The 144,179-nt window shown below is 37.0% G+C and overlaps 1 protein-coding gene across 1 annotated transcript; it reads left to right on the top strand.

The window, feature by feature from the left end:
• The first annotated feature begins 56,435 nt into the window (after positions 1-56,435).
• Positions 56,436-122,695, top strand: ST18 (ST18 C2H2C-type zinc finger transcription factor). The gene is made up of 20 exons (XM_059477220.1): positions 56,436-56,490; positions 58,455-58,485; positions 74,129-74,319; positions 78,618-79,415; positions 82,297-82,431; positions 84,178-84,268; positions 85,767-85,871; positions 86,908-87,113; positions 90,313-90,524; positions 99,012-99,257; positions 104,892-105,007; positions 108,162-108,224; positions 109,010-109,078; positions 114,227-114,289; positions 114,385-114,465; positions 115,496-115,717; positions 117,726-117,814; positions 119,305-119,408; positions 121,582-121,725; positions 122,555-122,695. The coding sequence occupies exons 1-20, from the start codon at positions 56,436-56,438 to the stop codon at positions 122,693-122,695; spliced, it is 3,162 nt and encodes a 1,053-aa protein (XP_059333203.1).
• The last annotated feature ends 21,484 nt before the right edge of the window (positions 122,696-144,179 follow it).

The raw sequence follows: 144,179 nt of genomic DNA, 5'->3' as shown, positions 1-144,179 counted from the left end.
GCCACTCTGTATGCATGACACTTGATGTAACTTTTCCTGCCATGGTAAAAGATCATATTTGCTGTTCAGTAATAACACCTTTGCACTTTGTGTTTGTGTCTGTGAGCATGACACACCATCTGCCTCAAGACTCCAATTGGGAGTTTTCTTTTCTGCACAGGAGATAATATATAGGTTGAAAATAGCATAATACAGCATATAGCATAGCATGCTGTTCATAGCAGAATTTACTATCAGCCATCTTAGAGAAATTATTTTATTCCTCCCTATTTTTTTTTTTTTAAGGAGAAAATAAATGATATTTCTGGTCCAGCTAACGCAGTGGCCAGGACTGTCGAGCTACATTTCCTCAGTTATGGTGAGCCCAGGTGTTAAACATGGCACATGACACCAGTACGCACCATGCAGCGAGGCAGGGGCATTGTGTGCTGACAGAGAATCAATAATGAAGTGGAAAAGACAATGACACTCTATGGCATTGTCTCTCTTCCTGACAGATCTGTTCAGCCCCAGAAGTATTAATTCAATTGCTTCCGTAGCATCAGATCCTGATTTCATTCAGAAATCAGCACTCATGTGGAGTCTGAGTAGCATCTATCATGCATAAATATATTTCATGCTCCTTTCATTTTAAGTACTTAGTTATACAAATTGCTGTTACTCCTGATGAAGCCACAGTGTGTTCCAGTCTTTTCTTCTCAATGATAACCTTTTCTGTAGCAGAAATTCAATTTTAAGTCAGAGCTACCACCCTTGGCTTGACTCCATACTTGGGTATTTTAGGGAGAATCTAGTGGTAAATTTAGTTAAAAGTTAATTAATTCAGTTTAGACAACAGATCTATGTTACTAGTAGCTATATAGCAACAAAGTAAGTTGCATATGTTCATTCTTCTCTCTACTCTCTCTATTCACTGTAATGACCACTGGAAATGTACAATGCTTTCTACTTTTTGTTCACAAGTACAGTCACACTCAATATTAGTTTACCTCTATGTCCTCGTTTCTCCCAAAATTATGGCACCTATGTACTGAGAAGTCTCAATCAACAAATCAAAAATGGGGAAGATCTGAGTAATATGTTTGTAAAAGACATCTGAAACATATAGGCTGGAAAAGCTTAGACAGTGTCTGCAAACAATATTTTCTTTACAGACATAAACAATATTTTTCTCTATAGATAAATAGACAACTTGATTGTATTCTTTTTTAGCTTGCACAAATTTCACAAATGAATGTTACTTAAATTTTAGATCAAAATACCTAAATTACATTTGATTTTCATTCTTTGAGTTTTCGTTAGTTGTAATGGACATGGCATCCTTTCAGAATATTTTTCTTTTTTCAAATTAAACTTTTCACACAGGTTACTTAATCTTTGGGTGTCTGACGTTTAAGGATCATTCTCTGGATACTTAGGCCTCTATTTTTGTGGGGGTTTGGGCAGAGAAATCAGAATGGTGAATTTAGACTACTTTCATATAATCAGATCTGTTGGCACTTGTGTAATCACTGTGGGCTTCAGCTCTACCATTTGTCCTCATGGTTCAGTTTCTATAGGAGGCCATACCAGAGACAGATAGCATCATTCCCACACTAGGAAGTAAAAAAATACCAGTACTGGATTTGCATTTTAGGATGTGTACTCACACAAATACTTTAAGAAATAATCTGGAATGTAAACACAATTTGTGATAGTGAATCACACAGGGCATTCATAATCTTTACCTGATGTTTTGTTTTACATTTATCTAAATTCTGATGGCCAAAGTTGATGAAAAGGTGTATAAAACCAGCATGCATCTATCAGTACAAAATAAATCTGAAAAATGTTCTTGAATCAAGATCTGCTGAAAAATTCAGGAAGGGAGTGTGAGTTTTAGACAGTCATAGAGACTTTAAACAAAGCTAAAATGACACACTGAGGTTCTGAAGGCAAGTTAAGATCGTGTCTAATTGCTATTTTAATTTTAATTGAGTATATTTACTTTCTGTACTGAATATATATTCTACTCTTGAAAGTGAATATCCACAGAGAGACCTGCTTGGAAATAGTATTTCTATTAAAGTTGTTATGTATTTTTGTCTGAGTGAAACTGCCTTAATAAAGCCTTATTCTATAAGAATTCAGAGATTTTAAAACCTGTAATTCTTCCTCATGCTAAACCAGGAACCTTGCAAGATGTGCCCAAGTAAGATACCAATGAAACAGGATTATGAGAAGTTGATGTTTGCATGATTTTGTGAACATAACTCTATATAATGGAGGAAAACCAGATCATTTTTCAAATTAGTAACTCCTTTTCAAAAAAAATTATTCTGCCTTTATTTTCTTTAAAAAGAGCCTCAAAAAAGCCTGTAGCTTTGATCTACTGATAGGAAAAATTAAGATCACACTGGAGAGAGGAAAGGAGAGAGAAAGGAAGCAGGGAAGAAATGTGAGCTGCTATCATTTTCCTCTTGAACAGGTATTTCTTTTTGCAATCTGTGTTCGTATCTGTGACGTGTAAACTACTGAAAATGTGAAGCCACCTTAGGAGAATGCATGTGCAATCTTGATTTTTGTGTTAGAGAAATGAATATTTCTTACAGCAGTTGAAGGCTGGTTGTGCTGTGTAGAGCCTCATGTTGCTCTGACAAGGCTTCCATGTCAAACTGTGGAAATTATATTGTCCCAAATTTTCTCCAACAAGACATCACAGTAGATTATCTGGCTGCCACCACTCACCAGGCTGCAGCTGTTACCCTGCTCTGCTTGCCTGAACCAGCTCCCTGCATCTCTGCTGAAGTCAGATGGGATGCAGACCATGCTTGAAAGCAGGTTGGATTAGCAATAATAAGGAGGCAGACTGTGAAGCCAGTAAAGAGTCAGACATGACTGGTGGTGCAAATCCAGGCTCACCCAGACTTTTGTTTGCTGCTTTGGTCCAAGGGCTAGTGGGGTTTATCCATCACAGCATTAAAAATAAAAGAGTACATTGATGGTCTTGACCTTAACATTATCCCTTTGATTTAATGTTGACCTCGTAATTTTGCACCAAAAGGATGAGGTACTGCTAAAACATGTCAAGAATTGAGAATGTGGGGAGTACAAACAGGAATGCTGTGGTAATGTGTAGAAGCAGTGTACTGTTGAAGACTCTTTCTACTTCAAAAGGTTTCGTAATTCTGCAGCTGTATACAAATGATCCATTTTGTTAATCTGAATTCCTAGGGTCATTAAAATTTTTTTCTCTCCTCTCCGAAGTAGTTTATTACTTTGAGAGAAAAAAATCAGTTTAAAGCCAGGTAAGGGAGGAAAGACGACAAAAACATAAATTAGAGGAAGAACTTAATTTAAAAAGTGTCAAAAAGGATAGATAGTCTTAGTTCAATAATAAAGCCTGGTTCAAGAGCCTTCTATCTTAAAATAAAGCATTCGAGCACTCTATTACCTGTATACAACCAATCTTTGATTTCCAATCTAAGCCTATTTTTGCTTCTCATGTGATTAGCATACAAATGTAACAAAAAAAAAAAATGTGGCTACTCTGATGACACCTAGGATGGGTTTTTGACTTTCATGTCAGTGTTAGTGAGAGATTCTGTATAATTCTGAAGGTAAGTCTTTAATTAAAACCTCTTGTTTTTCTTGAATCTAAATATCATCACTACTGAGTCAAGTTATGTCTACACTTCCTGGAATATTTCATGCTGTGTCTTGTTCTGATTTATGGAGATGAAGAATGCCAAAGAATTTTTATTTTTTATTTAAGGGATTTGAGCTTTTCTGAGCTACTATACTGTGTTTCTGAATGTGAATACCTATTGAAGTCGCACAAGGAACTGTACTTGGAGAATAGAAATGCCATCCAGAGTTGCATAAGCAACTCTTGCTTTCCCTAGGATTTCATGCTTGCTGGAGTTCTCCTTGATAGGAAATCCCTCAGGATAGTCCTTTTGAGCTACAGTCATTAGGGTACTCTTTTTTCAAGATATTATATGCAAGTATAATCAAAGCAAGATGCCACAAACTTGAGGAGAGTGCTGCACTTTGCATTATTTTCTTATAAATATTTTGCTTCTTCTTATATTATAGACCAAGCCTCAATTTTTCTCCCAAGCCAAATATCAGCAGCAACCTGTACAACCAGTTATCATAACTTCTGTGCCAAGACAAATCTTGGGTGACTCTGTTGGAGCCAGTTGATTTTCTTTGAATATATACTGATTTCCAGTGATGTTACACAGTAAAGTCATCATATTCAGAATAAGAGATGTAACCCCATTTGTAATTCCCCAACTTGGTGTAAAGGGAGCACTAACGAATAAACAAAACCAGTCAGTGCGAATAGTCAGAACTGTGAATTCCTTCCTACTGATCCATGCCATCAGCTTGCTTTTTTAGTGGCACCAATTGTAAGAGGAGATGTGTATAATTACATCTCTGTGGTTTCCTTTGGCTTTTTGCTGAGACTGGGAACAAAGATGCCTGTTATGATGGTGAGATTTGTGAAGTCTGTCATACTTTGTTTCTACTGGCCTAAGATAATAATTATATTTCACGTAGTTCATGCATTGAGATTATTTCTTTCTTAGTGCTGAGAGCAGTGAGGTCTGAGGAGTTTGCAAATAACTCTAATCTTCAAATCTCTTTCTCAAAAAATAAAATCAAACCTAAAATTAAAGTTGTTGGCTATTTGGTTATTTAATTATCTTTATAGCAATAGCTGCATCATTTGCAAACACTCAAATCTGATTAAAATTAAAGATACTGAATTTACTAGCCAAATATTTCAGTGTAATGATCACTGAAATGGCAGTTAGCCAAAATATTTAACAATTTAATTTCTGGTAGTGCATACTGCTTGAGTTCTTTAATATGCACTGTCTCATTAATATTTCATTTGTGATGAGTTTCAGAAGTTCTTTGTAGTTAAGTTGCACCACCATGAAGTTGGTTACTCTGCATTTTTTCTCATAAAGGAAATAGTCTCCTGGGGGATGATAATTGACTGCTTGGGTTGGTCTCTGATGATATTAAAGGTCCTCTTCACAAGTGCCATTTTTATCTGTAAGTTTTGGTCTTCTAAGACAAGCTGAGTGTCCAAAAGGACGTGCACTCTTAAGTTGCTCAGCTGCAGCGAGGTGACAGCTCTCTTGAGGGAATGCTGAAACCCACTCTTCTGAAATACGCCTTTTGGTAGGGAGGCACTTCCTCTCTTTGTCTCTAGACCATCTCAGTAGGAAACATAACTGAGAACGTGATTGCCTTCTACAAATGCCTAGGGTCAGAGTAGCTTGCAAGAGTTCCACCTAAGTTTTATTTAGGTGGCTATATTATTGCTACTGTCTGCCTTTGTTTTGCTTCATCATTTTCTTTGGCACAGTTTTGTTCTTTCTCTTGCTTGACTCCCTCTTATTTACTCAGGTCAGGAAATTTGTTATTTTTCTCTATATTATAGAGAGATTCACTGACATTATAAATGTTCTCAGGAAGAGACAAATAGATGTTAGCAATATAGAAGTCTAAATAATGAATAATGACCTACCTGATTTCTCTCTTCAATCCTCTTTTTTCACTATGTCATACAGTATTTAATTTCTCGCATAACTGCATTTTCAGATATTGTGACTTTTAACACTGTTACTTCCTTCCATTTGTGCTGTGGTGCACTGTGATAATTGTTCTTTTCAGTGTAGACATTTTTTTGCTTTATTTCTTCTTTTTTTGTTTGTTTGTTTATTTGTTTGTTTTTTCATTTCCTAAAATTTTGGTTATGGTGGTAAATGTTACCACTTTCCTGGCAATTTGTTTGAAATGGATGGAAAATACTTGATTTACAGTGTACTTGAGTGATGACAATACTTTTGCTCTGCTCTAATCTTAGTCAGTTTACAGTGAGATTTATGCTTACTCTTTGCAATTGCACTAGTTGTTTTTTGGGGCTGGGAAGATGTGTTTCCCTCCCTGATGGACTTGTAGATGAGTCTCCACTCTGTAAAGTTTAGCTGTGTAAATGATGAAGTTATTCAGAATATTGGGTAACAATGACTGGCAGAGATGTTTGATCCTCTCTATATTGCTTTATTAAAAAAAAAAACAAAAACAAAAACAAAAAAAAACCAAAAAACCAAAACAGTGAAAAAATACACAAAAAAACATAGCAAACCTTCCCTGCAGCACCAGCTCATGGGGCATTAGGAGGTATAGTACCTACCTAGCTGTGTATTTCATGCCTTCTACCCAATCATACCAACCTGCAGAAGTAACTCAGAAATTCCTCTCTCTCCAGTATCTTATAAAACAAGTCCATAAGTCCAATGAACTATGAGAAGACTTGTAAAAGAAATATGGTCTTGGAGGGTACAGATGACATCTGGGTGGCTTTCCCAGGTGCTTTACTAAATTTACGGTTTCAGTAAGCCACATTCCTGGCATCTAGAGGTGCTGCATGGTCAGGCTTCCTGTTGCTCCTATCTTGTAGGAACCTGTGCTGTTTGTGCAAACACCACCTCTTTTTACTGCACAGTAGCTTCAAATTTGTACTAATTCAAAATTAAAAATAAACATGTCCATGTTCTTTGCAATGAAATATTTTAAGGAGAATAAGATCCTACTTTAAGTCTGAATAGTTAAATTTTGTACTGAATGCATAGTTAATTATAGCAATTTCTATATTTGCAGTGAACAAGGAAGTCTGTAAATGTAATAACTCACTGCATGAATACAATACTACCATGAATAGAAGGTAGAACAGAAAAGAGGGTTAATAAGGCAGACATTATAATAAGTATATTTTTATGTGTAAATCAAAAGATCTAAAATGTAAAATATTACCATGCATGAGAATTGGCAGTAGAAACAACAGAGCTTTAATCTAAAGTACACTAATGCAGCTCAAGTATAATCAGGGTTGAATAAATATTCATCACCTGTATTATACTGTACTCTGAAGAGGAAGATACAGAAAAAAGTACAGGCCCCTATTAAAATTCAGTTTTTGGCTTTGCAAGCTTGTTCAAGTCATTAATTTATGTGCAGCTTTATAGCTAAAGGCTCACCGGTGTTGCTGCTCAGAGCATGTGCAGTTCTGTCAAAGTCAAAATGTGTCACTGAAGTGGCCAGTTTTGCATGAATTCTGTTTGAAAAGGGAAGGTGTGGGGGGAAATCCAATTCCATCACAACAAAAAAGGTTAAAACATTAACTTCAAGCTGATTTTTCTTGTTGACATTTGGTATTGTGCCTTAATACAAAATAACACAGTTGCTACTGAATAATCAAAAAATATATTTAGGTTTTGTTGTATTAGCCTTTGCTTTGGTTTGGAAAAGAGCTATGCTTAGAGTCTTAAGTTTGTTTACATATTTTGCAGTCCTTTTCAGATTAAAATAAACATACATCTGACCCTTCAAGGATGAAACTGCACTCTTTCTCAAGTCCTGAGAAACAATTTCTGTTATTTTTAATATTTTACAACAACATTGCCCTTTTCTTAATTCTGGTTTCCTGCTGCGGTAGCAGTATCCTGCTTCTGCTAAGAGCAGATATCTTGTGCTTTTAGAGTTTGCTTTCTGCTCAGGAGCTGAGAACAGAGACAATAAATTGAAGTGGTTTAAAAGAACCAGGTAAAGACCCTTTATAAAATTCACCCGGAACTGTGCCCTGGAAAGTCTTTCTTGTTCACAGTCTGGCTAATAATAATTAGAAACAAAGCTCAGAGAGAAGATTTGAGTTGTGCTCATCTAGGGTGCAGTTACTGACAGCTTTCCAAGCCCCTACCAAGGCTCTACTGAAAGCACATTGCACCTTCCAAGGACTGGTGTTTTCTCATAGATAAAGACGTTGGGAATTTGACATTTCCAGTACACTGAGATTCCTGACGAAAGGGATTTATTCATCACTCTGCAATCCTTAAGTGAACTTGAAGACTGCATTAATCACCAGTTGCAGATGGCTTCCACAGTTTTACAGTTTACTTCCGACCACTTTGGTTTCATGCATTCTAGGCAGATCGTTTTTTAAGGTGAAATGCAACATCAACAACTGCTGAAGTTATTCACATTTAATCATTGATTTCACTCACTGGTGAAAGATCACCTCATAGGAACCCTTGAGGAAGCTGAAGTGAGATGCCTTCTAAGAATATTGTTTCTTTCAAGTATTCCATTCTTCTGAGCCTCAGTTAATTATACACATGTTACTACATTGCCCTAACTCAAAGGTAGCTAATTGTACTTAGTTATTCACTCAACTATGAATAAAGCTTATAGCTTCACCTTTAAGTAGAAGTAATTAGCTCAGAAACAAGTAATTTCCAGCTAAGGAGGTAAAAATCCTGTGAAAATAATTGATGATAGGACTAGGAGAAGAAAACAGGTCATCTAGTTCTTGGTCCTGTACCTAAAATGAGATTATTCTTCCTTCTGTGCTTTGAAATGTCATTCCATTCATCAAGTTAAATATACAGTGGATTAATGATACCAGTGTGTTCTAGCCAAATTATTTCCCTTTTGAGATTCTGTCATTGTAAATGACAATATTATTTCAGTAAGCTTTCATATTCTTTGTAACAATAGCAAAAATTTTGGACAATATTACAGATATTAATCAGATCCTTTTAATGTAGATCTGATTTGCAAATTGTTTGTTTCCTTTCTTCTGTACTAGATGAATATGTTACTGAGGAATAAATGTTTCCATTATTCAATTAGTTGTATAGATAGTCAAATAATGTTTAATTTTGTGACCTATTATCATTTTTCCATCAATTGATACTAAAATACTCACAAGTAATTATTTTCATTATTCAACCAGATTTTTAAATGATCAAATAATATTATTAAGTTAAACTCAATTATTATCAGCAAATGAAGTGTATTAGAGTATTGTTTTTCATTACTTCCTTCAATGCACTTGACTATGCCATGAACCTGGTTTGAGATGTTTCCTGTAAAAGTAAAATCTTTCGTAAACTCACATGTACCACTAATTTAACCTCAGACTGAGGAGTAAACCTGATGGACTGGAAGAGAAGAACTGGAGATCTCACTTCTCCACTGTTGGTAGGGTGGTTGACCACTTCCTTTCAACTGTACTTCTGTCAGTAGTTTAGTATGTGATTTTTTTTCTACCATATGAGGAACCATAGACTACTATTTAAATAAATACAATATTTATATTTTAGTGATTTTAATATTGTTAGTTGAAATTCATTGTTCAGCCTGGAAGCAGATTTGTTTGCAAGTTACAGGCTTCTTTCTTTCTTTCCAAGCCAGTTTTGGATTTTTATACCACCTATTTTTATTTGGTATATTTTAAATTCAGTCTAATATGGTGTTCAAAAACCACTGGTATAAACATGAAGGAATGTTAGTGTAGGCACAAGAACACTGCAGCGTACTTGACAGATGGAAAAAGTTTACAGTGATTGTATCATTGCCCTATGGTGGAGAACAACACTGTTCATGGATTAATGTTCATTTTATTACAGTCATATCTTAGCATCAATCTGTGTGTAGAACCCTGTGTGAAGTTGTTGTGATCTGCGTGCATCAGTAAAGGGTAGTATGTGACATTTAGGACTGTATTTTCAAATGTCGGCTCTTGGCATCTGGAAATCCTCTATCTTATATGTCCAAAATATTTATTTATACATGGAAATATTAGTGATTTCAGAATGCTTTTTTCAGTGAGACAGTGAACCTGAAGTGTTTGAAAATTTCACTAATTTAGATTTACCTAAAATTGAGTTAAATTGAGCCATAGGCTTAAACCAGGTGGACTCAATGAAGCCAGTTCCACAAAATTTCCATTCACAATGGCATTAATGTAATTTTCACCTGCCTGTATGACAGTGCAATCCCCTTGCCATGTAGCTCAGGATGATATCTATGAATTTAATTATTAAATCTGTTAAATATGGGTCTATATAAACCCAGAAAGCAATGCCACAGTTCTGAACAAAGACTTTGGGCCTTATTGGGGCCTATGTTAACAATTATTTCAAAAGAGTTTTGCACGATTTGAGAACCTGCATTGTTTACATGTAAGCAACTTCTGTTTATCACCATTTCAGAGATCTCAGACCTCAGACAACAGAAGTAAAAATGTGGTCCCTGAAAAAAGTCAGGGATAATCTCTACTTTTAGCGTACAGTCAAATGGAGAAATAGTTTTGTCCACACTTGCTCAGTATGACCTCTACATTTTGTGAAATCAGCAATGACATAGGATTGTATTCTTCTAAATTGATATTATTAGAAAAGTCCTCTAACTGTTGAGATTTGAGAGGAATAATTTACCGTCAATATAATTTCCTGTGTCTCCCTTTGTGATGCTCTAATGAAGTTATTATAGTTTGGCCCTTCAGCCTATGACAGATTGAATTTTCCATGACTTGATGATGTGACAAAGTCATTGCTCAAAGGCAAATATACTTTGTAACTGATAAACTAATGCAAATTAATTTATACTTCAAGTAAAGTTTTTTAAAAAGGCATCCAATTTTATTTTCAAGCTCAAATTAAAACCTAAGCACTATCATAATTTAGCAGTCTCAAGAAAGCAATAAGTACTTATTTTGATACAATCTGTTATGGAAAAGAAGTATTACTACAGGATTAGGAAAGTTTCAGAACTTTAATCTTTTATTTTCCATATTGTTCAGCTATGATGATGGCCAATGTCCTTTTAAGAAACTTTAGCTGTATCATAGGCTGATTTAGGACAGAATGGAGAACTGGATGCAAAAGTAATTTTCACTTGTCATGTTCATGCAAAGAATATGTGAATTATTACTCTGAACAACAAAAGCTTTACCCAGATTGTCAATTCACTTATTTCATTGCCTTTAGGCCAGAACTCTGGACAAGGGTTTGGTGCTGTCACATATCCTTTTCCATCTCATTTAAGTGATCTGGCCTCTGTTTTGGGAACACATTTTTATTATGCTGTTAAGCCCAGTGTCCCTCACATGAATATTTCATATCTCTACTAAGTGCTTTCACTGAATATATTAGACCCTGGGTTTTTTGTTAAGGTTTTTTTGTTTTTTTCATGCCTGTTGCCACAAATAAGGTGGTAAGCATGCCCTAAATATACAGGAATAATCCTTTATGTGATGGGAATTTTCAGATGCCAATAATAGCTACTTTGTCAGGTTCTGGATAGACTATTGAAAATGTTTAAACATAATCTATCCGTCATACTACGTAAGCATTTTTCTATTTATATCTGCTTTACCAGTCCACAACAAACATAATGAGCAATGAATGAAGCAGTGGCCAAAAGACACGTTTATGACTCATGCAGATGCCAAGGGACCATCCTAATATGGGCACTTCTTGGCGTTTCTGCTAGCAACAGACCAGAGTGTAACTCTTATTTGACAGTAGTTTTTAAGTTTACAGTCAAAGCCCCCAGACCTTACTCATCTTAATGTAAATTAGTGTTAAAGTTACAGCTGACTTATTCTGCTTAATATGAGAGACATCAAGGACAGGAAACCCTAGCACTTTAAACCAATATTTTGCATCGAAAGCACAGTACAAACAAGAACAAAATTGGTTCTGTACTGTGGTAAAATGACAACATGGAAGAGTGCCCATTTGATACTCTTCAGACAGACCTAAACTAAATTAACACTGGAATTTAGCTTCACCTATTTTCTAAGAAATAAGCTTGGCTGTGGTAATGGCAAAGATTTATAACCTCATTTCAGCCATTCTTGTGATGACCAGAATATTTCCCAACAATGAATCTCCTGGTAGTTTATGCAGATTGCATCTACAGAGCTGAAAATATATGTGCACTTCCCATGAATGATTTTGAGATGAAGATGAAAATAGAGCAAAGAATGAGTTAATAAAAGGACAAGAAGGATACTTTACATGGTGTTAGAGAGCTATGATCTATGTTTTGGGCCTATGTAGAAACTTCCTTGCATGCTATTCTAACCTAAGGTTTAAAAATAATGTCCTAGGGGATTTTCAACCCTTCTATTTCTCCCGCTTGCACACTGGAGTTACGAGCCAAATGTACCAGTGCTCCAGGAGATGTTCTTGGGGCTGTCTGGCTGTGGAGAACCTGACAGATGAACTTTCTATCTTTTTCTATACATAACTTTCTATCCAGTAAAACATTTCTTATTTACTGACCATATTTACGTGCCCTTTTGCTGTGGAAACAGGGCCCCTTTTCATCTTCAGAAGGTGCTGCAGGAGCCACTTCACTAGTTTAAAATGTAGTTTAAAATCATGGTAAAATCATTTTTCCCTGCAAAATGCAAGCTGTACATGCAAGGCTTAGAAGTGATACAATGACCTTACCCACGTGCAGCTCTGAAACAGCCTGTTTCTTGGCTACACAGGAGAAAGCCATGCTAACATTCTGAGTCCTTCTCCATTGGTGTAGAACAGCTTCAGAAGTCAGCTATATTGTAATACTTCTGTCTGACAGATGAAGTGCTTTTCATAAAGTCCACTTTTGCTGATACAAACTGCTTGGTTGATTCCCTGTACTTCCAGGGAGACCAATCTCCTTTATTCCATGTGAAAAACTCCTTCATCAAGAAGTTTACGTGGATCTGTACAGTAGGATGCAACTTTTGTTAGGGAGTCAAGGAAGCAGTGTTATTACCCAGAGAAGAGGAGCCCACATATTTATCACCATGCAAGTTTGGCATTATTGACATCTCTGCTTCAGACTGGAGTCTTGCCACCAGTTTACACTAAAAGCTTGAAGCATGCTGAGTTCAATGGAAGCTTTTTGCATTAAAACCTGAGTGCTGTGTCTCAAGCTCTAGGTGCCAATTTGTTGACTTTTCAGAAATAAACATGTTTAAAACCCTTCTTAAGGATTAGAATAGGCTACACATCACCAAATGAATTTTTTATCTATATGTTTTATTTTATATTTATTTTTAAATAATCTCCATATTAACATCTGATTAGCAGCCGGTTGTTTAAGAGAGCATATCAGGTTATCTGGCTGGAGATAACAAAGCATGTTTTCCATAGAGATTTCCAGACTAGAGGCTACACAGATGTGCCTGAGTTAAAAGGATCTCACTGTGTACTTTGAGAAGTGTAGATGGCTTCTCTATTTAGAGAAAACTCATCTGAAGCATCATAAAATAAAATGTACGGAAAATATAATATTCCATAATTAAGATTTCTAATGAATTGCCTTGTTAATCCATACAGTGTATGCATGTTGCAAAATTTTCCTGGCTTAATTAGTGCACTTGCTGATTATGTTTATTTCCTGATGTACACACTGATTAAGCATTGTCCATACACTGAGGCTTGAAGCGGGATCAGTCTACAAAATAGTACCTAGTCATTTAACTGGAGACTCAGAATGCAAATAGATCAACTTATGTAAAATTAAATTAGTTCTAATAGAACCCATTTTGACTGAGCAGCTGGTGACACATTATAAACAGAATTCTCTTGTTATGTGAAATAAAGGGCTTCTGCTAACAGATGCTTATATACTTTTAAGCCACAAAAAAATATTGTACTATGTTTAAGGTTTAAAGTTAATGAAAGAAGATAATTTCTGAGCTTGTTATGTAACACTTCTGCACCGGATCTCAGCATTCCTACTTGAATACTGTATAAGGTCAGGTAGCCCTTTGCAAGGCTCCATGTAGGAACCTAAAGGTGAGTAACCACTAAATCATAAGTCTCACAGCACATTGAACCTGCTCTATTTAACAAGGAGTGTCTCCCAGCTGATTTTTGAAACACAGTGTTAAGATTTGGTACTGTCCCTTAAATCATAATTATTTTGTTCTTTTAATAGAAATGACTATTTTTTGTTTGACTTTTTTTTTGCAACACAATTTCAGACTTGTTATAACACTCAAACTAGCCATTACAAAGCAGTTGTGTGCCGTTCCTAGTCCACATTTCACAATGAACTGCAATTTTTTCCTAGGAATGTTGTCAGACATCCTGAAATGTGTAAAGTCCCTGTGACAGGATTTTTTCCTGGTGACAGAACGTTTAGTGTTCTGTATGAATGAGTCTGGTATGTTTAAACTCCTGGATGTACTGTTTATTTATGGTAAATTTCACCCTTCAAGAAACAGAACAAAATAACTACAACAGAAATAAGTAATTAAGCAAGTGAGTAAAACATTAAAGGTCTAAATTTGTATTTTATGGGTGTAATATATTTAACTCTGATCATGGATTTAAGATAACATTTTGTGAAGAAGGCATTATACTTACAGACTCCTTGATTTTTGTTCTGTGTTTGACAGTGCTTACCCTAGAAAAATTTCTCTCCTTAACTGACATACAGAAGCAAACAAATTAAGGCATATGGATGCTTTAAAATATTGTAAAATTAGCCATATCTTTAGTAAGTTAATTAGGAAAACAATCAAATGCTTCCTTTTTTCCCATTCATGGCAAATTTGTGATTGCATTTTGGTTTTTAGTCAGTGGCATCTACTAAGTTGAATTAAAAATATTGGTTGATCCCTTCACACTCTGGTAGTTATTCTGACTTTACAAAGTTTTAATTTAATATCAATGTATTCTATGGAGTTAGAGGTCCACAGAATTTATACTCCAGCATTTTAATCAAAATAGATTAAAACAGATCAAAATAGATATGTGGGCTGAACCTAGATGAGTAAAGACAGATGAAAGTCACAGCAATTTAAATATCTACTTCTTACTATCATTTGAAAAAAAGGGGGAAAATTGACTCAAAGGATTGCATTTGTATTCTTATTGCAAGAATTGCATTTATTTTCTTAATGCAATGTTAAACTATGAAGATGTGGATTTTCAGTGGGCAAGAAACTTGTACTACATTTGTTACTTCTTTTTGACAACGTGGAAGATACACTAGCTTCACATTTGAATAAAATCATTTGAATGTACATTTCTTCAATTGCCTATTTTTTGCATTTTGTTTGAAATTTTAAAATATTTAAAACTTTTTTATTTGTCTTAATTTTTTCATTTAAGGGACTTAATTTTTTATCCTTATCATGTGGCTGACTATTTCTGTGGGGAAATGGGAATTCAGTGTGGTACAAACACAGTCAAACCTTGATATTATAATATATGCATAAATTTATGGTTTAGATACATTATAAAAAGTACTGAAGCATTCTACACTTAGAACTGACTTTAAAACAAAATTATAATGTTTTCCATGTATGGTTGGATGCTTTATGACTAGAATTTCCCATGTTTATTCACATGTCTATTCATACATGGACTTGAAGAAGAAAAAAGTCTTACAGATTCTTCAAGACCTGATAATTCTTTTTTTTTTTTTTTTTTGCACTTAAGAGTACCTAAACCAGAAAGGAAGGGGTATTGGGTATTCTTGGATACTCAAAAAGGCATGGTTCCAGTTTTCTCTGCTTGTAATGTAATAAAACCCTTTTCAAGTGTGAAATGCCACACTTTTGTGTTCTGAATAAGACTTTTGAAAAACAATACTGCTGTTTTCATTAATATTTGCAAAGGACAATTTTAACATTAAAGCCTACTCTTTAGAGTATTCTAGGGAAAGAATACACAAAAAATATGTATTATATACTTGGGCAGTAATTTTAGGAGACATTTTGTAAATGTCAAACGTAAATTTTGTCTTTAAATACAGTCCTTTATTCCATCATTTCAATTAATAAATGTGTGTGAGAATTAAATTTTTAAACTAATTTCCTCCATAGTCACTTAGGATTTTAATACTGCAGAAAAGAATTTAAATGCATGAATCTTTTAGCAACCCTCACTGGTACATTATAGTTCTGCTCCAGAGTTTCCCAACTATGCCTTTTTTACAAGTGAAGCTTTTTTGCCTGCTGTCTCCAAAAAGGCAAGAGCATTTCTACCCAGAAATTGTGCTTTTAAGTGTGGTTAGGCCCTTAATCTGCATGCAAAGCTTTTTAAATTGGAAGGATATTCTCACCTGTCATTGTTATGAAAACATTTAAAAGTGTTAGACATAACACAAAATCGAGCTCCATGGCTTTTTGCAGACATAGAAGCAATGGAGCAATAGATATGAATGGACTTAAATCTACACCAAAGTTTTGGAGACCTGACCATATATCGGAATTTATATGCAAATAAATCTTTCCTCTGAGGATGTCCATTTCACCATGTCTCATCCCCTCTGTGTTCCCTTGAAGACACTGAAAAAAACCCACACCAATATGACTTCTGATTATTTGAAAACAATCCCAATTTAAATTTGCATAATCTCATTCTTTTACTTGCTCTTTGTTGTTTGTCAGCAGCCTTTAGTGGTGATAAAACATTCAGATGACTGAAAAACATTTACTGCTGGTCAAACCTTTGTGCAATAGAAGCTGAGGCTAATAATATCATACCTGGGCACTGATTATTATGGTCACAGTTTACATTCCTGACACTGTCTCTGTGGTCTCACCCATTTTATGCCCAGAAAAAAGAAAAACAGCCAGCGTGCATTCCAGACTGAAATTTAAACAGCCAAAAATCATTCTACCGTTAAGCAAGAAGACAATATGAAGCAGGAAAACTAAATCTAAATTTGTTTAAATTGCTGCTTTAGCCTGCATGGCCTTTTTGTATGATTCATACAAATAAAAACAAAACCAAGCCACCCCCAAAAACACCCCAAAAAAGAACACAAAAACCCCAAAAACCACTAACCCCAAAATAATTTGGGATCACAGCTCTGAAAAAGTGCAAAGCTTCATAATTTTCCCTATTTCTAATACATATCAACTGCAAAATGCCAGTGTGCTAGGATCAGAATTAAAACCACATGAAGTGCAATGTCAAACTTTGTGCTCAGAAAAAACTAAGAAAGTTCCCGAGACACAACCTTAATTTAAAGAAGCAAAATTACAAGAAGTCATGCAGAGCAGTATTCTCCTCCCCTCCTTGGAAATGTGCAGCTCTTTATTATGGAAAGGCAGTAGCCCCTCTGTAGTTAGGGTTGCAATCAACTTCCATTATAAAGCCCTATTTTAGCCCCCTGTAACTTTGGCTTGAAAAAATTGGAATACAAATTGCCATATTTTCTCCAAAAGCAAAGAAGAATAGCTGAGGAATTTTTTGTTTATTTAGTGGGGTAGACGAGTGTGATGATTAGGTTTTATTTTAAGCTTTTTTTTTTTTTTTAAATTGAGGACAAATTGTTTAACTGTAAAAAAGTTTAAGCGAGTAAGGAAAAAAATAACACATTTAAATTTTTAGGTTTTTTGGAGTTTTTGTACACTTGCTGCCATATCTGTCCTTATTAGTTGAAATTATTTTCAAATCATTTAGTAGAAAAAAGATTGGCTTTTCTCTAGTAGGAGGGATGGGCCTAATTTTTCTGCTGCTGCTGACAGTAATAATATTTTGCTGGTGACTTGTATGGACATAGGAGTAGGCAATCTGATCAGTATTTTAAAAATCAAGTCGTGTTTGGGAGCGTGGTGTATCTTACAGAGGAGCATAATTCATGTGTTGATCTACCTGGAGTTTTTGAGCAAGTGATTAGTGTCTGGGGCTCTCTGCATATTCGTGGTTGACATTTCCAACACAGAGGGAATGACTGAGCTTTAAATTAAAAGACTGCTTTTAGAAATGCCAGAAGAAAACATATACTTAGTTACTGAGGGCTAGTGACTAATGACACAGTGGTTTACACTAGCCACTCCCAGCATTCAGCCTTATTTATCACGCTTGGCTCATTTCCTAGGATTAGGTCCAGAATAGCCTCTGGCCATGTAGGCTGCTCAACAAAGTGTGTAAGAAAAGAAAGCAAGTCTAGTCCATGGAAACATAGTTCCCCCTTTTTTCAGATGGTTGTTATCCCTTTCTGGATTTAAGCTTTTTAAATACTTCATGATTAAAGACCAGGCATTCTTGTAGATCTCATTGATTCACAGAGGAAAAAAAAAGACAAAAAACCCTCTGATGGCTCCCCTTTACTTTTATGCAAACTGTTTAGAAAAAGTTTATAGTACTATTTGCCTTCTATTAAAATTAGCTCTTCAGTGTTATTTTTTTTTTTTTTTTGCCCTGAAGGTTTAATTAAATTATGCCTAAAATTTACATATATATATTTATAAGTTTATATTAAGTACATATTTGTATATAGATACTGGAAAGCAGAGATTAATTTGCATATGCCTATTTATAGTGGTTTGGACAGCCAAAGTTTGCACACACTGTGTTATAACATTAAGTGTTATAATTGTTTATTGCATTAAAATGGTATTTTAAAATCCTAATGAGGTGCATAAAATGCAAATTTAAATCCAGTTTTGGTCATATACTCAAAATATTGCATACACAGATTTTAGATCCTTTTCATGCAATGTTTAAGATTTCCTTGTTAGATTACTTGTGTCTTGTGGCATGACTTTCTGAATACATTTCAGTAAAGTTATTCAAAGTACAGCAACATTAATGTTATTAGAAAAAACCCCAATAATATAAATTTAGAAATTTTAACAGTGAAATCTGACAAGGTTTTAAAAATACAATAGAATTCTGTGTACTAGGAAGATGGTTCTACTGAAGAAGTCAGATTGGTTTTAGTAGGATATATCTATAAAATAGATCCTAAAAATGTAGAAGCAGAAGGAAAATCCTGTGCCAAAATCCTGGCGAATTAAAGAAGGCAGAGGATGCCAATATTTTCTTTCTTTATATCCACAAAAGATATGTTTAAAAATACTTCTTTCAACTGGCTCCTTTCATCGTGATAATTAATGTTGAGACCCCTTTGAATGTTGGTTCACCGTGTAGAATTTTTACACCCTATGAACACTCAGATCACTGTTTCTACAGTGTCATTGGGGTTTTCTTTGGAGAATAAGGATGTTCTTTGCACAAGCAGAAAGGAGAAAGGAAAATGATGTGCAGGATTTCCCTGGAGGAAGCAGCTGTCAAGGATCAGGTAAGACATTGCTGGCAATAAGTGTTGAAGTTTTGGGTATGTAGCTGAGACAGCAGCAGAAAAATTTGCCTTGGCACTCTCCCAAGGCATGGCTATCAACTACAAAATTCTGAAGAACCACAGCTGGAAGCCAAGGGAAATATGAGGACAGGAACTTAGACTGCAAGACAGATGGGTGTTTACCTGTTGAATTCCCTAATCTGGAAAACTGTGGAATGTGAGCAACAAAAACACAGCAAGCAGACATGCGTGCCTGCAGACAAGTCCAAATCAGAAAAAGAGTGCTTCCCAAAGAGAAATTGGAATGCTCCCAGTTGCCATAGGTAGGCTTTAATAAAATACGCATAATGAAAAATATGAAGTAATTTGAGGGAAAGGCGCAGTTGTCAGAGATCAGGATATTTACACAACTGTGTTGAGCTTTGTACTTCTCAGGACTATTTAGATTAGGTGAGCTTCACGTTAACACTTTCAGGGCTCATTTGCTCTGGCATAAATAATTATATTCCCAGAGTCAGATGCTGCTGATACTCATGATGAAGTTTTTCGAGGTTAACAGTAGAAGTTAAAGGTATCACACCCCTACTTTCTTACAAAATTTATGACAGTGTGTGAAAGGTACAAAGGACACATACAGTCACAAATCCTTAAAATAGGCAGCAAACAGATCAATAATTTAGAAGTCAAAAGTTCTCTAAAATAAGGTTTACATAAATATAATAATTTGGCCTTTTGAGTCAAGACTTAAAATTTACTAATTTATTACAAGATCCAACATTGCGACTCAAAATAATTTTTCCAATTGATCAGCTATGTAAAATGCAAATGAAAATCTGATAGTATCTAGCACAGAAAGTTACTGCAATAGCAATATGATTATTGTTTTATAATTTATGCATTTAATAATACAGTGATTAGGAGAAATATATGTTTGAGAGCTTTTTTTAATTAGCAGCAAGAGCTGAGAAAATTTGTTACTATTTAGCCTTATTATGAGAGTTTTTGAAAGGCTTAATCCATATTTGACATCACCTACACCTAATTTTCAGTGAATATTAAATAACTGCTTTCAGTTATTTATTAAGGCTATATATTAAAGTAAATAAGACTGCAAAAAGACAATTTCCCCCCCAGTTTTAGATCTGCCTGAATTTCATGAAACTGCAACTGTAACCAACAATATTCTAATCTCGCTTTCAGCGAGGTACAATCCCAACCATAAGCCCCATGAAGAATACTTTTTTATATCCTTTGCTTAGAGAGTTTTCCATAGTCCTTTAAGCATTTTAATAGAAAGCCTAAGAGAATTGGGTGCATGCCTGCACTAGGAGACTTCAAGAAAACTCACCTGAAATGTCTGTTTTCAGCATTCTGTGGTATAATTTATTGGCAGGAAAGGAGTACTTCAAAATTTGCTGGCTTTCTCTAGGGCAATGTTGAGCAAACATTTAAGAAAGAAATTGGCTAGAGAGAAGATGAAATCTCTCAGTTATTTCAGTAAATAGAATATTTCGCAGAAAACGTGCTGAAAACCTCTACATTCCTATGAACCAATATATAATTTTAACTGGAGAACTTTTTCCCTGTTAATATTAGTTCAGGTATCTTTTTTCCTTCCTCCTTTCTGTTCCTCTGAATGGAAACTTTGAAGTAATATGTTGTACAAACATAGTTAGTGCATTTTCTAAATGTAATTTCAAAGTTGAATGCTTAATGATTTGTAGTTTTTATGCTATGTATATATCTGCCAGCTTTCCTCAGCATAAGCTGGCTAAAATAACTCACTCCAGGTTGATTTATTATTTTTATTCAACCAGGTGCTTCACGGGTTTGGCAACTTTGGCAACGTTATTGTCTATAATGACTCTGCACTTGGTGCTTGATGATGTCAACCTGTGCAATGAATTTACTGGCACCAGGAGAGAATATTTCATTCCCTTATCTCTTTGTGAAGCAGCACGCTTCATCTCCCATATTGCTTGTTTTTCAATACGTCTCATGTAATCTCTCTGATTTCTTTGATACGTCTCCCTTTCAGGAGTGTTTAGTTATGATTCTGCTGAGCTAATAGCTGCTCACAGAAGTAGAAATACATTTGTTATGTTGAAGTTTCTTTATAATTATTGTCACTTTCTATTTTTTTGTCTCATGGTGTCTCTTAGGCATCTCTGTTTAGTTTGGGAGGAGGTATAAACAAGTTTTTCTCTTTTAAGTAGATCTGGAATATTATTTGGTAAGATGTGGGGATACAGAGAGTACATCTATTTCTGCAGAGTGCATCTATTTCTACATCTATTTCTACATCTATACTGTATATTGCAATGCACATTTGTTTAATTTGTGTTTCTGCAAAAAGCCATCACTCTATTATATTTCACTTTTACCTAAGTAGCAGTTTGAGGGATAATTTAGCTTTTTTTCCCTTTTCCGCATTAATCTTAATTAGTTTTAAACTTGCAAGTTTAAAACCTTCTATCACTTAGAGGATAAAAACAGTATGACTGTTGGAACCTAAAGTTTTGCTAAGTTTTAAGCACTAACATCCTATTAAATGGATGCTAAATACAATCCGATCTGTCAGTTTCCCAATACTTATGGGACTGCAAACCATGCAAAATGCAAAGTTGTGTTAAATCTGAACTTTAATTAGTATTGATTTAATGACAAAAATTCTTTCTTTCTTACTTAGTTGTCTCAGTGGAATGTAACAAATATTTTCAAATCCTTTTTTAGGATGTAGTTTTCAATACCAATGGCATTACCACTTCAATTATATAGATATCATAGAGGGAAAAGTAACCTGTGTGTACAAATGTTACTCATCCTCCCAGTTGCATGTTCCTCCCATGTTCAAGAGGATCAAGAATATCTTTGCTAAGTGAGCTGTATCTTTAAGGTAAATGAGGTGCTTATACTTGACCCTGGAGAAAATAAAGACAGTGACCTAATTGCCAATCCCTATGATCAATTAAGGCCGTGCACAGCAGATCACAAAAAAAAAAAAAAAAATAAAAAAAAAGACTAGAAAAAAGGCTCCATCTGGTTCAGAAGACAGTGGCCAGTCCCATAAATAACACAAGCTGTCAGGAAAGCTTCATTCCTGAAGTACTCTCTGAATTGGCTTTCTGTCCAACTACTGCTCCACTACAAGGAGCTCCAGAGCTTTGCATAGGCTTGGAACAAACCTATCTCTTCATCTCACCTCAGTGCCTCATTCATGAGTTATTTCAAATTAGCAAGGTGGAGAATGAATTGTACACAAATAAAGAACATGGACATATACAATTCTAGAATCCAATTGCACATGTGCACATACATGGACACACACAGACACAAAAAGCCCATGTACACATTAAAAACAAAAAAAAGTCTGGGTTTTCATTTCAGCTGAGCTTTCCTGAGACAGGAATACAAAACCCAACTGCAACATTATGTTTGGAAAATGTAATGGCAAACTCCATACGAAAGTGGGAGGTAAAGATTAACAAAAACTTTACATTATATTTATTTGTTTTTCAAATCATTGTCTTGGGAGCTAATGACATTTGTACTCCAGTAGTACCTATTACTAGGTCTGAAGGTGAGAGTGCTGGGTGATGTACAATTGTAAGGTAAATAAATAAATACATAAATGTTCTGAAAGTTTATGACATTGGTGCACAATACAAATATACCTGTCTTGGTGTTTTTTTTTAGTTGGAAGACAGGTTTCATAAAAAATGGAAATGCTAACAGAGAACATGAGTAGTGTTGAGATGGTGCTGAGCCCTGACACAGCTGGAGAAGATTCCACAGTCCCAGCACTGCCTCTGTAGCTTTCTATCACTCACTTCTGAAAGCATCTGGTATCTCAATTTTCCTTCAGATGCCACTCGGTATCTCCTCTCTGGTGTTAGATTTAGGGCTCAGGGTATGTGGGCTCCTAGGAGAACATTGAAAATTGCTTTCAACAATCTTACCAATTTTGAGGAATCGTCTCATGTAAGGGGTAGCAAGTTTCCTTGACTCAGTTCTGCATTAAATCTCTGACACATGATGGAGCCACTCCTTTCCCAGAATGTTTTATCAGTTTTACTTAAACATCCTGCCCCCTACTGCAGAGGGAGACAAAGGATTCTCCATTTTTATAAGGTCTTCCCTGGGGAACAGAACAAAAGACAAATAGTTTCTTTAAGTATATTTTCTTAGTTAAACATACAGTTTATAGCTGAACTGTATTTCTTAGGAATCAAATGGTTACTCCCACACCCAAAGTATTCAAGTATGTAAAAGTTGTGGCATGAACAGGGTGAAGAGACACTGTGGAGATTTCTCTGTCTTAGGGGTAAAATGGAGCTCGGTATTTCTGCCTGTTAATCTGTTGATGATAAATAGCAAACTGCTGCATTTACTTCTCCTTCCTGGTCTGCATTCAGAAGAGAACACACAGAAAATTCACTTTGAAACATTTTCTTAAAAGTGCATGATCAATCCCTAGGGAGAAATTCACAGCCCGGAGAGAACCTTGTGCTGGGGTTTGATAGTGACAGATAGCAATGGAATACGGTACTCAGTGCTCCGAACTAAGAGACCATTATGTGTGCAACTCACAGTGAGACCATGGCAGAATAAAGCTTCCCCCAGCCCCACCCAGAAGTGTGGCTGCCTTTGTAATTTTAATTGGTCTGTGTTTGTGGAGTGGGGCCTCTATTTACTTATGGCTTGGGGCTTGTGTTTACCAAGCCTGGTGGAGGCCAAGTGTCATATCACTGAAGCTTAGTTCCTGCAAGCTCTCCTGCTATATCTTGAGGCACTTTTCTTTTCAGTATCTGTGCCTGTCTAATTCACGAGCTTCTGTGAAACAAGCACAGGAGGGTACAAGGCCTACAGGGAGGAATTACACCTAATTACTCAAATAATTGCTAGGCTGTTGCCTTCTTAGTCACTGAAAATAATTTCCAGGTCCCTGGCTTTTATAGATAGTCTTCTAGAGGCAGGAGGACACAGCCCCCTTTTTAACTCAGCCCATTCACTCACAAAATCAGAACACTCGAGCCTGCAAAATTAATAAGCACCACTTCCATTACATATATTTTAGGTTGTTGTTGCCGTGGCGATAAAGTCAGGGACATTGAATCTCCTCTGTTGAGCCATTGTTATCATCCCTGGCCATCTGCTGCAGAGGAGTGATATTCCATCTCATTTGCATGATGACTGATATATGGGAGGTTTGGAAGGACATATGCCACAGCAATCATGTGATGAAAATTAAAGTGAAAGTTTTGGGCCCAGAGCCGAAAAAAATCTGTGTATGCGCATGAGGCTGTTGATGTGCAAATGTGAATCATATTGAGAAGGTTTGAATAGGGAGGTGTGACGTAAAGAGGGGACACAAACGCAGGTGCTTATCTCTAGGCAGTCAAAGGCGCTGGATGTCATATCATGGGAACTACCTTTCAAAGACACAGCTTTAGTGCACAGTTCAGCACACAAGGGAGGAGAAACATATAAGTTTTGGAAACAAAAATAAAGTAAGTTTAACAACTTTTTCACACTATGATCCCATTGATGTTTAAGCAACTTGTACTGTTAGTAACTTTCTGTCTTTTTTTTTGTTGTTTGTGCTCTAAGCTTGTGAAAAGCAAAAAATCCTGTCCATTTATTGATGTTAAGATCTTCTTGAGAGATTTGTGTTAAGAAGTTTGAGGGGTTTTAATCCATGTTTAAAATGCTTTCTGCAAACTTTTCTTTTTTTTTTTTTTTTTTTTTAATGACACTAATGCTGTTTCTTCCACAATGTATGCTTGGTCATTATCTTAAATGCTATTTTGGGCCTCAATTAAAAAATAGCTACTTGTAACTGCTTTGAGACAGCTTTCTGAATAAAATGTCATGGTGTAATTGCATTTATACTGCCTCAGTAAAGCCTTTGTTCATATACATTTTACAATTGTGTAAATTTGCAGCTCTAGCTATTTGATTTGAGGAAATGATCACAAGGACTCTTTTTCTCTCATTTTGAAAAGTTACTGAACTTAAATACTGGCTTTTTAAAAAAGAGAGATAAAAAAATGAGGTGGGAGAGGGAGAGTGGGACCAGTGTATTTGTAGGAACTGTTCGATAGATGCAGGTTCATTTGCAGTTCTGTATTACAGACCAGAAAGCTTTCTCAGGATGTTTTAGAACCCTTTAAAATCATGTGTAATGCTTTTGAAATGAAAATTGTTGATCAATATGCTTATTAACTTTACTCAAAGGGGAAAAGAATCTTTCAAAGCATGGCACTTCTGTCCTTTAAATTATTTGGGATTCAGAGAGTGAATTGAGAGCTTCTGATTAAAAAAGCGAATACTGTACTTCAGAATGAATGTATGTGTCAGGAAAATCTTTAGAAAGTTAAATGACAGTAATATCATGTAAGGTTGAAGAATGAAATAGACCTTCTGGGACAACGTTTTGCAGGAGGATAATTTTTATGAAATAGCATTTGATGCTAGAGAAAGTCTGTTTAACACTCTGATCAGCAATAGCTCTCTCTCTCTCTGACTTTCTTTTGTCTTTAACAAAGCACTTAGTTCAGATGTTTGTCTTCCTTCATATGTAAATAGCAAGGCAATTTTGTGCAAGGTGCTGTGAATTTTTCATTTAAGAGATTATAAAAGCACAAATCCCAGATTTTATCCCTAAACTGTAAAACTGTATGGGGTGAACTTTGTTAGTTAAGGATCTTTGTGGGATTCAAAACGACCATTTACTACCTCTTTTGTCAATTAAATTAGTTAAGTTAATTGCGTAGATGTGTCCTCTTTGGTTTGGCTGCGCAGTGGTTTTGTAATTTTTAAAGAAAATTACAGCATCTGTGATGAAAGCTTTTTCTGAGACAATAATATATTTCTGCTCTAAGGTGACTAATTAATAATACAGTTTTCGAATCAGGAATTTCTAAAAATAGGCTTTGCCTCTTAACTTCCCAGTTTGGAGCATTTTATTGTTACTTGTAAATATCATCTTTGTGTTATAGTACTTTCATGCCTGCAGGCTAAGATTACCAGTCTTCCTTTTTTTCCTCCTCCTTCTAAATATTCAATTACTCAATGGTAATTATTATTATGTGGCCTTCTTGGCTTACTGCATTATTAGATTAATATAGATTTCTTGTGCCAAATTAGCGGAAATCACTGTTATATACAACAACGGATCACTTTTTTTTTAAAGTTTTATTTACTTTGTTGAATAACAGGAAGACTTTTACATCATGATGTTTCATTCTTAAGACTTTTAATATAATATACCTTTGAAAGCTGAGCGGGAGAGGGTGCCTTTTTGTTTTGCTTTTTCTCTTGTAGGTTTCTAATAGAAATTTTGGCTAAATTATAACTTAAATTTTTTCAGAGATGTATGAATAGGGATCTTTGTGAACGAAATTGTAGTTCAAGCCCCCTGATCTCTGATTCTCGTGACAGAGGTGTTTAGCAGAAGTGAGAAAACTGAAAACGAAAGAAGAGGAGCTGTCCAGGGTACTGCAGCTGACTAGTATTTCCTGCTACTGCATCGAAAAACATCTTTACTGAAGTGTTTACAAAACTGCCACCATTTGTTACTTTTTATTTTCCCACTCAGAAATAGAAAAAAACCACCCACCTTACAATGAAGTCAACTATAAAAACGATGCACATGAAAAACTTAAATCAGGAGCACGTCATCTTTCTGTGAATAGCAAATACACACTCACATCACAGTAACTTTCAAAAATTGCTTAGTAAGATTAAATTTCTATGCAAAGTTTTTTGTCAAAGTTACAGACAATAAACTTTACCAGTCTAAATTAATCTATGAGTACAACACAAATGGTTTCTATGGTAGTGCTGTAATGTAAACAAAACAAAGGAAAAAAAAAAAGCAGATCCCAATCTTGCATTACTTGATTGCTTTTGAAATGAATTCTTGTCCTTATGTGACCTGAAATGTGTGGTTATAAAGCTATAGAAATCCAAACGATCATATTTGTTTGATATGAAATGAAAAAAAATAGTTAAATTGAAAGTTTAACATCATGAAATTCAAAATCCCAAGCGGTATATAAACATTAAAAGAAACTTTGGACTGCTAATCCTAGGAAATGAGTTTTATGGATTGAATTCAACAAGGCTTCAGAAATGGTTCCATCTGCTGCCTAGCAGCTGGTGAAAGGATAAATTTAATTCATTAATTCATTTGGAAAAAAGGATCCAAATAGTAAAGAGTTCATTGCTCATAATGCACGTAGGTGAAAATCAAAACTGAAATTAGGTCCAGTTGATCATCTTTGATAGTGAGAAAGATTTTCTTTGTAATTGTTATAATTATCTTGATCAGTCAGTTGACAGTATATTGACTGTTAACAGTTAATGGGTATTTTTATGTCTTAAAAAGTTGAGAATAGTTCTCAACTCTCTCGTCTTCCAGAAGGAACATCCCTACTTGGACAGTTACAGATTTTGTATGTTCTAAAAGTTAGGTTGTTTCAGTGAAATAATATTGGTGTCTTTCTATGAATATTTGCAGATTGTCTCTTATTAAGTCAATTTAAGAATCCAAAATAGGGGACCACTGAAATTGGAAAATAGACTTATGCGTAGTTAAATCACTGTAATAGTCCAAACCCAGAACATCAAATGCAGAGTTTATTACTTTACTTTTCTATTAGAGTCACAAGTTTTCTATTAAAGTCACAAGCTTAATATTTTTTTTCTTGTCTTCATGTCTGAGTTTCATGTTAAGTGCTACAAACATAGAGTATGAGTGAAAAATTTAAGTTAACAACTGAGAAAGGGTGATATTTAAAAATTCAGCATTTTAAAGGCAAAATTAATTGGACAAATGCTTAAATAATAAATTGACATTCAAGTTCTTGTTATAAAGTTTTCCAAATTACCACAATCTCCAGATAAAGATTTTTTGAAGTGGTTGCCTCTAATTTAATCTAAATCTCAAGCAGTGAGTGCCAAGTTAGCTAAGGCTTTCGAACAGTAAGATGGTCAAGTGGAAAAATCTCTTATAACAGGCACACAGGTGAACCTGTGCCTCATTACATGTGGGGAATACAGAGAACTGATGAACCTGTTATCCTGAAACCAGCTAAATATCTTCCAATGCCTATTTTCAATGTTTCTGCTTGAGATGGTGATTTCATGAATGATATTTGGCTTTTCCCATTTCCTCTGTAGCCCATAGCTCACTGTGGTGGGTTTGTTGGATTTACTATAAAGGTTCTGTTCGCACCCTGTGGGTTGGGTTAAGAATTAGGATTTATGCATTTACTTCTACTGTTGCTTTGTTTATACAGCTTTGGTTTAGTTTTGATCCCTTTTTTTTTGCCTTTGAGGCTCTTCCACAGTGTCAGCTGCTGACTGATAGTAGGAGAACGGCCTCGTGGTGTGAATGAAAGGGACCTAGCGGTTGGTAAACAGAGATAAGGAATAAATAGAGCACAGGCAAAAGGAGATAGTTCTGTGGGAGCCCAGATTGCCGCCAGTCTGTTCAAGTGAGATGCAGTGCCTGTCCTTTTCCCAGATTAAATTAGTGTGCAAAATCTCCAGTGACCTCCTCCCCTTCTCCCCATACTCTTTAGCCAAGCTGAACAGCCTCTGCTGTAAAGTATTCATTTTATCCAGGGACAAGTTGGACAATAGAACTCTCCCTGTTACTTATGGACAGCTGTCGTGATTCATGGGGCTTTTCAGCATTTCATTTTTCATAAGAGTTAAAAGGGTTTTACCTTGTAACTGAAGAGAGGTTAGAAATGCAAAGATGCCAGCCCTGAGGTTGCCTGTAGTAAGGAAGTTAATAAATAAATATCACACACACACACAAACACATCCCCTCCCCAATGTGTGAAAGGCTGTGGTTTTTTGTTAGTGCTGCTCTTCTTATTTAAAGGGGTTTAATTGTGATAACATGATTACACTGAAGCATGAACTGCATGGAGAAATTAACAAGCAGAAACACAGCGATATGGAGGGCCCCCAAGGTTCCCTAAATTAAAGGTGACCAATGCAAACCTAGTGAGTGCCCTTTTCCCTTCTTTGCCCTTGCTTTTGCCTACAACTCCTATCAGTTTATTACCTGCAAATAACTCCCAGGAAAGAGTAAACACTCATGAGATACCTCTGTGGTCCCGTATTTTTTTTTTTTTTTTGTGATTTACTGCAAATATATTCAGCATTTTGACTGATTAAATAGACCTTCGGCAACCTTGAGGGTCACTGTGTAGAGTATGTACATAGAAAATGCATCAGCCCATTGTACCCTGGCAGCTAATGAGATTGGTCGTTAAGTAAATGACACAAAGCCTACAAAAAAAGCTTAGCAGCTCACTAGAGTATCACAGAGTGTCCCTGCACACCACACAACGACACAAACAGTGGACTAACCTAGCCCACCCCTGCTTTATTCTACATCACTGCTTCCCTGATGTCAGCGTGAGAGGCAGAACAAAGGCTAAAAGGCACACGGTAAGTCAGTCTGACAATTATGCCCTAGGGAGAAAGTAGAGCAAATCTTAGCCTAACCATGGGGTTGAAAGTCCGTTTCTAGACAAGTAGGTCATAATGAAGGGATTTTTTTTTCCCCCGTCACTTCATGAAGGGGAGAAAAAATGTCTCTGGAATCATGGTTGGGTTTGTTTCTTGTTTGTTTGCTTCCTTTTCTCTCTGTCTGATTTGTCAGTTTACAAAAGTTTCTGGGATTCCGAAAGTAATGTGAAACAGTATGTTTTGTGAACTGGATATTTCAATTATAATCTAATGAATTAAATATTACTTGGAGGAACTGCCACACAGTAATCATTGCCTGGGATGTACATTGCATCTGATGAACTTTACAGATAGAAAGTTTCTTTTTACTTCTCTGTAAAAATCTGCTGAAGATGTGTTACATATATATATATATGAATGCAAATTTCAATCCACTAGACAGCTACTTACACTCCTAAATCCCTGGTACAGTTTTTACAAGTATGCAGATGTAAATGAAGTTGCTACTATAATTTTGGAATTTTTAGAAAAGATTTTTACATGATGTCTTTCTCTATGTTGTTTTTTACACGAGCTGAAATTAGAGCTGAAGATTCCTTTTTAACAGTTGCACAGTCATTACTTATTTTCCTTGCACAACAGCAAAATATTCAGCTGATATCTTATAATAGCAGGTGCCTGCCTGTGTAACCAATGATAAAATCTTTTCTGGTAGTGTTTCAGTGTAGTACCTCAGGACCCTTTATTTTGCTGAAAAATGGCAACAGGAAGTTGCTGGAAAGTCTTGTTTGCATTACTAAAATGTTTCTGTCTGCTTTGCACTTTGGAGGCTCAGGGGATGTTAGCTTCAAAACAACATGATCTTATTGCAAGATGCCTGTGTGCATTAAGTAATGCTTCTTCTCTCTTCCCTACAAAACCACTGCAAACCATGTGTTTTAAGAAGTATTTATCAAATACAGACAGTTAAAGAAGTGGCGTTTAGATACCAGTCTGCATTACAATTGATCTTTTGTTGGGTTTTAGGGGTTTAGTTCTTTGTTTTGCTTGTTTTGGTTTTATTTTTTTTTTTAATTGTTTTGCTTTGCTTTGCTTTGGGGGACTTATATAATTTAGGAAAAAAGCTTGTCAATATACGTGCATTTAGACATATCAGGATAACCTGCTCACTTAATTAAAACTCTTCACAGGTCGCAGAAGTCAGTTCGTTATGATATGTCGCTTACCCAGGAACATCCTTTTTACTTCATGGGCAATAGAATTATCACCATAGCTTACAGACACTAAAATAAGGTGTGAGATTATAACAGAAACATTTGATGATACCTTGTAAAGGGGAATGAGCATATGAATATATGCGTGCATACTTATTAAAAAAGTTCACATATGCAAAAAACTATATTCACCTATATATTAGGTATATCTGCAGTTATATCTGCTTTTGTGTTTCCCAGTAATTCCAGCTTAGAAAATATAATGAGAAAGTAACCAAACTGAAGTAAATTTGTGTATCCCATTTTACTTTCCATATTTTTAAAAGTTGTGTACATCTCAGCAATGCTTTCCCGGTGTTACCTTAGCAAATATGAGAATTCAGGCATCAGAAAGCAAGCTTTCTAAGTCCTATAATTCAAACCTAGATAAACAGAGATTTAGCAAGCTTCAGTCTTGCAACAGTTTTGCTTTAAAATATGCTAACTGATATTGTTTCAGTTTATTTTAACAGAAAATATTCCAAGATATTTGATGTTCAAGTGCAGCCCCACAGTTTTTAAAAATTAGCATATCCCTGTGACACAGTCATGTATCCTTTTTACATACCTACACCAACAAGAGTAAAGAGTATTTCATATTTCAGCATTCACCTTATTAATAAGTTCAGCTATTTATACTGTTAAAAGTAAAGAAGGGTTTTATAGGAGTAATGCACTTGCAGCAGCGTTACAGAAATCATACTGCTGTAATCAGACAGTTGCACTCTGTAATCCGACAGGTTGAGCCTCAGTAAGTTTCAGTAGTTTCTCACAGCTTCATTTTTTTCCCTCATTTTTGTCATTTCTTTACTACACCTAAGAAAAAAGACAAAGAAAACTTGATTTGTGATTATTAATGTCATTCATCTGATCTGCCTGATAAAACTATAAAACACTCCAGATTTTTAGAAACCACTTTTCACTCGACTTTTTGGACATTACAATCCAGCATGAGGCCTCTACCTTTATCTTAGCACGCAGTTCCAGAGTGTGAGCTGTGCATGTGGATCTGAAAAACTTCATGGTACTATGCAGTTGATTTGAACAATTCTAATTCAGTTTTTTTGCATGTTTATAGTTTTTCAAGACAGTAATCTCAAAATATGTGATATTACTGACAAGCATCTCCAAAGTCACTGACAATCCTCATAAAGGCCTGATGCTGTCGCTCCAAAATAAAATACAGAAGATAACATGCAGAATAAACTTTATATTCTACTGTATCCACAAATATATAGAGAGAATCTAGACCAAAGTCTTTTTCTGAACGGATTGATTTTGGAAGCGTACATAAATACCTGGGTTCGGGTCACTTTATTGTTATTATGCGCATAGTTGTGGATTATTAAAAACTACATAAGCAAAGTCAGTGTTTCTGGATTTTAATTATCTTGAAGTACTTAAGATTACAGATGCTGTTCAATTAATAATAAAAAAAATTTTCCTCCTAAATTTTTTTAGTACTTACATCAAATTTCTTTGGAGTAGAGGAGAGTTGCTCTCTTTTATGTTTATGGAAGACTTTTGATGATACTAGCCACTCTTGCCTTTCTAAAGAACAGATTTTCGATTCAAGAAAAGGTGATAACCCAACAGCAAAAGTTACTTTTGAATGAAAAGGATTTGCCTTCTTGGGTAGGTGAACACTCACAAAAACATTCATACACGTGAATGATTCCACTGAGGTGAGGTCCATGGCTCACTTTAATACAGTAAAGCAGGTGTGAAAGCTGCATTTTGAAGATGAGGGTTTTATTGATTTGCTTAAGAGATTCAAATAACATTTGCTACCACATATTTCAGGTTTGGTTTCATACTTGAGCTTTTCCCTTCACTAAGAAACATTGGTGAAAAAGAGCTAGATTTTTATTTAAAGGCATGTATCTGAACTCTGCTCTGTAGGGTTTTAAATTTGAAAATATGCATTAGAACTCTTCCAAAACATTGGTTCAAATGAGGACCGGAGTTCCCAATTTCTTCTAAATAGTGGTCTTCTTTTTCCAGTGGTAGAGTCACTAGGTCAGTTCCCTAAATCTCAAGAGAAATTTTGGCACTTTCGCTGCCCTTCCTGCCCCCAAGTTGAAGCACATGTACAGCATCTGGATTGGCACAGAAAAGTAGTGATGGCTCCAAAGGCACTGTTATGGACTATCAGGTCAATAATCCTTATGTTAAGAAGGATTTACATGGTACAGAGTAATGGCACTGTCATTTCTGAAGTAAAAACCACTTTTTAATGAGCGTGAAAATATTGTTTAGCGCTCTTCGCATCAGAGATACATCGGGAGCTAAAAAGACAAACATATATAACTTCCTGAAATTAAAGCTCTCATTTTAATATTTGAATCAAATAAATGTTAAAATACTGTAGGTAGACAGTTACAGTGTACCAAATAGGGACGTTTTTGAAAATGTATTTATTGCTCTCAAATTTTTTCTTCCTTACTATATTAGAAGAATTAAAGGATGTGCATATCATGTCTTAAAATAGAATTTTTATGGGGCAGTCCAGAAATAAATTTGGCTTAGGGTTTTGTTTAAATTTTTCTACTGTGTGATTTTCTCCTCCTTAAGGCAGAGGTTTGACACAGTCTAGCATACATGATCTTGTTACAAAAGTAAGTTTGAAAGTAAAGTTGGCGGCCATAGAAAACCACAGTAGCGATTTTTTTTCCTATTAAAATGTTTTCTTCTCTCTGATTGAAAAAAATATTTAATTGAAAAAGAAAACCCAACCAAACCACACACACACACAAAACATCTTTCTTAAATAACCCACATTTAGGGAAAAAGTATTTTCCTTACTGATAATGTGGTTAACTCAGATTCCATAAGAGGCATGGAAAGTCACCAAATCCTAAACAGAAAGAATGAGCACTGCAACAAAAATGGAGAGAATGAGTGCATATGACATTTTCATTGCATCTCTAACATTTTATAAAATTAAAGACCATTTTGAAGTATGTGTCTGATGGGAATCATCCTATATATAAGCATTCAACATTTAGTGAACAGAGTGCAACTGAGCACATAAATCACACTAAATAGCATTGACACTTGGTCAAAAGAAACATATATTTATTGCTCAAGTGTATGTCCAAGCTAATCTATGGAGAACCTTGCCATTATTTTTGTGATAAACAGTGCTGTCTACAAAAAGGGTTAAAGAAAATGCATTCTGTTGCATCTGCTTACTAAATCCCTTACTTTAGTAGAAATTCAAATTTTGTAAAGATTATTCGTTTTATTGATGCATATAATTATAATCACAAGCCATCTGCTGATTTGGCAGGCATGGTTAAAATTCTCTAACTCTCATAACCTTTCAAGTACAGTGCCCTTGGGACTCTATTTCACTTTTATATTTTGGAAAACATGTAGGGACAAACAAGAGAGGTCATCTGCCGAAAGTCAGACCTGTAAAACATTAAAAGAATAAAGATCATGTTGACTGCTCTTGTTTTAATAGGGAAAAAAAAGTATTTTCTATTTTGCTTCTCACTTCAGGAAGGATTATACTGGTTTTCATCACACACTTTGGGAATTTGAATTTTTTTCTAGGGATTAAAGCTCTCTCCTAGCACCTCTGGGATCTGGGTTCCAAGTTTAAACTAAAAGAACAAATATTGTTCAGTTTGGTTGCCACAGGTGAATTAAATGTATTTAACCTTGGCCTTAATTTTTCTTTTTTATACAATTCTCATTGCATTTCCATTTGAAATGTTTTAACAAACATTATTCCAATTTTTTTTTTTTTTTAATTTGTTTACTGAGTTTCACAGAGAGGCTCCTATCATGTATTTAGCTTTTTCCTGTGAAGCTCAAAAGAGCATTTTGATTTAGAGGGCTACATCCAATAAGGCATAACATGAATGGCTAACATTCTTTGCCATAGCCCTTTAGAAAAAAATGACTTTATTTATATTAGCATACCACTGACTGGTGGTTAGCCTCAGTTCCAAATGGTTGGGCTTTTGGTCTGTGAGAAGTTTTTTTGGGTCCACCACCATGTGTAGCCAAACTATTTTGTGCTTGACTGTTCTTTCTTTTTAAAAAAATCTTTATAGATGCCATTGTGGTAAATGTGGTGTTACTCTGCTGCTTCTAGCAGAAAACAACCACAAGGGGAAAAAAACCCCAACCTCTAAGGTGCTCTCTCTGTCAAAAATAAAAGAAAATATCCCATGTAAACTAGCTGCAGTATATTCACAATGCTGTGATTTAGGAGAGTGTTTTTGAGGGAAAATACAGGAAGATGGAAAAGCTATCTGCAGAATGGGATAGTCCAGTGACTTCCTGATATTAGCGGAAGGCAAAGGCAGTAACCCTTCACAGAGTTCTCTTGGCTCATTCTGTATTGATGTGTATCTTGCAGGGACAAAAGATGCAACTCTCACTTGTGTTTAATTAGTGTATCTGAAGGCCTGTATGCAACATGCACGCTGCTTTACTCCTTTTGGAGGTTTGATTCTCACCCCACACCCTCATTATGAGAAGCAGGAGGGAAATGCACATGTTTAAAAGTGTCTTCACAGCTGAAACTAGGGAAACAGGCCGAGAGTAGCTCTGGTTTATTTCACAACCAATTAAGTATGACATCTGTTGAAACTCAGGAAATAAGTCTCCCTTCCCCCGTTCATATACTTAAGCTGCCAGACTTTTGTTTAGATATGATGAATTTCACCAACAAGGGTTTTTCCTTTGGGGTAAATACATTAAATAATAATAATAATAATAATAATAATAATAATAATAATAATAATAATAATAATAATAATAATAATAATAATGATGATGATGATGATGATGATGATGATGTAAAATTTTTCTTAATTTTATTTTTTACACTGCATTTCACTGAGTGCATATGACTTAGATCTGTTTGACACTCACAAATCAAGCAAAGAATTGTGTTAATAATTCTTTACCTAAACACTCACATTACATAAAAAAAGGGCATATTTGTGGTAAGCAATGATAATGACATTTTAATTTTCGAAAATCTGGTTCTTAGGTTCTTATTAACTCCCAAAGGCCAGCAAAAATCGTGAGAAAGAATTTGGGTTTCAATTTATTTGCTTACATGGTTGAAAATTTGACTCAGAACTGAAGACACCAAATAAACCAGGGCAGGTGGAATCATGTATGGCTAAAACAAAGCAATACAAAAGAATTAAATGCAAATCCACTGTCACTGGTAAGATCAGGTTTCTCTGGTGTACAGCAGTTTATAGTAAAAGAAACATAGATAAGTTCTATTAGCAACTTTCATTCATATGAGACCCTTTCCATTTATCAGACATTAATCCATGTGATTAATTTACTTTAATTCCTTCCTAAAATATTGTCCAATGCAAACACTAAAAGGATGGTGTTTCAGTCCATACAAACTCTTAGAGTTCTGTTTCTCTCTGTTCTGCTTAGAGCTTGATTGTCTTCTTTCTGCTATATCTAGATAAGAAATATTTACCATATCATGCTGACCTTCTCCTTTGCCTCTTGGCCCTGGGTTCTCCTGTGTCTCTGACACCACACTGCTCACATCAAAGCTATGGCTAACTCTCCTTTTCCGTAAGTTTCACCATCTACCAGTGCTCCCTTTTATCTGCTCATCAGCTTCATGCTGTTTGCCAGTTCTTTCCTACAAGAACTGGCACTGCCTTCCTTCCTGGAGGATGCTTTCCCATCTATTTCTCTTGCCTTCCCAGCCCTACTTCACAACACAGCTCACATGGCATACGTGCTATTTCAGCTTTAAGATGCTGCTCAGTGATGGCCATAGGTTCCTTGGTTAGGAATCACCATTTGGTGAAATGCCAGCGTGCACAGTGGAAGTGGCTAGACCTGAGCCAGTCATCCAGATTCCCTTTAGAGTCAGAGGAAAGAGACATTTCTTGTGTGCAATTCATCTCACCCTGAAGGGTATGAAATGAGTAAGATGCATCACACGTCTACACAGGCTCAGAGATGCCTGCAGGTTGCCTACAGGCTACCCAGAGACCATGGGCATCCAGCAGTTACTGCCTCAGAAATACATGTTTGCCTTTCAGGCACGTAAAGTTATGAAGATGAATCCTGTCTTTCCCATCCAGCCTACAAATTGGACTGGATTTCTTCTTGAATTGTCTCTACACAGAAATATTTCTCAAATATTCATACAAGACAGTGATATGGATAATATGATACACGGTAGATCAAAAGTCTCCTCTTGCTCCTCTCCTCACATGACATTGGTGAAAATCTTTGTCTACTTAGCTATTGCAGGAGAGCAGAATAACAGAAGTGAGTACTGCTGTGCAGCTCAGAGGACTAAATTTTGCGTCTGAAATGTAATTTTTACAAAAGGGAAGGTTTCAGTTCCTTGTTTTCTTCTATGAAGCCATTATAGTTCCTTTTTAAAAAAGTTTATTTTCTCAAAACTACTTAAAAAATAAAGAGAATCAAACTGTGAAGATTTATCAATATCCATTAATTCAAAAATACTTTGAATTTGTTGTATTTTTTAAACACTGCTGATAGGAGCATTTTCAGACATTTTCTTTTTCCTGTTAGTCACCACTTAGCATCCAGAGATACTTTTAGGGGTGGTTTTTCTGTCTCCTCAGGCTTTCAAGACTCTGTTTCCTGAGCTTCAAAGTAATAGAAAGATTGATTTGATTATGGTTTTGCACTGTTTCAGTGGGTGATTATAAGGATTCAGTATTCCCCATGCTTTCATAAAAACTATAAACAAGCCTTCAGATTAAAATTTCAGATGCTGTGCATACTTTGCATAGATTTCAACTATTTTCTCTCATTTTTCAAGAGATTTGATGACACAAGTTTAGATTTTTTACAGAATTATTTATCATCCCATGATTTTAACACGTAGGCGTGTGATTTTTAAAAAAATCATCTTTTAAATTCCTAGGGACAGCTTCTCAAAGTTCCTTCAGATCAAGGCAAAGTTGTTAAATTCTCCAAGTGAGCAGTTCAAGATTCCTTCAGGCTTCAAAGTCACATGCAACTCCCCAGATCAGTGCTAACCTTTATGTAGAGGATGGTCCCTATGGGAAGTGCATGTATTTGGCCATGCACTTCCCTAATCCATGCCCCACAAGGCACAGGTGGGTCTTGGAAGCAGGGAGCAGTATCTAAATCTCTGATGCTGTTTTGCCTTTTCAGACTCTTTCCCCAAGGGTAGGATAGGCACAGGAGTAAATTCTGCTGGAAGATAATGCTCAGCTTGATCTTATTTTGAAATGATGAATTTTACAAAGGGTGAGTGACTCTGCACCTCCAGTAGCACCTCCTCAGACTCAAAGTCAATGAAAATCATGCACAAGATTTTGGGCATTTATTGTGGTATAAATTGGCAGCAGTTCAATAAACATAAACCTTTATGTTATAACATTTCTTCTGAAAACTTAAACATAACATTCTCAGACTTTTCTTCCCAAAAATCAAAAATTTAGCGTCTATCATCAGAAATTGTCTTCTTACATATCCCTAAGTCATTCTGAAGAGTATGAGAGAATAAACAGCTTTAGCCCTGAATGCTTTGGGGCCAGTGTTATTTATAGCAACAACATTAGCAAGACCAGTTATTTTTATTGTTATTAATGTGACTTACATGCTACTCTATTGTGATCATGGGAAATAGTACTGGGATATTGAGGAAGTGCAAGCTGCTTTCAGTCAATGATTGCCAGCCTACAAACAGCAAGGTCAGCATTGCAGAAACCCTCCAGGTCACAAGGCTTACTTCCCTGTTTATTTGGGGCTTGGTGTCCATTTGTTAGGTGCATGATGATCCCTGTCTCTTACATTTACATGATACTTTAGGAGTAAAAAAGTAAAGTTTGTGAGAAGAAACTGTAGGGAAGACACCATGGCTTTTGGCATAATTTTTTCCCTTCTTCCTGAATTTCCTGCAGAGATCCCCACAATAGGAATATCATCAGCTCAACAGACTCTTTAGGGAAGTTCCTTCTAGCATCCCAGTTCCTTCAGTGTACAGCATCAAGCCAGCTTCTAGCGGGGAGATATTGAGCCTGGGTACTGACAGAATCCAAGCTAAGCAGACCAGATCTCAGAAAGGTGAAACTCATTCCAAAGGTGAAGCTTTTTTATTCACCAAGTGGAAAGGATTTTTTCCCTATTTCCTGCCCATGGATGAAGGAGATATAAAGTTCTTGAGAACTCAGGAAACCTAAGAAAATCCAGTAGCATGAGAAGACTTTGACTGTATGGAGAATAGTCATGCTATCCCTGGGAATTTATTTTTTTGTTTCATGAACAGTGAGTGAGATACGGTGGGTTGGAAGAAGGAATATGGTCAGAGGAAGAATCTGAGACAAAAAGAGCTTTACATAACAGTTTTCCCAGGTCTGACCTGAGTGATAAGGGGTTTCTGTGAATCATTAAACCCAATTAATGTACCTTCAGGAAATTCACTTTCACTTAATCCAAAATCAAGCAGGAGAATTGCTTCTAATGGTGCAATAAATAAATATCTGCTTTTTAAAAAAGCATAACCACACAGCTCACATTTTCTCCCTGCTCAGAGTTGTTTGAGCTGTCAATACAACTTGCACAACCTAGGATGCCTGACAGAAAGAAGTGGTTTCCTACAATAATGCTCTAAGTGCACTACCCATTTCCTAGATGACCACTGAAGTGATCCCTTGGAATGCCATGGTGCTTTGCTTTTGTGTTCTCAAAAGGAAATTTATCATATTTTGAGCTGTCAGTCCTTCAAGGTTTATCTGGAGCTGTAAGCATAAATTTCTTCTTCCCTCTTCATATTAAGATTTCTATGTTCCTGCCACAAATTTGTCGATTTCCATTATCTCATGTGACAGCTAGCAAGGAATTCAGCCTCAAATAATAACTTCACGAACAGGCCTGTTGCAGATGAAACTGCATCTAGCTGAGCTCACTCTCACATGGCATGTACTCACATGACATGTGTGTGTATGTTGTCCCTTTGGTGTCTGGTGAAAATTTGCTTTCTCTGCTCACATCTGCTGATCTTACACTGAGGAAATCTCCCCAGATCAGGGTAACCTCCACAAAGATATTTTCAGCATAAAATCATTTTATAAAGACAGCACCAGTTTAGAGTCCTGCCCTCAGTTATACGAAAAACATTTTCTGAAGGTTGACACATACAGGGCGTGAATTTTGGAAGAGCTGTCACTATGCCTGTCTTTGGCCATAGTCTTTGTAGCCTCTCACAAGAAAGCTGAAATAACCAGCAGTGAGATCTACTCTTGATCTTATATGATGATAAAAAATACATCATCTTCAACTTAGCTGGAAATTATGTGTTCTATTTACTTGCTACAGAATTACCTGTTGGAATTACATACAAAACATGAACAGTTTACTGAAAGTCTTAAATCATTGTCTCATTTAAATTTGCGACATAATACAAACTCTTTCCCTAACTGCATTAATTCTTGTGCTATTATCACTTATACTACTCAAACCAATATTTTACAAAGAAGTTTTCTAGTTCCTAGATCAGCAAGCTATAAATAAACTTCCTCACTCAACAATCAGGTAAGATAAGCTAGATGGCTACAAGGATCTAATCTTCCTGATACAAACTGTTATGCAATATTGCAAAAAAACCCCCTTTCATTAGCTTTTCTATCCTTTGATTCCTACTCCTGCTGATGCATTTAGTAATGTGGAGAACGTGGTGTTTGCCCAAAAAGCAATGTTGTTTCCATGAAAAAAAATAGGATTGGAAGGAGTTTTAAGTATTTCTTTTTTTAAAATTGATTTGCAAATTCTTTGCACAACAAACCTCGCCAATATGTAAACAGGGCTCTAGCTACTGTGTTTGTCCACAGCTAGAGCTACAGATGAACACAGTGTAGTTGTGTGATGACAGGAACAGCTGACTCATTAGTAGAGAGCAGTGAAAGGTAATTAACCCTGGGAAAAGTACAGCTGCCATGCGAGCTGTTCCTTTCTGTAGGATCTGATTAGAAATTAGTGTTAAACCACTGATTCTTTAAAAAAATGTCATTGATAATTCACTTTCTCTCTCAGGTGTAGCCCCTGAAAGGGGCCTAGGATAGAACCAGTGTACAAAAGGTCTTCTATCTAAAAAGGCCTTTTCTGAAAGAAGTGCCCACCTGTTTGGCTGCTTCTGGACTTTTCTTAACCATGAATACTGTCCCAGCTTTCAATGTTTTGAGGACAGCCTCCAAGTACACAGGCAGTGCAGAGAATGCACTGTCAAAATGATTTAAGGCTGTTGGTTGCCATAATGGAGTCTTTAGTGAGGCTAGTTATTTAAAAGTCACAGCTACAACTTCTTGTGTCAGGACACAGCTCTGATGCAAAATGATCAGACCGCTTCAAAAGAAAGCAAAAATCTGTCTCCTGAATAGGTAAGCACAGCATATGAAAATAAAAAGAGAAGAAAAGGATTATGCCCTGAGCACAAAAAACACTCCTCAGCCCATCCCTTCTCCTGCACATACTTTGCTGTTTGAGGTACCAACTCAAGACACAGAGCCCATGATTTAACCAGACCCCAAACAACAAACCAGACTATTACACACAGACACCTGATTAAGGCCTACTTATCAAGAATGAAATAATTATCACCTAAAATAACAAAATTTCATTTAGTGTGCTCTTGTAATTTCCAAACTGCTGTTTATTATTTACAGCTGTCACATGCAAAATAGTTTTGATCACCTCACTTTGTCAGACCTGACCAGGAGTGTGTTTGCAAACCTGTGTGATTGACACTGAGTGTGTGTGAGAGCTTTCACATGCAGGCCGCTTCTACTATTGAGGTCCACCAGAGTGTCCTGGTTCTTTTCAGTGCAGCCAGGCTTACACTAGGCAATCTGAGCTTTAAGTGACAAAGTTTGTAAGACATCTCTCCACAGGATGATTTTTTCATCTTGCCGTAGTCCAGTTTGTTACAATAGAATTATTACTATTATTTTTCCAATATAAAATAGTACTACAATTAGTACTGATACATATTGGTACTAGAAATAGTACTGATATATTCTTCTAGAGTCATTAATACTGTTTAGTGGTACCACAAGTAACTTTTTTACTACACATCTGAGGTTCACATTGAAACAAACTTTCCTCTTTCAAATTCTTTTAAATTAAACACAGCTCTTGTTGTGTGCAATATTTGAATTTAATGTTGCCAAAAACATGTAAATAAATTTAAATACCCAGAAATATATATATTTATAATCACACACACATATATATTCATTTTCACTCATAAATAAATATGCATATACACACACAACTTATTGACATTTTCAGCAATGAGAGCAAAAATATTCAAAGGAAAATATTAAAGATATTTTCTCTGAGAATGTTTCTCTATACAGGAAAACAAACAGATTTTTATGATAAGGGTCTGATGTGTAAAGATTACAGTTATATCCAGATTGCCTAAGATATTTGGAGAGAAGAGAAAGGAAATGTGTTTTAAATTATTTTGCTGTTCACCATATGTTTTTTTTAGTAGCCATCCTTCTCACTGTTGTCCTTTTATATTTCTTTTTGCTTGTTTGTTTGTTTTGGGGTTTTTTGGTTTTTTTGTTTTATTGGAGGGTTTTTGGGGTTTTTTGGGTTTTTTGGGGTTTTTTTGGTTTTTTTTTTTTTTGGTTTTGTTTTTTTTTTGGTTTGGTTTGGTTTGGTTTTTTGTTTGTTTTTTTGTTTGTTTTGTTTTTTGTAAAAAAGCCTGTAGTGAAAAAGGAAACATTTCAAGTTGAGTTTCAGAGGAAGTTAAATGAGCTACTGCTGAACTGATGAATCTATGATGATGAAAATAATATTTGCTACATTAAAGTGTGTTTAGAAATGCACAAAAGCACTTTACAGCACTCTATGTTGTTATCCTCATTTAGCTGAAAGGTGAAAAGACTTGCTGAGGGGCACAGAACAGATCAGTGGCAGAGGCAGGAAGAGAATTCTAGAATCCTTTTCTCAGTTATTTGCTCAATCATGGTGCTTTCTATTTATGCCTACGACAGAAGACAGGTGTCATTTTAGGAAATAATCTTTGTCTCACTTTAGAATCATAAAAGGCTCTGAAAAGAGAATTTGAACCACCACTCCTGGTGACGCAGACCTCTTATCATGTTTGAATAAACTGAAAATGCTTTTCCTTGCTTGATTTACCTGATGCAAACATATGATGAGCAAAACTTTTTGCTTAAGAAGTCTGTCCCAAGGAACATTTGACACGCACATTTTTGTATCTGACAAGTATTAGTCATTTTTTACTTTGATTTGCAAGGTGGTATTTTTATTCTCGGACCTTTTTTCCCTGTGCTCTTCAACGTGTTCCTAAGATCGTCAGGGCAATGCAATAGTGTAAGAAAGCCCCCATTATCTTTAGCAGTTAGGGTCATTACAAGTCTTTTAAATGGTGGCAGACTGTACTTCACATGGCACTCTTGAAGTTAATGAACATATGTGATTTGCATGTTGAGGGAAGGCACACTTCTTCCCTTTGTGTGACTTTCCCTTTCCTGGGACATGCTTGTCATGCTTAATGAGGAGAACTTGCTCAGAAAGGGCAAGATGAGTGCAGAGGATAGCAGAGTGGTAGTTTATATTTTTTAGTAAAAGTAGATTGCATTTTTAGGTTCATTGTTCCTTTTGATGCCTTGTCAGAAAATGTCAAGTCAGCTATTTAGCAATGGTTTTGTCCACAATTATTATGTCCTAATTCCGACTATTACAATATTTCTAAAAATATATGGCTGGAACAGTCAAAAATCACAGGGAATGAATAGAGGAACTTAGATGATGCCTGTGTTTGAGAAGTGACCACCTTTTCTGAACCTAACCAGCTTCAGAACTTCTACAGAGATCCTGTGCAACCATAACAGCACCCCATAAAACCTATCAATTCCTAACCCATCAATTCCTAACTAACTGGAAAAATCAGGTACAATAGAAAGACTGCCCTTGAAACCCATCAATTCCTAACTAGCTGGAAGAATCAGGTTCAGTAGAAAGACTGTAGCAGTGGCAGCTAAACAGCAGGCAAACAGTGCAGCAAACATCAGAACCGGACCAGGATCTTCCTGCCACGGAAGAGGGCAGTAACAGAGTAATTAAACCCACACAGTTTCGCTGATCTTGGTTCTGCTGATCTGTGTGCTCAGGCATCTCCTGCTGGCCTCAATCCTGCACCTACTGGGCAGCTCTTCCATGAGCAGAGCGTGGCCATCTCTTGCTGGAGGCGGCGGCGTCCTCCCACGCAGCGCCTCACTACAGAGATGAATCCACAGGGAAAGTCATCCTGGCTGGAAAAAAGTAAACATGTTTTAGAAGAAAACAAACCCTGTGTTCCAGAGTCAACGACGCATACTCTTTGAACTTTCTTTTAAAATTACTCTGAAATCATAAGGTTGTTATGGAGTGGTTTTACTCAAAATAATGCATATCATTGTAACACAAGCCTTGAAGTTAAGTGGCTACTTTAATGAAACATAGTTGCCATAGTTACTGTCGGCGAGCAGAGAATAACTTTTAGTTCTTTTGAAGCTATAAATTAGTTTAAGAGGAAAAGGAATAAACAAGCATGCAAAAGTTTATTATTCAGTGTTTCATGCCCGATCAACTCTTAGAAAGGAAAATTCTCCCTAGACTAGGTTATTAACTTTTTCTAGTTGAAATCTATAATTGCCCATCAACAAACACAAAATTACTTTTCAACTCTCCACTATGTCTGTTTTCATGTTTTCCTCCATTTTTTTTTCTCCTGAAGAAACAGTTTTTCAAAGTTCTGCTTGCAGAATTTTGTTAATAACAATCATTTTACAGCATCTAAATTGCTATAAAAATAATGTTCTAAAGGCAATAATGTATTGCTTAACACAACACATGAAACCTATGGTCTAGCTCTATTATTCATTATGAACACTGTCTTAAAGCTGATGAGAGGGAAATGAGAATTTATCATGGTGAAGATGTCTTCTAGGACCAGCTCCATTGTTTTTCAGTTTAGCATTGAGATGTGCTCTCTCCCTGAAGTGTTAATGGAGGTCACTGCTGTTGCTCTCCTTTACTGTGTCGAAGCAAAAGAGTTCCTACATAGTTGACTATTGAGAAACAAAATGATGTTCTTTCCAGTATATCACCTTCAGCTTATGAGCCTCTAGAGCAGTCGTGATTAACAGGACTTTTACAAAGTTTCTGTGTAGTTACAAGGACAGCTTCAATCTTCTGTCATTTTTTTGCATTAGCTATGATTATGCTTTTACCACCAAAATGCATTTATTCTAAAGGTAACAATACCGACTCAGAGAATAGCTTATGTTTCATCTATATTTATCAGCACTCACTGTACATTTGTGTCTTCATTACCAGGAAATATTAAGGGACATTGTGCCATCTATTCCTGTTTACAGTTTATTATGCAGAGATAGGAAACACTTAGCATGTAAAATGAATGTAGAAATTATTCCTGGATAGAAACACGGACATTTCCCACTCGTTGGCTCTTTCTCCTCCATCACCGGATCAGAGTGTAATTGTCAGTAATCAGGCCTGCTTGCTGCTGATAAAACCACTCTGAATGCTAGCAGCCTTCTTTGTGTGATGACTCAATTATTCCAGAAGTGCCTCATCAAATCTGCCCCATCAGCTGGGCTAATAAATAAGGAGAAGAAACTGGCCCCCCAAAGCAAATTATAAATCCATTTGCATTAACCATTTCGCTGGTCCATGATCTAGGCAGAAATAAGCATGGCAGATTGCGTTAAGCTTATTTGAATATGTTTATAATGTTTACAGCTTGCAACCTTTTTTTTTTTTCACAAGGTGTTGGAATTATCGGTCATGAATAGCATCTAAATGCAGTTATGTTAATTACAGCAAAGCCTCCGGCATCTTTGAGAGATAGTTTGTTGCTTAAATCAGGTGAAAGTTAAACTCCTCTGCTTGGTGAAATATGATCTTGGCTTTGGAGTTGCTGCCCTGTTTAAAAGAGAGGATAAGTGGAAGTGAAGTTTTTTAGAGGTACTAGAAGGGCAACTGCCTGGGCTACCAGCCTGTCTCACACTGCTAACGTGACCTTCTGTTCATATCAGGGTAGAACAAAATAAGAAAAAGTTTAGCATTAAAGTTGAGAAAGAAAATGCGATTGTTGAAACAGCAATAATCCTGCTTCCTGTGTACTTTGTACTAAATGAAACAAGGGCAAAGACAAGTACTCTGCCCCAAGGAAACTCCTTTCTGAAGCTCAAATCATACACAAAAAAAGAAAATCCTTCCAAGTAGAAGGATATTTCTTGCAGGGAGTGTGTAGGTGTTGAAATTCAGTTACTCATGAGCTGAACATTTTACATGTACTTCAGGATCTCCCCGAGGCTTGTGCAGAACTTAATGTGTAAAGTCACAGACTTCAGACTGTGCAGGATAAAGATCTTACTGAAGTCCACAGTTATCTTTATTTATTTGCAATGGTATCTTTCTTTCACATGTTATTTTCTCAAATACTAAATACACCGCATTATTTTGCTTTGGGGAAGAGAATTCACTGTCACTGTAGAACCACAAGAAGTGTTCAGGGATCATAATGGTGAGCACATTGGATTTTGTTTCTTAGATATTACTTTTATTCTGAGTTAACAAATCACAAACTGAAGCCATGATTTATTCCCACATTTGCAGTATATCAACCAGAGATGTGGTAAATGAGAGAAAATCAAATTAACCTGTTGGAAATGGAATATATTATGCTTTAAAAAGCTTTTGCGATCTTTCACAAATATAGTGCAGCTTTGAGTACTGAAATTCTGATAGAGAAAACAACTTGGGACTTCCGATGAGATAATTTTTTGGTTGTACAATATGTCTTTTCTCATTTTAAAATCCCCAGGAGCTCTGGTAATCTGACCTGAATGAGTGGACTTTTACCCACAGACGATGGGTTAATCAAAATAGCTGTTTGAAGGGATTTGTCACCAACATCTGATGTAGAGGATCAGGACCTAAACTGTCATTGACATCAGTATCCTGGTATGACTCATGGATCTCAGTAGGATGGCACTTCAGAGTCAGTACAAAATCATGTAGCATTGGAAATGGCTATAAACCAAGGAATGAATTGCAAAGGCTCCAGGTGACTTCACTGAACAATTACAGTGACAAATCAAGCAACTCATATATTCCATCTTTGTGGGTTTATAAAGTTTATTATTCTAGTTGAATTGAGATGGTGGTTGAAAAGGATGGAAGCTTTCTTTATATCCAAGTAGCTTTCACCTTCTAGAATAAAAAATACTGTTCAGACACAGTTGAAGTGTAAGCATAATTTACTGCCTGTAAATTGTTTTGAATTCTTGATTAAAAAAGAGAAATAAGTTAATGCAACTAGGAATAGATTGGGCCAAATGAAGATACATGTGGACCCTAGGGGACTAACCCTCCCAAGGAGCCTTGATTGACAAATAAATAAGTTAGCTCTGCCTCATTTCTATCAACAATGGTCTTATCATCAAAGCCACCAACAATCTGGTTAGATGTACTTTGTAGGCTCTTGTGTCTGAGATCTTATTTTCTCCAGTTGGTATTGTAGATTTTTGTACTTGCAATACCTCACGATTTGGCCCATGATCAATTTCATAACTCATAAAACTTCCTAAACAGATTCAGTATAAGGCCTTGATATTCCTGCAAAATCAGCACCAAGCCTTTTTTTGCTACCTCAACTATCAGGTCCCAATGCTTATATCTGAAATATAACTTACTTCTTGGAGTGAGGACAGGGGTGACACACAGTTTATGTTACATTAAGGGCATGTCACATCCCATGACACAGCATAATCCTGCAGACCCTGTTTGTAGCATGACAGATGCATGGCATTGTACTAGAGTTTTTATGAGACACCCAATCTTCAAATGTGGGTACTCACCCACGAATCAGCTGAATGGCAGCCAGCACCCAGTAATGTGAAAAGAATCAAACCCAGCACATTTAAACTTACTAACCACTAGCAGCTTCTGCTGTGTTTAAACACAGCAGAGGGTGCAGGTTTTCGTGTTTTGCCAGAATTGCCTGCAGTTCTTCAGTACAATTTTAAAACCTGCCCCCCAGACTCATCTCAGTCCAAACTCCTTTTCTTATAAGGAGGACTTTCAATACACTAGCTTATTATGTAAAGCTAAATGTGGAAAGTTTAGTGTGTTTTTCCTTGTCCTTTGTGCACTTTTCCAAGTGGATCTCAGCTGTGCTTTCTTAACTCTCAGTCCCTTAGGATGAGAGAGACAGCAGATGGGGTTAGGGCAGAGGGCTGATGCTGCTGACAGCAAACGGCCTGGTTGTTGAGTGGAAGCTGTGAGCGTCAGGAAGCTCCTTGTCCCCAGAGAACCAACTAACCACTGAAGAAAGTTGAAAATGAGCCCTTTGAGAAACGCTATTAAAAGTAGTAAAAAATTGCAATTGTGCAGATGATGTGCTGCTGTGTGGTTATTCGGATGCTAATGAGTTTGACATCTGGGAACTCAAAGGGTTTGCAGCTACTCCCTTATGTGATTTAGTTCTTTAGTGGCAATCTTTGAGAAAATAAAGGAAAAAATATATTGTTAATAAATACTTAAGTTGCTAGAATTTTTAGACAAAAATCTGTTAAGTTTAAATCTTTAGAAAGCTTTTCTCACCATTGTAGTTATTCTCAGAGGTCTTTTGTTTTATGTTAGTGTGTTTTAAACAAAGAGGAAGAGGAAGGTAGAAGGCTTTGAGACTTCTTTTGTGGTTTTGGTTTTTTATTATGAATGTTGAAACAGAATAGCAGGAAAATAGGGCTTTGAGGATAAACATCATCTCTTTCTAGTAAAATGCAGTTTAAAAAAAAGCTTTAAAAATCCTGTTGGTATTGGGATGGTTTGCTCTGGGTTTTCTCCCATCTTAATCATCTTACACCTGTTGCCTGTTTCATTATTTGATGAAAGTGTACTGATTATAATTAAAAGTACTTGATGGGATAAAACAAGCATCCTATCTATTGGAACACAAGCAGAAATTAGTCACTCAAGAAACTCCAGCTTCCCTGTTTAGAACGAGCCTTTGCAAGTTCAGAAAAGTAACATTCAAAATTTTGTTGAAAATTACATCACCAGATATCATTAAGAGAACAGTTAAAGTTCTGAAACTTTATTTGCAAACTTTGTTCTAATTGGAATATCTTCAATGAATAGATCTATTTTAAAAAATACACTGGATGATATGTGAAACAGACCTCCGAAGTTGCAACTGATAACAAAATTTTAATGTTTTGGTCACTACTGCTAGGAACAACCTCTAAATAAACCTTGCCCTGAGTAACTGCTCATTGTCAGATTCTTCCAGGTTGCAGGTATCTAGAACTTTAAGTGTTAGGAGGATATTTCTGAAAACAAGGATCTCAGTGTTGTACACTCAGATGTGAACTTCTGCAGCTCTACTTCCCTCGCTGTCACTGTTGATTTAGCATAAAGTCCCCCGCAGAAAGGAATAAAAACTGAGCATGGAGAAATGTCAAGGATTTCCTTAATTTGGCTTAAACTGAGAACATTCTCAGCTTGCCAAACTTTAAATTTTAATATTTGAAGTCAGAAAAAATAGAACGGAGGGGTTTTCTTCTGCTTTTAAAATGTTTCAGAATGCTTCTCACTTATTTTGCATCATGAACAGAGCCATCCCACTCAGTCAAAGGGGTTCTGATGCAATTAAAATACTTGGCTAAGGATTTCTACATATAGAAACGGTAGATTTTTGTCCACACAAGACGAAAAACTTTTTCTTAGAGCAGGTTTATTTCATAAGTGATCAAGAGAGCATTAATGATGTAAAGAAACTACTTTAAGAAAAGAAAAAAACCCATACTCATTACGCCTTTTAGAAGCACCATTGATGCCTCTAAACCCTATCTTTGTAAAACCGCTGAAGAAAATATTGCACCTGGATTATTTACCCATTTGATTTAAAGAGTGTCTTGTTTCATCTATGTTTTATTTAGCATAGCTGGGTTTTTTTTTTGTTTTGTTGTTTTTGTTTCTGTTTCTTTGTCTGTTTTTTCCAGAGAATGAATTTGAGGATTATCTGTTAAATCAGGCAAGGCACCTTGGGCTGTGTGACAAATTTGGTCCTTTGGAATCTGCACGTATTTTCACCTGGAAACACACAAAGGTGGGATGATTTATTTAAAAAAATTAATTTGAGTAGAATATGGCTCTATATTAGTAGTAGAATACTATGTGGTTTCATGTGTCGTACCTCATGCACTAGGATTACTTTTCTTGCATAATATTTGCTGTTTTAAGAAAGTCTTCAACAGTCAGGTACAGCAGTACTAAACAGTAGAAGAGTTGAGAAATTTTGTAAATGCATAGAAATTCTAGTTGTTAAATTTGTGAACTACACTTTTTTAGCCGTACATACTGTCAGTAACACAAGTATCTTTGAATCTATATGACTCCAGGAATGAGAATATATTTCACAATGCACTGCTTAAATTTAAAATTATTGGTTCATAACTTATTGGTGATTTTTATATATATAAGGTTTATTGGTTTGGGACTTTTTTAACTATATAGCAGTTGGGTGGGCTAAAACTTCAGTGTATTTAAAAAGACCTCAAAGCATCAAAGCTTTTATTTTTTACTGACTCTTTCTTCTAAAAAGTTATGTTTAATGTATACTAGCACAGGAAATAGTGACAACACCTTGAACAACAGAAAAAATATTAGTCTGGGAAGAAAAGCCTCCAAAAAAGTAGCCTGGGCTGAGCTGCATTTCAGCTTAGTATATAATTTTTATATAATTTTTCTCTGAATTTAAAAACTGGCAGTTGCCCCTCAATTTTATGAGGCTGTGACTCTGCCCCCTAAAGCCTTGGTAAAAAAGACTAATAGAAATACTTGGCACATGTTGGTTACCTAAGGGAATAATAGAACTATTTGCTGTAGTTGTTTGGCAAAAGGACATAAACATATGGCTTTGGTTTATATTCAGCACTGCCAGTTGTGCAAAGTTGCATGGATGAAGTATACAACAGCAGTGACAACTCAGAAATCAGAAGTGAGAATCAAAATAAATCATCCTCATTACAAAGCTATTCAAGCTTGCCTCTGATCTAAGGCTTATTTTGTCTCTGCATATTTTCAAGTAGTGAATTCAATATAAAAAAAAATCTACTTCTCACAAACGGATACACCATTCAATCACAGTATAAAATGCCAAATTGTTGATGATTTATATGTGTTATAAACATGCTCTAAAGTTTGCATTTAGTAAATGTACTTATTTTAATTCTCAAGAAATTCATTGAGCTGAACCAATTATTTCCATGTCATTCAACTTTTTCCTAGAGAAATCAGGCACAGCTTTGAGCAAGCTAAGGCAAAATTTTCAAAAATAAAGATGGGATGACTCCTTGGTTAAGAATAGTCAAAATCACCAAAAAAAGGCATAATTTTAGTGATAGTCTTTAGGAATATATTTCTAAATATTTTTTGTTTCTGGTCATCAACATATTTAAAAACAAAAAAAAAGAAAGAAAAAAAAAGAAGAGCAAGAAACTTTAACCATATTGCAAACAATGTTCTTAAAAAAGAATTGCATTTGGATTCTGGATTATTTTTACAGCCAGAAATGAAAATACATAACTTTTTCTAGAAGCTGTTATTTTTGTTCTCTGCATTTCTTTTTCTCACTATACTTCTCACTGTCAGTGTGAGATTAGTAGTTGATATTAAAAATGTTATCATAGACTAAGAGAAAGATTTAGTCAGCACACATAGACATACAGACAAATAATGATCTGCTCTTCTTGGCAGGCTATAGGAAATCTTGCTGTCAGATTTATTTATTTTTGTTTTTCTCTATGACTTTATTCTCTTTTTATGTGGTAAAATCTTACCTGAGTTAGTGAAAAGAAATATCAAAATATGAGTATCAAAATCACTGAAAATCTTGCTCAGAGGGTTTTATTGTATGGAAAATTATTTACTCTAGGGACAAGTACACAGAGTGTCCTGTCACCTTGGGACACAGTATAGCACAGTCCTGTTCATTGTCCTTAGCAGAATCTGACTTCATCTTTGAAGTTTGTGGCTTGTGTTGGAGAATGGATTGAAAATGGATTTGTGTGCTTTAAAAATCAGTGAGGTTTTGTCTTCTGACTAAGCTTGTGACAGATATAGCTCTTGTCTCAATACTAACTTCGGCAATTCACAAATTAAAAAGAGTAGAGAAAAGTGATTCTTTTTCCAGACATCTCAAAATCAGGTAAAGTTTGTCCTAGTGAAATGATTCACTGAATTTAATTTTGAAAATCAGGTATAACTTCAAGTCAGAAAGTCACAGTGCAACCATAAAGCTTATACTCCTTATCTCTAGATGAACTGGGGATTTCTATTTCTCTAACTAGTTATGCAAAAGGAAACGGACTGACACTCCAGCAGGGTGAAACCCACTCCAGGAAAGCCATGCTTGTGTGAAGACTACAATGGAAATTACAAACTGCACAGCTCTTACACGAGCTCTTTCCAGGAGATGCATTTCACTTTTACCTATGTCAGCAGCACTGGCTTCCCTAAGCCATAGTTTATTTCACAGTAATGTGCTGTAAAACTATCCTACCCAGATAGTAGTGTCAATTCAGTTTCTGAAATTCAAAATAAAAAATGTGCAAATAAACTGAAATAGTTGCTACTATTATTATTGTCATTATTATAATTTATTGCACATGCCCTATTTTCAGCTGTTAGTCATGTTCTTGGATACTATTATAACATCAGTACATGCACATGTGCACAGACAGACTCCAGGCACACAAAAAGCCAAACTCAGAGCCAAATCCTGATTCTCTCACCCAGGGAAGTATTTCCAGGTGCTGCTCTTGAGTCTGTTAACTGCAGTGGGATGATACAAACAAAAGAAGTGCCATTTGGTTCCTGCAGCCAGGAACTCTGAAATAGTTTGCTCAGAAAGTATGATTGCTGCTATTGCACCAGTAAATTAATCCAGAGAAACATGAATATCCTGTAGCAGTTAAAAAGTAAATTTTTACAGTTTCAGCCAAGCAGAATTTGGGGTACTGTCAGTGACTCCAGTCAGTTCTCTGTGATCCAGTTGTTGACTTACACTTACGTCTCAATCAACATTGAAGGAAAAGTGGAAGAAAGATCAGAATGAAATTCACAGAGTCAGGCAAAGGGCATTCATTGACCTCTGGGGATTTGTTGGAACATGTTTTCAGAAAATAATTCAACATCAATATCTTCAGTAAATTTTGAGATCACAGAAATGGGATGTAACTGAAGCAGAAAGTATTTATTTCTTAGCCTACTTGCTTAATGATTTGGGACTGCAGAGCTGCTGCACCTCTGTCCTTGTGTTTCTGACTGTGTATTTCCCACTAATTCCTTCAGAGTCCATTAGCTAGCTTCAACTAATTTTGAAAAGAAAATGTTTAGAAGAGTTTAAAATCCATCAAATGAGTGAATCTAGATATAAAACACAAAGATTAAGTGGACTTAGTTCCACTATTCACTCACCATTATTTTTATAAAGCTTGCCCTTAAAAATTATGGGACTATGACCTCCAATAAAATTTTCCTGGCACACATTGCATTCTCCCCATGGTCCTGATGGCTAAAAAAAAAATTAGCAGTGAGATTTTGTGTGAGGATTTTGTGCAGACATGACCATTCTGTTTACCCCTTATGGATTCTTGACTCAAGACAACACATGTAGTGTGAGGGAGGGTGACCATCCCCCAGCCTTGACAGCATGAAGCACCTTCCAGAATCCATCCAACCTTTACAGTCACAACAGTAATGATACATGTCTCAAATTAACACCTTCATAACAAATACCTCTAAAAATGTTGGCTAGAATTTCTCAGAATTTAATCCTAATTTAATTCCATGGTTGATTTGAAAGTTTGAATGCTTCTTGCTCCTTTGATGTAATTTCATGTAAAATTATCACTATGTAGATGAAAAACAGAAGTGAGACATTTCATTCACTTTGTATCAGTATCAGGCAGTCTCTAAAAGGACTACCAAAATCCAAAGATAAGACATTTAAATTTTGAGCAAGACAAGGGTTTTTATTTGCTGACACATTTTATAGATTTCAGTTTTATTCAGTTACTTTTGTATTTCAAGTTAATGCATAGTGCTATTTTGTAAGTTAAGGTATCTTTTGTGCGATACAGACATGATGATTATTTTGATATGTATATGCACCAGGCTAAACTGTCTTATAAATTATAGGTTTGAGTTGATAAAAAGATATCTCATAGTGTGAAACTTTTTCAAGGAAAGAAAATCTATGGAAAAATCACCCGCATTGATTTTGTCATTGGTTTTCAATCTTTGTGCAGTTTTTAAATATTCATCACAATGCAAGCTGCTGTTTAGACCAAAGTAACTGCTGTTCAGTAGAAGCAGTGGGCACTTTTTGTTTCATAATTAAAAGAGCAGCACTGTGATTGGTGTGGTATTTATTATGAAATGATGACAAAGGACTACCAGTGGTTTTAATAGTTTTAGCTTACAGGAGCTGTTGTTAATTTTGTCTGTAGAGTTGCAGGTGAAATAATGCACAGTGGATAAATAGTCTATATTGGTTTAACTGAACATAATATATAGTGTGTTCTGGAGTTGTTTGTCTCAATAGACTATAGTAATCAAAAGTAATGAACCTATTATGTGCAGGACCTTGGAGAGCATAGAATGGCAGTAAAAGTGTGGCACATAAAAGGTTTATTAAAGGAAATTAAAGTCCATCATTGCCACACCTGCTCCCCTATTATAAGTCTATGGCAGGTCAGTGCCTTCAATCACAACTCAGCATCAGAGAACAGAGCCATGTTTCCCATTACCATTGCAGTCACATTGCAAAAACTCGTTCTCCAGCTTTTAAGGATAGTAACAAGTAAAGGCTGCCATCAGCCCCACTACATAAACAGAAGCTCTTCATGTTTTTCCCTGCTAATAATCAATATCAGATGTAAATTTAAACAGACAAAAGGTATAATTGTCTGGCTTTGATGTGCATTTCCATCAGTTTATATTTTCATTTCAGACATCATTAACCTGTGTTCTAGAATTAAACTTCTTCAAGTCCATGACTACCCTTTTCAAATGTTTGTGTTCTCTCTTTCAAATTGCTATTTTGATTCCAATATCTGCTTATAATGTTCAAGCATATATAAAAACAAATAAACCCCAGGAAATTAGAGAAATGCTTTTTATCCCCTAGAAAGGCTGACTTTACTCTTTATTTCTCAGGTCAATTTTGTAATATTCTGCAATGTTCTTTCAGATAAGACCTTTGAAACATCTCAGTAATCTGAGTCATATTGAGCTAAAAATAAAGCAAACTCAGATCTTCAGACTCTATATATGGAAAGAGGCACAAACAGGACTCCTTGCATCATTCCACAGTTCAGTGCAGTTCAGCAGATTCTCAGAAAGAAAAAGTGAAATAATTGACAGGATCTTCTGTTGACATCAGTATTTATCTTGTGACATTTTTCAGGGAGAGATGCCTGGCAACTTCTGGTCTCCATATCTACCTATCACCCAACACAGTTTCATAAGTCAGAGACTGATGTCTGCAAACTGATCTGCAGAAGCCCATGAGAGTTGCTTTGTTTAAAATATACTTATCATCACCATTTTACAAACAGGGAAACTGAAATTCAAGTAAACACAGATAGCAAGCTTCCTTCAGAGACTGCAGAAAAATTCCATAGTTCCCAAAATTTTGCTGAGAAAAAATTCCTGGTGATAGAGTCTTTCTTATGTATAAAGAGTTACTTTTAGAAAGGAGTTTGCCTCCCTGGACATGGTCAAAATTGCACTGTTGTACAATCTGCTATATGTCACTGCAGTTCTCCACACCACAACATGAAATCTTAATCCCTTTGAATTTCAGGGGTTTGCAATAAAATCCCTGGATTGAAAGCCTACCCCTATAATTATGTGTCTGGGCCACATCCAAGACCAGAAGGTGCATATTTCCAGTTTGGGTTTAGATGTAGCCAAAAGTGTAGTGAGAACAGCTGATCTTGAAAGGATTCTCTTATTTCAGTTAGAAAACTTATGATATCAGCTGACTTCTGGGGGACACTGGGGTTTTTGATTGTTTGCGTTTGGTTTTATTTAATATAAAATACAAATATGGACACTAGATTCTCCCAAAAAAATCTATAAATCTGTAACTCACTGTCTCTTCAAGCAAAACGTCTTAAAGAAGTAGTTGATTAAGTGTTGAAGAATTTCAAAGCTGTTTATGTGTCGTTATGCATTGGCAAGCAAGAAGGTTTCATGCCTTAAGGACGAAGTAGTCAGAAATGCAGGCTCCAACATAGCTATGGAGCTATGCCTCAGTTAGAATGAAAATGCAGAGTTCCTGCAGTCATGGCAGCTTTCTGGGACCTTTTGTTTCAGGAGGTGGATGCTGAAAGCAGCACTCATGCAGCATTACTCTTTCTAACCTTATGCCTTCAGCTAACACCTGTAGACCTCATCATTAAACCTTACAGAGTCACTCATAACTATCACTTTATTAAACAAATCTGCATCATTATAGGTATCTCCTAGGTATTTACTAGATATTCACAGATGGCTTTTTATCTCTTTGACAAGATTAATAAGGCATGATTATTCTTTTTTTTCCTATTACTGTCTGGCCTTTGGAAATCTGAAAAAAAATGTATTGGAGTGTTGTTTTTTTTTTTCCCTTTTTTTCCTCTATGGCAAAAGGTATGAATTAAAGACCTTGTGTTAATATTGCAGATGGATGCAGATGGGGAAAATAAAAAGCTGCGCACACGCTCCAAAGGAACCAAGGGTGAGTTAGCAAGCACACGCCACGACCCCGTGCCCAGAACACCATGAAATATCATAGTTCTTGTGCACAGCCCTTAATGTGCACTGAGAGACTCTGGAGCTTCCTTACGGCTGCTTTTTTTAATCAGGGCAGGACACAAACTGCTGGCATTAAGAGGCACAATGTTATTAGCTATGGTATAAAGAAAAGCCAAAAAAATCTACTGATGCTATTTTCTTTGAGTTATTTTTCAAAGACAATAAAGGCTACACTTTTTATTATCCAAAACAAGCAAACAAAACCACCACCACCAACAACAACCAAAAAAACCCCAAAAACCCAAAGAAAACCCACAAAACCAAAAATCCCCCAAATTATTTTCCACAGTGAGTTGAGTTGACAACATTGAATGGATGCTTTAAAAAATTGTGTATCAAAACTTTTTCTCTGCCATCTGAATGTTTTTTCTGTCTATTGCCATTAATTATCTATAAAATAGCTGTGTAAATGGTTCAGAGGTATATTTTCTTCAATCAAAAGCTGCAGGTGTATGTGGGAGAAGAAATCTTGTGGGTTTTTTGAAGCGTTGGTGCTCATGTTTCATTTGCAAAGTTATGACATAGTTGTATTTCCCAGATATTACTCTCTTTTTGTAAGGAACAGATGGAAATGCAGTACAGAGAGATAAACAGGCCCTTAATGATCTCAACATCTGGAAAACCTGACTGACTAGCAGTACAGCCCTTCCAGGAAAATAACTTTTTATTTTAATTCATAACAGTTTTTGTGACTCTTGATAACAAGTGAAAAATGGATATACTTAAAAATAAATGTCAAAGTTTGCCTACCCTGTGAACATTTTTGCTTATGACTATTTTCAGAGGCACAAAGCACCCATCCTTCACTCTAATTTTAATGAGAATTGTTGACTCTAAATATTGTCAAAACGGACTACTTCTATTTGTTGTCCCAACTCACTAATTTGAATTGTTAATATTGTGTCTTTAGGTTCAAGTTATGGTCAGAATGAAAGATTAGAGTGGTTTGGCATTAATTCTCTATTTTCAAATGATCAAAGGGGCAAAAAGTGCTAAACTTCACTCAGGAAAAGAGAGGAAAAACGTTGAAGTACTGCAGACTGCATATAAGGGAATAAATTCAGACAAACCTTTCTAAAAACCATTATCATTGTCATATCAAAACTTTGATGCAACCCTCACTTGTGATCTATGAAATTAATATAAAATTCATATATATTTGAAAAGTACCAAACAGAGACCTTGGAAAGTCTCTGATTAGGGAAGTTATTCACACCCCAGCATTAGGGCATGTATTCTCTGTTGGTCAGGACTGTGAGTTAATAGAGTTTGGCTGGCGGAGCAAACTTCAGTTGTAGTTAACAGGGGTTTCATACCCTTTCACTCAAAAGGCTAATAACACAATTTTAAAACTTATGGGATTTTTTCTCCATGTTTTTATGTGCATGTGCATACACTCTTACAGCAATTAATATATCAAGAACATTTTCCCCAGAAGTGGAAACAACAAAAATTGCCTCTGCCCTATGAGTAATCCTTAGAGACACCTGTTGGCCTTGTCAATATGCTGTATACTCCTGTGTGGGCAGGAATTTGTAAACACCAGCCTTTGCAATCCCCAAACTGATTTTAAATTATGGAAATTAGAGAATTTGCATTCTATTTTCAGGAAAAACAAGGGTCTTTGCTTTACTTTTATTTCCATTATTTTCATTATTGTTCCACTGAACATCATACTCCAGGTTTCATGCATCCTAAAATAACTGAGACAATTACACCTTCATTCAGCATTTGTCACTAGTAGCTACAATCCTGTGGTTAGCATGAAATAACCACCTGTGTTTTGATAGCCACTCCTCTGTCATTACACATAGGCAGGTGCAAGGCCGCCGAAAGAACAAATCTGGAAGTGTAAACTAATTAATTCTTTCCTGCTTTTATTAACAGTTCAAGTGGACTCCATAGCTCAAGAGCTCAGGTAAGAACTTACATATTTTATTTTTACAGTTTTATTTTCTTATGATATTGACAATTTTATACCACTGCTACTGCCATAAAATAAAGAATCAAGCAAATGCATTTTGTAAAGCTGTAGCATAGATCTGAAAAACAATAATTTATGCAGATTCACTTTTTAGATATACAAAAAACTACAGCAAAATGTTAGCAATAATTATGCAAGCATAATCAAACGTAATGTGAAGTGGCCAGGATTCTGGTATGTTGTCTTTATTTTCAGCCTGTGTCAGGGCACAAAACAGAATAATTTCTGGTGAATCTTCAGCTCTTCAGTCTTCTTTTTCCTGTCATATATGTTACAGCATTTCAATATCTGAACATTCTAAGAGATATTAATATATTTTACTAGATGGCTTTTATAAAACTGGTCTGGATACCCTGTAAATTCTAAACGCAGTAATGGCTCATTCTTCCTTAAGTATTTGTTGAGATTTCATAATTTATGGAACCAGCAGGGAGTATTTCTCAAGCTTGCACAAAGAATGTCAACCCACTCAAAAACACAAACTACAGCAGGATATTTCAGATTGCAAATGTCTAGTAAATTTCAACATAACTACTTTAATTTACCTATGCATGCACCCAATCCTAATAACTGATCCAAAAGCTTAGATTAAACTCTGGAAAGACTGGCAGATGATTCTGTACCAGTTCTTCAAGAAAGAAAACATTTAGAGGTACCTACAAATTCCTAGAGTTATTAATCAGAATTAGAATTCACTACAGCTTCAGTGTAAATACTGAAAAAAAAATCTTTGGAGTTTTTTGTAAATTAACTTATATTCCCTACACTCACTTTTCATCACGTTACTGAGATGCTTGCTTAATCACAGCAGGCATCCAAAATATGTGCTTGTGGGTTCATCCGTCTTGGGAACAGAAACATCATTGTGTGATTTATTTAACCAACCAAAAGTGCCCAATCTCTTAAAATAGGACATGAAATATTTTCAGCAAGTTATTTGCAGTGAAGACATACAATATTTTAAGGTTTTGTTTTATAATAAAACTGAGGAAATTATAAGCTTCTTCTAGTTACTCCATGAACAGAAGTGTAGGCTAACTTTTTGGATAAATTATTCATGGTGAGTCACTCATTCAGCTCTGCTGTGAATCTCATTTTTTTGTATGGCTTCAGTTTCCTGAGATTTAGTGCTTCTCCTTTTTTCCTCTGTGCATCGCTAATTTATGCACCAGAAGGATGCATTAATCCGAAGAGGCAGCCATCCAAAAAAAGGGATGGTCCATGTGTTCCTAAGAGAAAAATGTTTGAAAAATAGAGGATGTGCAAGTTTCTGCAACATCAGGGAAGCTGTGATTTATGTATTATCAATTGCTATCGTTTTTCCCAAGCAACTTTATTTCACTCTGTGAAACACTTTCTGTCTTAGGAACTACTGTGCAGCAGATCTCTCTGTCAGAGATGTGGACCTCCTCCATAAGGAAACAGGCATTGGTTTAAAACAGTGAGCTAAACAGCACAGAAAAGCATTATCCAGCCCTTAACTTGGTATTTATAATTTCTCCTGTACCAAATTCCATGTTGGGTATCTCCACAGTCAAGTGACTGGCACACAAGTCAGGTGATCAACTTTTATGGATCTACTTGTCCATGAAAAGGTAGAGGGAGAGAGGCAGGGACTGCTCTTTGGAAATGCAGCCATTGGACTGCATCCCTGTTAGTCATACCCACGTTATTGTGAGAAAACCATTGAACATTCCTCAAGAATTAAAGACTGAAATAGTCTGTTGTGTTCCCTGGATACAGATATTGGAACTTTTCTGACCAAGGTTCTAAATGCTGTGTTGGCTGAGAAATTTAAATCCACGCTTAATTAATTTCCCTTTTTCCCCTGGCTTATCCTATCTGACAAAGCACTTTTGCACTCCTTATTGAGTTTCTGTTATGAAGTGCCTTGGGATACTTCTGCATGAAAGACACTACATAAGCTTACATGCTCATTTTGTATTATTATTAATTTCATAACATTGATTGGTTCTAGAGCATTTGTTAGCCTTTTCTTATTCTGTAACTTGTGTTTCACAAAAGTAGAGAATAAAATAAATGAAAAGCAAAACAAAGAGTTTCAACCACCAATTAGATTCAATAAAGCATGAAAATTTCTCTCTTCTAAATTTCATGCATTGAAATCTTACTTAATAGAATTCAATGCCAAAAAGTCTCTTGATTTAAAGAAAGCAAAGGTTTCACTAAGAAAACTGGCTAATGTTGCTGTTATCATTCATCTTCTCCTGAAAGATAAGACCACCTTTCTGCATAAAGTTATTTATTTTTAGAAAGATATTATCATAAGAGACAAGCTGGGTTTTAGAATTTTTTTTCCTTAGTAAAATAACTAAAATTTCTCCTGCACTGCACTGAATTTTCAGAGAACAGACTTTTCTTCTAGATATACACAATGATCTATGTATCAAACTTACATTTATTTCATATAACTATATGCCCTAAGGAATCCCTTAGTAAAACTTTCAGTAAAATAGAAAGAATTTTCTTTACACATGAACACTATAATATTTCTGTGTTACTAGTTCAAATTTATTAGGGTTATTTTGACAGTATCTACTGTATGTGCTGTAGTGTTGAAGCATAGTACACTAAACTTAGTAAGTCTTTCAAAACAGATCTGTCACTCCTTGAAGTCCTGATCATTTTTATGTTAACGACACGATTTAATTTTTTTATTTAGGAATGTACTGCTGTGGTGTTTTCACTGGTAGCTAAGCTACCTTAAAAAAAGATGAATCTTTTTAACACAAGCTAAACATAGCAAACAACAATGTGTGGTAGAAGTGAGTGTTGAAGCTGGGAGATCTCTGTTCCATACATTCAAGTTTGAATCTGACACATTTTGGGCATAGAAGCTCTGTTGTATCCATCTTCTGTGAGAAGCAGAATGAAGAGGTCTTCTCTTAGACAGTTTTGTCATGGACCACTGGAAGGACCAGGACCTTCAGCTGTGTTCAGGATTGGAATGGAAACCAAAGTAAAGTGAGGAATATTGGAGTGATGTATTCTCATTACTGTGTTTTATTTAACAGATGGGATACAGTACAATGAACCATCTGTAGGTTATGGAGTGGCATCTGGGTCAGGCCAAGGAAGAGGAAATTGGATTGATCCAAGCACAGAATTGCAAAAGAATAGATGGGTTTGGCTAAATCCATATCTGAATAGAAGGGGTACCTTTTCTGAGTTACATACAGGTGAAACCAAGTGGTTTGGGCTTCTGTCGCTGATGATTAATGTAGAGTCCACAAAGGTGCTTCAAATCATGGAGAAGAGCATTGGTGTTTGGTGGGAATAGTTACACTTCCCCTTACTTTCTGCACTGTTGCATGTCTTCCTCAAAAGTAAGGAAAATTACTTTTTTTATCTGGAGCTCTTGTTCCAGGGGTGGTGAGACACTTCAGATACTCAGAGGAGTTGAACTGTTCATTGTGAATGTACGGAGTTATGAGTATCTTGAATACTTTAGCAGAGACAGTACTAACAGAGCAGAGCTATCTGGATGTCTCCTTGTTAGAAGTAGTAACTGGACAATTCACCCTTTTGTGGCTGCCTGTTGATTAGGAGGGGGAGAAACTAGCGAAACAACCCTGCAAGCAATGGAACTGAAGTATCTCGGAAAGTCTGTGTTACTAAAATATATTCCTGTAATGAAGATGTACATTAATATACTGTTGTATATGACAACATGCTAAAAACCACTTAACTAACTGGTAGTTTTTCCTTATTCTAAATTGCCAAATGCTTTCCTGATTTCCTTTAAGAATGATTAAATTGAACATATTCAATTATAACTGAGCTCTGTTTCAACCAGTAATAAAATGAAGGTAGAGATTTTGGTAGATAGAAGAGAGTTTGCCGGTCAGGAAATGCTCATGGCATGAAAGAAAAGGCCTGTTCATGCCTAGCTGCATTTAGAAAGGACTGATTGGCAACTCTTTTTCTGAACTTTATAAAGTAAGCAAATTTTTTAAGAAGTATTTGTGAAAAAAAAGCAGTAGTATGGCAGATGACTCGAGAAAGAGGTGAAAGAGGTACTCAGATGATGGAAGAACTGAGCACATGAAGAAAAATCACATAAAAAGGCTCCAAGGTAAGAGCCTTAGTAAGAACTGAGATTATGGTTGATTTGTGTAGCTATCACCTTCACAATGGTGTTATCCCACAGCATTGCTTAGAAATGAGACAGAGACTGAGAAATCTGTTTGTTCCTAGCTGGCATCTGGAAAACCTGTCGGGTTTGTCCTTTGGGCTTGGCTTCTGTTTCCACAGGAGTTGGTCAGAGACTGATTTTCTGGAAACTGTTGTGGAAAAGCACGTTTGACATAATCCTGAATAAGCACATTTGGAACAGAAACTGAGGTGGACTCTTGCATTTCCTGGTGTCTCATCTGTCTCCACTGGCAGAAAGTGTGGGACCCTTGCAGTCCTTAATGTGCTTTGCTGAAACAAATTGTAAGTCTGAATTCAAACAGACTTGGTATTAAATGTTAAATGAAGATGGTCAGTAGTTATAGCTACTGCCAGACATGTCTGAGCTTCACAGAAAGTCTTTTATTTGCAATTGAAGATTGGACGTTGACAGCATACACTTTCAGCCCTCCTCCCCAGTGCTCCCCATGATGGTAACTGGCTGGGGCAGAGCTGTGCCACCTTGGCATTAAGGTATTTCTCCATGATATTTTGGATTAAGCATTCCACTTGAGTCAAAATTCTGTATCATGCTGTGTCTATTGATAACTGATCTTCAGTAAAACAATGGGCATTAACCTTAAGAGTAGCTATTCCCAAGATCTGTTAACAGAATGAGTTAGAGTATCTCCTGCTTGCTCTTTAGCTTGGAAAAGGAGCTTCCTTCCAGCCCTAGCCATTGCAGAAATTGAAATGATTATCAGGTGCTGAAAATATTAACCTCTGTCTCTTACCGCATGATTTCTGGTACAAGCAAGTCTGTCATGTTATTATGAATCATGCTTACTTAAATTCCCATTAAATCTTGTTCATTTACTATTCTACTATTCTTTTCTGACAACATTGTTAGGTTCCTTAGGAACTTTATCTGATGTGCTAGACCTTACTCTCCTAAAAGAATCTGTTGAAATCTATGTTTTACACTAAACAAAGATGGTTTTGTAGTTGATGTTTGATAGAAAACATTGAACAGTCAAACATAAACATTGAACAATCACTATGTGGTGCCATTTACTGCCAGGCAAAGGTAAGTATATGGTCACAGTATATTGTCACAGTCATAGTAGTGACAAAAATAGTGTTAGAACTCACCTATCCTTATTATATCCTGTATGTCAATATAGTAATCATAACTAAAAAAAAATAATCAAGCATTAATGAAAATTGTAATGGCAATCAAGTTTATAGTCCATCATGTCTAAGTTCCTTCCTTGTTTCCTTCTTCACCTCCCAGCTGCCCTCTAATTAGCCATCAAACTGTGAAATTTACAGAGCTGTCATCCCTCGTCTCCCTTCACTCAGCCTCTCCACCTTGTTTCTTTTCCTCCTTTCCTTTTCCTAGAGTTTGAATGAGTTGATGGACCCCAGGCTTTTGGCTTTTTTACAGCACCAGATGCTTTCATAGTTCAGAACCAAGTTATTCTTTCAGTACTGTTAAACCAGTAACCAAGACAACAATTAACAGCAAGAAAAACACAGAAAGAAAGTCAAAATTCAAACATCTCTAAGTTTTCTTCTTTCAATAGTCATGTGACTGGTTTAAGGCCTACATAAAATGTTTGCAACTTGTGTACAGAGAAGACGAGATTTTTTTTTTTTCACTCATATTAAAATGTCACTTTGAATGTAAAGTAATAAGGTAATAAGAACCACTGTTCTGTTTCAGTAAATGGTAACATGGTTCTGGGTGACCACAAGTAATGACTTTTAAGATATTGCAGGTAACATTGGGGTTTACAGTTCTTTGACTTAAATAATGAGTGAACTGTTCTGAATAACCACTAAGATGGTTGAAATAAGAACTCTGTCTCATAATTCTTTTGAGAAAACTGTGGTTGGAGCTGTTAATTATGCTTAATAGTTTACTTAATTCCCATGCATGTTCAGACCTTTTGATCTGTGTACTGTGATCTCTACCTTTTCTTCCTGGATTTATTTAGAACTTTTAGAGACAGCATTTCATGTTCAGATTTCTATTTTACCTTGCTTTAGTTGATATTTTATGTACATTTGTTTATAGGTGACTTTTATAGCTCTGTTTAACAACAACTGCATTAGATGTATTTCTAGCATATTATAGGCCTCTTTTGATGTCTACTATGCTATTTCTAGCCAAAATTCACAATCTCAGTGTCTCTTTTCACTATTATATTTGATTGTGGTTTTACATTTTTTACTTAAAGCCTCCATTTAACATTAAAAAGGGTAATTATAATTTAGTTTCAATTTATGTTTTTCTGTAAGAGGTTTTTTGTAATATATGTCAAATCCACATCATTTTATTGTGGCTGCTAGATTGAGATAGTTATTTTCAGGTTTTTCTACCTGAGAGCTAGTTGTATCTTAGAATACTCCCTGCCTTGGAGTAAAATTTTTGTGCTATTTAATATATTACACAAGTCCTTGTCTTCCCCATCACAACTTCTGTGCTTATCAGCACATAGTAAATGTTATCCTCCTAAACCTACACAGAAATTTAGGGTTGCATATGCCTTCATGCCTTCTGCTGCCTGACAGAATGCATCAGAACATTACAGCCCCAAATGTTCATTTCCTCTTATGGCAGATCTTTTCCCTGTAGATGACCACAAGCGACACAGAGATGGAAATGCCAGCCCATAACTTCTGCCTCATATATATTAATCATGAGTTAAATATTATGGCTAGCTGAATTGCTGCCTATGACTGATGTCAAGGGTTGATTCAGCCAAGCAAAAGTGAGCAGAAACAGACTGTGTACAGCCTGGAGATAGCAAGGAAAGGGAAAGAATGCAGCCATGGGACCTCCTGCTACATTAAAGGGAGATCCTGGCTGCTGACAACGAGTTGCTTATAGTCCCATTCTCTGTTGGCAAAAAAAAAAAAAAAAAACAAAACCACAAAGCTGATTTTTACTTTTTTTTTAACCAGCCTGGAGTTACCAATATGCTTTTTATTTAAGCATTTACTGGTGCTAGCAGGCTGACCACTCGTGTGCAAGGCTTGCTGGATGCAAAGGTTGTGTGGATGATCTGTAGATTTGCCTAGAAACTTAATCCATTCTAAGCCAAATTCTTGGCCCGGGTCCCACTGGAATTTATTGACCTACTGAACCTGGACAGATTGAGTGAGTAAATGAAAAAGAGGCTAGGGAGGCTGGATTTGGCCCAGATCTTGGGCATTCATTCATATTACTGAGTTTAAGAACTTCTTGAGCTCCACAAAATAATAACTAAATTTTCTCTAAACTGGCTCTTACTAAAAAGAACTTACCTGTGAGAAAAGGGTCCAGCCATACAACTTGAACCATGCTGAGTTCTTGATTTATGGAATGAAGAAGTTATCCATTTCCTTGACATGGTATTTCAAATTGAGGTTTTATATACAATATTTTTCATAAGACCTGAATATTCTTAAGATCCTACAAGCTTATTAAATAAAAACAAGAAAATAATAGAAGTTAAATCCTTGCTGTCTTTCTCCGAGTTGCCTTTCCTTTCTGGAGAATCCTGACAAAATAATAAAATAAGCAAAATAAAAAAAATATTTATTTGAAAAGATAAATAAAAAGCCATTTCATTAACATCTTGCAGCCTGGAATTTTTGTCCACAGAGGCAGGAGCTTGAGGCATGGGTGAATTTCACCATAACTGCACGTCGTTTTCCTCTGTTACTGCTGACTTACCGTTGTTCCACTGTTTTTACATGTGTCTTTGCATTTGCTCAATCATTTCACAGTCCAGTTGTTCTTTTTGGTCGGGTGGCCTGTAACATTCAGTTTACTGCCTGAAACATCTCCAAGCTCAGTACATAATGACTCAACACCATTACCCATTTCTCCCCAGCCTCTTCTTATGGGGTCTAATAAATCCTCTTTTACCAACAAGGCTATGACAGTTCCTTTGCTTTCCTTATATGTCTTTTTAAAATAAAATACATCTTTTAATATCTTGCTCTGGCCAGCTTTCAGTTATGATATCATATTTTCTCCACATTATTATCTGTCCAGTTCTGCTCCCTTTTTTCTAGCTAAACCTTCCATTTGTGTATATAGAAGACATTTAATACCCCCAAGTTACTGATCTTTTTTTCTCTATATTAGTGCTCATAAATAAAAATTTCCCTTTTATCTTTTCCCCATCTATATCTCACATCCATTCCTTTCATCTTGGTCCAGCCCTGGACTGAACTTTTCACAACTCTGGCATTTTAGAAAAAAGAGCATTGCATAAAACTTCCATGTAGAAGGTTCTTTAACCCTGGAATGGTTATTACAGGGCACAGAACAGCCTCTGTCCTTTTCACAGATACAACTTGTAAGCCAAGTGTGTGAGCTACAAAGGGATGACATGAATTTTTTTGTGTGTTTTGTATGCTGTTTAAAAATTATAATCAGTCAGATTCATTTTAGTTACCATTGGAGTAAGTCCTCCAAGTTCTAAGTTCCATTGCAGCCCATTCTCTTTGTCCAAATGAAGAGCAATTTTTTCCAATGAATTTTATTGGTTTATGTTCTTACCATTTTAATGCTTTAAAATGTTGATGGAAGAAAATGGTTTTTTACCTTATGAATTCTTTCACAAATGTATCTTTGAGGAGTTTCCAGCCGGAAAACTTTTCCAGATTTTTCTCATCTCCTAGTCTGAATCAGTAAAATACAATACACTCAGTCATGGACTCCAAATGTTATAAATTATTGAAATAATCCTGTGGCTCGGTTAATTGTATAAAATAGAAGAAGCCAATAATGCCAATAACTCTGTCTCCAGATGAATGTTTGAGGCAAATATGTGTTTAAATTCTTGTCAGTGATGAGAACTCAGTGGTACTTTCCAGGACTGGCCTTCAAAATTTATCTGTAAATCTCATATTAGAGTTAACAAATGTACTTCTTCAATATTTTCACCTATGTCCATAACTTTTTATTTGCATGTTTGGATAATTTTAGCAATTGTAAAAATTATTAAAAATAGCTAGAAAGAAAACTGTTGTTTTCCGATTTAACTTGGTCTTGGACTGCTGATTAATTTTAGCTCAAACTTTGATGGCAATTTTCTCAGCTGCCAAAGTCTTACTTCTTGAAGTTCTTCAGGTAGTCAATGTGTGGCTACCAATAGTTTGCAAATCAAACAGTTTTTTCAGGCGTTCCATCACCAGACAGTTGACAAATCTTACTTTAACTTATTTTAAGTAGGTAGGTTGGTGATTTATTTTATCCTTTGCTCCATCATATTCCACTTATTCAGGGATGAATTCATGGACTTACAAAACCTCTGTAAGCATAGTTTCATATCGTGTTGAGTAGAAAGATGTTTGGAAGTGCAAAATTCATTGCAGGATGGAACATCAGAACGCAGTGCAGTAGAAATCCTAACATAATGAATTAACACTTTTATTAATCCATGCAGCAGACAAAAGAGGAGGTACTGAAAGACAAATCCTTCTGAGATTGAGAGCTGAGGGGTAGACAAATGGATTGAAGTCATTACAGCCTTTTCTTAACTGGCATTCTCACTAATGAAAAGCATCACATCAAGAACCTTTCTTAAAAAAATATAAAAGGAATGGGTGAAGAAATCCTTCCTTATTACACAAGTAGTTTTCTTTATATGCTTTGAGAGAATTTTCTTCATTTTAAATCCACCAAATATATGGATTTTATAGTGGGATAAAGTAAGCAGAATAGGTTTAGATATAATTCTTTCCAGGTGTCTATAAACCTTGTAAATTTAGTGTTCATGATCCAAAGTGATGCATTTTTTTTTTCTTTCTTTTACAAAACATTCAAATATATAATTTTAAACATATATATTTTTATGTGTATATATATGTGTGTGTGCGTGTGTGTGTGCGTGTGTAATCCATGACCAATCTATGTGTTTTAAAGTCTTTCGTATCTAGTTTTCTGAAGCTAGGGTTGGTTTTGTATACAGTTAGATTGTGTGAATTCTTTTATATTCAGTAAGAGATTTCATGGCATTGAAAACACCACCCTAGGCCTTGGCTTTGGAAAAATTCTTGCAGACCCGACTGGTGCAGTGGATTATCAGACTTTGCATGGAGACTCTGACTTCTTGAAACTGCTAATACCATCTTTCTATCTGTTATCCTGTGTAGAGAAACCGATCTGACAACACTTTCAGTGAGCTACAAGATTTACATACACTCTTCACAAACAATGAGAGTTAATTAAGAAAGTGGAATATAAATCTGTTTTAACCTGAAGACAAACCACTGAGTCATAGTAACACTCCCCCTTCCTTCCCAACATCTGTTGTCCATCTGAAGTTACTGTAATTAGCAACACCTGTTTTGGTTTCCCATTGCAGTGATGAGACTACAGCACTCTTTTCTGAACTCTGACTTTGCAGCTCCTTTCATGAACCTCTGTCATTGATGGTTGATGTAAATTATATCAGCAACGTAATTTGAACTGACGTGCGATCCATCCTAGGAGCAAATAATCTCCTTTTTGTATCCAGTGCTAGTAAATTCTCCTAATCATCATCAGTTCATCAAAGTTATTCTGTGATTTTAGGTGATCAGATATTTTCACTGCTGTAGCCTTATGCTAAAAAATTAGATAGAATCCAGTTAATCTGTGGTTTAGAGAAAAAACTGATACAAAAGAGAGACTAAGATGGGGAGATGATCAAAATTTATCTTCATTAGGTACTTCTGATTCTTAAACTTCTTAGAAGAAAGCCCAACTACGACAGACACTTGGTATGCTACTGCTTCATTTTGAGGGGCAAGTGTCCCTGAATTTTCAAATACCAACTCTTTTTTCCTGTAAGGAAAATGTAGTTTTTGACTACATTGTCTTAGGGCATCTGAAAGTTTCATAAAAAAAACTTAATTAAGGTCTAAAGCATCTGGCAATATCTTTAACCACAATATGATTAAGGAGTAGTTAGACTTACCTTCTCTGTGACAATACTAGTGTGAAGTTAAATGCTTCTGCATATCAGAAGATGCTGTCTCCATTCTAATTCAGTAATTAGGCAAACAGTCAAAACCCAATTCATGTCATGAATTTAAAATTATTTTCTCCACAACTAAAAAGTTCCACTAAGTTCTTGCACAAACTCACATAAGGTATGGGATCCTTACATAGTAGTAGAAAATAAATACAAGTGCCTTGATATTCAAAAGCATTTATTTTCTCTCTTGAATCTAAGAAGTGTACATGAGATGTGGTGTATTCTGGTCTCATTATTTTACACGGCATGCATTACAGGCATTATTAAACACCAGTTTTCAGGCTGAATGTATCTCTAGTTTTACCAACTATGGCAATTCTTTGCTCTGTTTTCATGCTTTGCCAATCTGCAGGCTACTGTGAATAAGAAAAATGTCCTCAGAGGTCTGGAAGTCTTGCCAGCAGATTAACTACAACAAATCCTTCCTGGCTATAAAGTGGTTAAAGGTCAGGTTGAAGGCTTGACAAACACATCACTTAGATGAACCAATTACAAAAAACCAAAAAAAGAAAAAAAACCAAAAGAACAAACAAAAAAAAACCAAAAAAACAGAAAGCCTCCAAACAAACAAAAAAATCAAGAAAACAAGCAAACTAAAAAAAAAAAAAAAAAACAAAAAACCAACAACAAAAAAAAAAACACGAAAAAACAAACAACAAAAAACTAAACCAAAGTTTTTAAGAAAACTTTTATGTGTTTAGGACTGCTTAAAACATCTCTCCTTCTTCTGAGACATTTCATTGTGGTGGGGATCCAATGGGCCGTACTGACTGTGTCTGCAATATGTGATCTGAAAAGAAATAAAGAGAATGGTCCATTAAATTCCCCGAAAATATATTTAGCTATGAAATATCTATGAGGATTTATCTTGGAACTTTTTTCAGTATATCCAGCCAGGTCCTAAATGTAATAGATTTTAAACTCTTGGCTCACACTATGATAATTGACACAAGACAGGTTTGGTAACTGAATCATTGATTTAAAAAAGATGTATTAAAAACCTTGCTCATTCTAGATAATAGAGTCATGATTTTTTACCCATAAAATTTAAGCACAGTTAAACTGGGAAAAAAACCTCAACTATATATTGGCTTTGGGCTCATAAAAAAAGAGCTTCTCCTGTTTTATGAGCCTTGGATTACCAAATAACCTTGACAGCTGAATCAGTGTTCCATGACAACAAGCAGGCCATTGATAAATAGCAACAAAACTATTAGATGTTGAATTTAAGAGATGAGTAATAGAGAAGCTAAATTATAGGTTTACCACTTGACAAAGTACAGCTTGACAAATCAGTGATAACCTACATGTGAGTTTATGTATGAATGTATACAAGGAAAATGGAGAAATAGAAACTTTTAAAGACAAAGGTGAAATCAGCATGAAATGAATTTTACAAAGGCATAAATATGTTCTTTTCATAGTACACGAACTCCTGTTTTCCATTATCAAATCCCTAGTAAATCATGTGAACTTGAAAAAGCTGCCACTTTTGATTTTTTTCCAGTTTTATTTAAATTTTTCATTTTCAGCACTGTAAGATAGAAAAGGGGAGGAATTTCTGATATGTGATAGAAATTTAAACTGGTTCCTGCAAACTAATAGATTCCAATTAAAACTCAAAAACCAGCAGTTTAAGGGAACATCAGCAAAAGCAAGAGCTGAAAATTCTCTTCCTGGACAATGGAGAGCAATTTGAATTTCCTACGAAATAAGGGACAACTATGTCTGTGAACTTCCTGAAATCAGAATGGTGTCAGGAATGATTTTACTAAAAGTTGAATCTCCTGTATTTTGAAAAAAATTATGGGACCTATGGAGAAAATCTGGATGAGTGACAGCTCATGTACAGAAAAACATATAATAAGGACAAGTTAACGCATCATATTTCATAGAGGAGAAATTTTCCAACATGACCAAGGTGCTCCCAGAAGATCTGTGGGCCTCCTGTCCCAGCTTTGATGCAGCAGCTTTTGATTTACTGCTGTGAACTGTGGTGGTTCTGTCAGGTGGGATTCCTGTGCTCTCCCTTCCAGAGCAGATCTGCAGGTGGCAGGGGCAGCAGTACCCCCACCCTGCTCTGTGCCATGGTCTGCTGACATCTGGGTTTGATTCTCTTTTCCAGCTGTGGTGAAAAACCAACACGTTGAGTAAGTGTTATGCCAGTCCCCAGTGTGGGATATGCAATATTATATTACTAGAAAAAGACTCTACTCGGTGAGCAAGAGTACAGCAATGAATTTACCATATTGCCATGTTTTTCCTTAACTTTAGGTTAGTCAAATCTTGAAAATATCCAGACAAATTACAGGATTAAGGCTGAAGAAATAGATGAAGTCCTGTGACCTGTGTTCACAGGAAGGCATATTACATGATCCAATTGAATATCCTGCTCCAAAAAGAATCTATTAATTATTCTGGTGTAAGCACCTGCTGTAGTTTTGTCAAAGGGGAATTAAACACTGGAAATTCATCATATCCTAAACACTTTCACAGTAGCTACTGGAGGTTAACTTGACAAATAAGTGAGAGACGTCAAAAGCAAACCTAGTGAAGGTTTTGGTTGACAAAAACAATTGTGTATTAAGAGATTTCAAACTTTTGTCATTTATTCAATTTTCCTGGAACAACAAAAGTGGTATGAAATGCCATTCACAAATATGAACTAAGTAACTGTATTTCCTTAGAAACAAGTTATGCATATTTTTTGACACTGCATCCACCTATCTGTTATATGGGCATTATTTCCATAGGTACACTGATATTACTGTGATTCTGATCTCTATTATGACATTCAAGTTATCCTCTCTTCATAAATAGAGAAATAACACAGAAACCATGTTTTATTCAACTACAGCATATGCTTACCATCCCATATTCCTGGATTCCAGATGCCCATAGCATTTTAGTCTCCAGAAGATCAAGAATATCCAGTGTTTGAGATGTATATGATGATTTAACATTCCCCCTAAAATGCAGATCTTTGTATTTACATGTCCTTTATGTTTGCAATGAGGGATTGCCAAAATGGTGCTTAGCCAAAACCAGGGGTTTTTTTGTTTTGTTTTGTTTTTATAACAAAAAGCTCAAGTTAGTCCTATGCTTTCATCCAAAACAATCAGAACCTGGGCCAATTTAGTGCACATAAGGTACTTTGGAAGGATGAATTTATGCTGTTGAGCTTGTAAAATGTGTAACCAATAGGAGTTCTCTTCATACATGGCTTTTTCTTGCAAATCTTGCAGCTAAGTCAGTGAGCCAACTGCAAAATCCATCACCTGAGGGCATCGTGCAGATTTGTAATGCACCCTGGGGGTACCTGAGGTGGAGAAACCATTGAGTGGATTACACAGATCCATATATGCAGCTTTTTCATCTCTGACAGATATAATATGAGCAGTATTATTCATACTACAAAAAATTCCTTAGTATACTGTGTGAAAGAGAAAAATAAAATCATGTCAAATCACTTACATGAAAAATTATTAAGAAAAGAGTGCTGAAGATTCCAGCCTCTTCAGGGAAGTGTCTTATGTTGTACCATCTACATGTCGCTGAGTTTTGCACAGTGACAAAGGTTAGGCGAAATAACTCCAGAACCAAGTGAATATTCAGATCAATATATGGGGCTATTAGAAGTTGAAAAAAGTATATTAAACCTGCTAAAGATCTTCCTCTCTAAATTCCTGCCATTCTTCCTCCTGTCAGTCATCTGAAAGTTAGGCATCTGAACTGGGTAAGACCTTTCCCAGGGTACAGCTCCCCCTTTTCTCACATAGAAATAGCTTCAAGTGAAATGAATAGCCCTTTGCAGGAGCCTTTTTTTATTGTCTTTTCAGAGAACTGAGTAGAGCTGAAACCAGGTTTTTATGGCTGGAGTAAATTAAATGAAACCAGTGCTCAGGGCTAATATGGAAAGACAGAACTGTGTTGCACAACATTATCAATGTATAGTGTGTTTCTCACAGGTTTTCTGCTGTTGAACTCCACGTGTGTAATTGGATGTTCATACTGATGTAAAGGTTAAGGACCAAAGGCTCAGGGTAACTGGTGGTATAATTTTCCCTATAGCTGTTTTTCCTGGATTATCAACACAGGCTACGATTTTGTTTATCTTTTCCTTAAGGCTGTTAGGTTATGGATTTTTTTTTTGGTTTTGTCATACTCTTCATTCTCCTTCTCCCAAAAAGATTTTGGCACCAGTGAAAAGAAACAACACTTGCCTGTGGCCTGGACTTTCAGTACCTGAGCTAAAATTAAATATCTGCTAGACATAATTTGCTGAAACTGCAAGTGATTTCCCATTTTGTCAATCTTCACTTTTATACTTTGAATTAAACTATAGGATGGTGCTATTTTTAAAACAGATTGCTCCTCACTTCTCCCATTTTTTCTCTGTCCCTGGCAATTGATCGTTGCAGTGCCTACAAATGCTCCATGGCTAAGAAGAGAAAAGCTGAAGATCAGATATCAGGTGTTCCTGTCAACAAAAGGAAGTCCCTGTTAATGAAACCCCGCCACTACAGCCCCAGCTTGGAATGCAAAGAAGAAAATGAAGACAGGACAGAGTTACAGGAAGATATCAGTGTCCTCGAAAGCAGCTCAACACCAGGTAGTTGCTTGAACTCCACTTGAACTTGAATTCCACAGGAAGGGAGATTAAAACCCTGTATTTTGAAACAGGATGCAAGACATGTTTGACTTCTAAGAGAGTTGGAATGGTGCCTTTCTGTCCAGGTTTAATCATCATACTTCCATTTATTTGTACAATAAGTTCTCCTGGGGTCTAGTAAATGCCATGCAGGTCATCCAGAGACAACTACTGCAGCAGGCTGGATAGTGAGCAGCATCTGCTTCTCCAGCACCTCTGTGAAAGAACAAGCTTAAGACCACCACCATCCCACACACTTCTGAAGAGCAGATTTTCACTGGAATATATAGAGCTCTGAGGAGGGAAAAATGATGCTTAGCAAAACATTGTTGACTTTAACATTTAGCAAAGCAATTTCATGCGTGTGACTGCTGTGTGTGTTCTGTTTAACATGATTATTAGACTCAGCACTTTTATACCTGTTATTCCAACACTGGTAAGCCAAACACATCCAACATTTTATAGCAACTTCTACAATGTGTATGCTGGAAAATATGGACAAGGATGAGGGGGCAGAAAGATATAGCCATAGTATGTTTTGATTACTATTCCTTTCTAATATTTTATATATTTGTATTCACATTGAACAAAAAGTCTGAAACCAAATAGTTTTTTTCACATAATTGTCTAAGAATTCCTGCCAAAATAGTTAATCAGACAAGTTAATGAGACAAGCAAGTAGATATCAGGAATATACTGGCAGTCACCTCCACACAGCAAATGTTAAAATAAAAGGAATGCGATCTGGCACTGGGAAATTGATAATCATAGATAATATGTAAACTGAATGAACTTAAATGTCACTCAGTTTCTGGTTGCTATCAAAATTAAAAGATAATTTATTTTCCACTCAGTTTCTTCTTATCAAATGTTTTTGAAGGGCAGGGTGGTAGATTATATAATCTAGGATCCCTTTACAGCAAAAGATTGGACCTAGATGGTATTTTAAGGTCCCTTCCAGACTGGGCTGTGCTATTACTTTATCATGAACTGAGATCAGTTATTTGTGTATTTATCCACTCTAAATTGAAATCCCTTAAAACAAAACAAGCCCTACGAATTTTATAGATATGATTACTATAAAACACACAGAAGAGGAAGAAGAATGTCTTTCACATTAAAGAGTCAATTCCAGATTCTACTAAAACCAGTGGATGTCTTTGCAGCACTTCTATAACAGCAACGTTTTCAGTCATCTGTCACTTGTAAATCTCCTAGGAGGAGATTCTTCCAAAGGGCTGCATCCCATTGCTGTGAAAGCCTAGAAGGTAGCTCCATCTTCAAACAGAACATTAATTAGCAAGGTGATACACAATGCCTCTGTCTTTTGAGTGACATTTTTAAGAAAAAATAATCAAGGAAAAAATCCCATACCTCTCAGTGCCTGTTCAGGCTGAAGGGAGTGTTTCTAGCTCCTAACATCAGAAGCGAATCTGTTGGAGTAAGAGTTCCTGTTCATGTCTTGGGGTTTTGTTATTTTTGTTTTGACTTTTTTTTTTTAGATATTTGGATTTTAGCTAAATTTTTTGTGTTGATTCAGCCTGGTTCCTGACCATCCAGAGTTGCACTCAGTAGAATCTTTTTTCTTCCCCTTTTTCTGTTCTCTGTACATCTTGAAGAATTTGATGAAGGGGAATTGCTATGATGGGTGTAAAGGTAGACTCTGTGGCACAAACCTAAGTTATTTAACTTTTTTAGGTTAAGTTATCTAACTTTTTTTAAAAAAGGGCAATTGTTGGACCAAATCCATTGATAAAAAAGTAGGGAAACCACGACCTTCAGTCAAAACAAAAAAATCCCACTTGATTTCGAAAATATTTCTTTGATACCAACATAATATATTCCAACCTGCTTGTTCAGTGATAATACAACCTACATCTTTTGCATAATTTTTACCAGCTACCAAAAAAATTTCAGTGAAAGCATACATTTGGTCTGGGTATGTAGGTACTTGGGATTTCTTAGTGTAGTATTGCTCCCTTTATTATGAACTCAGGATTCTTTTCAGTTGATCAGTTAATGATTCAGTTCATGGATTGATGCAACTGTAAACTAAGCTGAGTTTTGATTATTTGAAAAGTAAATTTACAGCCTGTGGATGTAAAAAGCAGAGCTGGGACAGCTGAACCATTAAGACTGATTCAACAACAAATTTTTAAAGATTGCTTTAAAAATCACTGATTATTTAAGGAACAAAAATTTTTTTATCATGAACTTATATTATTTTTCATCTTTCTCACATAAAAACAACTAAAAAATCCTTTTACCATTGAACATTTTGTCTGATTTGTTTTCTTTTGATGGGCAGGAGATTTCTTTTAAGATAGATCTTGTTCCTTTTTGAAATTACCCACTGATGGGATTCTGTTATTTTCCAAATGGCAGAAGAGCAAATAATGGAAACCCATTTGACTAAAGTTATTCATAGAGCCAAATCACCATTCTTACTTGCTGAGATGTGAAAAGATGGCACACTTTGTTCAGAATACTGCAATGTGTGTGGTACTAGACCAGCTGCTAAAAAGTTACATGAAGGTTTGCAGACACTTCTTTAAATACAACTTTATGCACACAGTGCAAAAGGCCACCCCTCCCTGCATGAGTGCAATTTTCTGAAGAAGAATAAGAATTAATCAATATTTTCTTTTAACATATAACAAACAGTTGAACCAAACAATTATGTAAACTGGAAATGACCCAAAATGCTAACAGTTTGGCAGCAGTAAAGTGAAATGCATTGTGGTGCACATGTGCATTTTTGTCCCCCTTTTCCCCTCCACAATAATCTGCACTTAATAGGAATATTTTAAACTATGTAGCTAAGCAACAGAGGTAATTGTTGCTTTCTAGAGCTTTTGTTAGGCACTCTAACACAGCCCAAATATGCATAATTAGGTATAATGTCTATAAATCATTATTGTACACATGTGGGTAGTTAAGTGGATTGAGAGAATAGTTCAATGAATTGGACATATTCACTGAAAATGCTTTTTATTTGTTTTCTGTAGTTCATAATACTTTAAAATTATCATAACCCTTTACACTTTCTCTTAATAGCTCACTGTGTTATTGAGAGAAACTTAATTTGCATTTTAGGCTATGCTTAATTTATTATTTAAACCTGGAGTTCTGATTCAGGAAAGGACAGACACATCTTATGAAATAGTGTATGCTGGTTTATTCATCCTCCTTTCTAGGAAGTAAAATGTTAAATTTTTCAGTTTATGTTGAATAGATCCCAACAAAAGAATGTACCCTATAATCAGCATTATTGAAGGGGCTAGTGTTGTGACTAAATTCTTCCCTTCATCCAAAAATGCTTTTAGTTACTATGGCAATATTTACTTGATCCTGGCAAAACCAGTGTTGATTTTAGAGAGATAATTACCAGAAAGGAAGATGATGGAGATGTATTTTTGAGTGTCCTTGTCAGAGGAAATGTTTATAAAAAATTAAATGAGATACAAAAGGCATATTGTCTTCCACACTGACAACCTCTCCTACATGCTGCCTTTATTACCTGCTGGCTGCTGCTTTTCATCTGAAGAAAGATGTTTATAAAGACAGGATGCATTTCAGTAGTGTCTTTAACAAGTCCTTTATGAGTCTGTACATAACAACCACTTCTGTTTGCCTGTGCATGACCTGATCTATCACTTAGTGTGGCAATTTCAATGGTGACCAGGAGCTTGCCCTTTGTGAAGTATTGAGGATTTTTCCATCAAGGTCTTTCATGGGATCCGGGGTGACGGGGAAAGTAATTAGGGTTTATTTTGAGAAAATATTTGGAAATCTTAGATGAAATAAAAGTGAAAATAGATCAGAGGAATTTTAAAATGTGCTTGTGTGCATATATATCTATCTATATATATAGATATATATATATATATGCACGCAGGTTATATAGATTATATGTACATATGTAATATCAACATATTGAGCATTATATTTACATACATATATATGTCTCTGTGTGTGTGTGTGCATGTGTTCTAAGAAAATATCAGTGAGAAATGGGGATATAATTTTTTCTCCTATAGTCCTGGAACATTATATAAAGTATATATTATTTTAGAAGGGTTTTTCATCCTGCTACAATTAGTCATTTCAAACAGATCCTTGGTGTAAATTTGATCATTTCAGAGTACCTTTCTGAGTAATGAAACAGCAATTGGTAAGTCAATGTCTCCACATCACTTCTACAAGATACAAAAAATATTTATTCTTACATATTTCTCTTACCTATTTTTCTCATACAGAGGAGAGTACTACAAAATCATCTGAGGAAACCCCTCATTTGGGTGGGCAAGAAAATTCCAGTCAAAGAAAAGACAACTACTCCAGCTATCAAGATGCCGTGGCCAAATCTTTGATGAACATGGGAAAAGTAGCAAAAGATGCACCCAGTCAAGCAGTGGCAGAAAATCTAAATGATAGTGGCATTCAATCATTGAAAACAGAAAGTGATGATGCTGATGAATGTTACCTGATTAGCTCAGCTGAAGGAAAGGAAAAGACTGCTATCTCTGACCCAAAATACTGTTCATCTGAGGAAAATGAAAGTAACTCTGAAATTATGGACAATGAGTGGGATAGCTCTTCAAATTTCTCGGAAGAAACTAGTGTAAAGCCCCATGTAACTCAGAAATATATCGTAGAGTGTAATCAACCCAGCATCCTGGAAGTCCCGGAAATTAAGAAGGAAGAGGTCGAATATGGTCCTTGTGAAACACTCTGCGACTCAGAAACAGAGCTAAGAGCACCCCAGGAGCCTCACTCTGATCCTTTCGAGAAGAGAATCCAGAATCTCTTCCCTGAAAGTGAAGAAGACGACAACGAGTGCCTGTCGGAAACCACAGACGTGTCAGTTGAGCTGGACAAAACAAAAGGGAACTTGAGTTTGCTAGAGCAAGCAATCGCTCTGCAGGCAGAGCAAGGGCATGTGTTCCACAGCACCTACAAGGAACTGGATAGGTTTCTTCTGGAGCATCTAGCAGGGGAAAGGAGACAAACCAAAGTTATTGACATTGGTGGGAGACAGATATTTAGCAGCAAACGTAAGGAAGTATTTTTGGCTCTTCTTGCTGGCTTAAGCATTTGTCCCGTGACTGATAGAGGATTCTGAGCTGGGTTTTATAGCAACAGTAAAGAATCTGGAATTTAGCTGGTAATTTTGTTAATTATGTACCTTCACACTAGTGCCTCACGTCTAACCAGGTTAAACGCTAGGTACTTGGCTTCCTGCCAAACTGCTATGTGAAATCATCAGTAATGGGCACTAAAAGGCCTGTGTAGCTGGCACTGACATTCCTCCTCCTCCTTTTCCTCCTCCTCTGCTTCCTCCTCTGTAGGATGCTAATACAAACCTCCAAAGTTTCAGCAGCCGAAAGACAAGGCATTAAAACAGTACCCAAGGGCAAGTTTAGGGTGAAAAATTGGCCTCTCCCAAAGATATCAACTGATTCCTAAGCCATGTGTTTTCTGAGTTCAGTCTACTTCATTAGCATCAAGTATAGTATAGTATAGTCAAGAATAAGTATAGTATTATAATACTATACTAGTACTATAATACTATAGTATAGTATTATATACTATATTATAGTATTACTAATACTATACTAAGTATAGTATTAGTATATTGGTATCAATCAATATTACATCAATCAACATTACATTTTTCTATATCTAGCAATTTTGAGCCAGGAAAACACAAGCCATGCTCTTCTGCCTCATTTGCCATCAGCAGAAACACCAATAAATTCCAAAATCTTTATTGTTTCTGAGGGTTTGTGATATCCTACAAACCCGTAGGAACATAATTCAATATCTCTTAATCAGGCTTTCAGAAGTGGAGACTTAAAAGATTTGGGTTTGATTTATAAACTGGGCTGTCTTGTATGAAACTCCTCAATTGAGGATAATTACAGAACATCGAGAGATGTCATTTTATAAGCACACTCCCTTCTGTAGTAAGTAACAATACATTCATCTGTCCTTTGACTTTTCCTTTTGGCCTTGCAAACATCCCGAGGTCACCCTAGCACTGATGTTATTTCTGCTTTTGATGAACGATTTACTTTGGTATTTCTAATGTAACTTTAGAGTAGTCCCTGTGGACATAATAAATAAATATTATAGTAATTTACTTATCTGAAGCATTTAGTGTGAAAGAGAACTGACAGGCATTTTTAGGAGCTGCAACTATAAAATATTTCCTGCAGTATTAAGGAAGAAAATGCAGACATCTCATTTTTGTGTCTCAAACACTGTTTTCATTAGCATGTCTTAAGCTGTCCTTGCATGTACTACATGAACCTTTATTTGCTCAGATGACTTTGGCTTATGCAGGAACTTTATAAATATCTTTTCCTGCCCTGAGAGCAACTGTATTGGCCAGGTTCACATTGGTGTCAATGTGACTTTCTCACAGCACACATAGGAAAGAGCAGCGATGTAGGAATGGCAGAATCTATCCCTTGCTGATTTACCTCATATTATAATTAGCTGTGGTTTCCAGGTGAGTTCAGAGGTAATACCCATGGAGAAACATACCAGGCTTTGTTCGGGTTGTATAAACACCATGATTGTAGGTAATGTTGTATCGGGCTCATAATTTTGCCACTTTATATAATTAACTGGGTTTTATTTCTAAAAAATCTACCATCAAATCCATCAGCTCTTAATTTTCACTCTTGGATGCTAGATCAGAAAAAAATCTATTCATCATAAACCTTTCCAATTACCGGAGAAAACACTAAATCATATTTCTGCGTCCCTCTTTATTTTCTGTTCACTATTGCAGCACTTTCCATTTGCAGTGATTCTAAAAAGCATGTGGTCTCCTGACGATGCTGACTCTATTTGCTTTCCTCCCCATTTATTTATTTTATTTTTTTTAATCTAAAAACTTGCCAGTAAGTTTAACCCTCAGCTGTCCCTGGTGATTCTGTCCCTAAGCATATCCTACCTCATAGTCCAGAAAAAATTAGTTTGAAAGAGGCAGCTCCCTGTGTTGGCTGCAGCTGTTTTCTCCCCCAGCACCAAATGCTGTTGGCAGCCAATCACAGATGGAGCTAAAACCATCCTCAGCAATTTATGCGGCCACTTCCTCCAGATTTCTCACAAGAGAATTCCTGGACCAGAAATCATTCCTTTCTCGCCCAGACTTTTGATCCTGCATTGGAAATCAAATAAAGGTTTTCTGACCAGTGCTTCTTGCACTATTCTAGGTGCTTGAAACAGAATTTGGGAGGCTGTTACAGAGTGGTAGCAGTGGGGCTGGGCTGAGACCTCGCCTTTGAAAGGGTATCGGCTGCTCCATGTTTTCAGCGTCTTTGTGGGCTGCTCCACAAAGCAGCACTGCCATGTGTACCAGAGGGAGCTGCTTGCCTTGCCTCTCAAATGTAAAGGGGCATGTATTCAGTTTCCTAACAAAGAACCTACAGCCTAGAGATCTGTGATATTTAAGGAATGGCTTCTGGTTGAAATGCTTTTTGTTTGTTTGTTTATTTGTTTCACACCTCAGCTTTTATTTGGTTGTCCCAGCTTCCTGGAGTCTGACATTAACAAAGCAAAAGATTGTTTCTCCTTTTTTTATTTATTCCTTTATAGATCTTACTGTTGGCTCATGCTGCCAGTTTTCTGGCTTATTGGATTGTGGCTTCTGTCCTGTTTGAGGCTCTGAATGGAATAAATGATACTGCAATCCTAAAGCTATATAATTTAGCACATAAATGGCATAATGGGAGAGGGAAATAATTGCTTAAGGGACACTATGAAAACCTGAAGTGATCTTTCAGTGGCATACATCCCTGTTAAAACTTTGGACAGGAATTAAATCTGAAGTATAAAATAGAGAATATCATTCAGGTAGGATCACTCAGCTGAGCACAGACAGGGCCTAAACCCAAACAAAATCTTTATCTGATTTCTCTGCAGATTCACCCAGGCCTGAAAAGAGAGAAACCAAATGCCCCATCCCAGGATGTGATGGCACAGGGCACGTAACTGGGCTGTACCCTCACCACCGCAGTCTCTCAGGCTGTCCACATAAAGTTAGAGTGCCACTAGAAAGTGAGTATCACTACCCCGCAGCCCAGAAGAACGACTGGATCTGTCTCAGTATTGTGGGTAGTATGTGCTTATGCTGGAGAAGAATCCCCTTTTTTCAGCATGAGATAGCAGGATGAGGCTGGGAAAGAAGCCATCACCCCGTCTTTGCCCTCTATCTCACAGCACAGCCCTGCTTCCCACACTTGTGCAGCTCAAGTGCTCCTTACAGTAGCATTATCCTTACAAACAGCAGCAGGCTCCTTAGGTAGCCTGGGAAGAACAAGATCAGACAGCCTGTTCCCAAGCTGCCAGCAGACCTGCATGCTGCAGTCCCATGAATCTTCAAGTTGCTCTCTCACACCTTTGCTAAGGCACAGACATCTCCTGCTTGCTCCGGAGCCGAGGCCTCGTTTGCCGCAGCCGCACACGGAGGCTGCTGGCTCTCACTGCCAACAGATGAGAGGCCTGGGCATGCTTATGCAGAGATGTTTTTAGCATCCCCCTTGCTGCTGAGCTCCAAAAGGTTATTTCCATCAGTACATCCCAGTGCTGGTCCACAGCAGGTCCCTGTCTAGTGACAGTATCACACTAACCCTTTCATGCCCAGTCTAGCCTGAATTTCCCCGCTTATTTCTGACTGTGCTGCTCTGATAACATTGGCTTGTGTGTGTGTGTGTGTGTGTGTGTGTGTGTGTGTGTTTGTGTGTGTGTAATCCTGCAACATGATGCAATGAAATGCTGCATAATAAGCCAAAAACTTAATGTGAAACTATCCACTTAAACAACCTAGTTAGTCAGATTGTTCTTTGTGGTGATATGCATAACAACAAATTAAAAGGATATTTGCACTTTACCAAAATCCTCTTCCTAACTGTAGCTCTCCCCTTTTTTAAATCTGGTACTAAACTCTATTCATGGAAACATCTGCTGAATTAAGCAGGCTGCATTTGGAAGTCCTTAGCAACATTAACTTCCTAAAAACTTAAAATTAACAAGTCCTTGTTAATTATCATACTTCCAATTAGATGTGCTCTGTCCTAATGGGGGAAAAAAAAGAGAAGAAGTTAGAATTTGGTTCCTGGCAGAACAAACCTGTGGAATGAACAGTCAGCTTTTGTGAAATACTGTAAGATGTTTTATGTTTAACATAGACATATCTGTCAGTTTTAGCAAAGGTCATCCACATCCAAGGACATTAGAAATATACAGGCAAGAGTTTGTAATCGCTGCTAAGAGTGTAAGCCGATGCTTGGAACTATTACTGATTGGTCCAAGGCAGTTCCAGCACAGCCCAGATGAGCAGAAGGTGTAATGTTCAAAGGGAGATACTCTAAATATCTGATAAAATGAATAAACAGCCTTCCTGTACTGGAGAGATTTCCTTTCCTGGGACAGAAAGGGACTGCAGCTCCATGGAATATGGACTGTGTGGCCCAGGGCTCCTCTGTCACCTGCCTTTTCCAGTGTTAGTGGTGTATAAAGGGATTCATGATTCAACACCTTTGCTGACTTCCACTTGTGTTCTTTTGAAGTCGGTATAAAGAATTTTGTGCATGTGGGAAGCCTCACCACAGCAATATAAGCTGGTTTATGCTGGAGGCACCATATTCACTGCATTGTAGGTCCTTTGCTTCCCCTATTCTTTTGTGATAAAAATGTGAAAGAATTGAGAATCTGAGTTCAAAGAGGATATGTTCATTTTTTTAAAGATATGTATTTTTTATTGATGCCTTTTATTATCAACTTTTTTTTTTTATTTCTGTTTAGTTCTTGCCATGCATGAAAATGTTTTAAAGTGTCCCACCCCAGGATGCACTGGAAGAGGACATGTCAACAGCAATCGCAACACACACCGAAGGTAGAGCAGAAAAATTCCTGTCCACTTAAAACGTAACGCGTACTCGGGAGTAAATTGATAGGCACATCTTGGAAATAGATGCTATGTACTACACTGAAAAGTGTCTATGAACTGCAAGGGCAGCCTGTATTATTTATAACCAAATAATTGTGTTTAATTCCTTTACATAAAAAATGGCTGCAGCACAGAGGATGGCAAATTCCACTAGTATTTTCATAGATGAGATTTAAAGCTACAATTTCATCACGGTCCTCACATTGAAAAATAATCATGTACAAGGAGAAGGAATGAAAAAATACATTACTATTGCTACAGCTGCAAAACCCAATGGAAACCAAAACCCATTTATTTTGCACCACTACATGCTAGCCATTGACAGGAACTTCCAATCAGGGCACATTCCCGTTTAGCAAACCAGAAAATTTTAAGTGAACTATTTTGAAATCTGTTTAAAAACTCCACTTATTATTACCCTCAGGAATACAATCTTCCTGCCTGGAACACTCCTGTCTGTTTAACATGCTGCCTGCAGGAGAGAAAGTAAAATTGAGAAAAGACTTCCAGACAGGCAGCTGGGGAATCACAGCTGGACTGCAGGTGAGGCAGAGATCCACTCTCTGTCTCCAGCAAGCCACTGCTGTCAGCACAGCTCTTGTCAGTACTGCTTTCTGCTGGAAGCAGTATATTCCATCATACTGCTGAAATTGGGAAAATATAATGTCAGTCTTAAAATCAAACTTGTGACATAAGAATTTCAAAACCAACTCTCTTTGTTGATCTGAATTTCTGTGAGATTTTGGGGCTTTTTGTTTATTGATTCATTTGTTACTGCACCAAAATTAAAATTTATCATACCCTTTTAATACAAAAATTAGTAAGTCTTTACCAGACATATGAATAGCTTTTCTATAAAAATATATAAGGAACAAGCAGATATTTTTCCTTTGTTTTCCCTGTTTTAAATCCCTAGTCATCTTTGAAGCACATCAGCTGTATCATGAGCAACCCATGAATAGGATAAGAAAACATGTTCTAATCTAATAAAACAAACAGGAAAATATAAGCTAGCACAACTCAAAATTATAAAATGTGTTCTTTGGTAACAGTCTCTCATATATCCCTGGGTTTTTTTCCCAAATTCACTTTCCTTTTAATCAGCAGGAGGCTTATATGCATGGTTTAGCTGATAAAGTAAATGTCATTTGTCAAAAAATTTACTAGTGACTTGCCAGACACAAAACATCAAAGCTGAACTGTGGAAAACTCCTACATGATTCAGTTTCCAGATATATCACCTAAAATACACAGATTTCACAGTTTTGCATTAAGGATTGAAAAACAGATGAATCTGGGCAATAGCAACAGCAGTTCCCTTAAGTGCACAGACTATCAAAGTCACTGGTTTCCACAGAAAAACAGCACAGATCTCCTCTGCACAATAATTAATTTCAATGTTTTTTTCTTGTTGTCTCTGTTCTTCACCTTTGCTTTTCAACAGCCTTTCTGGTTGTCCAATTGCTGCAGCTGAAAAGCTGGCAATGTCCCAAGAAAAGAACCAGCTCGAGTCTCCAAAAGCTGGGCAGTGCCATGATCAGACTCACAGGTAGGACCCCTCACAAACCAGTTTCTCCCAACAAACAAACTCTTATCTATGCACAAACTCTGTTGACTGGTCCTCAGATCTTTCACCCACTTCAGCTTCAGTGGTTACCCAGTTTTCCAAAATGAGGATCTGCAAAACCATCTGATTCTCAAAACAAACCACCATTTTTCTGTTGGTTCGTGTGCATGAGGCTGACATTAAAGACGAGAGGTGTATCTTTGGATAAGCAACCAAATATATCCTATTAAATCTTACTTCCAAACAAGTAACCTGATCAGAACAATTAATAGAATTTCTTTATTTTTAGTTTATTGGTTTAATTACTTTAATTTATATTTTATACAATGACATCAAAAAGGAGAAACACTTTTTAGTGCAATTGTATTTTGTCTGAGTTATATGGACCCTACAGACACGCATAATTTGCACATCATTGGCACCATGACCGTTACAACCTATTATATTCAGGTCTATTTGGGGACACTTTAATTTGTGGATTATTGACATGATCAGCTCTAACGGTTCCTTCAGAGCCATTACAGAATATTATGTCCATGTGTCTGCCAACTGCACATGCCTTAACTCTACATATGAAAAGTCCTAAGGAAATTACTAAAGACAAGTAGTTACTGAACATTAACTAAATGGAATAACACACCATAAATCATTCGTTCTTCCCAAACAGCACAAGCAATTATTTCAGGTCATCTTATATTATATTTATACCATACTCATTCACAGTAAAGTGAGAACAATACTGATCCAAAAAAACTAAAAGCTAGGAAAAAAATCCAGACAAATTTTCAGAACTAAAGGAAATGGCAATCTAGCGGTGAGTAACTTCCTTGTAAGTAGCCCAAACTGCTATTAAAGAATACTGCATTTTTTAATGTCCCCATCTTTTAGTTTGTGAATTTTTGCATGTGACAATAGCACACTTTTGGATTGTGAGATGTAATCATATCCTATTTTTCAAGACAATGTTATTTAAAGACATTCTCATCTTTCTCCTTCATTCTTTTTCTCTTCTCTGCAGGACAAATTTAACAAAGCAGTCTGAGCTATCTCAGTTCAGTTACAGAGCTTCACAGTCAGTCACTTCCTCCAGAGGCACCCCGGGGAAAGAACAGGAGAAGTTTGGGAAAGTCCCATTTGATTACGCCAGTTTTGATGCACAAGTCTTTGGCAAACGCACAACAGCACCTGTGACACAAGGTCGAAAAACACCTCAGTTTCTTGAATGTAAGCTCAAAATTCAATTTTCTATTGAAGAAGGGGCAAAATGTCAATGATTTCTTTTTCCTTTTTGATTGTTCTGCTTTCAAACTTCTAGAATTCTAAAAAGGTCTGTGGAAACCATCTTTAATCATGTGTGTCTAGAACGTTAGACAGAATCACTAAATTGTGAAAGACAGAATTTTGAAACACTAAATATCGTCACTACAATGTTTACTTTTTTAATGTTTCTTTTAAAAGCAGTTATCAGTGGAAAAGAGGAGTAAAAGGAATGTTCTATATATTACCTGTTACCTTCTTCCTTGATTAAATTGAGGTATCATTATGGGATGGAAGACAAGTCCCATGGAACCTGTCTGCACAAGGTGTAATGAACTGTAATACAGAGAAATCCAAGTTAAGTTTTAAAGATACTGCAGGTACCATTTAGGTGAATCTACACTGGTATTATTTCTCCTAATGAGCATGAGCCCCAGCTACATTAATTGTGGGCCTGGGGTAAATTTGGCTTGGTACGTCATATTTCTGTACTAAATCATACATATAGTGCAGTCATATTCAATGCGTCAAATTGTTATCAAGATTCCTCTTCTTGCATCATTTACAGATTTTCTGAGGCACTACTCTGTAAAAATGAGATACCACAGTGCAAACACTGAAAGTTTATTGCAGATGCTCTTCAGAATCTGCATGGGAAACACTGGCAAGGTTCTGCCATTGAATTGACCATTATAAAATATTCTTTAGTTTAAATAAACAAATAATTCTGTTCCCATGAGGGAAATGGAAAACAAATGTTTCATTCCACCAAGACTGGGTTCAGAAGAAACAGAACCAGAACAATGTGAAAAAAAAGACTTTTTAATTGGCTTTTCTTTTGTTAATGACCAAAAGGAAAATAAAGTAGGAAAACAAATTTTGTCCCACTTACTCCAACAAAGAAAACCATTCATAGCAAGGTGAACAGAAAAGCAAAAAAATTTGTTAACGAATAAATTTATATATAAGTTTATTATAATATAATATGCATGTAATACTACAAAATGTTATATATGTTTTATATATTTATAAAATTTTGTGTATTTCTATATTTATTTGTGTACATGTCTGAGTACACAAAAACACACATATATGTTTGTAGGTATCTGGGTTTTGTGTGTATATATACAAATACTCTATTTAAAATTGCAAATGAAAAGTAGATATTTATCTGACCTGAAAAATAGGCTTACTTAAATGAAAGCAAATATATGCATTGCCAGCTTCTTGGGTGGCAGATTTTCCAATTTTGTTTGTAAAATTGAATATTCCCTATTAGCTGTCTCTTTTGCACAGATGTATGTCTATTTCACAGGTTCATTTCAAGGAAAAAATGATTGAAATGTTTTTATACAAATGCAAATACATATACATGAAATTTATGTATGAAGTATATCAGAACTGAAGTTTACAGCCTGTTGTTCTTGCAAAGATTGCAATGTGCAGCTATTATTTTAATGGAAAGGTGAAAGTAAAAGAGCTGGTGACTGATTTAACTCTTCAGGTATACAAAAGTTGGCAATAAGAAGCTGATTATGCAGTGATGGGTTCAGAGTCCTGTGTAAATATGCAGCCAGACAAAAGCCCATCATTAGCCCTCTGTGGATTCTGCATTTGTAAACTTGTTTGTTGGTTTGATTATTTTTAACAAAACATACACCCTTTAAAGCCTTGGGTGATTTTTATGTTGGTTGGTTGATTGGTTCTTTTTTTGGTTTTTTTAGGATAGGTAATGAAAAAATGCACTTTCTGATCTTTAAACACAATGTAAATTTCATTGTAGTAAGTGTTAAAAATGTAGACTGTCTTGTTTGTGCTACAGCGCTGTGCTTACAGCAGGGTAGATAAATCCTTTTTAATTTTCACTAGAGAAAGGGAGGACTGAATCATGAGGCTTTCATGTATTGCTCTACTGAGATGCCTCTAGTGCTTAGAGAAATGGAATATAGTATTCAGCTCCAGTCAAAGCACATAAACCAGCATTTCTTTCAGAGCATCCCAAGTTTGAGGGAAGATGAGTTCTCTTCTGCCTTAGCATTAGAAAGCACTCAGCCAAAGCTCTACATCCAAAGACATCCAGAGCCTTGGGGCTCAGATCTTCAGGGAATGAGCAGATGGCCATATGCAGAAATGTTCTTGATGTATCTGGGTGTAGGCTGAGAAATTGGATTTTGCTGAGTTTATCTTTGTAGGACACTGTGAGGGCTGCAGACAAAAGAAGTGATTATTGCTTCTTTAGAACTGAAACCATGGTGCTGTGTTCTCCCTGCAACAGTTTATGCCATTTCAAGCTCCAAAATCCAGAAGAGAGAGCAGAGTTCTCTCTAACTGTTTTAGAGTAAATGCTGCTGATGAATAAGAAAACAAGGAACCACACACACCACTTTTGTTTGTGAAAGTGCTTTTCTGTTCACCTGTTAGTACTTAATTTTCAACTGACTTCCCTGTGCCTAATAAATCTGTGTATTATTGCAAATATAGCCAACAAAAGACTGTAAACAAAGATCATATGTATGTTCAAATTATTTTTATTGATTAAAGGGTAGACTTAAATTTGTAAATATTTCCACAAAACACTTAGCACTGAATGTTCCTTACAAGTAATGTTTTTATCTGATTTTTCTGCTTCATTCAAGAGCCTGGTTTTGTTCTCCTTAGCCACATAAACAAAGCTATTTAGGTAACTGACTTATTCATCTAAGTAGAGTAAGCAGTATTGTTTTTGCTAAAACTGGAGAAGTCACTTTTGATTTTTTTTTTTTTTGCACATTAGAGGTCCAAGAGGAAACCTTTATAAGAGTACATTTACAATTGCATTTTTCCATTGGGGTGGTCAAATCACGGTGGATACCACACTAATGCTTGCTCAGTCTTTCCTTTGACATCATTGTTTTTAATGCTTGAGTTAAGGATAAGTAAAATATGAGTAAAAAATCTCAGAAAGGTTTGTTGACAGATGTGTATTTCTCGAGGAAAAATTAAATTATTGTGTTTCTGAAGCCATTTTTACTGCAAACCCTTACTGGCAATAGCAAATTGATTGTTTTAAAATGTAGTCTTGGAATATATATTTTTTTTTATGTATGAAATTGTAGTCTGCGAAGCGAAACTATTTAACGGGAAAAATTTCATACATGCAATTGCTAATCAAATCTCTCTTCAACAGCAAAGCATTTTTCAAATCCAGTGAAATTTTCTAATCGGCTGCCTAGTGCTAGCGCCCACACACAGAGCCCTTGCCATGCCAACTCTTATAGCTACGGTCAATGTAGTGAAGACACCCACATAGCAGCAGCTGCTGCTATCCTGAACCTTTCCACCCGCTGCAGGGAAGCAGCAGAGATCCTCTCCAACAAACCACAGAGTCTGTCTGCCAAGGTAGGGTAGTCCAAGAACCTGGAGGGTGTGCTAGCTACTGAACTGTGCGAATAAACTGTCTTTCATGTTAGTGACTGCATTAAATCCCCCAAAAGGAGGCTTCTGTTTGCATGCTCTTTTGAAGAGAGGCAGAGAGAGAAAAAAAAAAAAAAAAATCAGTAACGCAGTGACCAGTTCTGATAAAACTAAATAAATAGCAGGAATTATGTTGTTAATTCTTTTCATAATTGAGCACTAATTACAAGGGGGGAGTTTTCTGGGAGGAAAAAAGAAAAAGGTTATTTGAAATCCAACAACAATCTGTGGCAGATAATGAGTAAGATCTGTTTTAAGAGGGAATTTTTCTCCCTCTGAAACCTGCCATTAGTGATCATTTTGGAGACTGACTTAAAAAAATATAAAGATCATATGATTAATCAAGGAGATATTTGCTAGCAATGGAACAGAACTACCTATGGAGTGTGTTGTGTTTGGAGCCCCTAACAGTTTGGCAAGATGGAGAGGGGGGAATAACAACTGACTTTGGTAACATTCCCCTTTCTGCTGGCAAGAGTGGAGAATCAGGCCCACTGCGTTTGGAGATAGATAATTTGGGCAAGTCTGTCATAATGGAAAGATGCCTAATTTTGTAGATGTTTGTGTGGCTTTCGTGTTTTGTTTTCTGCTCTGCATTTCCTCACAGATCTTTATGATTTACAAATGGTGCTGTGTGAGCTGTGAGCCTTATTTTCTGTGTCATTACATAGTATTATAATGCTGATGAAAATAGACGAGATTTTCTTCTGACGACAGTGGTGTGGGAGCACTGTTGTTTATTATTTACATTGAAGTCACACATGTTCCACTGCAATGAAACTTTTGAAAGCTCTTTGTAGATAATAGGGAGTCATTACAAGAACTTAAGGAGAAGTCACTGGGGAATGAAAAGAGGTGCATTTGTCAAAACACAGCATAGCAGGTGTTCTTCAAAAGACAGATGATCTGTTTTTCTGCAAGTCAGTGTCACTCCGCCTTATTCCTCTGTTATCTGAGCCTCACAAGGCTCATTCTGGCCAGGTGTGTCTTCCACAGCTGTTGAGCTACATTTTGGTTGAGGGTTTATTCACCACTGCTAGGAGGTTAGCTATTATTTTTTGAGTGGAACCATTAATTTTGCCACCAGCATAACACCTTGTCAGGTATTCTGAGCCTTGTGCCTTTGCAGAGTGGTATCTCCTACTTTGCTGCTTTTGTTTTCTACTTGTGTGTGAAGTTTTGGACATTAAAATCAACATTGGGAGCTGCCACAGGGTAAACTTTTTTAGAGTGGTCACAGGTATTCCCTGTAACTCATTATCTGTTCCAAAGATTCTGTAGAACCTCTCCTAATGACAAATCCATCCTTGATATCTGCTGCAAAAAACCTTTATCAGTCTTTAATAGAGACTTCTTCTAGTAGGGAAATGGAAACTGATGCCAATGGTTAGATTAAATTGCTGCAGCAGCCTTTGGCTGACCTCAGCAATAGACCTTTCTTGCCAGAGAAGAGCAGTAAAGGGACCAGGCATAACCCAAAGATTTTCTCCTATGTACCTGCTTCACAGTTGCCAAATCATGGGGAAGGATTGAATGGAAGTGAACATAACAGTAATGACACAGAGGGGCACTTGGGGCACATAGCTGACTCCTTTTTCACAGCCAGGAATCCAGCCTGAAAGAAAATCACCTGCCTACCTTGCTATCTGCCTGCCTCCACTTTTGCCAGACTTTCTGGAGGGCATACTGCTACAAAACATCTGACAGAAGAATCAGAATTAGCTTCTGGCCAAAATACAGACAAGTAAGCCCCAAACAGATTTGGTGTCCAAAAGCATACAAAACGGATTTTTATTTGGTTTTGGATATTTATTACCTTGATCGCACAGGATTCAAACCAAAAATTTGTGAATTAAGTTGCCAGACTCTCGTCAATGAAGGCACTTTCTAATTTTAAAATATGAAACAATAAAATACTATTTATCAGTGTTTCTGAATTGTTTTGTGGCTGGTGGTGGCCACAAATGTAAATGTTTAATTGCTAGAATATCTTAAAAATTTTTAGATTATTAAAAAACCCTCTTGAGACTTTATATGTATTTGATCTCAAATAACGCAACACATTACTACAGAGTCAAATATTTCCTTTTTCTACTCAACAGCACACACATTCAACACATTTGAAAATAACTGTGTGGAGCGGCTGTGTTCAGAGCCCCACAGTATCAAGTGTCTCAGCCCTGCCCCTTGAAACACCCTTTTATTCCTTTTTCTAAGAAAACCTGATTAGCATCGTCAATACTTCAGCAGATCAAAGCTCCTGACTTGTAAAGGTGTTTGAGCATCAGGAGCCTCGCAGCAATCCAGTCCTTGGTTCCTTACAGATGGGAGGCTGTGTGGTGGTAGTACAAGGATATGTGAGACTGCAGAGGAATTCTCAGTCTTGCTGGAAATATTTTGCCAGTAGCACAATTGTCAGAGATGTAAAAATATTGTGCTTCTAAGTTTTAAAAGCAGAAGGTAAAGTTCAAACATTTCAAGTAAGTGGCGTTTTCTTGTATTTTCTCAAGGCATGCATATGTTGCCTTGCTTAAACAAGTGGGGAAAACAACAAAATGCTTTTTAGCACAAGTGTGTTCCCAAGTATCTCTTTTTCTTTTTTTCTCTTAAATTTTATTTATTGACCCCCAAAGCATTGTCCCTCTCCTAGAAAGTGAGATGGTTTACCCTGGTTATTCACTCCTTTCCTGTATATGCAGGTAACATTTAAATGAAAAAGTAAATGTATCTTTTAACATAGTTCCAAATTTCAATAATTTGATGGACATTCAAATATGTCCAATATTCAAATGGATATTCAAATATTCTCTACATATCAGTTCAAAAGGGAGAGTCCAAGACAACAGAAGAGAAAGAGTAGCAAGAATAGAGAAGTCACATTTCACATTAACAGTACCACTAGCGAGAAAAACTTCCAAAGAGACATTATGTTCAAGGTGATTTGACAAATATCCCACGTTTAAAAAGTATTAATTTAAAAAATAAGCCATTAAAATAATACATTTATTCTGAAATGAGCAGTAAAATTAATCTTAAACTTTATCTATGAATCATGTGTCAGTTGCATACAAAATAGTAAGATCATCAGATACTTTGATGATATAGTTTTCAAAATAATTAATGCAACATTAATGTTGCACTGTCTGAGCCATACAGCCTGGGACTGCAGTAAACTTTTCCCCTGAATACAATCCCAACCAGGCAATTCCCATGCAGTCAGTACCCCAAGGCAGTCTCCTGGTTGCTCTTGATTTGCAGTTGGTGTAGCTTCATTCAGCTCCCACAGAAGTCAGCAGAAGGGTTCCCCTAGGAGGCTTAGCCTGCAGTTTCTAGCTCTGTGCAAGAATCCACATCATCATAACTTCCAGGGATCTCCCCTGTTTACAGCCCTCGCCACACATGTCTCAGTGAGGTAGCTGCAGGCAATAGTTTATCTGTATCCTCATCACTACTGCTTGCCAAACATTTTGTTGACTGTTTTGGTGTTTTTCCCACCTGTTTAGACAAAATGGCATATGCACACTATGCCTTTAAATAAAACAAGAACAAAAAATGCAAAAATAAAATCACACTTGCTAAAAATGTTTAAAGTTTAAATTCTATTTTTTGAACAAAATTGTGTTATCTCTCCATTCTTGGATACTGATGACAGTGAAAATTGCATCAATTATTTAAAAACTGTAGTTAGCACTCAGCATGTTTGTCAGGCAGTACTTTACTCCAAATACCTTAAAGCCTAAATACAGGATGAAAAATCATCCAAGAGCATCACTAGGTACCATCCTGTAATACTGCTGTGCATATTGCTCTCTAAGTACCTTCTTGGCTAGCTTTTTTTTAATTTGTGAACTGCTTGGGGCCTAAATTGTGACTCCATTTTTGTCTCAGATGTTGTTGGGCTATTACAAGCTTTCTCATTTTGACCCAAATTAATATTTTAATTTTCTGCAGAAGCACTCAGTTGCTTAAGTTTAGGTGTGAAAAATGAAGGACCTGGTCCATGTGTTTTTGTTGGCTGGGAATAGGAAAGATTGAACCATTTTGGATGGACCTGTATTAAGAATATTATTCAGACACGTGGCAAGATAGGAGTCTCATTTACTCCCAGTACCAGAACTTAAGAGCTCTTTTGAGCTTTCCAAATCAGACTGAACTGCTGGAGGAATGCAAATCATTGATCATGTTGTTCCTTTGGACTTGCTTAGCATTAAGTTCCATGACTGATACCAACCAAAGAAAACATGAATTTTCTTATATGTCATGGCACAATGTCCCTTATGTCACAGGCTTGAAATAAGATAATAAGATACATGCAGACACAATAATTTACTCTTTCTGATCCAGCTGAGATAAAGCTTAACTTGTAATCATTACTGGAGACTTTGGAGAGTATTAAATGTTATGAGTGATCAGATGGTCCAAAAGCATATGAAAAAATGGAGGAGAAATTTGACACAAAAAAATAGCATCCTTTATTGTCCTAGCTGTTGTAATCCAGTTCTAAGTACAGGACTTAATTAAGTACTAGAAAATATTCCCTAATATTTATGTCATAAGATAAGGCTGAAAGAAAGATTGACTTTATTGTAGAAAGCAGTTGGGGAGTATAGAGACCAATTTTTTGTTTTGGTTTTCATATTTATATAAGTCTTCATTTTTGGTAATAAATTACTGTTTGTACCTTATTTTTTTCACTGAATAGCTACTAGAATAAAGAAAATGTGCTCCCATCATTTTTCTTTAATTATTTTTTCTTGAATCCTTTTACCAGCTGCTTGTAAAATGTGAGGTGGGGGGATTAGACTGTCACTTATGAGGTACTAGGTAAGAAGTAACCTGAATTTAATTACTGTGTGTCTCCTATCATGCTCTTTGATTTTTCCTCGTTGTTTCAGTGGATATTTTCCTGGTTTACACCAGTGTAAATATAAATGTGAGTAAGATCAAAATCAGGCTGCAAAGACTTACACAGCTTAAAACAAACATAAGTTAGGAAGCTAAAAAATACATTCTCATCTTTGTTTTGCTTACAGTTTTAAGGAATAATCAGAACAGTTTACATTGTTTTAGTAGCTGTATTTTAAATATGTCATGATAAATGGATAAATATAGGCCTGTTCACACATGCACTAGAGTCAACAGTAATAAGATCTTGCCTTCACTGAGGAGAACACGGCCTTTACAAGCTTGAGCTAAGCATAGTAAGTGCCATCTTCTGTCAGCATGTCAGAGCACTGCTCTAACATTTTTTCCCATTTGCCATTTTTGCCTTTTTAGTTACATTTAAAAATTGATGTAAAAATAAATGTGGAAAAGCAAGCAAAGGAGACATATTGAGAGGAGGGTGGGATCAGAGTAGGAATGTAAACTGGAGCAATAACTCTGACTTTTTTCCCTCTTTTTGCTCTGTCATTTGGAGTTTGCTAGGAAGGCACCAAAGCAATAGCTCTTTTATACCATTCTGAGTAAAAAGCCATGCTGAGAACCTGTGATCAGTTCTGCAGTGGGCAAAGGGGATGTTTTTCCCATGTCTTTATTTAATTGTTGCGTGCATCTGTGAGCTCACTTAAACTCCATCTGCACACTACTTCACAAACACACTTTGGCTACCCAGCCTTTCCTGATTGGAATTAGGTACGTGTTGGAGAACACAACTTCTACATGAATTTCAGGCAAGTGTTGAGAAAGCTTTAAATATCCATGATAGTAAATGTTCTGCTTATCAGTCAGAGCTCCTTGTGGAGGCTATTGGTATCTGTTTCTCAGAGAGAATGATTTTCTGATATTATTCTATGTCAAGTTGCATTAAGAAGGAAACCTTGATTGTTTTTGGTCCTTCTTGCTGCTGCTGTTGCCTTCTGAGTAGCAGATATTTTTTCAGTAGAGAGAATCTGCACTATTTATGGGTTTTGCACTATAAAACTACTGCAGCCCAGTCACATGGCTTCCTTTCCTAAGCCATCTGTCACAGAGGTCTGGAATTTTATGTGAATGTTGGTTGTGCAGACTTAACCCAAGATTTTTTATTATGAAAAATGTCAGCAACTACAATATTTAGCATTTTACTTTACATTGGTCATTAAACTTGATTACTGTAGCTCTGTTTCATTGCTATAGTTACATAGCAACTACAAAGCCAAAAAACACTGGGGCGATCATGGCAGAGCTGTATTGTCAGATCCTGGAGTGTGTGCTTGGCACTGATATAGTTAATATCTTGGATTTTTGTAACTAAGGTTTATTAATGCTGGTATAAAAATGTATTTGATATTATACAGATGGCATAAGATGTTGTGGTTACTAAGTTATTATCCAGGATAAGCTGCACTGTCAAATTCAGGGCTTAAAACTATCACAGGAGATTAAACTATTTACTAAAAAGGGGCAGAAAGATATAACAAAAGCGTCTTAGTATGAACATATTAGAAGTGTATTTACTTCCCATAAATATAATAAAACATCTCTCTCTTTAAGCTGTGTGATTGAAAATGTGAACTTGGCTGTGTGGGAGAAGCAAACATAAGAGGTGCCTGAGTTTCTGAACCAGGGACAAGCAGATGGCTTGCTGGTGCTTCAGCCTAGGTGGGCATCTGCATGGATGCAAAAGGGAGCCATGCTGGCTGAGTGAAGAGAGGTTGACAGGCCTTAAATTGTCTTCTAGCACCAGTATTTTCCTTCTGATTCAGAAGATTTAATCAATCACATTTTACCTTTGAATTATTCGTTGGCACTGGCAGTGGTAGAAGGCCAGGCTGCACTAAGGAAGCTCCACCCTCAGTCCACCCAGCGTGGCCGTGCCACACTTTCAGCAGAGGGGAAGAGCTCCCTGTTTCACCACAACTCTAAAGATCCTCAGGCAAGGACAGGTTTGACTGCCCTATCTTTGGCAATTCGATGGTTGACGAATCATCATGCCCCAGCAATATTTAATGGTCAGAAGAAGAAAGGGGCTCCTCCCGCCAATGTCTTTCTGAGGAAGAGGTCTAAGAAAGACAGACAAACTTGCACCCTGGGCGTGCCTGACTCTTTTCTATTTACAACACAACATCTGGGTGATTCATTTACACCGTGAGTTTCCTATTACTCAAGGTAGGAAATCTAGGTTTATACAGCTGTCTCCTACAGTTACACAGCATTGCACACATCTACCCCAAATTCCCAAGTGTCATCCAAGCTTTGTGGTGACTCAAATTAAAAACAGTAGTGATCACAATGAGCAGTGTTAATTACAGTATTCTATTCGTAGATCTCTGACATGACTATTTATCTCCATAGTCTTTGAATGCTTTCCACATTATTCAGGAAAACACTGAACTAGACTACAAACTAGTCCTCCAGAAGCCACATTTCATCTTTTTCCCTAGGTGCCTTCAGCAAATGTTGGCAACAGCAAGGACTAGTCTTATATTCATCCCTATATAGAAGATATGTCAATATGCAGCAAGCATATTAAGCATGAGAGCAAATTTTTGTTGCTTACATTAGAAAACTGCACTTTCAGCAGCTTTTTACCATTGCAAGAAGAGGAGTTTATCCTCTTTTTTCTGTGATCAAATGGTGTAAGGCAGATCAATGACATTTCCTTCCTTTGTTCTTGTACACCCAAGCAGCATTTGCCCCTTTTTGTGAGCAGGAGAGCTTCTCCCAGACTGGAAATAGAGGTTGGGTCTCTCCCCAGACTGCACACACACCTCTGCAATTAGAGGCTGCTCTTTGCTGTACTCCCCAGGAAACAAAGGGTTTGTTAACTCAGGCAGAATATCTCCATTAGGGAGAACCTCCCCAAAATCCTCCTGTACCTCCCCATCTATTGGTCTCAGTGCAGACCTGTGCCTTAGTGGCCTAGTCAAATTCTGATAAAGGCAGTAGAGCATTTCAAGTGATGTAGAAAACCCAGTGAAAATTTCTCCTACTGTGCTACTTTTAGATGTATTTCTTTCCCCCTCCTTCTCCCCCACCATGATACAGATGTTGTAATGCTTCCAGGGTGTGGGGGGAAGGGAGAATATGTAATAGTAATGCTGTTGATGACCTAAACAATGCATTAATGCTTTTAACTGTGAATTGGGGTCATAGTTCTCTGTAAGAGTGAAAAGATCAAGAAGATTTAAAGCTAAACTTTTTTTAAATAAAACTAGATTTAGGGTGTATAGGTTATGGTTTAGTGGCATCTTATTTAAATTCTACTTACTATGTTTAAGCTGAGATGCAGGGATACCATTACTGAAGCTACCCTTAAGTCTGCCTAAGAGTTGGACATTAACTGACATAAATCGAAAAGCTGGGTTTAGATTCAGATAAATTTAAATAAGAGCGTGCATTTATATTTATCCTTTAAAAGCACCACATGGTTATTCTACAGCCTTACCACGTCCACATCTAAACATGTCTCTATTTCCTGTTGCATGTCAGGGAGCTGAGATAGAAGTGGATGAAAATGGCACACTGGATTTGAGCATGAAAAAGAATCGAAGCCAAGACAAAGTTATGCCTCTCACTTCTTCCAGCACAGCACTTCCCACTCCCACCTCTTCTCCTTTCAAAGCAAGTAGCATCCTGGTAAATGCAGCCTTCTACCAGGCACTTTGTGAACAGGAAGGCTGGGATACACCAATCAACTACAGCAAGACCCATGGCAGGAAAGAAGAAGAAAAAGAGGTATTTTTTCAATTTCTGAGTGACTTTCTCCCTTGCATGAGAGACCATATGATAGTCTTTAGGACCATGTAGTACATTTTAAAGGGAATCAATTTCCACAGGTAGAGGCTTGTGAGCACTGATCTGGTTTTAATGGTCTCTTGGATGGGATATAAAAAAACAAACCCACTACTCACTTTGGAAAATCTTGCTTTCAGAGCCTACTTGCTAATGTCTGTAAGTCTCTAAGGTAAGGGAAACAAAGATTACCATCATTAGAGGCTGCTTTTTAAATTTTGTTCCTAATGGCTCAGTCTTGTAACACAAACACCCAAATGGACTAGCAATCACCAGGGGAAAATGGAAAAACAAAACAAAAACAACCCCAACAAATTAAATCAAACCAAGAGAGTTTTTTCATGCTGAAACAAAAGACAATTTTTCCATACCAACTCTTTAGACTTCTAGATAACTTGATATCTAAGCATTTAAACTCAGACTTAAAATCTTGTCTGTAACATTATTTTACTGGAAAACTTTTTATTTTACATCCTGCAATAAATTTCTGCCACTGAGTGTCAGATCTCCAACTTGCAACTTATGTGATCAGTCTACTAGAGTGTTACTTCCAAATCAATAATTGTCCTAATTTTGGTTTTGTTTCTGTTTTGCTCTTTCATATCTGTTTATCCTGTCTTGAAAACAAGGCAGCATAGTCTACTATGGCCTTTCTCTCTTATTCTTCTACTTTGCTAGCAAGTTCGATTTAATATCTTTTTTTTCATAAGCCTGACTTTCAGGATATGGGTTGCTTTCAGTTTTCTTAAATCAGGAAGGGATCACCAGCTCTATAAAAGGCTGATTAGATAAAAGCCTATGCTACAGCTTTCAGAAAGAAACTAAAAGATGTCCTAGTTGGAAGGTTTTATACTACTTGCTCCTTGTTTGATTTTACATATCTAGTAATAGAATTTGATCATTATATTAATATGACATTATCTTTTGTCCAAAAATCAAATCTGACACTTCAAGAAAACATAGATGGGGTAAAGCTATTTATAATTGAGGTTGGGGGATCAAGGCATCCAGTTCAAAAACCACCTGGAATTTGAAGATAATTCATTTCAATAAGGGAAACAATCTACCAGCGCTGGGTAGAAGGTTGCAACGTGTCCACTGAAAAAGCTTGCATTTCTTGGAGGCTGGGTTGTCTTGAGCCCTTTGCAGTCTCTTTGGGGCTAGTGATGGTCTCTATCTCACCAATGACAGAACAATCCGTGTCTCAGGGTTTTGGAGAGCGTCTGAAGCAGGAGGCTGAGGGCCCAGGCCCTTTCCCATTCATTCATGCTGCAGGATGAGCAGGCACATCCAGCTTTGAGAGGACTGCCCTGCTGCTGGGACCAAGGGGTGCCACAGACTTGGCAGGGGACCTGTCATGTCACTCCTCCTCCCTGCTGCCATCGCAGCTCAGCAAAAGAGCCAAGACAGGAGCACCTCCGCGCCCCCCAGTCCATGCCTGACTTTCACAAGGCGAGGATGGGTGTCTGGATGTTTCCCTGTCTCTTTCCAGCACAGGGAATTGGAGGCAACTAAACTGCCCAACAGGACATATTGGTCCAATGCACTCAGGCACTGGTGCCCCTTGCACTTGCTGCTTTGACACTGTGCATTTTGTCCCTAATTGAAGATCTGGCCCCAGATCTCTGCTGTGAGATTTTGGTGTCCCAGGGAGCCTTGATACATCCAGCGATAACAGGGCCAGAGGCTTGGTTTTCAAAATCAAAGACTGGCAGTTATCCTTATGCAAAGAAAATGACTGATTATATCTCTTTCTAATTCATTGTTATCTGGTTCATATGCACAACAGTTGCTTAATTTTGGTGGTAATTTCCAGAAAATATTGTCTCTCTCTCTCTCAGCAAAATAGCCTGTCCAGATGCCCCCTTAAAAAAAAAAAAAAAAAATCCGAATTTGGAAAAAGCTCAAAATCTCTCCAAAAGGAAAGCGCTGAGAAATAACTAGAGCTGTCAGTTAGTTCAACTGTCAGTTCTCCAAAGATTTCAGGGCTTAAAAATGTTAAAAGTGCCAGATGCTATTATCTGTTATTCATGTTACCATTATGTTCTGGTCTTTGCTGAAATCAATATAAACTTCCATCTGTACATTAATGGAGTATCATTGCTTGCTTTCTTTCAGTAGTGTGCATGCATGAATACACACATGCTCTTTGCAGGAAATAGTAGTGCTTGGACCAATTGGGATGGTTCTGATTTTTCTTTTAGTCTGAAATTCTTTAGATTTTAATAGCATTTAACTATAAATCCATTCAAATTGAAAAGGAAAAATTATACATACAGTTGGGCTTGAGTAGCTGTGACGATCATCACCCAACATATCAGAAAGAGAGAAGTGCTAAAGGTGCTTTCCCAAAGGATTATCTCTCCCTCTAACGATAAATAGCTGGAGAAGCACACAAGCCAAGACATGATGCTCTGCTTTTAGTCTTAAGTGCAGTGGATCAAAAAGTATTTGTTCTTTATTTCTGACCTTCTGTGTTTCAGACAGATGCAACACCATTTGGGCCACATGTAGTGATGTAATGTTCTAGAAAGGCAGAGTTTCGGTATTCCTTTGCCTGCATTTCCAGTGCACTGTCCTGATTTTCAGCTTCTACACATATGAAGATTTTATGTTGCTTGAATAACACCAAGTATCCCTCAAGGAACTAAGAAAATTACTAAAGGTGACTAAAAAGTCACTCATTTAAATGTCTATATATATCTTCCTTACTCCTGGGAAATATACTAGGAGAAAAACGGTATAAAATTGTTGTTGTTTCTGTATGTATGTGTGTGAATAGCTTTAGTTTAAAAAAATTAGAAATCTTAATAGCTCAATTCAGGAAATTCACTATTAAGATTTTGAAAAAACCCTAACTATTTAAAGATAGAAAACTAAAATACTGCAATTCTAAACCCTCTATATCAGTTATACTGGCGGATATAGGTGTATTCCTGTCAGGCTTCACCATGAAGTCTTGTTTTTATTAAATGACTCAGTGAAATGAAGCTGTGAACTGCAATACTGTAGTGTTTTGTCAAGCCTTGCACATAGATAATTCTCCATCAGTCTGCTCTGTGCAGCAGGTATCAGACAGTGACATGATGAAAAACACACACACACTCACACACAAAGTTTCTGGTCCATCACCAGCGAAAGATCAGAATATCTGTCATTATAAACAAAGAACCCAAGTTACACATATGAAAATATGAACATAGCCTGCAACACAAACAGTTAGGGCAATTCTGGTGTGCTGCAGGTGAATCCTGAGGTACATGACCCAGATCAGGATCACAGTGGAATGCTAGCAGGTCCTTTTCTGCACCCCTTAATCCAGGCTGCTCTCAGAAGAAGTGGAAGTGGCTGATGTATGGCTAGTTTAGAAACATGGATCCAGGCAAGGCATGCTTTAAATTTTTAGAAACACACATCAGTTCAGTGATGCAGATGTAGCCTGGCAGAGTTACTTGTTAGACAGGAAACTGATGAACCACTCTTCTTTAACCTCCATTAAATTAACTGGAAACCATTTTATCTGTGTTTTTTGAAGTTATTTTGACATCTGATTACTTCTAGCTGGCAACAGGGTATTGGCATTTTTGGTTGTTTCCTTGGGGAACTTTCAGTTTTACAGTAACTCGTACCAGTGACGATCCCTGATTGCACTTATGTGTTTGTAAGAAAGGTAGGTCAGAACTTGTGGATAGAAGTAGTCAGGAATTCAAATACCCATGGCAAAATCACCCCTATGTGCCACTGCCAAAATTACTCCTATATGCCACTGGGAACAAGATTTAACCCAACTCTGGAAAATATCTTTGATGTTTCTTGGGTCTTGAACAAAGCTGACATCCATTTTTCCACTTTTGCATTTTAGCATTTTAGTTTCCATGTCTGGAAGACTTACAATCATTTATTATTGCTGCACTAACATCAAGACCTTCTGTAGTCGCTAACTTTCTCTGTTGCTCCTTATCTGAAGTTCTCCTTTAGAATTATAACTCCTCAAGCCTGAAATATATGAGGATTTTTCTATTTATTTAAAATAATTACTCATTAATTACTGTGAGTGTTTAGTAGAGCTGAATATAGGTATTTTTGCTTTCTATATTTGTATCAGATTAGATTATTCTCAAACAAATTAACCCCAAAAATGTGGTTGAAAAAATCAGTAGTAATTGATACAGCAATAACATGGCATCATTTCTATACGTATGTGAAGTGTGAGTTAGAGTAGGCAGTAGGTAGCCAGCAGCTGAACGCAGAAGAATGTCATATTGAGGATCCAGCCTCCAAACAGGCAAAGATGAGCTGCCAGAATTGAGGACCATATGGAAGCTTTATCAGAAGAAACACCCCTGCAGAGCTTACAAGACCCAGGAGGCAGAAACTCCATTTTCAGTCCAGATTCCACTCAGCCCTGCGCTCTGTGTTAACAGCTCTGCACACAAGCCTGCTCCTCTGTCCTGGCACATTTGTCAGCTGCACAAGCCCAGAGCATCCATGGCACCAGCACTGTGGGTTTAGCAGAGGCTGGGACCTTCCCCTCTCAGCCATGGGCAGCAGTTTCTGCTCCTACAGATGGTAATCTCTGGGAAACACCTGAGTATTGGAATGGAATCACAAAACCAACGTGAAGTCCAAGAAGGGATTCATAGAGGTCTGATAAATGATGCTATAAACTTTGGAGAATTCTTGAATGATAAAATAGCTACTGAGCATCCCTCCAGAAAGGGATAATTATCTTTTATAAAGACAATAATAATTGAAAGCATTAAGTCTCAAAACAGTAGAAACCAAATTATTTTGAAATCATAAAAGAAGATTTTTCAGAAAACAGAAATTCCATTTCCTACCAGGATTCCAGCTTTCCAAAATGCCTTCCCAATGGAGCGAATGCTCATGATTCATACTATCCACCAAACAGCATGGTAGCAGTGATGATTTTGATTTACAAATTGTACAAATCAAGAACTACCCTTAGCAGCCTGCTATTAAGAAAGCTTCAAAGTTGTTTTGTTCTTTATGGTTTTTATTTTAACAAGAATCTGCTCTTTCAATAAGATAAAAGGACATTCCATTCCACAGATCTAAACAGCTTTGCATTAGCATTTGCTTATGTAAATAACACTTTTTAAAATTTCTTATTGCAGTTTTGTAATTTATGGTGCAATGGTCACCACTTTAACCGTGTTCAAAAGTCAGCAATGTACTTACACAGCAAATAAAAAGAATATAACTGCCAAAGTCTAGTTTTGCTCCACCAACAACCACTTCTCTTTTCTCTGCGTACATTTCTTTGGCCTTTATCACTGTCTTATTAAACAAACAAAAATTTCTCCTGTATAGTCTCCTTAAACTAGCATCTGCTTTCAGAAATATTTACACAACAGTCTTAAATATCTGCCTGTAAGAGCCTGAAACTATGATATACTAAAGTTTCTTAATTTCTCTCCATCATATCTTTTTAATACTTTTTTTTCTACTTTTCAAGAGGTTGTCTTCTTGCCATGGCAAATTAAATTGTTTCTGGAATGTGTGGGAGGACTTGAAGAGAGAAACCTTTTGTTACATTCTCATTTAATATTTCAGAAAGATCCAGTGAGCTCTCCAGAAAACATGGAGGAAAAGAAGTACCCAGGAGATGTCTCCATACCCAGTCCTAAACCCAAGCTCCACTCAAGAGATCTCAAAAAGGAACTCATCACGTGAGTCACAAAAAATGCTGCATTTTCCTTTGCTCTGGTAAACACTGGGTGTGCTGCTGTTCTGACTTCTGTTTTGAAGTAGATTTGCAGGAGCTGAGCAGGGAGAGTTGCACAATTCCCTGCCAGTAGTTAGTTCCACACTGTGGATATGCATACATGAGGTTTGGAGCTGCAACAAGCCAGAGTGTGCCTGGGGGTCTGGACAGATTAATGACTAATTTATACTGGGTGCCACTCCTTATTCCTCAGATAGATAGGTAACAAGTGGGCACTTGCACTTAACTTCTTCTACAAAACACACCATTTCATAACATGCTACAGATTGCCTCTGCTAATGCTTATATAATTAAATAAGCTTTGATTGAACAATCGTCATTATAGACCCATTGCTTAGAACTTGTGTGGAGGCAGTTAGGATTTCTCAGAGAGAAAACATGCAGAGTTCAAAAAAAGACAACATACAATACAGAATGGGTCTTTCCAACCTGTCGGAAACAGGTTTAAGTCCTTAATCTGCTTCCTTCCAAGCAGAATAAGTTCTTCAGTCCTGCTGAAAATGCAGCGGCTGTAGAAATTCACACCCTGGGACTATAGGCTGATATTTTCTTTTCCCAGTTAGTCTGTGTTAAGTTCCAAATCTTTACTATCTAGAATGAAAAATAAATTCTATTAAATCTGTCTGTGTAAAATAGCCTGCTTCTGTTTAGAATTTTTCACTAAAATTGTCCCAAGCAGCTCATAATTCAAGTCACTCTTTAAAAATCACATCTAGGCTCTTCACAAAATCCCTTTGGGTTCACATCAATATCATTTTGATATTAACATAGAGTTTTCACTGCAATAGTCAATCAGGACTCAGCAATCATTTATGGCACTTTTATTTTTATCCCAAAGCAGACCAGGTCTCTGTGAACAAGTGTGGTTGTGATGATAGCCCACAACTGCAGGCTCACCCATGAATGAACAAGTCACATCACGCCAGCTTGTGTCCTGCTCTCCAGACTCGTGGCACTGAAGCTGTTAGAGCTGCCTCTGTCCCTAGAATTTACATTTCCCTGGGGCAAGCTGCTGTGAAGAGCCATTCTTTCCCCCATGTCATGCAGTCTGCATGTTGTCTACTCACCACATTATATCTGCAGTCATAGTTCATGACCTAAATTGCTACAGGTCAGGTTGTCTTGCCTCTTCTTCTAAAACAAATGCATACAAAAATCACTGAGTTTATTTGCTGAAGGCTAATGGCTTTTCTTTTGTAGTATTTATTCCTTTGTGATACTGACCTGTTTTGAGATACCTGTAATATACTTTTCTACTCTCCTAAATAATAACATCGAAGTATTTACTAGAGCAATGATGAACTTACAGAGGTTCAAAAAGTATCTAAAAGCAGGTATCTAAAATGTAATTGTGCCAAAAATTAAATAAAGAATAGTTTTAATTTATCAGAAGAATCCATAAGAAATATAGAGATCAGACTACATTCCTATGATCCCACTGAGCTCAGATATTTTACTGAAAAATTCAGTACAGTTGGCTCCATCATGAGGAAGCTTTTAAAATGACATAAGCACTTGCAGAGAAAAATTTTGAATGTGGTTAGCACAGTTGGAGCAAACTACTGTATGAATCTCACCATCTAGTATGTGCTTTCTATTTTTCCATGTAAATTCTGTTGGCCATAACAGCATGGCTCAGTTTGAAATGGGCTGTGAAAATGAGGCTGATATCTTCCTAAGGCTTTTTTACAGATTTGAAAAACTTCCTAGCATTCTGCCAGCTCAGAGAAAATAGCCAGGTGAGCATCTCAGGCACCCTTTTTTCATTAGCATGGAGCACTAGCTAACAGTTTTTGTGCAGCATCTGCTTGCCCTTTCTATCCATATTTCCAGTGAAAGAAAAACAGTTCTTTATAAGGCAACTCTCCAGGGTTGGTTAGAGTGTTTCAAAGTACTGTACAAAGGTGTATTTAATTTGCCCCCCCATCCATGCACAAGTTGCATTTCTTGGTATCTTTCCTCTTTTGCAGAGGACTGTATCCCAGCTTGACTTCAGTGTTACAGCTGAAGAATGGCTGAGGAAAAAGAGAAACTATATCTTCTCCAGCATGCCTCCATCTCTTTATTTAAATGAGTATATTTGTTCTGTTAAATGTGCACCTGGTTCCAGCCAGGACAGGGTTAAACTTGGCAGTAGCCAGGAGGTGAGGTGGCTGAGGGTTATTCCATAACCTCACCCAGGGAGAAGGTTTTCCTCCCAGTCACGTTTACTTGGCAAAGGCAGGGGGTGGGTAATATGTTCTGAGCAATCATTTGCCTATCTTGTGCACTTTCTTATGGATATTTTTGCTGTTACCATTCATTTTGTTATCTCGTTGCTGTTTCCAGTGATTTGTTCTTATTTCGAGATGTGGCTTTCACCTTTTGTGCCTCCAATTCTACTCTCCAACCTGCCGCGGGGGAAGGAGGAAGGGAGGGGGAGCAAGCAGCCTATGGTTTACAGAGTCTTGGTGGGAACATTAATTTAAAGAGTACCATTCCCAAACCAAAACAACCTTTGTATCACTTCATAGCTCATCTGAGAAACAGCTTGAGAAAGTTTTGTTCTCTTTCAGAAATTCAGATGTGTAATATTGACGTGCTTTCTCTTCTGCAAGTAATCCAAACATCTTTCTCACTTGCATCAGTAAATAAATATTGATATGTTTCTAAATAAGGTGTCTTATTTTAGTCAGAAGTGAAAGAAATTATTTTAAATATTACTGTTCTCAGGCGTCCAGTATGTTATACTTGAGGTCAGATCAGAAACTTCAGCTCCAGCATTTATGAACTGCTGTGAAAATTTTGTGCCAATAATAAAATAGTTTTTTTAAGAACTCACTTTATAAGCAAAATACCTATGCAAAGGTAACTCTATGCAGATAAAATAAGGGTTTGAATTATTTGCATTGTAGAAATAGGAAAAATTCTTTTCCTCTGTTTGTCAAGTAATAATTAAAAACTAGAATGAGGTTTTTCTAGATTACTGCAGTGTCGTGACAGTGTGTGATGATGAACGTGACTGCCCTAAGGATCATTACATAATTCACTGCAGAGTATGGTGAGCTGTGTGGTGTATTTTATATACCCTCACTTCTCATTCCTTCTTCTCTGCACAGCTGTCCAACCCCAGGATGTGATGGTAGCGGTCACGTAACAGGAAACTATGCCTCACACCGCAGGTAAGAAACAACAGGAAGCCTGAAACAGGAAATAGAGCTACTTGTAGCTCTTGTCATCTTTGAACCCCTTTGCACTAACCATGGATAAGTATTCAAAAACAATTTGCAGAAAATAATCCACAGAGAAACGTGGCTTTTTTCCTGATTTTGTTATATTTGTGAAGGTGTGGACTTAATACACTGAGGCAGTTAAGCAGCATATGCTTATTACTGTAGCTGCATTTCTCAGCTGAGACCTGCAGAAGTCATTTAGTGAAGTTTGCATTTCCCTGAGTATACAAGCAGTCTCTATACAGATGCTGTTGCGTCTGATTATAAATGAGGTTTCTGCATACCTTTTTATGAACGGCTTTGAAATTCATAATCTGCTATTATAACCTGAGGGCAGTAGATACTTTTTTCAAAATAACCTACTGCCAACCTAGGTGTTGAAACAACAATTTCCTACATTTCCATTGGGAGCAGAATGGAAATGTTTTCTGCCTTCTACCAGCCACGTGGACTAGATCCTTTAGCTGTCCTTCATATAGGAAACATAAAGGATAGATTCTGTGTACCACTGTCCCCTCATAGCAAAGCTTTACAGGAGCTAGAAACCTTTGTCCCAAACTACATACTTTTTTAGTTAAGAACCGCAGCCTTATGTTTGTCCTTTTTGCCGAGAATAAATATTTGAGAGTATAATTGTAACCAATATAAATCATAAATTGTCTGGATGTTGGTGTTTTAGATAAAAATAAATGCTTTTGTTTAGTAAAATATTTCACATCAGGTTTTCTTTTCAGTGTTTCTGGGTGCCCATTAGCTGACAAGACATTAAAATCCCTTATGGCTGCTAACTCTCAGGAGCTCAAGTAAGTATTGACAATAGCACAAATGTTATTGTTCTTTATCTTCCACAAACATGTTCCCTGTGTTATTGAAGTTGTAAATTTGAATTGCTCTGAGCAGTATCTCTGAAACTTTTCCCTGAAAAGTGTAGTGAATTGGTTTGAAAGCTTTTGAGTGAAATAAAGTTTACTTTTCTCCATTTGTCTTTCTTTTTGCTCGTACCCCTTCATTGCCATTAATTAATCAGGGCCTGGGGGGACAAAAATTGTGAACACTAGGAAAGATGCAGTTTTCTCAGTGTTTCTGAATCAGAAAGGAATAGAAAATATCTAATATGTCAGATGGATCTGTCAACTGATTCAGATAGAATTAATTGGAATTATTTAGTAAGAAATAAATGTAGTTAGAATAAATCTAAAAATGAGACCAGAATACCTGCAAATCCTTTTTTATTTGTCACTACCCTATACTATGAGTTTAATGCCACTGAAGCAGGCATCAAGTCATATTTTATGCTGGCATAATTCTCACCATGAAATGTCACTTACAAAAGGACTGTGCAGGCTTTGCTATATAGACAGATGTATAGGGACATATGAATATTTCAAAAATCTGTAGTCAAGAGAGGCACTGGCAACCAGTCATCTAGTTATTGAATTGGCTTTGTCAATAAGGATGTGGGGAAAAGGGAAGGATAATTAGAGTTCTTTCATAGCTTTCCCTCTGCAACTTGTAAATTGGATCCCATAATAGATGGCTTGGAAAAATTCATGAATGCATATAAAAAGGGGAGAACCCCGTGACTGTCCTTTCTGTCCTTTAGGTTCATCCCTAGTCCAGATAGAAGAAAATAAAGTCTGATCATGGCACTATTTTCCTTTTCTAATAATATTAATAGCAGAAGTGGCTACATTTAGGCTTGGAGCAGTGTTTGGCTTCCCCAGATCCAATGTTAGTGGTTTCATTCCCTAGCCTTACAACTTCAGTTATAATTGAAATGCTGAACTGATGGTATGAAGTTGAATGTACAGGAGATGCAGCAAAATAGCAAAGAAAGAACATTTATACAGGCAGCTGTCCAAAGCAGTTCACAAAGCCAGTAGGTAAACTGGCACTCTGGCACAATGCTGCATTTTTTGACATTTCTGATCCCAAAAGGTATAAAATTTGGGTTTAGTTTGTTTTAGAAGAGCAGAACGGTTAGCAAGGAACGGGCTTGCAGAAATGCTGACAAATTCGAAGTCATTTGCTGAGTCATATATATTTGTCCCTGCTTTTATTGGCTTTCTGCCATACAAAGACACTCACACAAATATTTTGAATAGTTGCTCCTCATGCATCACCCCCCCGCCCCATTCATGTGTGAATAAGTAAATTTGCATACCAATATGGTTATTTTTCCACTAAAGCTTCTAGAGTTTTGGTCATGCCATAAGGAAAGAGGAGCAACAGCATATGACTTAAATGACAAACTGCACACTGTACGCCATGTATAATAAGTGAGTTGTGAAAGACAAAGTCAAAGTTCATGGACATTTCACAGACAGAAATATGTTGCATAACGCAGTTAGCATTTAATTTCAATTAACTAGAAAAAGAGCAAAAATCAAAATCTGTTCACAGACAATTTGCAAAAGGAAAAAAGGCTAAATAAAATTACTTTTCACAAATGTACCACCTTAATTTAGGTTCTTGCAAACATAGTTCAGGTGATATTTTGAACAAAACTTTGCTTCTCTCTAAATTAAATCTTTTTCCAAAATGCTGCAATCATTCTTGTTCTGGTATAGCGACAGCAATAGTTAATTGTAGCATTGCTATGTGAGCAGAGGGCATAAATGCTCATAGAATCAGGCCAGGAAAGTACCCTCATGTAGTTAGGCATGAATATGAAAAAGCTGTGTATTTTTTTCCAAATGTTATTCATGTTTAATTTGCCAGAATCAAGATAAGATTTTGGCTTTAATTATGAAACTCTATGCCAGCAAAGATACAAGGCTTCCATGTGATCCACAGTTTGGAAATAAGGAAGGTCTGCTCAGAAAGTGGGCCTGTGACTCAGATTCAAGAAAATTTCTATATGAGGATTCTTGCTGCTCAGAACAATCTGAGGTGGTCAATTTAAAACATAAGTTTGATGATGACTCAAATTTTAAAGCTAAAAGGGATAATTGGGGCTGATATCCTATTTAACCAAAGAGCTTGCTTATCAAGCCTTAAATAATTTTAAATATGTACTTTAGAGAGGTATTTACTTACAATTCAGAAGCTTTTAGGAATAGGTGGTCAGTCCTACCCTTATACTCATTTTTGCAGTGGTTAAATGTCAAGTTTTACGAGAGATTTGAGCAGTTTTTCTACATGGGTCCCACATAAAACATTGATACTGATTTATACTGAGTTATAATGCCTTCCATAGGTAGTATAACAATTTCAGAAAATGGTTTTCTCAGCTGACCTCCATTGGTTTGCCTTGACTACAATTCATATCCAACACCTCTGATCAAAAGCATTTCAGCTTTTGAGGGAGAAAATGTACCAGAAATGCTCCTAAACCTGCAGCTCAGCATTTAAATTTTACTTGTAATTGTAGTTCATCTTCCTAAAGATAAAGCAATCCTCTTGGAGAAAGGGACAAAACAGAAGGTACTCAATGCCCATTTGCAAGTATTTATATGTGAAATCACAGAGATTTATTTTTGAATAACAAATTTGGAAGAATTGTGAAAGAACTTGTAACCTACACCCACCTGAGGGTTGACATCTTTTAATTTGATGTCCTGAGACCTCTGGCCCTTTGATGTAAATCTTATTTTCTTGGCTCTGCACAGGAATTGATTATAGAGGATGACTCCCTAAAACTGGGGCACCAGTCCAAACACCACTTAAAAGCTGATGAAATTCCTCAGCATTACTGATTGAAAGGAAATAGGTTTTTGGTGTATTTTGTGTTATGGAATTTCACAATCCGTACAAAGATATAACCAATATTTAGAAAACCCAATCCAGTTGTCAAGATTAGGAGTCTTGCTAATGAAGCTTTTTACTTGTTTGTCAGTAGCCTACCTGAAATATCCTTTTACAGTTTAATTAGTCCTGACAATATCTCACCCTGAAATCTTCAGTGACCTCAGAATAGCTTGGACTCCAATCCAGTTGGAAATCTGTCTGCTGTCAGAAGTGGTAACTACAGATGGGGTGATATAAAATTTAGTTCAGTATCCTTTATAAGTACATTCACAACTCCCAGACTTTCAGATCTGAATGTCTCACACAAAAAGATTTTCTTGAATTAAAGTCCACCTCCAGTCTATGCAGGGAGCCCTTCCATCTGTGATCATCTGATAAAACAAGTAGCCAAAATTAATTTCCTTAGTTTTTGGCAGGTGTTCTGGATTTACTTGTGAGCATTCACACTCTCCAGACATCTGCCCTTGCTGCCTGCTCCACATGACGTTGTGCCCAGTCCTCGTCCCACACTTTAACAGGTCAACATTTAGTTCTACACAGTCAAGCATGTCCTGGCACTCTGCAAACCCCCACCTTAACTTTTGCTGTCAGTGTGAGGCAATTCATTCCACCAAAAATATAGTTCACTAAGTGTCATCATGAAATGTTTTGATATTATATTTAAAAAAATTCACCCCTTTCTTCATTTGAAATAATGCGGAATTTTGCTTGAATAAATGCATAAATTTGCTCATGTCCAAAAGAAGTCAGATTTTTGACAAATTAATTGTTCACAGAAAATTAGTTTTAAATATTCTGTGAAGAGATGCACCTGCACACCCAGATGTACTATTACCATTATATTTGTAGGTGTTTTCCCTGGCAGCCTACCAATGACAAGATGAAATCACGAATCTCTTTAACTCAGGAAAGATTCAGTAACAACTGGGACCCTTAAGAGCATATTGAAGCCTACAACTGCCCTTAATGGTTCAGTACAACATTATTTGGCACAACTCCTTATGTAATTCTGATACTCTGTAAAAATAATAGCACTTCAAAGTCCCTTAGGGTTGCTTAGTATAAGAACTTTGTGTTGTATAATACAGGAACATAGAAAAGGCTGGCATAACTTCTAAGGCAAATGTTTTTTGGTTCTGCTTTGTTTGCTGAGGTACATTAATCTTCTCTGAAAAAAACCTCAAGCCAAACCACTCCACAAATAAAAACAGCCCTAAATTAAAAAAAAAAAAAAAAAAAAAAAAAAAGAAAAAAGAAAAATTAAAGAAAAAATAAAAAAATAAAACCTCTGTACTTCTGAGATGGAAGGTGTTACCAGTGAGGTCCCACTCCAAACCCCACAGGAGTCAGTGGAAAGACCTACTGACCCAAGCTGGCTTTTGGGGCATAGCAAGCAGGAAGCCCACCCTGCCAGAGTGCTGGCAAAAGCACAGTAACCAGCAGGCTTTTTCCTTTTTTCATTGTATGGATGTTTCAGTATTAAAAATTCATACTTGAAAAGGCTTGTTTGTCTCACATACACAGAGCAACCCCTTAACTATGAGAAATAAGCATAATCCAATTGCTCAGCTGAGCACCCAACTGAATCTCAAGCAAAAAAGAGATGGTGCTGTGGTATGCTTACAGTGCTAGAATACACAAATTATTAAATTTAAATTCTGGCTACTGTCTATTGATGGCCAAAAGTAAAACTGCTTCTCTGCTTTCATTTCCCTTTCTGTAAATACTGGCAAAGTGCTTATTTATATCTCTACCTGAAAACATCATACCAATAATAAACAAACACATAAGAGCAAATTTACCGATAGATCTATATCAAGCTGCTTTTTTCTTCTCTTTGTAATGTTGATTCTGTACAAGGAAAAATGTTTGATGCAAACATTGATATAAACTAAGTAAATCAACACATCATATACAATATATTTCATATTCCGTATAAAAACTCTGCTACTTAAAAAACCCCCACAAAACAAACAAAGAAACAAAAAAAAACAAAAAAAAAAAAACAAAAAAAAAAAAAAAACACCAAAAAAGGGAGTATGCTTATTTAAGGAAAAACACCAAACCAGCGAGAGGTAGGTTTAGTTATTCAGCAAAAGCTCTGCTGTTCTTTCTTCCACTCTAGACAAAATATAGATTGTACACATTATTTGCTCTGTATCTTTGTGACCATATTTTGTAATTCCTGTATTATTCCATAGGTGCCCAACACCTGGCTGTGACGGCTCTGGCCACGTGACAGGGAACTATGCATCCCACAGAAGGTAACAACCATCCCATCACATGGGGCTGCAGTGCTCAGGGCTCTCGGCTGGCAGCAGCAGAAAGAGGTGGCTCTTACTCTGTGTGCTTCTTTCAGCTTGTCTGGCTGCCCTCGTGCCAGGAAAGGAGGTATCAAAGTCACTCCTACCAAGGAAGAAAAAGAAGACCCTGAACTTAAGTGAGTACAGAAGCAGGGGTGGAGGGGGGAAATGGCCTGGGAGAGTTCAGGACTTGAGGAACCATAGGGAGATGCCCCAGTTAATCTCAACACTGCGAGAATAGTGCCCAGAGCTGGAACCAAACCAAGTATTTCTGCTTCTTGTGGAGTTGGTGGAGTCCATCACCTAGGAGACTGAACAGTGAGGAAGGATTTCTATATCTGCTTGTATTGCTCCAATCAATTTAAAAAGTGCTATGCCAATGGGTTGAAAAATTTGGCAAAATGAAGGAAAATTATTACTGACTGAGGTGAAACATGTCAGCTAATTAAATCAGAGTGACACCTTAAAAATATCTTCCAGAGAACTTAAATATCTGTAAGTCTCAAGTCTTTTCTATATCTATGAATGAAAATTTCAGTTAAAGTGAAAACTGGAAACTCTGTAGAGATTCACTACATTCCTGGCTTGAATGCATATTCCATTAAAATTTGTAAATGATAACTGCCAGAACATAAAAGTGAAGACTTCATTGTATGGAGAGTTGTTTTAATACTTGCTAATGATATGTGTGAAACTGCATAACACTGACAGAGCAGCACAAAAACTTCCCTCTCCTGTCTTTGCAAATATTTGGATGGATTTCCGTGCATGTCTTCCAGTTACAGGAACCCACCCTCTTCTTCATACCAAAAACCAAGAAAGAAATGAGACAATGTTGACTTTCCATACACTTGAAGAAGTGCGATTTATTGCCCATGATAGAATTTCAATTTTCTTTTCCAGTAAAATATTATCTAAACAAACGTCTTATTTTCTTAGTCTCTACAGCTCTATTTTAAATTTCCTTATTTTAGTATGAGCTGAACCCCCACAACCCAGCTTGACAATAGTTGGATGCTCTGGTACAGTGTGCCAACAGGGACCAAGTCTTACTCCATTAAAGCAAAGCAGCAAAGGCAGCTGGAATGATTTTCTCGGGATTTTTTGAGAATGTTTTTGCCTGCTCTCTGCAGTGCAAATGAGTGTTCTTTTGCTGTGTTTCTGTAGATGCCCAGTGATAGGCTGTGATGGCCAAGGTCACATATCAGGTAAATACACTTCCCATCGCACTGCTTCTGGTTGTCCTTTGGCTGCCAAGAGACAGAAGGAGAGTCCTGTCAATGGGTCTTCGCTATCCTGGAAACTGAACAAACAGGAGCTGCCACACTGTCCTTTGCCAGGCTGCAACGGGCTGGGTCATGTTAATAATGTTTTTGTCACCCACAGAAGGTATAACTTTGTGTTTTCTCTTTTCACTTTTCCTTAACATTCCACTCTGAATTGGCAACATGTGAGTTTAGAGTCAGAATAAATTGTGCTAAAGTCTTTTGAGTAATAACATTGCAGGTAAAGTAATACAAAACAGAATTAATTTGAGAGACTTAAATTTTATGTCTTTTTCTATGTTCCCATTGAAGCATGACTTTCCAAGGTGTTCAGATTGGTACAGTGTCTATGCACTTTAAAATTAAGTAGAGTTCTTTCCTAGGGAAATACGGAGTTGTATGTCTGCATATCTTCCAAAGAAAAGAGAAATATCACCAGAAAATGTCACCAGAAAAGCTTTAGCCAAGAGTCACTCATTTCATCTTTCTACCAGTGGAAAAGTTATACTTATAAACTTTGTATTTAAGCAGCTTAAGTTACACAAAGAAGAAACAATAAGCATGCAGCTCTTATGTGGATTAAAAAAGTTTAAAGTTATAACAATCTTACAAAGAAAATTATCCTTGCAGAGAAGTCACACATAAAACTAGCAACAAACACCATCTATCACTGTGAAAAATAATAATCTGACTATATTGAATAGAAAATAATTAAAGATTCTGATTGGCAAGCTTGGTTTTCTGTCTTTAATAGTAATTAAGTCTACATTCTCTGTCTCCTTAGCTTTCTTCTTAACACTTTGAGCCAACTTCTCCAAAACAAGAAATGCCCATGGTCATTTGAATAAATTCAGTCAGAGTCCAGTGTTATCCTAATTTTATTTCCTACATCCCATCTAAAAGTCTTTTCATTAGGACACTACTGCAAATTGTGGGTCATTAAGCAAGTAGCAAAAACTGTATTTTAGCTGGTAGCAATTCATAGTACAGATGATTCCTATCCTACATGAGACTGGGTCACTCCCAAGATCACATTAGTTAAAATGATGTAGCAGATATAACTTTGTTTTATATCCTTTCCTAGGATGTTAGAAACCTAACAAGTAACTCATGGCTTTCAAACAATCTCCCAGTTAGATATCTGCTCTGGGCAGAGATAATAAGCAAAAATTTAGAACTGAAGAACTAGCATCTTTCTGTATAGCTTTTATCCAAGCTAATGAAAGCTTAGGTTTTACTGCTTTGTTGTTTTTGGGTGTTTTTTTCCTATGTGGAAATGCCATGTCTGTTAGGATTCTCTTTTTGTAAAAATTTTTACATGCACATACACACACACGTCAACCACTTTTCTGTGGAACAAAGTTTTCCCTCTCTCCTTACTCAGATACACCTAAAAACAAATCCTGCTGCCAGTTCTTCGGCATATGGATATTTCTTCTTTGTTATTTATAAAGATAGTATTAAGACAGTGCAATTCCTCTTAGCCCTTTAGTGGGCTATAAAAATTGCCTCAGATAATTACCAGCTGATGAAATTGTAAGCTTTGAAATAGCAAAATGTAATTTAATGTGAACAGTGGTTAAAAAGCCAACTGACTATATAATGGAACCATTCAAAAAAGCTATTACAGCCTATAGGGTATATCTAGAGTTATTATTGTATTGATCATTATTATGTATCAACAAAGTGATACAATAATTGGGCACTGTGGATATCATCCCATTAACTAATTTTTTTTAGGATAGTAAACTTGCCATTTTAAATACCACACTCTCCTCTCCTTTGGAGCACAATCTCTTGATAAAAACAGCTTATAAGTGTTTGAATTTAACGAATTCTGTAAATGCATCTTCATATAGCTTAACAGTAGCTGCTACTGCAATTTTGTTTATTTTGAAATATGCTTAAGAGTTGTTTACTCATAGATTGAGATTTCTGTGCCAATTTTCAAGCTGGAATATACAGCTAAATGACTCTTTATGAGTTATGTCATTCCCCGAAGCCATGCTATAATGGAGATACTGATGCGACCTTAGGTACAGAGGTCTGTCCAAGTGCATGATAATATTGCCTGAAAGGATTGTTGCCATTTTCAAGTGGGTGCTAATGTTTTTTTTTGCTATCTGTTTCAGCCTGTCTGGTTGTCCTCTGAATGCACAAACCATAAAAAAGGGCAAAATTTCGGAAGAATTAATGACTATCAAGCTTAAAGCAAGTGGCGGTAAGGAGATCTGTAAAAAATGATGACATTTATTTAGATAGAAGGGCCCTGACTCCCATTTATACTTGTGCCCCTATATGCCATTCTGGCATTAATTCTCAGTACTTTGTCTCTAGCAATAAAAAATCGTGACTAACAAAAAATATTTGCATGAGAGATTATAAAATTATTCTCATTTACATCTTGATAACTGAACATTGAGGATATGCTCTTGTTCCAGAGCATTTTTTTTATTAGGGTATCCTTTCAATATTGTTTTAATTAATAAACAATTAGTTACAGATCAGGAGGACTTAGCTATCTGAATAAGGTAGGAAGGGAGAAATATCGTCAGCAGAAATGGACTCATCTCTCTAACTTCATTCCTACATGGTTTAGTATCTATGCAGTGCTTGTGCAATTTAGCTAACCTAAGTGCAAAGCAATAATTACCAAAGAGTTGCAGGGGAAAATGTGTGGGAGTCTCCCTTCTTATACTATGTGCTTTAGCAAGTTGGGCATTGAGCCAGGATTCAGGAAATTTAGTCTTTAGCCTCCAACTGCTGAGGAAAACGGTTGCATTACTGCTTACACATTTCCCATGCTGGCTCCCCAGTACACTCGGTTCTAGGCTTTAAAGCAGTAACAACAGTGGCACAAATCTCCAGGCAGAGCTGGGCTCAGAATGATACTAAGCAGAAACAGGAACATGCATTTGCCAGCAGCTGCTACAGCTCAGTATATTTCAGGATAAGTCTTTCATTAAAGAACTGAAGCTCTTTTACTTTGCTATCTAACTTGTTGGGATGAAAAAGCCTGGCTTCTTAGGGTTTTGTTTTGTTTTGTTTTGTTTTGCTTTTTTTTTTTTTTTCCTGTAATACTTGTTAGCTTTCTGAAAATTTCACCCTTTCCTGTTATTTAAACTTCACTATTTATCAGATATAACTAAGGCTGTGCTTATGGAAGTTTTCTGCACAGGAGCTTGCCCCCACAGAGATTCTTGCAAAATCAGAAACAGGTACAGACGAGTGAACAATTACAATACTAAAGAAGATGTTGCCCTGCTGTATTTTCTGAAAAAGAAGGGTTGCTGTTGCATTCCTTTAAAAAAAAAAAAAAAGGCAAAACAAAAAAAAACACAAACCAAAACAAACAACAAAACCCCCACACCCAAGCACCATAAAAATCTCCTCACATTTATGATAAACTTTCCTCTTTCTGGGCAATTTTTCCGTTCTGTACCCTTCAGCTTGTACTTGCATGATGCAATGAAAAAAGAAAGTGCGAAAAAATTAGGACTAAGATAGTCCCATCTATGCTTCAGCTCATATAAATGTTTAACAGGAAGGAAAGAATTTTGATAGTAAAATCAAAGAAAATATAAGGATCAATCATTTTTTGAAAATCTTATTTTCCTAGGGTTAAGTACCAGGTAATACAGCTGGTTACTTATACATCCATTGTCCTGTGGACACTTTAAATCTGATGTTGTTATTTTCAACTATTTACAGGTATTGAGAGTGATGAAGAAATAAGACACTTGGATGAAGAAATAAAAGAACTGAATGAATCCAATCTTAAAATTGAAGCTGACATGATGAAACTTCAAACTCAGGTATGCCATAAATGTGAAACCTTTTCCTATGCTATGTTTAAGCACGATAAATAAATTAAATGCTATGTAAATGTTATGTTTAAAAATAGCTAGTCTCCTCTGCACTTCTTTTTTCAAGCTCTTGTTTGCTGTTTTTTGTAAATGAGCAGCAGATATTGTCCTAAAGATCTGCTGAATGACAAATTCAGGACAGTTTGTAGCTAATCTTAGCTAGCAGACATGAAACATACTTACCAAACAAAACATCCATTTTCCTTTGTTGACCAAACATCTGCTTACCAAACCAGGGAGGTCCTATGACTTGAGTTTTCAGGGATGATAATTACTCTTACAAACCCACTCCAAGTCTTAATGAGTACCAAAGAAAATTTTCCTAGTTTAGCTCACCCACTGCCAATTATTCAAATACTTTGAATTTTGCCTCCAGGCAACCGCTGGTAAGGAATGTATACCTTTTGCTAGCTTGTGTAGAAGAGGATTTTGATGGAAGTTATGCAAAAGAGTCATTCTCTTTCATTATTTTCTGTACTGGAGAGATTAAGTTGGTTTTAATATGCTGATAGTGGTTCTATGGAGTGAGCTGTGTAGCATCATCCCTTCAGACTCTCATGTACACCTGGAAGTTAACCTGGGCAGATTGGGTAAAAGCATGAGCAGAAGCTTCAGAATTTTCAGAATAAGAGTGAAATAAAAATAAATTTGTGAACTGGATATAGATCTAAACCAAACTGAGTGTAACCATACCCCCCCCCTCTATTTGCACCACATTTGAATGAGCAGCCTTGTCTCCTGCTGTTTTTTCAGCAACCGCTGCGTGTATGGTCTAAACAAGGTAGAAGCCTGTGCCACCTGTGCTGGATCTAAACAATCTGGCTGCACACCACAGCAGCTGTGGGGATATCCAGCCCAAACTGCACTGCAGGGGGGCTGTGCTCACTGTCTCAGGACACTTGGTTCTCTCCGGTGGTCACTGAGCCATTTACATGGAGATAGCCCTGTTTGTGCAGTCAGGTTTCTTCTCCCTAGACTTTCTCCCTGGTGAAGGCAGCTTGACCAGCAAAGCCTGAACTGAACTACAGCAGAAGCCATAAATCTCCTACCTCCTTTTACTCCACACCAGCCAGGTGTTAGACTGCTACGAGCACCCTGCAGAGGAGGGGTTGAAGCGGACGACAGGCACACAAAAAGGGGTTTCTCACACTGGGGAGTTTTGCTGTGTGGCTGTGCCTGAGCAAAGGAAGTAAAGTGGCCACAAGCAGGAAGCAATTAATTAGTGCAAAGAAGCGCATACTAATAAAGAAGGGTGGGCATGACAATTGTGGGTGTGACTGCACTGGTCAGTGCCCTGTGGAGCTGTGGTGGGGCGCAGGGATGGCAGCCCTTGGTTCTGCCCTGCTGAGCTGTCTGCTCTTGGGACAAGGAGCAGGGCAGGAGGGAACCAGACCCTGCCATTGCTGGTTTTGTTTTTTCAGCACTGCTTTTGACATCTAAGCTTTCAGACCTGAGCTCTCACTTCAAAAATATACCATTTTTTCCCTACCTTGGCTGCTTTTTCCTGCTCTTTCCAAAACCCTCCTCTCCATTCTGTTAGTCAGAGACCATCTTTGCAATACAGTGCTCAGTCTCTCAGTTTCCTTTCCACTCTATTTTTTTCTCATTGTTCCCAGCACCAGGCCTGTTGCTAATCCCAGCCAGCCCAGAGCTCACCCAGGAGCAGGGCAGGAAAGCAGCACAACAGCTAATACCCAATACCCGTGCCCTTGCTATTGTGGCTGAGCAGCAGGGATGCTGTAAGAGCAGGACAGCAATGAAAACATCAACCTCCTTTCTCCTTCCTCCACCAGCCCTGAGGCCACACTTCATCTCTGCTCCATACTGACCCTCCTCTGCAAGCTCAATTCCTTCCTCCCCCTCTGGGGCACTCTCTAGTGCCTTGCTGCCACAAGGTTTCTCCATGAACCAGCAGCAAAGTCCCTCATTTCAGAGCAAATACAACCTCTTCTTTGCTCTGAATGCTCTGTGGAGAAGTTATGTCCTAAACGAAGCATAGCTGAGTTTCAGATTCATCATGGCCTCTCTCATAACCACCCAGCTGATATTTTGGGTTCAAACTGCAGTAACAATGCTGACAAGGGTTTGTCTGTCTGTGTTTGTGCCTGCCTGTCTCTTTTAGATCACATCTATGGAGAGCAATTTGAAAACAATAGAAGAGGAGAACAAACTCATAGAGCAGAACAACGAGAGCCTGTTGAAGGAGTTAGCTGGCTTAAGCCAAGCCCTTATCTCCAGTCTCGCTGACATTCAGCTGCCACAGATGGTAAGCCCACAGCCAGCAGGTTAACACCTTCTTTTGAGACTGCCTTGCCAGCATTCAAAGCAGATGAGCAAGCTCAGGGACTGGCAGGAGCACTGGAGCTGCATTAGCAGAGAGCACTTTTAGGCTGATTTGCTTTGCAGAGATGCAGGATCATGAAGTCTGTGTGGCCGTAGGTGCAGTTCCTTTCAGGATTGAGCCAGTCCTGGTATCTCTGCCCTGTACCTCACCATGCAAGGCAGGCTTTTCCCTCAAACCTCCCTGTCTGAATACCCACCCTGCACAAAGAGTGAAAACTTCACTCTCATGAGTGCCCTCATTTACTCTGCTCCCAGATCAAAACCTGTTTCATAGAGATAATTCTTCTGGAGAAAACCAAGCTCCATATTCTCAAGAATTTCACATCTGACTTTCAAACAAAGGCCAAATCCACAGAGGTGCTCGTGTTTCCAGTCCCCTTTCCAAATGTCAAGAATGCCACTGGAAGATTAAAAAAGGACAGTTAGGGAGAATATCAGTCACAATCCCAGAGATGACAAAATGACAAATAAGCCACAAAAAAAAAAGAAAAAAAAAAAAAAAAGAAAAAAAAAAAAAAAGAAAAAGGTTACACTAACCATAATATCTCCAACTCCTTTTCTTGCTTGGAGTCCCCCAGGATGTGCAACTCCTGTAATTTCCACAACCCTTCCATTAATTTGGATGGCTGCCCTGTTCAGGACTTCTCCCCAGTTGCCATATCGCTCCTTTGGCGTGCTTTGGGGTTGGGTGTTTGGGTTTTTCAGCCTTAATTTTACCTCCTACAATTATAATCTGTTTTGTCTCCATTTAGGGGCCAATCAGTGAGCAGAATTTCGAAGCATATGTAAATACACTCACAGACATGTACAGCAATCTGGAACGGGACTATTCCCCCGAATGCAAAGCTCTGCTGGAAAGTATCAAACAGGCAGTGAAGGGCATCCATGTGTAGGATGTGAAAGCTGCTGGGCAACAGAAATTACTTAACAGCAGTAAACTCCAGATGGATCTGTTAGGAGTTCATGTACTGCTAAGGGGTGTAGGTTGCCATGCTGCATTTACAATTGCAACATTGCACTAATTTTTTCCCAGCTGACATAAAAAAAGAATAAAACCACAACAGACTATTTGTATTAACAGCAATGCACTCTGTTAGTATATTGTATTTATTTCAGTACAATTTCTTTTTTTTTCTTCTTTTGCACTCAGTTTTTGTAAAGTGAATGTAAAAAGTGTGTGCGACTATTTTTTATATTTTTTATTTATTTCTAATCAAAGAGTTGGTTTTTTTATCTTTTAACAGCATTTTTGCGGCCTGCCATATTTTTACAAATGTGTTTATTAATTTATTTTCCAATGGGATTTTAAATAGACTGAAAGCTATACTGTAAATTAAATAACTTGCTGGGTTTGTACAGGAAGAAAAAAAAAACCTATGAAAGTAACAAATGACTGAACCGTGGTTCTAGTTTTATTTTCCTCACATCCTGCTTTTTTATAATGGCTTTGTATCAGAAATGGGTTTGCAGTAACATGAGATGTGAAGATGCATGGAATGAGAAGATAAATAGTGCCCACTAGTGGGGAACTTGGGCTCTTAAAAGCACAGTATGCTGGAAAACAGTGTGTTAAAGAATATGTTAGCAATAATGAAATATAGCAATCAGCAAAGCACTTGACTTGGCTGTGTGATTTAGCCTATGAGAATGATTATTTAAAATGTTTCAAGAGAACTTCAGATTTATTTTACCACTGCAGCTTTTGTTCAGAGTTAGCTCATGGAGGGAAATGACAATTATCTCTAAACAAGAAGGGTAATTAGGTAGGTACTGGTACTTTTTTAGTATGAGACGTTGAGGTTTTAAGCAAGTGACCAGTATTGCAATGGATTTGGATTGAAAAAACGCAAACACATCCCAAGCTAAAGGCTTTGTACATAATGAGTCGAACACATCTCCCCTGAAATGGCATTTAATACTGGTTTGAAGGTAATGGCAGCTGAGAAGGCAGCGGTCTGTCTGGAGGGCAACAACACCCCTCTGGCACCACGGTGGTCGCTTGTCCCTCTGAATGACCGGTAGCAACACCGTGACTGGTTTCTCCCATCCTTCTTCACTGAGACTAGGCTGATACTGAGTTTGTCACCAGTCTTCTGGTAGGGTCCCAAGTGCTACAGAGCAGACAGACAGGCGGAGGTGTGGACAGACGAGCACTTGCGCAGAGGTATCCGGTTAGCCTGGGTGTGGAACTTCTGAATCCGTCAGAAACTAGCGGTTGCTATAACAGAGGCAATGTCTATTTCAGGGATTGTAAGTAATTAAGCATTGTTTCAGAAGTTTTTTTTATATTTATTTTTTTTAAGAAAAAGGTATAAACAACCAGCTAAACTGCCTTTTTTGTATGCACACACACCTCATGTGCATATGTGCCTCAGTGTAAATGTATACATGGATCTAGCGTGTGTTTAATTTTTCCGTGCTATAATGAAAGTGTTTATTTTTATTAGCCGCATTTATATTTAGATTGAATATGATGGCATTCACAGGCTTGACATATACAATTATATTATTACTGTTCCTGCACAAAAGTACTATTCAGAAGTGATTCAACTCTCATGCACTGTGGTCACTGTTCTGCATTAGGTGGGGCTTGCTTTTTGTTGGGGGGTTGATTCAACTCTCCGATCTTAGTTTAGACAGGGGAAAATGTGTGTTCTTAGGAGCTGTGTTTATTTTTAAATTGATTTTTCAAAAGCTACCATATGTGCTGTCTAATATAAATAGGAGAACACCAAACAAAAATTTGCTATTAAAGGTATTGTTCTTGCTAAAAACTCAAAAAGCAAACATTTGTTATACATGTTAAATGCATACAAAATGAGTTCACTCATTACAAAGACTAAAGTTTAATTTACTAAATATTTTAACAAATTTGTTATATATTTTATTTAAGTAAAAAAAATTCTCTTACTGACCTATGTATTTATTATTATGATTTACTATGGCTTCAGGTTAATTTATCTGTGTTTGGTTGTTTGCTGAGGATGTTCTGTGAAGTATGTTTGTATTTATTTGCCTCCCTCGTACTTGATGTGTTTTGTAATGTGCACTGTTTTTTTTTTTTCTTTCTGTTTTTCTTTTTTTTTGTGTTTAAATGCATTGATGAGCTATACTGTAAATTAGACCTTTTGTAAAGAGCAATGATGTATGCATTTTTTAATTTGGAGTAGTTTGTATACTGTTTCTTCATACAATTAATATTTCTTACATCAAAACAACAAAATTGTGTTCTGTGCTGTACATTTGGTGTATGGTAGGAAATAAAATTGATAATGAAATATTGCAGCAAGTTTGTTGGGTTTTTTAGCCTCTAGATGCTGACTTATATTACACTTTATTAACTTCACCTGGCACTATACGATGTGTCATATGTTTCACTTGCTTTGTGTACAAAATGTGTCACCCTCATAAGTAAATTTCTGATATAAATAATTTAATTAATGTTTTACTTTGTCAATTTGAAATAAGGACGAGAAAAATAGAACCGCTTAAGAGGTGCCTTTCTCTTCTGAAGGGAAAAAAAGATTGGAGATGATAATCACTGCATTATTTAATGCATTCTTTTCTTGGCAGTTGTAGACTTCATTTATACTGATAAAGTACAGGATTTGTGCTGACCTTTAACAGCTGCTAAATGATGTTTAAACATAAAAGCCATTGTAAAGTTTCCAGCAATTTGGAACCGCCCACTGTTCCAGTGCAATTTTCTGCTGAGAATTGCAGTGCTCAGACATAGCAGAAATAAAAATCTGCTGGTTTTAGAAAGACAATATTTCCATCTAATGGACTTTCTTTTTGCACTGCTTGTTGTAGAGAATGTAGGAAACAGTTTTATTTAGGATGCGTGCTAATGGCTTCAGGAGCATTTCTTGTCTCAGATTCCAACTTTCCACATATAGAGAATGATTTTCATTTGGAAAATAAGTCGCATTTAAATGCCATAAAGCAGCTGATAATTATTTATTTGAATAGACATCTTCAGATAAACCAAAATGGACTGACACATAAAAAATTACAGGAATGCATTTAGCTAGAAGGGAATTTAAAAATTTGTATCACATGAATCTGGGATGCTCACAAATCTTGCCAGGTTTGAAGCTGTAGAGTCAGCGAAGTGCTGGAATGAAGACAGACCGGTCCTGGGAAGCTCTGCTCCAGTGGAGTTCAGAGTTTGCTTTGTTCTAGGACACTTATCCAAGGGCACCATGAACAGGTTCTTTTTATTAAGCCAGTTATTTGTTATTTATGTCATATGACAATTAATATTAAATAGTATTTTAATGGTTCTTAAAATTTACTATTAAACTTCTGCTGTGGATCTTCATATCATGAGACACTAGTGGGACACTCTCTCCTCACACATCACAGACGAAGCAGAAAACAGGTCTGTCCTAGCAATATGCCTTAAGGCTAAACAGATAAAGACCGAGGCCAATATTTTCATTTTGTCTGGCTGCCTAAATTCAAATCACAAATTTAGAAAGCCTTATTGTCAGACAGACAACTCTTCTCATGTAACTTTCAAAGTTCTATAATAAATACGATTATCTGCTGTTTATAAGATTCGGGAAAGGCAGTGCTATGAGGATGTTGGACTCTACATAGACCTAAGAAAACTATGCTTAATCTCAAATATTTCCAATGATCTGAGACAAGGATTGTGAGCAGAAAACCACTTTTCCTAGTGGTTTTGGATAGGAATATGATATCCACAGTTGTGATGAAATAATTATTATTATCTAAAGACTATCTACATTCATCTTTAAACAACTTGCTCTGATAATTCTTTGGTGTTGAAATTACGGCCTTTTTCCATTAGAAAAATAAAAAGGAATAAATACTTAAGCTATACTCACTATTAAACTAATATAAGCTGGGGGGTTGGGGGGTACCCCAAAACAACCAAACCCATTGTGCTTGAACAATGTTTCAAACTATTTTCATCTTCTGAAGTTTCCATTTTTAACAATTGTTCTTTAACTATGCCTATAGAAGGGGGAAAAGCACTTCAGAAAAAATACATAAATTCCAATTTTTTAATTAATTTGAGAAGACGATTTAAATATGAAAAAGAAGGAAGGGGAGCAAGAACAGTCAACATCTGCTGTTCTGACAGCTCAGGAAGCCTATCCTCTCTCTTAACTAACCATGATAAAGAGCTTGAGTCTGTGATGTAGATAATAGATTCTGTAGAAAACAGATTCTGTTTTCTACTGGAATTTTATCTCTGTTTACTAATTAAGCATCTCTTCTCTCTTGCTGACTTAGTGTATATATCTAACTGTGTAATGGCTTTTCTACTCAATGCCTCTTTGTCCTACTGTACTTTTATTAGGTCACAGGATTTCTTGATGGGAATTTGTTATCATGCAGTGACATAGATTTATGGCACAAGTCCTCTCCTTGCTTTCCTCGCGTGTTCATTCAGTCCAATACATTCTACCTGTCTTGGAAATTCTGCTATGCCTAAACTTTTTTTATGATTTATGCAGCTGTTTAACTTGGATGCTGTCAGGAGGTCTGCACCAGACAAAGTCCTTTGTTCAACTTGCTCAGGATACTGTGGGATGATAGAGCTCCATTTAGCTTTTGTGTAATGTAGGACAGTGACCTACTTTCAGTACCTTTCAATATCTCGTTCTGGCTTGGTTTTCTTCTGTCTCTTTTGCTCTAGTAAGTCTTAGACAGCCAAGCTTACACATAATTGCATCAGGGATTAGTCTGATTTCCTGTCTGACTTCATGGTACAAATTGCTTCAACTGCATTTCATTCTTAACGAATGTTCCCAGGGACATTGTCTAAGTAAATCTGAGGACTTTTCAGTTATGTGATAGCAATTACTATTTAGGTTGCTGCTGTCTGCTCCTGAAACTGTTACTGCACAAGATTTCTTCCAACCAGCTTTTGGTGCTGAGCTTCACATCCCTTGGAGGAACCTAATTTTTAGAAGCTAAATGCACAGTTGGTTTTGTCAAGCAGGGTCTTTTCCAAATTCTCTTCTCTGGCCAATCCAAATTACCAGCTACTAAGTTTTCATATTATTTCATAGCATTGTTATATATATCTATATATATCTATATCTTGTTAATACTTGTTTGCACAAACAATACATCATAAAATTCCAGGTGGGTACTTGTACCCATCCCAGGTATTGAAGAAAACATCTCTTTTGTTGCCCCAAGCCTGGCTCTAAACCTTACCAAACTCTTTGTTTATTGTTTGTAAGCACCTTTTTTATTTTTTTAAACTTCTTTTTCCTTCTCACAGAAAATAAAAAAAAAAAAAAAAATAAAAAAAAAAACAAAGGAATTAATCTCATTCTTTCTTTAACTGATGATATTTTCTGTCCAAACATTTCTCTGAAGCTGGGGCTAGGGTTGAAGATATCTGGCTAGCAATATTCTCTAGTTACAGTAACATGTAGCCTCTTACGTGCACCCTCTGCTTACTTCTAAAACAATTAAAAAAAGTCTGAATCAAGACCCAGGTGCTAGACTGATTTCAAAATTATTGGGATGAAACTGATCTGATCCTTTAAATGCAGGATGAGGTTAGCTCCTTTGGGAGGGAAGTGCCTAGAATTAGGAGTTGGTTTCTTTAATTCTGATGTATGGTCAGAAAGGTTTTGGGGAAAGAATGAAGGTTTTAAAAAGCTCATGAAAACTTACCAGAAGAATGGGTGTAAATTGAATTCCCTCAGTGGAAGTGCAGTGCCATCTCCACAGACTGAAGAGCTGAGCTCTGCACAGACACATGGCAGAGGTACCGCACGTGGAGCACCAGTGCTGAGGACTGTGTGGGGACAGCCTTGTGTTTTCCAGCTGCCAGGAGACAAAACAGCACCTCAGAAACCCCAGACTGGGGCCTTACTCAGGCTTCTAGGTAACCCTGAGCAAGATACTTGATTCTAGCTCTGTTTCCACATCTGGGAAATGAAAATCACTCCAAAAGTGCATTGAGAACGAGTAACACCAGTCTTACACAGGGGCATGAGGTATGACATGTGTACAGTGAGGGAGAAAGAGCCAGAGCAGATGTGTAAGGGCGTATAACACCCACCCCCTTTTTTTTTTTCATAAGACATTATTATAGTCTTCATTCTATTGCCCTGGTTTTTATTTTATGGTTTCCCTTGAAGATATCTTCCAGTTAGTGCTGCAGGCCAGTCTCAAACTAAATTTTCAAAATGCAGAAGCTAAATTTCAAAACAACAGAAGCAAAGGCTATAAAAGCAGAAGTATTTTTATTGAGATAATGGAGCTCCTACAGATTTTGTGAAAAATCAGCTGATTGCTATGAGAGCAAAATTATGATTCATGAGAAGAGGGAAGAGGAGGGAGGTTCAGCTGTTAGAGCTTCTGTTTGGCAAGGGCCAGCTCCAGATCAGCATGACGTACAACTCAGAGTAGCAGCAAGAGTTAGCGCAAGGCTGGCCAGAGAACTGTGCTTGTGTGCTTGGTGCAGCACCAAAGGATGTAAATAGTGCAAGCCTCATGCGTGAGTGTAAATATTTCAGCAAGAATGAAGGCAGACAAGCAGTGACTATAGGACTGTGTTTATAGTGACAACTACAGGGCTGGAGTACAGGGCAGAAAACCATGGGAGCCCCTTGGGAGCTGCACTACATCAGCTCCTCCCAGTGCGGAACAAGCCTGTTTTCCAAATGTGGGTCTTTGCCCATTTTGTCACACTAAATCCCTCTCCAACTTTCTATGGGATCATCAGGGGTAGTGTTATTAACCCTCCTTCCTGGGGAAGCACATGCTACCTCCAGCTTCTGGTTCACCCTGGGATGAGTTTATATCTGAAAGAATAAAGGTATTACCCAACATCAGCAGGGCAGGCTGAGCCTTGCTGGGAAAAATCCCCAGAGGTGCAAAACTCCAAAGGCCAGCAGATCTGCTTTTGCAGGCTGAGGTTTGGTGCAGGTGGCTGGTGGTCAGGAGGAACCAAGGCGCTGGCTGAGTGCCTTTTCCCCTCTCCTGGTTGCACCTTCCCACGCACTGCCAGCCCCAACCAGGTAGCCACCATCCGGCTGTGTTTCCTCCCTTTTCCCCCCTCCATACCCAGGCCAGGCTGGAGGTAATCCTTGATGGGTTTTTTTTCCTGCAAGAGGTTTAAATCTCCTTTCACCATCTTGGGAGTGCAGCGTGCCTGCAGCCCTGGCTGGCTGGCCTGGCTGCCACCTCTCATGACGCCCTTTTTATTGCCAGATTAGGGGACATTGTCGTGACGCGCGTGAAGCCCTCCAGATAAGGCGCTGTACAAGTTCCAGCAGGTTCCAAATACAACAGCACGGCTTTCACATCCAGCCCACAGGATCAGAGTTTATTTCCCCAATGCAGACAGCTTTGCACTGCCTTCCTGTTAATTAAAGTACTGATTACAATACTACACTGTTTACATGCAAGATTTTGCATGGTCTTGGCCATTCACGTGCAAATGAACTTGTAAGCCTTTCTGTGCCCTAAAATCTGCTGATGTCAGTCTTCCAATTCTAACTCTATGTTGTAGGACATGTGGCTTTCTATAGCTTAGCTTTGATGCCCCCAAGTCATATTATCTCTATTCTGAGCTTCATTATGATAAATCTTTCACTGGTTTTAAATCGAAAACTTTAATTGTACTGTACTTATTCAGCTTAGGTTTTGGCTCCTGAAGGCAGCAGTTTTAATTGCATCATTTGTATAGTGGCCCAATATGTTTTGGTGTGAAAAGTGCATTATCACTTTTAATTTTGCATTATTTTCCCCATATGTTTTAGTTACACTAAAACTTCAGATGGGAAGTGATGAGGCTTTCCCACTGTTCCCTCATTCTCTCCTCAGTGTTTTTTTAATGAGCTAAGACCACACTATTTTCTTTTGTTCTCATCAGTTGAGGTTTTAGGGAGCTGTTTATTTGTAGGGTAATTCTTGTATTTATGTAGAGCAAGGCATTAGACATTTTTATCCTCTACTTATTAACAAGCCAGATGGTACCGGCTGCTACCCACACAATTCCAATTATCAGATGGCAAACTGAAATATACGTGGGGCAAATGAGAAGATGTATATTAAAGAAGCCTCATGTAGAATTGGCTTCTCAAAGATGTTGATTCACAAAGGGGTACAGGCAATTAGGGTATGACAGCCTGCTGCTGAATGTACAGCATTGGCCTGAGGGCACAAGCGTTCAGCTTCCAAAATTTTAATACTCTCTCTCTTTCCCCTGTGGTATGAGTACACATCTTTGAAATCTGATTCAGGTCTTTCATCCTTTAGACTTCTTGTCCATTTCAGAGTGATATGAATTATAAAAGCCAGTCGGTAACTTAAGATACCCCAGAAAGATGCAGAAGAGCTGAAAATCAACATGAAGTCTGTTCAACACATCTCCTAATATCATCCACTATCATGCACCCCTTGGCATGTACCTCAGTAACACAGAATAGCTCTAACACTGAAATCTAGGATCCAACCAAGTATTACTATTCCAGGTCTCAAATTTACCTAGAAGTTACAATATATACATGGATTTTTGTCTTAAGAACAACTCTTAACTTCATGTTTAAATATAAGGAGGTCTGGTCATGTTGATTATGGCTGGCTTCATGGTCTTTTAAAACAGCATTTGAAAATTCAGAACCTAGACCTAGTCCTTACACAGGGATTCACCCTAGATCATTGACACAGGCTGATAATAAAGAATGAGTGTTCTGATGGGAGGTTTTATATTGCTTTGTTGTGTTGGGAGTTTCCTTTGGTGTTTGTTTTTTTTTTTTTTTTCTGTCCAGAAGACAGAATAGGAAAAGTGTTTGGATAAAAACTGTGCTCTTATGCCTCCTTTATTTTGACACAGAAATAACATACAGGAGTTGGCTGGGAAGATGGTGAATTATGTGGGAAACTTTTTTTGTGACATTTTTATTCCTTTTCTCTAACGGCTCAAGCCGAAGTGCTAAGCCAAATCAACCTGTGAAGAAACTGATGTCCTCAGGTCCTATCCACTAAAGGAAAAGTTATTTAAGCTAAAGTAATGGCTTTCTAAAATTCTTCATTTTCATATGGGCTACTAGCAGATGAATCATCTAGATGACTGGATTTTGCAAAAGTTATAATGTGAAGCATTTTAGATTGTTTGTAGTTTCTGTTTATAGTATTCAATCAGAACACCTCTTTGAACAGCTGTTCTCACAATTCAAGGGGAAAGGTGCTCTCCTTGCAGCTGTTCCTGGCTCTAACACTTATAACCTACATGTGTTGGCAAAGTGTCTTAATGGAATGAGTTTGAAAAGCAAATCTGCATGGTTTAACACCATTTACACTTCAAACAGCTGACCACATGCAAATGGCACATGTGCAAATTCTCACTCCTATTCGCGGAGGAGTGAAGGATGTGCACAGGCATTTGTCTGCCATTTGGTTACACAAGTGTATGAATCCACAACTGTGAAGAAGCTGCTGCTGCTTCTTTCTCACCTTCCATCTGTGAAATTAGGGGCTAATAACATTCCTTGCACCTAGCTGTTAGCTGTAGACTTGAGCAAGACCTGCAGTGGTCTCTAGAATGCTCTCAATGAAACCCTAAGTGTAAATCAGCGGTACAGCTATTCACATAGTCTTGGGGAGTTCAGACACAGTTTTGTGGTTGGCTTAATAGATGCAAAAAATCCAAAACCAAACCCAAACCATTGTCTAGTATACTTGTTCATTCCAGTGAAAGAAGCTGACTGCCTTCTTTATGTTACAGATATTCCTCAAAAGGGTTAGGCAAAGTAGAGATGTTCAAAATAAACATCTCCTTGTAGATCCAAGGTGCAATTGCCAGTTTCTCCCAGTCTACATAACCATCAGTTTTTGCTTCAGTACTCTAAAATCCACCAGGTCAAAGTTTAATTTGATTTCTCAAAATAAGAAAGCCAACACTGGTCAGGTGCTTGGAGATCGCTGACATCCTAATTATTGTCAGGTCTGGATTGCAAAGAAGTGATTCAATAGCTGAACATCTGTGTACTTGCTCACAGAGTTGCTGTTTCACCCACAAACAGCTGTGGAGTAGACAGGCAAAATTCTCTGCATGGTGATAATTACAGTGTGCATTACAAAGGAGGCATAGACATAAGAGCATGCAATCAGATTGGGTTTTTTAACTTTGGAACAGAGAAACACTGCTAGATCCAAGGCTAATATACATAAAATAGGTTTCTCAGCCAAAAGAGAGGAACATTTAGTTAGATATTAAAGAGGAATGAGGAAATTCACTTACTAAACAGGAAACTTTCTCCAATCTTAGTTTTGCATCTGTAGAAACATTGGTTAAGAACTACCCAAGCACACAAACTCTTTCAGATCCTGAAACACAGCTGATTGCCTATAAAACTGAAATTTCCTTTAATATGCTTTATTGCTTGCTACATGTGCCTGCCTACTCTGTCCTAAGCAGTGGTGTCAGCTATTATATTATCATTACTGACCACCATGGTAGTGGTGACAGCTGAGTACCTTTATCAGAGCCCACCATCTCTTCACCCCCTATCTTATGCTCTTTCAGCCTGTCAGTCACATCTTTAGATGAACATTACTGCAGCTCAGAAGAGAAAAAAAAAACCAGTGAAATCTTCTCAGGCAATCTTTCAAGGCAAGCAGCTATGTGCTGCTGAAACACTATAAACTAGAGCTGAAATGAAACAAAATGGAATTTCATGAATACAGCAGGACTGTCTTATCCCTATATTCTGGATCTGGAAATTCAACTTTCTTTTTCCTTGCTAGGAGCTGAAAGGCATTCAAGTATGAAACAGTGCCTTCCTTGGGTAATTCTGACAGTTTGAATTCACTGATCCAAGGTTCACATAGGAGTATGAGTGTGCTAGTGTGGTGTTTTGGGGATCACTACCCACAACAAGAGAGAACACTCTCTGTTTACCTCAGGTAAACAGAGCATCCTGGATGGTGGCAGGAGTGAATATATTATAAACAGAAGTATTATGCCAAAGTGCAAGAAAATTAAATGGTGTTAGGGGTACAACATTTACTGCAAAATGGCTGCATTTTATTATCACAGGGGTTTCTGGTATGATAATGACTGCACAGCAAATTCCTTTCCTAAGCAGTAGTTTAGTCCATGTGTTTACATTGCATTTATGGAGAAGAGAAATAGAAATCAAGTTTCTACTGTTTGGTTTTGTTTTTTTTTTTACAAAAGCAAGTCTTGTTTTTGCACCTGAAATATCCAGGAACTGTATTTTGTTTGTCATCTGACTAGGTTCCAAAATATCACAATTTTTTCTCCAAGGGAAGATATTAGGCACACACAACAAGATTTGTGACAGAACAAAAAAGATACGTTACTCTATAAAAGTAAACCAGCTGTCAAGGTTTTGGTTGTTCCCTTAATAGGTAGCTGTGGAAAAGCATTGTTTGGATAGAATAACTGCAAATCTGGGATTGTGGCACTAAGCAGGGTGCACGGGAGGAAAATAAGGAAATGGAAGATTTAATTTAAAGTAAAAAATTTAAGGGAAAAGCCATTGGAGATTATGAGGGGTAACAGGAGCCCCCCTCCTGCCTGCAGTCAGGGCCAGGTAGAAGACAAAGGCTGGGCACTGACTGAGTAGAATGTTTCTCTGCTGAGATTAAATATAATATTCTGACACACCTGGAACAAAGCTGTGTGAGGTCAGTGGGTGCCTATCAATGGCTCTGGTTGCTTAAAACACAGGGCATCCAGCACTGATGGTGTTGTGGGTCCCCTACCAGGGAAAGGTGGGGATGGGTGCAGGCAGTCTCTGGCTATGGGGAGAGGCCCTCTGGCACAGGAACAGACCTGCACGGCCCAGGTTGGGCCCCGATGGCAATCCCCTCACTTAAAGCCTGCAGAGTTGGTTCATCATTGCCTGTGGCCCTGAGTGGCACTCAACACTCTGGTGTCAGCAGTCCCCAGGGGGCTTGTAACAATTTATACTAGCTGGGGTTCATCCCCTTGTGTTTTGTATCCCTCAACGGAGAAGGAAATTTCAGCAAGAGGCTTAAATGTGTTGGTGTGAGTTAACACAGTTGTTCTGCTGACCTTAATGGTGCTATTCACATGCTCAGAGCAAGGCCTGCACTCAAGTACACTGCTGAATCAGCTCTTGTGTGTGTACTGAAATACAACAGTGATTTCTGCAATCAAGGCCAGTGCCAAGCTCTGGTACACCCCTGCCTAGAGTCAAGATATTAGTCCAATGCTGCTGTGTGTAGTAGCTGGCATTGCAGCTCCTCTTCCCAGGGCTGCTGAAGATGAGCAGGAAGCATCCACACAAATTGGCTCATGCTGCTTCTTTAATAATTCATGTATTTTTGCTCTCTTCTATAGTTAATGAACCTCCCCCACTCTCACCCTTGTTCTCTCTCCCTCTCCCATTCAGTCAGTTTGTTGTGGTTTCATGTATCTAATCCATCTGTCACTCGATTATAGCTATCGAGCACCTGTTATGGATTTCTAGAGTTTCATTCAAGCTGTTGACAAGTTATTCACAAATTGGCCCTTGTCACACTGTCATCATGTGGAGTGCACTTTAGTGAATTCTTTTGGGTACACAAAATAATGAACAGAAGACAGCAAGGCTTCTGAATTAAGCAGTTTCCCCAATATTTAAAGAACCATTAACTAATTGCAAGTTTCTTGTGGGTGATATATATTTTTAAGCCCTTTTCTTAAAATATTTTGTCTTTTTCATGCAGACCCTTTTGCATGAATAAGCACAACACAACTTGATTGGGCTGTCAGGGCAAGCTTTGTTGACAATGATGCCTTATTCTATACAGTCTGTGGTTGCAGCTGTGACAAGTTGATCATTGCTTCTTCTGTACAATGCTACTTTGCCTACTCTGCTTTGGTACCAGCAGGGAAAGCAGAGGGCTGGTTGACTGATTAGCCCTCAGTCTCCTCTCCTCAGGTGGTTATTTGTTTTATTTTGCCCTGAAGGCTACCAGGCAGAAATCAGGCAGTGGAGGTGACAAAGGTCACTGTCCAAAAGTGAAACATCTCCTGAACAAAACGTTAGGAAAAGTTAAAGTTAAAAGCAGGTTCAGCTATGTCTTGAAAAATCCTCACTTTCAAATATCTCAGTACCAGAAGGTTTAGAAATGCATTTTTTCACCCAGCTTTTACTTCTGCTCCCATATAGGTGATACTTACTCTTAGACTTTTGTCCTGCACTGTTCATGTAACTCTTATCTTCTGTCTGTGCTTTGCTTTCACTACCCAGATACTCTTATTAATGTTAGTTTTTAGTATTATAGTAAGGATCTTGAAAGTAATGTGGTAGCAGGATAACATTAACATAAGCTACAAGAGGATTCTCAGATATTCTCCCAGTGTAGTGTATTAGTGGTAGAGAAGGTGGCATTTGCAAATACAGGCAAAGTGATTGATCTGTTTGCAGCTATGAGAGAAGTTATTTACGCACAATTTGGCTCAAAACAAGTAAATGTAGTGCATGCATATCTGTATATTTAAAAACTATTTTGCATCAATGAACATATGCACATTTTTCTAGTGTAGTCTGCAAATCCTTTGAATAAGATTCCAGGGCTTCAGTGTTTTTGTCTTTAAAGAGGATTTTTTTTTTTCTAAATTCAAAAGGAGAGAAATTAAGGTTTAGCAATTGCCTTGTCCATATGCGGTGCAAATATAGCACTACCAAATTATCTGGCAATTGCAAAGGGGCTAAATTACTTCTGCTCACTTGTTAGATTTCTCAGTGCTTAGGAGTTTCACGCTGTAAGATCCATTTTCCTTTGTAGTTTCACAGGGCGACACCCAGCTGCCCTGATCAGTGCTCTGATAAACCAATAGGTGGCAGGACTTCAAAACAAACTGTGAAATAATAAAGCCATGTTCCATTATAAAGAAGTTTGAAATAGAAAGTGCAGCTGCCTTAATAGTCAATAGCTTAAGAGTTATCTCATAAGAAACTATTTTTAGAGGGTTTTTTAAATATGTTTACAATAATTTAATGTTCAAATCTGTGAACTGCAATTCAGATGCTTGGAACAATTTCCAATTGAAAAAACCCCAGAGTTTCAGGGAAGTTATGGGTTATGTTTGAAAGGACATTTATGTATTAGAGGATGCTGATAGACATTCATTATTTTTAAAGCATGTAAGATTCAGATTCACACAAAAACTTATATACCGAAATATTTAGTCACTTATGCTGTGCAATACTGTGACACTGATCACCTTGAGGGATCCCAGCATCAATAGGTTATGATGATAAATCCCATTTCCAAAAACAACTTCCTCTGGGCCACGTCATACAATCAAACTGTGCACCTGAAGAGGCTTCACTGAACATTTTAAAACCAGATCACGGTGAATCCATCAGTGCAAATCAGTAATGATAACTTCTCACTTGCTGCCATCCAGCACATTCAAATCAGCCCAATTTCTACCTCAGCACCACAGTAATGAGCTGCTCTGAGCCCTGCCTCAAGCAAAGATTCTGCAAGCCCTGACACCAGGGTTTTAGCCTGGACATCTAAACGTATATATCCTTCTATCTAAACAATATAATTCTATGACTGGCTTACCCACCCAGCAGTGTCCTCAGTATGCCTGAGGCTGGCTATCTCCCAGCACCATGGCAGAAAAACAAATACAGGGACACCTCTAGATGGAAGAAAAGCTCAACTCCAGCCTACCTGACAGCTGAGGGATAATGAGAATAACAGAATAAGTGAGCAGAGACAGCCTTCAAGACAAGCAGAGGTTCTGACAACTAGGGCACAGGCTGCTTAAGCAGTTGACTTGGCTGCAGTGCCCATGTCCAGCAGAGCTCCCAGCCAAGGATCCTGAATGAGGGGAGCCACCTCTAAACTGGCATCACATCAGTTGCTAAAACACATAAGCCCCATTCTTCAGCCTTGCACTATTGGCTAATTCAGGCAGCTTCCTCGCTCAGCTGTTTGCCTTAAAAAGCTGAAAATCCCTTTCTTACAAGCTTAGCAATTCCCATGTAGGGATCCCAAGCTGCAAACAGACACTCAAGTTGGTGCTGAAATTCCAAGCTGTGAGCGGTCAAAGAGCTGTGTTGTGCATCTCTGCCAAACAATGCTGAAACCCATCTAAATAAATCCCTTCAAATCCTAAATCTTTCTGGCTGTCAGGAAACTAGGCTGGGGGGCTTAAATCACTTTTGAAAATTAGTGGAGGATCCTAAGTCACTTATGTGCCTTTGAAAAATTTATCCTTAAAAGTTGGATGCTTAAAAGTGATTTTCCTTCACAAGTACCACTGCTAACTTCAGAAGTCATCCCTGAAGTGAGCATAAATAAAAAATTATTCATAGAAATAAGGGTATCACCAGCTGTCTGAGAAAAAGGGAAGCATAAAACAGGCCCAACATCATATTGGTGTTCAGGCTTTTTCAGTGAATTGCTTTGAAACAAATTGGTTTTCATTGGCTTTAAAAAAAACCCAAAAATTGTAATGTATTCCTTTTAATTTTTTTAACATATAAATCCAAATGTTTTCTGAGTATCCCTCATGGGTGCTGTGAGCCTTTGATTACAGGATTCTGGTAATGAGGATATTTTGGCCCTTTGAATTGTTTTTTTGGGTGATGCGAAAAAGAAGTCTCAGGTTTTACAGCTGCTGAAGTATTGTACTGTAAGAACAGTCACAACACCTCTAGTCTTATTTTTGTGTAAAAAATAAATAAAGGTTTATAAAAATTATATGTTTTACCTTCATTTTAATTGTCGCTAGTCTTTCAGTGTGATTTAGGGTTGTTCCTTTCTACTCTGAAATGGTTCAAGGAGTGAATAGCTTTAAGGAAAAGAGGTATCATTCCAAGAAGCAACCACTGAAGATTTGAGTAGAATTGTATAAATCTGGGCTAGATTCAATTATTGGTTACACCAATGAAAAATCAGCACAGATCTCATTTTTATGCATGCTTCTGATGCTGCTGCATTTCTATAATATGCATGTGTAGTGAGACATGAGGCTGAGCAGAAGACCTTGCCTTAGTTGTCTTAGTTGCCTTTTGCTCTCTTGAGCAAAAGTAGTTTTGTAATATCTACTCATTTCCTTCAAATGTTTTTCTTCTCAGCAGCTCTCAACCATTTTAAAAATGGGCCTTTTTTCTTTAATAATTTGGGCATTTCTTATGGTCATGTATGGGAGTATTCTACGTGTAGTGCCATCTCTAGCACACCCAAACTTTACATCCCAACCTCCATCTCGCGTCCCATTTTTACAGTGTCTGATCCCTCCAAAATAACTTTTTTCCATACTTAAAGAAGCCACCACTGACAAAGCAAGTCCACATGGTCTCAGCAACCCAGCCCAGAGCTGCTTTGGAAAACAGAAATCTGCGAGAAGGTTGTCAGAGCACAACATGGGGGGAAAGTGAGCCAAGATAAAAACCAAACCAAACTAATTAAAAGAAAAAAAAAAAAAACAAAAACCAACAAACAAACAAAAAAACAAACAAAAAAAATCCCTCAAACCAAGGAAAAAAATCTTCAGATCTTCTCCTGCTCTGAAGGTTTATCGAGTCTTTCCTGTACATCAGCATTTCAAGCACTGTTGGTTTGAGTTATCTCTTTGAGCTATACAGGCAGTCGTGGGGCTGAGGTGGCTTTGTGGCAGGCACTTGTGCTATTTCTTCCACTTGACAAGTATAATCTCCTGCCATGTCTTTTTCCATTTGCTTCTCTTGTTACTGAAGAAATGCTCAGTTTCATAAAAGCTGACATGCCCTGAGAAATTCCATGTACTCTTTCTTTTACAAAGCCTGTGCATGTAGATCTCTGAAGGCATGCAGGAGATTTTTGACTTTGCATAGAACAAAGGCTCCGAAATTCATTGCTAGGGAATACCTGTGGAGGAAAGAAAAACACCAACAAAACCCATCCTACTTGCCTTTTGACATGTACTTTAAAAAGACTTGAGTTAGTGAGAAATAGCTTATGTGCCCAAAATAAAAATGCACTGTATCAGCCTTTTTCTTTGGGGATTAGGAGAATGAAAATTGATTTATTTTTGGTGGCGTTTTCTCCCCTGGGTCTAGAAAAAAATCAAAACTCTAAATCATCCCAGGTGAGGGTTTTAAAAAATGCATGAGTGTACTTTTTTCCCCCTTAGTAAATATTGTTGAATTTAAAGCTTGCACTAATTGCTAAGACTTAAATGTGGACTATTTCCTCACAAATTTCTATAAACATGTTAAAAATCTTATTATAATTTAAATAAACATTGAAATAAACATTGTGCTTATTGCTTAGTGCTTGTTTTGCTTTCTTTAATTCAATGATCAACCACAGTCTTAGATGGAGAGGTTTATAGTAATGCAAAAATATAGCAGCTGAGGTCTAGAACTCTTTCTATGCAGATGGCAGGGTGGATCACTGCTCACAAATACATGTATTTGTATGCATATATGTGTGTGTGTATATATATATACACATAAATAACTTGAGCAACTATCAAATATATATATATATTAGTTATGATACTCTCAACTCTCATAGCTTTACATATAAACATAAATTCATATATTCTGATTTTGATGAGAATTATTTTAATTACCACTCAAGACAGTTGTCAACAGTTGCACAAACAGGACTGTACCAGAATGGTAAATTTTTGCCCTTTCTGCAAAAGGGTTTAGAAACAATATCAAAACCCACACAGGAGTGATGAATCAGGCTTGTCACATGAATTTTGACTCATTAGTGGGCCAGGTATACAGAAGGATGAGTGTATGTTTTTAACCAAAATTTGGTGTCATTTAAAGCCACTGTTTATTTTAACTCACTTAAGAGCACAACATTAAAATCAGCCAAGTAGGTAAGGGGTAAGATTCTCTTTCAATGACTTCTCACAGCCAAAGACTTTCACTGTCTCTATGCATTGACCTTTCAGCAAACATAGGGTGCGATTAAAGGGTTTTTAGGACATTATTGGTGAGTGCATTTTTTTAACTTTAATTTTCATGCTACTTTGCTTTTGACTATGCACCAGGGATATTTTTAGATTATTGATGACTGCACCATCTGGCTGTATTCTATTAATATCAGTATAACCGAGTTTCGCATCCTTCAGTTCAAACCCTTAGGCAACACATCTTTCCACAGCTACAGCAGGTGCTCCAGAGTGAATGACCTTGGTTGCATTAAGCAACAGAAAGTATTTGCTCATGTTTTAAGCAGTATTTCTACCTGTGCTTTCTGACAGTTGTGAATATGTGACTTCAAAGTAAGAGGATGGAAACAGATTTCGAGGTTAATTATCTCGTACCCTCAACTCTGAATCCATCTGGATTTTGCTGAATGCAGAAACTTGGTGGCTGGGGGGTTATTAGGAGTGTCATGGTCCAACAAAACTCTGAAGGACCTTGCTACTATGACGAGCTGCAAGAGAGCCCTCACCAAGGAAGTTCAGAGTCAGATTTGTTAGTCAAGAGGTGGGGCTGGACATGGAGAAATTCCATTTTTTTCAGCCTCAAAGAATTCCTGCTTGGTCTTATACATTGACCAGAAAGCAGGGCAGAGGGTCTGGATTGAGATTTTTGTAAACTCTTTTCTCATGGTTTCCAATCACCCCTTTAAGAGAAGGATTCAAATATTTCAGTGCTCATTGCCTTGCTTTTAACACCAGTTTCATCTGGCCTGCCAGTTTAGTTTTCAAGTTCTGGCTACACTACATGTTATTTTTAGTGCTTCCATAATTTTTTTTTAAATCATACTAATTCACAGAATTCTCAAGAATAATGGACTAAGCGCTTGACAAACTAGTTATACCAAATGCTGTACTTTGTTTTCATTGGTTATAATGCAACCATTTAGTCACAATTTTATAATCCTTAGATTGTGATGTTTTCCTCATTTTTTTCCCTGAGACTTAATCACTGAAAGCAAAAATTTGTTGACAAAAGGAGTTTTGATAACCACAGTGCTGAATATCCATGAACCTAAAAACAAATGCTACTCATAAAGTGAATTGCAAATAATGAGTGTCCTGTTTTTTCTGCTCCCCATATTCTAAGGAATATTTACAAAAAATAGTATGAAAAAACTCACAGAAGCTTTTATAGGAAATTTATGAAGAAATAAAAGTTTAGTTATAGATACTGAATTTTTTGAGAAGCATTATCAATTATTTGTCAAGCTCAACTCTGAACAAACTAAACATTGTAGTGGTGTCACCTGGAAATTCTGCTCTGTATCAAAGATAGAGAGCAATCCTTTCTAGGGTGCTGACAACAGGACTTGAAACAAGGATATTTTTGCTGCATGAGCTGCAGAACAACACCCTTCATCTAAGTGAAGGGCTTTAACAACTTCTATTCAGACACACTGGAGAAGCAGTTGGATGAAAACATAGTATATGATCTCTGTGTTGGTTGTAAGCCCATGAATATAATTCTTATGGAAATTATTTTTATCTCCTCCAAAGACAAAATGTTTTGGAAACTCCCTGTGGGTTTCTCAGACTGTCAGTTCATTACCTGGATTACTCCTGCAGTGTTTTAGGCTCTCACACTCTGGACTGAGTTGTGATTCTATATCTATCTCCATTTCTTCCTTTTGCTGCCTTTTTCTTATCCAACCCACATTTTTCCCCAATGGGAAATAAAATTTTTTCATATTTTTCATTTGAAGCTAAGGCTCCTTCAATGACTTCCATTGAGTTTTTTCCAAATCAGGTTCCATTAGCAGAACAAAAATGAAAACAATTCCTGCTGTGGTGAGCCTTAAGAAATGGTTTGTGTACTGAACCAAGACAATGGGTGATAGACAGGCAAGAATTTATGAAGCCAAGATACATACAAAAAAACCCTCACTAACAAGTGGACTCCCATTTCTTTCCTAAGGTCAGTCAACAGCCAACCTTATATACCAGCTAAATAAATACTCAGGTTTAGGAATTTATATAATGTACATCCCCAACAATGAAAAAAACACGGTCAATACTCTTTCTTGGGTTTGAAGAAACAAAATTTACTTCAGAGCTACTATTGTAAAATCTTTGATTTGGGACTAGGGCACAAGCAATATTCAGATGGGGGAAGACCTAATGGGGGTATTGCTGAAAGCACAAGGAACTGACTGTTAGTAGGATACCAGGAAGAGTAGATATCTCCAAGAATTTATGTGGGAGAAAGTGCATGGGTGCTAGCTGAGCTCTTTTGTGCTGTCCCACTGCCAGCTCTTCAGGACACCAGACAGGGTCCTGCAGAGCCACTTTAGTGTGTGGTTCCTATAGCAGCTGGCACTTTATCCTCAGGGGTAGCCTGACAGACGTTATTGAAGCACAGCACCTGCACAAGGACCAGGTTCAAATCATGCGATGTCCTGAAACACATGATCTTCCCAGAAAATGCCTTGTGACAGATTCTAATGCTAAGGCAAACCAAAGGCACTTCAGAAACTGGGCTTAAAGCAGTGGAAATTAGATATTCAGGTAAACCTCATCCTACAAGCACTTGCATTGCACCAACAATGGCAGATACAGGGTGGCTCTACAGAGAGCTGCTCTAACATGTAACACAGAGATCCCCATAGCATTAGCAATTAGCCGGTACCCATCTCATTCTGCATGTCTTCCTTGCATTTTTCCACACCTGGAACACCATGAAGCATGAGGAGAAACACATTTGACTTCAGAGAATCCTAGAATGGCCTGAGCTGGAGAGGATCTTAATTTAGTTATTGACCCCATGCCATTGACAGCTTCTCTGAGCAACCTGTTCCAGTCCATCACCATCCTCACAGTAAAGAATTTCTCCCTAATATCTAATATAAACCAAACCTCTTTCATATTGAAGCCATTGCTCCTTGTCATGCCACTACATGCTCTTGTAAATCACCTCCCTCCATCATTCTTGTGGCTCCCTTTAGATCCTGGGAAGCCTCAATTATGACACCTTGAAGCCTTCTCTTCTCCAGGCTGAAAAATTCAAATTCTCTCAGTCTTTCAGTCTTTATAGATAAAATGTTGTCATTTTCTGAAAATCTGTCTTTGATATGCTTCAAACAGTCACTTAAAACCTGGAGTGGCATTGTCCACTCTGATGACTCTGAAAAGTATGATCTTGGCTTTATAAAATGCTACAGTTAATCAATTAATAGATAATCTATTAAAATTATGGTGCATGGGACTTTAAAAGCCATTTAAAATGTTTGGTTCCTTTCTATTTCTTTTTCCTTTTTTTTTAATCAAATAAGAATATAGTATTGCAGGTGGACATCAGCATTTGAATAGGAAAGGAGTTAAATCGGGAAGGAGTGCGTAGACTTTTTGGTCCAGAGGATTCACACTTGGGGTCATATCAACTATACTACCCCACAAAATGTTCCCATGGGAATCTCTGAGTATGATATCATAGATCCATTTAT

This window comes from Ammospiza nelsoni, chromosome 1 (assembly GCF_027579445.1).
Source record: "Ammospiza nelsoni isolate bAmmNel1 chromosome 1, bAmmNel1.pri, whole genome shotgun sequence".
Taxonomy (NCBI): Eukaryota; Metazoa; Chordata; class Aves; order Passeriformes; family Passerellidae; genus Ammospiza; species Ammospiza nelsoni.
The sequence above is the reverse complement of the archived record's forward strand: the minus strand, read 5'-3'. Positions and strand labels throughout refer to the sequence as shown.

Coding starts and splice junctions, on each gene's coding strand:
- ST18 (XM_059477220.1), top strand. CDS start 56,436: ATGGATGCAGATGGGGAAAATAAAAAGCTGCGCACACGCTCCAAAGGA. Junction 58,486..74,128: donor TCCATAGCTCAAGAGCTCAG/GTAAGAACTTAC, acceptor TGATCGTTGCAG/TGCCTACAAATGCTCCATGG. Junction 85,872..86,907: donor TGCCATGATCAGACTCACAG/GTAGGACCCCTC, acceptor TCTTCTCTGCAG/GACAAATTTAACAAAGCAGT.